We start from the raw sequence: 144,179 nt of genomic DNA on the forward strand, positions 1-144,179 counted from the left end.
AATTGCGCTCCTTAGCTGCATTGGTAAATTGATGCAGAAGATGGTACTACTGCAGCGCTTGGACTGGGATCTCACTGAGAGAGGTATATATCCGTCGCAGATGTCAGGCTTCCGCAAGGGTCGGAGCAGCATCGATAACGTGATTGCCCTTGCAACACATGTTAAGGAGGCAAAGGCTCGACGGCAGTTAACCATCGCAGTCTTCATTGATATAAAATCGGCTTATGACTGCGTCCTCCATGGAGCTATCTGCCCAGCTATGAGGTCCGCAGGCATTTCGGGACGCATGTACGATTGGATCTGTGATTACCTCTCCGGCAGAAGCATCTACATGCGCGTAGCTGATGGTGACACATCATCGCACAATGTTACCCGCGGTGTCCCCCAGGGCGGCGTCCTGAGCCCGACTCTTTTTAACCTCTCCTTGGTCGGTCTTGAGAGATGTCTGCCGCAATCGGTGAAAATCTCAATGTACGCAGACGATATATGCATTTGATTCTCAGGTCACAACCGCCATGTGATTCGAGCGAGACTACAGCGCGCTATTAACTCGGTTGCGAAGTTTCTCGCGATACACGGCCTTGAGATATCACCCGCCAAGTGCACCGGAATGGCCTTCACTAAACGGGATGTATCCAAGTACCATTTAATGGCCGCTGGCGTACCAATATACCATATGTCGATCACCACAAATTCCTTGGTGTCACTTTTGACCGTCATCTGACATGGACACCACACGTTCGCAGCTTAAAAGAGAAGCTGACATCATTTGCGCACATTATTGGTAGGCTCTCAAACAGCGCTGGTGGATGCAAGCTCTCTTTTAAGGCTACATGACGCTCTCTGTGAAGGCCTCCTCCGCTACAGCCTCCCAGCACTGACCCCACTCTCCAAAGGAAACTGTAGAGGGCTAGAAGGCCTACAGGCCAAAATATTACGAACCTGTCTTGGGGTTCCGAAGACCACATCCACTGTGAGAACAATGACAGAAAGTAGACGACTTCCGTTTCCTACTTTGCAGGCACTGGAGCTATGTCGTACGCAACTGCGCATTGTAACTAGACAGCGTGGGCATCCACTAGCAGCGGTCTATGTGTCCAGGGCGCAGGAGATCCTACCTTCACATTTCCAGGCCCCAGCCCCTTTTCTTCACCCACCGTGGATGTTCCCTCCCATGAAAATCACAACAACTGTTCCTGGCTTCAAGCGAAAAGCACACATGCCGGCCGCAGCTTTGAAATTTTTTGCCTTGGAGCTCATTAATACTTACTATAGAGCCCATACTCATGCGTACACGGACGGATCAGTGACGGGTACCTCTTCGGCGATTGGGATTTGGATTCCCTCGTCGCGAACCCCCATTTGCGTCCCACTTAGCCACAAGACATCAACGATGGCTACCGAGCTCGCTGGGCTGCGGGCTGCTTTTCACTACATCTTAAAGCAGCCACCCACTCAATTGGCTTTTTTCACTGATTTCCGGTCTGCTCTAGTATACTTAAAATCACTACCAAAAGATCAGATGGCATGGGAGATACATCATCTGCACCTCCAAGCAACACAACAGCGGCATAGCATCGAACTGCAATGGCTTCCTGCTCACTGCGGAGTCGCCGGAAATGTTGCAGCTGATACTGCAGCCTCATCGGCCCACAACCTGTCTGTTCCACCGCTGCCCGTTCCTTTTACAGGACAGGATGCGGCAACCCTCGCACATTCGATTGCCTGGAGAACACAGCAGTGCATTTGGGCCGACAAGAAACGTCAGTACACGCCTCTGCACATCATTGACCCTAAATGCAGCTTCAAGATGCCTCCTGGGCTCAGCAAGCGGGAGGAAGCGGTATTGCATCGCCTATAATCTCAACGTGGCGTACACATGAAATTTCCTCTGCAAAATTCAGCAGGACTCTTCACCACTCTGTCCAACTTGCCATGTAACAGAAGACATCAAACATGTCATCTGTACCTGTCCAAATTTCACAGTGCCAAGGCAGACTCTCCTAACATCTTTGTGTATGCCACACCACGCAGGCCTTGAACTAAGGGCAATTTTGGGCCCTTGGTTGGACCCACGCCAGGCCGTACGGGCTAGCAAAGCTCTGTTGGTGTTCTTGCGTAATACTGGCTTGGAACAAGTGCTGTGACCAACTTAACTTCGAAACTCTGTGTATGTGCTTTCCAAACTCTGTAAATGCGGTTGAACACTCGTGCGCAACACCTCGTTTTTTATTTATTTATTTATTTATTTATTTATTTATTTATTTATTTATTTATTTTAGTTCACAGGCCCTCATGTTTTCGTTCGTTCATATGGCGTAGCATGCTAAGCGCTATGGCTCGGCTAACCTCGCTTTTACCATTAAATGCATTCTCTCTCTCTCTCTCTCTCTCTCTACCACCTTTGTCGGCTGGCGTTATTACTATGTCGGTTCTGGCTGATAGGCTATTTAGGGTAACTTCTTCCGACGGAGTTAGGTTCTTGCGCTTGTTTGATCGCTTACTTGTTGTAAATATTTCTCTTGATACTGATTTTAAGTATAGATCTAATTCTGGAGATTGGTCTATATCTGGAGTCCAAGTTCTAGGAGGGTGGAGGGTGCGTTCGTTAATGTCAGGTTGGTCCTGCTTTTCCGAAAAAAAACTCACTTAGTCTCATTCACCGAGAAAATTCAGTGAGATCTTTATTTAACTCGTATTCATTCACACGGTTATTTGTGGGACAGGAAGTTAGACCTCGTTCTCGGATACCTTTTTCGCCGGCCGTTAGTGTTTTGGAAATGCCAGTAACGTTGCTGGGGCAGGTACCGAGGGAGCTCGTTTATTCTATAAGATTATTGGCTGGGGGAGGAGGTTCTACTAAAGCAACCTGTATCGAGGGGGAACGTTACATGACCTAATACTCCATTGTCCGGGTTATTGAGAGGTTGATGTTCTACAGTGCAAGCTGTATTTCGCGAGGGAAGCTGGTCACGTTGAAACTTAACCGCTTGCTTATGGCTAAGATCATTTTCCATGCGATTTATAAAAATACTGAGATCTAGTTTCTCCTGCTCCGTTAGCGGAAGAGCTTCAATCTGGTCGTTGAAGAGGCTGAGTTGGCTAGTACAGTGGTCTCTAAGAATTTCTAGGAGGGAAAGCGAAGCATTATTCAGAATACCTTGCCACCTGGCAGCTAGTTCAGGAGGGAGCGCACCAAGGAAACAACTAACTTTTAGGCGGAGGCCTTTGGGGATCTTTTTGCTTTGGGGATACGAGGAGTACGTTTTGAGATGAAATCTGTAGTTGGTTTGTTTGCCGGCTAGTTTTCGAGCTTTAAAGGAGCCATGAAGAGAAAACACAAGTTTGGTTCATTCAAAAGATTGTCTCGTTAGAATCATACTGACACCACTTTTAACGTAAACTTCGCTCAAATAAGCTACATAATTAGGAAAAACGGGAATGGTCATGCGACCCACCAGCTCATTTCCCGCAACAGAACCTATGTCGTCACATGAGCTAAGCTCTGCGATTGGCGGAGGCTGGCAGAAGCAGACGCAAATTAGGTAGAACTTACAAACTAGACGAACGAACGATTTACGCTTAAATTTAGGGCACATTCTTTACAAAGCAATAAGAATGATGGGACAAACAGTGGAAGTTACGAAAGCACATGTAAACATAGAAGTACTGATGCGTTCTGCTGTTCGTACTGCGCACAGCATGCTTGGTTTCGCTGCACAGCACTACGGGGCTTGGGGTTGTCTCAGACGACACTGGCCGATTGACGCAAGCAACGGTGTCTTACGTGACCCCATTTGTCGAGCGAGCACTGTTTCAGGGAACGAATATTTTCTCCCAGAACAAAAACAAGCCAGGTTTAAATGCGGGCAAAAACAAACCAAACGCTTGTCACGGTATGGTGGCACCATCTAGGTTACGGAACGTAAAGAAACGCGGGAACAAACCAACACCGCTGTACAGGGTGGAGACAACCTTTGAACGGTCCCGTGCCGCCGCAATTGGGCCAACGGGCTCAACGCGTTATTCTTTTCGTTTCCTACGAGACCTAGCAACGCGAAACAGACAATATGATTCAAACTTCTTCAGTAAACCGCGTTGCGGCGATAATTTTAGCGCGGTTTTGACACAATGACTTGCTTCGGCGGCGAGCGATCAACCGAAAATGGCGGCGCCAGCGTATACGTGTGTCTACCCTGTACGGCGGATGCGTGAATGAAGGTACTCTAGGCTGCAGAGCGGTCGGTTCCTGTGATGTCATTTGGGACCACGAAAACGCACGATTGAGCGGGAAAATCAAAATTTTAACCTAAATTGTTTAATTTCTCAGTGAATAAAGCACCGTTTGTACCCGGACAAGCGCTGGGGGCACTATAAAACACGAAATCTTTCGAATAAAACCAACTTGCATTTTCTCTTCATGGCTCCTTTAAGCGCGAACCGACCGCGGCGAGAGAGCGCGATGCGAGCGCCCCCACTTGTTCTTGCGCGCGAACCGACTGTTGCTCAGCGCGAACCCAACGCGGCGAGAGAGGGTGTTGCGCACGTCCCCACCTGTTGTGCGCCCGAACCAGGATGTCGAACCGGAATTTTTTCGGGTTTGGTTCGGGTTCGGTTTCAAGCCTTTCGGGTTCGGTTCAAGTTCAGTTCCAGAGCACCATTCCGTTCCTGTTCGAACCGGTTCGAACCGGTTCAGACGGGTTCAAACGGGTTCGAAGAAAAAAAAAGCAGACGTGTTTTTTTCTGTTAATTTTTTGTGCTCATTTTTCGTTTCTTTATCAAGTCGGCATAACAACAAAGTCATAATGAAGGTTTCTTTGTCCAAATATTTTGTCTTCGCCAAACTAAAGCGACCCTGCAACACTTTTTTCCACTTTTTTCTAAATCTTGAGAGCTTGCAGAAAGTAGTCAACCAACACATTAGATTATGGGGTCGCAATGTGCCTCAGCCAAAAATTACTGTTCTCTCCTCGTCAAATAACATAGAAACTTGCTCAAAATATTTTTCTCTCCTTACCGGTCTTCGCGTTCTTCGACCGCTGAATGACGTCATTACAGCGGTGTAGCGGCTGTTTGCCGGCTTTCCTTAAGTTGCAGAATAGAACGCATTTGATAGCCACCAAAAAAAGCCACAAAAGCGAAGCAGAAACGGAAGGTGTATCCGCAGCGACGAGCAAATCACGCACTGTTGCTCTGTGCTGGCAATAGCTATAGCTTTCGCAGTGCTTCCAGATGCGAAGAAGAGTGAAAGCGTTTATCGAAAGTGTTGATTTATTTATTAACTGCTTTCTTATGTATTTATTTATTTATTTATTTATTGTTGGGTTTAAGCCGCGCCATACTGGAGGGCTCCTGATTAATTTTGACCACCTGGGGATCTTTACGTGCGAAGAAATTTCGGACACACGGACGTTTTTACTTTTCGCTTCCATCAGAAAAGCGGCCGCCGCGGCCAGGAATCTAAACCGCGTCTGTGTGCTCAGCAGCGCAACGCCTTAGCCACTGAGCCACCGCGGCAAGTTTATCTAAAGTGTTGAAGAGCTCCTTTAACTGTACCTGCAAAATGTTTTCTATGGTAGTGTGACGAGTATGTGGCGCCGACTGCCAAGCGTGGCAGGTGGCATTTAGAGAAATTTCCTTCTGATCACCTTTTATCTGCTAACAGAGCTGTTAGAAAGAAAGAATGGCTATAAAGACTCATTGGACGGCGGGTATAGGACGGTATTGGATAGGGAACCACCGGAGATAGGAACTTGCTAATGACCCTTCAGCGACTGATGACAGCGATTGGGCTCTAGGACAGATGATAGCCAAGTGAAGTCACAAGCAGCAGTAATGATCACTTGTAGAGAGAGAGAGAGAGAGAGAGAGAGAGAGAGAGAGAGAGAGAGAGAGAGAGAGAGAGAGAGAGAGAGAGAGAGAGAGAGAGAGAGAAAATGAAGTTTAATTCAATCGAGGCAAAGTTTCAGAGAGGCGTCCTCACTCGAGGGGGCCGAATCGACAGCCGTTTCCATCAAGAGCAACTGATCTTCCAGGCCGGAGCTGGCCATGGCTGTCTCCCAATTCTCTATGGAAACGTCGAGGTTGGATGGATCTACGGCACACGTGCCGCAGCCGCCTACTATGTGTATGACGTTCCCAGGCTCTCCACAGAAGCAACGAAATGGAGAGAGTTGTGTCCCGTCAAAGAGGTGAAGTCTGGTGTTGTGTGGGAAGGTGTATGCCCACAGGGTGCGGAATAATGTTTCCTGGTTAATCGGTAGCGATTTGTGCGGGGAGGAATACGTTCTATGGAAGAGGCCATAGTGCTGAGTAACTTCCTGGTCTGTGACTGCAGGATGCATGTACTCGGGCCGGGCTTCATCAGCGCTGGCTAAGCGAGTCAAATCTCGACCCACGAGGTTGGTGATCTTGTTTGCCGGGGATCCCATACAATCGTTTGCGCATACAATCGTGACTGGTCTCATTGGTGGTCTCTGATTGATCATCGGAAGTGTTGTAACATGGAATCGACCGTTGGCAAAGTTGGGCCACGCCTGCTAAGAGTCTGTTATGAGAGTTTTGGCGCCGCTTTGGCTAAGCGCACGTGCTATCGCCGCTTCCTCAGCTTAGAGGGGGCTGTGTTCGGGGGTTGAGATGCTACACTTGTGGGAGGCTGCAGAACGGTAACACAAAGAGAAGGTATTGAAGAATGCTATCGGGCGGCTCTTGCATCAAACCAGTTGATCGTCCCTCCCTTTTTTTCTTGCAGTTTAGTTTCTTTCCAACTGTCTCCCCTCATATATACACACGTTTTGAAAACCATTTGATGAATATACAATATGCACTAGGCAATCAGTTATTAACTTTAGTCCGAGATGTCAATTTTAATATAGCAACAACATAATAGCGCAATACGGGCATAAAGAAATACCTTTTATAGCATTCAGGCGGTCGTCACCTAACTTTGCGGCTACTTTGTGCGTGACAAAATTTCCTGATTGGTCGAGAAAAAGAACGCTGCAAAATTTCCAAATGCCAAGGACCCCAAAGATATCATGTTTGGTCCGACCGTCGAATCTGCCTTAACTGACCCGCTAATTCCTTTAATCCAAATTAATCAACACACCAGTCCCACTAATTCACATTAGCTCATTCACTCACCTAACTAATTCACCCCAGTCTACCCGCTAACCCGTACTAATCGACTTCAATCCATCCGCCTCTTAAGTTTAAGGTTGAGCAGATTCAAGATAACATGAAAATGCTATCAAATATACTTTAAAGGTGGAAATTAGGATTCCCCATTTTTTTAAATCTCATGTTCTCTTAGAGCAGTAACCGAAGGACACAACGGCACTGTATACAAGAAAAAGTTACGTTAATTTTGAGAAGTGCGAGTGTTTGTGTCTCAGTGATGTTTGTATATAACTGCCCATTCAAACTATAATAAGTGGAAGATATGGATCTATTGTTGATGGTGTCCCTGAAGGCCTTCACAAGCGGACAGGGATGCATGCGAGTGAACAACACATGGAAAACTTTACACGATTTTAAACACTATGTAGAGAAACCATAAAGAATATTCAATGATATGTTGCCTCGTAATATGCGTTATAACTTAAGTTATTCTAAACGTAAATACGGACAACTTTACATTAAATTGAGGGCAATAATTAGAAGAGAACATGATGGGCCTTGAGAACTGCAGACTACGCAAAATATTTCATGGTTCTGTCTGGGGAGTGGCAAAATATCTTCAGACGCAAGGTAGGGTACCGAAATGAAAAACTAGAAATCACATTTTTGAGGCCCCGGAACCGGTTCGAAACGGTTCCTTCGATTCGTTCCGGTTCGGGTTCAGTTCCAAAATGGCGGAAAAAATACGGTTCCGGTTCAGTTCCGGTTCCGGGCAAAAATCAGGGTTCGGTTCCGGTTTTCGGTTCGGTTCCGGTTCCGGTTCGACACCCTGGCCCGAACCGAACGCGGCGAGAGAGGGTGTTGCGAGCGGAGAGAAGGCGAGGAGGACGCGGGGGAGAAGGCGCACCTGTGGCCGATGGTTGAATGAGTCAAGGATATAAGGCGCGTAAGCTTCCATCCTGTGTCGGCTTTGTGGCGCAGTGGGTAGAGCACCGTGTACCTTGCGTTCCGCCCGCAGAGTCGTGGGTTCGAAACATGGCGCCGGTAAGTATTGTTTTTTTATATAGTGTAGGGGGAGCGATGCGGACTACGGACGTCAACGCGGGTGACATCGTGAGTTACTGAAATCCTCTGCATTTAAAATCAAGCGCCAGCATCAAGCAACTGTGAATAATCGAACAGTGATCTGGATACGAACGGTGCAAGGGAGAGGCCCGTACAGATCAATTCCGATGCGGTCGAATGGTCTCATTGGACATGGTAATGGTTGCGTGGGGCCGGACGTACGCTGAGGCGGGGATTTACAGCGCTGACTGTGTACAAGAGCGAACGTACTGGCGCACAAAGCTTTGTACATGCCCCGCCAGTAGTAGCGGAGCCGAAGACGTCGGTAGGTCTTCAGGACACCGGCGTGGCCGCAATGAGGCTTTAAAGAACCACATATTTTGAGCGTAACCTGCGGGGGATGACGAGAAGCCACTTGCGCCCGTCGGAGTGATCGATACAACACGTTGTCATAAATGGCAAAGTGAGATACTTGGCGCCGAAGTGCGCGAGACGCTACACTTTAGAGGGTACTAGACAGACGGTCGTAAAGGGCAGCGATCCCCGGGTCTCTGCGTTGCTCGGCTGGCATGGAGTCAGCTCAGCGTCCAGGGGGGCTAAATTGCGCTGGAGATGCTGACAGCATCAGACGTCAAAGGAGAATGTGAAAGAGCATCAGCGTCGTTGTGCTTGCGTCCTGAAATAAGACACGAATATCCCAGTCCTGCAGACGAAGAGCCCACCGCGCTAGACGACCTCCTGGATCTCTTAGCGAGGGCAACCAGCACAGCGCATGGTGATCCGTTACAACGTCGAATGGGCGGCCATATAGGTAAGGTCTGAACTTCGTAAGAACCCAAACGATGGCTAGACATTCTTTCTTTCGTGAGTGTGTGACTGCGTAGGCGACTACGTATTCATCGAATCCGCGCTTTCTCAGGTCTAGGACTACTCCCAACCCGATGCCGCCGGCGTCAATGTGGATTTCCGTCGGGCCCAAATGCCTCAAGATCGGCGGAGATGTCAACAGACGGCGTAATGTAGCAAACACGTCGTCGCAAGCCGGTGACCACGATGAGAGGCCATTGTCGTCACCGAGGAGCTGAGTTAACGGAGCGCTGATAGATGCGAAATCCCGGATGAAGCGGAGGAAATAAGAACACATGCCGATGAAGCTGCGGAGAGCCTCCTGTTGGTATAGCTTTCGGAAATTCCGTCACCGCACGGAGCTTAGCTGTATCGGGAAGGATTCCATCCTTGCTATAACAACGTGGCCGAGGATCATCAGCTGCCGAGCACCAAAGTGACATTTTTTTTAAGAATTTAGTTGGAGTCCCGCTGCCGACATGCACGTCAGTATTTGGTATAGGCGAACGAGATGCGTCGAGAAATCCCGAGAAAATACCGCGGCGTCATCAAGGTAGCACAAGCATGTCTTTCACTTCAAGCCACGAAGAATGTTTTCCATCATTCTTTCGAATGTTGCGGGTGCGTTACATAGACCGAACAGCATGACGTTAAATTCGCACAAGCCGTCGAGGGTAACGACCGCCGTTTTGGGTCGATCTGCTTTTGCCATGAGGACTTTCCAATATCCTGAGCTAAGTCGAGGGAGGAGAAAACTTCAGCTCCCTGCAAGCAGTCGAGGGCATCATCTATTCGTGGCAAAGGGTAGACATCCTTGCGAGTAATCCTGTTTAAACATCGGTAGTCAACACAGAAGCGGACATAGCCGTCTTTCCTCATGACAAGGACAACCGGGGAAGCCCATGGACGGTTCGATGGGCGGATAACACCGCGCTGCAGCATGTCGTCGACCTGATCGTCAATGACGTGACGTTCAGTGGCGGACACGCGGTATACAGGGTCGCTGCCGTAGAGGTTTGTGGGAACCGGTGTCGATGTGGTGGCGGGTTACAGTTGATATGCGACCGAGGAATGTCTTTGCAGAGTCGAAGGAACATTGAAAGCGATGTAGTAACTGCTGAAGTTGGTCTCGTTGTTGTGGGGTAAGGTTTGCGTCGATAGCATGACTGAAAACTTCCAAGGAAGGCGGCGACGTCGGACATGGAGGAGAAGAAAGTGCGTCGATATTAACATGCGGCAAATCGTCGGGCACATCAACGGTGACGGCAGAGCCTATCGGCTCGACAGTGCCGAGGCATTCACCGCGGAGCAAGGAACGAAGGCAAGACTCAAGAGTCGGGATTAGCGACAATTGTGGTGCAGAACGCTTCCCTCAGAAACAGCGCTGCAGGATAAATTCACGAGGACGGCAGCGGATGGCGGAATGGTGGTATCCTCGGCGACGACAAGTTTTTGAAACGGCGAACATGCTAGCAGAAAGGTTCGGGAACTCGAATAATTCAACTTCAGCACGGCCGCAATTGATAACAGCTGTTTCGTGACCGGAAATCCCAACCCAAGATGACTTGATGTGAGCATGATGAGAGAATAATGAACTCGATTACGTACAGAATGTCCTAGCTAAATGACGACTCGTGCGGTGCATGCGCCTAAGGGATAAATGTGTTCTGCAGTAGCGGTACGTAATGACAGTCCCGAATGTGGTGTCGTCACTTTCTTTAAACGGCGGCATAAGTTGGTGTCTATAACAGAATAGGCGGCTCCGGTGTCGATGAGTGCGACAGTAGCGACGCCTTCGACAGTGACATCAATGAAATTAGATAATGAAAAGTTAGGCCTTCGGTAGATTGATGAAAATGCAGTTCTTACCTCTGGAACTACGGCATCTAGTTTTCCGCGCCGCTGGAGGCAGGACGGCGGCACATAAGGGGACATGGAACGACGATTGTTGAATGTCGCGGTGGCCAGAAGGGACAGACTTCAGCAGCGGACAAGTGGGCAGCTGATTGAAAGGCGGCGAGGAACGGTAACTATTCGGGAGAATTCCTCGCGCACCACGTTACGACTGCAGTAACGAACCACGTGTCCAGGAATGCAACACGAAAAGCAGATAGAACGGTTGTCGGCCGTGCGCCAGGGATTGCCAGCTTGATATCATGAACGCGTCGACGGTCTCACAGTGGTGACGAGAGGAGCGGCCATGGGAAAGTTGATCGTCGGCCTCACTGCGACCTCAGCATAAGGTGTCGGCGCAGCGTCGTGAAAAGGCCTGGGCGCAGCGACGCCGGCAAACGATCTGGCGTCTTTTCCCTTTCCCTTTATGATTCGCGAGCACCTCTTTTTCATTTCCCTTTCTGATTCTCTAAATGCACAGTGAGGGTCTCGGTTATGGGAGTCTTGGTGCCATAGGTAGCTTAAAGGGTTCTAATCGACCGCTCTCGACATGTCGTAGACGCTCGACTCACGGCCCGGGGTTCAACGATAGAAAGTCCCCTTCGCCCCGAGTAGGAGTGGCACTGGCTAACGCCCCCAAGAGAAGGAAACAATTATCTTAACATAAATACCCGAGAAAGTGGAGGGGAGCACAGCCCCGCCGGTACCGTAGTGGTCATTGCACCAGACGTGTATTCTCGAGGTAGTGGGTTCGGATCTCACCCGGCGGGCATGTTTTTCTCCCCTTTCTTTCAAAAATCTGTACCGTTTCGACGATAATAAATGACCTACCACATCCTCCCCTTGTCTTTACTTGGCTCTCTTGGCTGCCTACAATTATTGATGTAATAATTTAACGAGCCTCTCATTTCCATTTCTGTAGCGAATCAAAATAGGAAATGAGGGGCTCGTTGAAAATAACACAGAAATAAGGGTTGGCAGTCAAGAAAACCTCGGAAAGCAAATGGGAGGATGTGGTAGGTCATTGAAACTGATAAAGAATTTTGGAAAGAAAGAAAGTGGAGAAAAAATGCCCGCCAGGTGGGATCCGAACCCAACCGGTCTGGTGCGATAACCGCTACGCTACTGGCGGGGCGATTTTCCCCTCCACTTTCTGGGGTATTTATGTTTAGGTATTTTTTGTTTCCTGTGCTTGGGGGTGGTAGCCAGCGCCACTCGCCACTCGCTGGCTGTCACCCCCACGCACAGGAAACAAAAAAAAAACCTAAACATAAATACCCCAGAGAGTGGAGGGGAGGATCGCCCCGCCGGTAGCGTAGTGGTTATCGCACCAGACCGGTATTCTGGAGGTCGTGGGTTCGGATCCCACCTGGCGGGCATTTTTTCTCCACTTTCTTTCTTTCCAAAATTCTTTATCTGTTTCAATGACCTACCACATCCTCCCCTTTGCTTTCCGAGGTTTTCTTGACTGGTTAACCCTTATTTCTATATATATATATATATATATATATATATATATATATATATATATATATATATATATATATATATATATATATATATATTTATATAAATCTAGAGAAAGATAAAACTCACAAAGCGCGCAGAAATAGTACAGTCGAACACGGATATATCGAACTCCAAGGGGATCGCGAAAGAATTCGATATATCGATAATTCGATATATAAAATACGCCTATCTGAAGATTATCTGACTACTCCGCACATCACTGAGAGTTTTCTGAAGTCGGGGAAAACGGTAGTTTACCGTTTTGACCCTCAAAGCACGGAAAATCCGAACCGCAGCATGATGACCACCGCACTTTATTTATCATTGAAATGTCTTTGAGCTTCGCTTGTTTTGTTTTTTTTCTGCGTCGTAAAGTTCGCCAAATTGTCTTCAAGATTACAAACACGCACAAATGCGAAAATCAATGCTGTGTACTATGCCATAACAGAGGCGAATAACGCTGACGTAACCTCGGCTGCAGTAGGCGGTTGGGGACGTTGTCAGGCACTGAGTGCCGTTATCTTCAGTATCCGAACCGAACACCTCCCCCATCTGGAGGCGTGCAACGAAGTCGCTTTGCACCCGACACGCTCCGGAATAGCCGGGGCGGGTTGTGCTGCATTCGCCTTTACGTCAATGTTGATGCGTGCATCGCCATCAAAACTACTGCGAGGAATTCCGAACGCCTTATCAACCAACATCTTTTCAGCAGCCTGCACCCGACGAATTCCCGCCTTCGTTGCTCCGAAATGGATGCCTTGACAAAGCAAACATACAAAGCCGCATCGGTCCCCCTACACGAGCCACCAAACAGCTCAAACACAGAAAAAGAGTGCCTCCGGTCAATTTCTTTTGCTCCTTTATGTCCTTTCGCCCCAACCACTATCGGCGTTTTAGCTATCATGGAGCTGCCCCTCGTGCTAGCGTGAATACAGCTGTTGAAGGCCATCGAAGCGACATAATGCCGCGGACGCCGCCTCTGTCTCACCAAGCCAGGCAGCTCCTGCGATGAGTCAACATTATCATCAACTCCACCCCATCAGAGGAAGCAAACTTTCAGGGGCACCTTCGGCGCGGAATTCGATATATCGAATTTGCCCATGATCAGGAGTTCGATATACGCGTACAACAGTCCTATACTTTTGCATGGGATTTTCAAGGGGATGTTTGCACTGTTCGATATAGACAATAATTCGATATATCCGTGTTCGATATATGCGTGTTCAACTGTATAAGTAAAGAGTCGGATACACAGCAAGAACAATGACAAACAAGGTTTACTTACGTAGCGGCAACGGGACTTGCCTTCATCAGAGTAAAGTTACATGATTTTGCTGTCGCAAACATTTGGAACACATTTCTTATATAGATTTGCAGAAAACTGTGAGAAGGAGCGGAAAATGTTTCGGAAAAGGAGAGTACACATACAGTCGGGCTACGCCTATGTTACAACAACAACAAACAAACAAAAAAAAAAAAGGGGGGGGGGGAGCGAGAGAGAGAAAGGGGTCGTGTTAACAAAGCAGCGTTCAAGGTTGCACCATGACGGGTCAACGTATGCCGCGTGCCACGTATGCCCCCTTTTTTTGTTTGTTTGTTTGTTTGTTGTAACATAGGCGTAGGCCGACTGTACGCGTACTCTCCTTTTCCGAAACATTTTCCGCTCCTTCTCCCAGTTTTCTGCAAACCTATATAAGAAATGTGTTCCAAATGTTTGCGACAGCAAAATCATGTAACTTTACTCTGATGAAGGCAAGTCCCGTTGCCGCTCCGTAAGTAAACCTTGTTTGTTATTGTTCTTGCTGTGTATCCGACTCTTTGCTTATACTATATATATATATATATATATATATATATATATATATATATATATATATATATATATATATATATATATATATATATATATATATATATATATACGTAGACAGGCGTTGATTTTCACAAACTGACAAAAACTTCACGCATATACACGATGTTGCAACAATAAATCAGTGACTAAAAATATTTTTCCGAAGCAGCTCGCACATTTAGTGGTCTAGTTTTTTTAAGCAATTGTGTTGCCGTAGTCCTTTTCAATATAAAAAGCTTTTTTTGTCTGCGGGGGCCCTTTCGGGTCTCTTTTTTAACCCATTAAAAAAATTAAACGCCCAGCTCTCCCATAGGCGCGAACATGGTTTTTAATCGATTGCTCAATATACCACATTCAAGTGTTCGATGAGACAATTCGTCTGGTCAGCGGTCATATTTTGAAGTGTAAAATCGCAGTCACTGAAAGGGTCAAAAATAAAATGTTCAGCTTTTCGGGAGGTTCCTCGTTCACAAATTAAGTCCGTACGGGTTCCGGCCGAAACGTTAAACATTTTATTTTTGTCTTCGTCAGTGACTGCGATTTCACACTTCAAAATATGACCGCTGACCAGACGAATTGTCTCATCGAACACTTGAATGTGGTATATTCAGCAATCGATTAAAAACCATGTTCGCGCCTATGGGAGAGCTGGGCGTTTAATTTTTTTAATGGGTTAAAAAAGAGACCCGAAAGGGCCCCCGCAGACAAAAAAAGCTTTTTATGTTGAAAAGGACTACGGCAACACAATTGCTTAAAAAAACTAGACCACTAAATGTGCGAGCTGTTTCGGAAAAATATTTTTAGTCACTGATTTATTGTTGCAACATCGTGTATATGCGTGAAGTTTTTGTCAGTTTGTGAAAATCAATGCCTGTCTACGTTTCGTATGTGTTGTACCACCCGCTTTGTTTCTGTATGCTTCTTTCGTCGCAGGCATATTCTAAGCATTCCTCCACGATTATAGGGACCGTAGGCGGAGTGGTCACGGAATGTTTCATCGCGCCTCATGGACATTTTGAACTTCGCGCTCAAGACGTCGCCGTCTACACAGGTGTCCCATATGGCACTTGTTATAACAGAACATTTACAGTTCTAAAAATCAATATCCCACCAAAAACGTGCATCGAGGATTAATTATGTTGTTCTTGGAGGATTCACCGAATGTTTCGTTTCCTGTCGCTTCGCCCTTTGAGGTGACGTTTACGCTCATGGTGATTGTGAACAGCAGCCTTCAGTTGCCGTTTCCTTCGGTTTTTTCTTGCCAAAAGCATATGGCTTGAGTGGGATTTTAACAAATTACCTCTGCAAGCGGTATGTAGGGCTGGTCAGATTTATTTAACTCGCGCTAGCCTTTAGCGATCCCTCTGACGTGGCACGGCGGCGCAGCCTTGCGTCACAGGTTTTCATGTGACAGTGTCTAACGCCGATCGAGTGTCATAACCTTTAATTCAGCTAAATGAAGCATCTATTGTTTTATTTAACGTTAGAAAATAAATGACATACACAACTACGCTACTTGTATGTGGCTCTATAGTCGCCATTGTGCTGAAACAGCTGGAAACGTACTGGAGACGGGCTGTGTCGACTGCTTTTCTGCTCTTGTGATCGTGCGCTGCTGCGTGTGTTTAGAGTTGCGCAGCACGCAGGAAAAAAATTGTGTGGAACGTTGGTGGGAACACGACGCGACCAGTAGATTTATGTGTGTGCGGGGTTCATTTCAGACGAGCGAGCAGAATGTATGTCCCGGAAAACCACATCTACATCATCGCCGGGGAGGTAGCAGTCATAACAGCCGCCTTGAGACGAACCAGTTCTGGACAGAGCAATCAGGTATTACCCGAATGGTGCTCAAACTGTTAAGCCACATTACTTGATACGGTAAAGTGACAATCATGTCCATTGCCTTGTGCAATGCCCTGTCTTACGCGGATGTGTGTTCTTCCTTTTTTTTTTTGCAGTCTGAGGAGCATGCAGCTCTAAGCCGCAGTTTTTCAAACCTGAAGGACGCACTAAGCCGGGCAACTGATATCTCAGACATCGAACCGAGCGTTTATTTCGGACCATTTTTGGAAGCTGTTCGTTCAGATGACACTAGCGGCATTGTGACGGGCCAGGCTCTCGTATCTGTGAACAAATTCCTGTCATACGGCCTTTTGGGTAAGTCACTGGATGAAATAGATCGTTTAGCATGAAACCTATCTTATTCGTCTTAGCATAGGTGTAGTCACTTTCAGTTGGGGTTTGATTTAGTCTTTCTGAGCGCCCCAGCAGTTTTAGCTGGTTGAACGCTTGACCATTCGAAAGCTCGAATTATTTCCATTCGAGTTATTTGCGAACGTCCTACAGCCTTCATTTATGTGCTTGTGTCCGGTACAGGCTGGGTACTTACGTGAGTAGCCTGTACTATCAGTACTGTTGATTAAAAACTTGTCTGGTGACTATTGTTAGCCCAATTCGCATCCTCTGTTGCGTAACAGCGGGTACGATGAACTTTACATGGGAGGTAGTTTGTAAACTAGAGATGGTTCATTTATCTGTACAGTGTTCCGAGGCAGCCTGAATTTCATAGCATCTAAATTGCCCAATATTATTTGGCAGTGTGATTTATATTGTAGATCATTTTGCGCACCCTGGTATCGTATGTTGGCTAAGGCATTCTCTTACCCAAAAGGCAAGGTCTGCTTTATCAATAGCCACTGCATTCTGCGTAGGCAGAGAGGCAAGGACGTTGACGTGCTGATGAAATTGATTTGGTGCTCATTGAATTGATTTCGATAACAATGCAGTCTCGCTAGCTCTGACTTGTGTTGGTCGGAAATTCATTCTGAGTGTGCTTTCAGGATTACAAGCGTGCTTGATTATGATGGGGCACACTGCGGTCTAGCCTTTCAACTTTGCAAAGGTTTCATGACTGTTTGCAAACTACAACTTTGTTTTATTTTAAGGAACTAAACTTTGATAACTCGCTCAACCCAGCCGTAAAGATGTTTTTTTTTAACCAAACAAAGACACAAAGTATCAAAACCGTTTGCGTTTCGTGCTGCTTGGTGTCAGTAGTGACGTAATACGGGGAGTACTAAAAACAGAGTTTTCACTGTGTTAACTGCACGTTAGCATTTAAGGGATATGACGAAATGGGACTAAAAGCACCGCTACAATCTCACAGTTGCGTTCCTTGGCGGCGGCTTTGGTTGGAGGCGCCCCACGAACTAGTACATGTGATGTCATTGAGACTCTGAAAGAGAGTGGCTCAAAAGGTACCACTGCTTCATCTGTTTTCCTTAACGTCTAGCCTGCTTGTTGGAAGTTCACTTTAAAATTGACGTCAGTGTTATTGGTTCAGTGTACTCTTGTGAATAAAGCAAGCTTTTATTTTGTCTTCATAGCCCCTGAAACAGCTTAAACTCTGCATTTATTGAAGTGCTCACTTTTAGCCCGGCTTCGTTGTGATGTGTGTGCGCGAGGAAAAATCATTCCTGTTGCATGTTTGTACAAAAACATGCAAAATGAATGATCACTCTGGCTTTGCCGGCAGGACTGTGCGAGGTTGTAATTATCTTGTGTCTCAAATCAGCCAAAGGCTGTGGTACCCTGAATCTTGGGTTGGGCTAGCTCTTTGCATGCTGGCATGCTGGGAGCACTGCATGGCTCCTAAGGGTAACATGGTGACTTGCCTTTTGTGGGGAGGGGCATATACGTTCAGCGGAATAGCAAGTGCCTGAATGGCTTCAAAGAGCACTGGTGTTCCTTCCCAGGAGACCATGCAAGCCACCTTGCACTGCATGGCGAGACTTATGGGCTATTTCTGAGTACTGAAAGTATACGAGTACTGAAAAGCGCTAGCTTGACTTGCACGTACATAAAATTTATGAAGCATTTATCATCGTAACAAGGAGTGCATCAACAAGCCGTTGGTTGCATTTTTCAGGGAGCAACTTGGTTATCTTGGTGGGAGCGAGAACTTTAGTTTTTAATGGCTAGGAAGTTTTACTTCTTAGTTTCATGGAATTGACAGGCGAGGGTTTTGTTTTCTGCTTTCCCTTTTGTGTTTCTGCTGTGTAACAGTTTACTTTGGTTGTGGTATCACATGTAATTTTTCCTATATACTGCAGGCAATAAATATTCCGCAGTTGCTGGTCAGGGCTGAAAAGAGCATTAGTTGACTTGGTGGGTTGAAAGTCCAGCCTCGTCGGCGTCGTAACCGAGAGATGGCAGACACGAGGGCTAACTGCACAAATAGAATAAAAGTAAAGTAATTGAGGTGAAAAGAAAACGGGGCAAATTTGGGTCTGGATGTGAATCGAACCCACGGCCTCTGGAATGCGCAATGAGCACACATCCCCTACGCCGCTACAGCTCCACGATACTGACTGACTCTAGGTGGATGTGGCAAATGCAGTGTGGCCTTCGACTTAAAATCGGGTGTTAGGGACTACAGGAGTAATTAGAGCTTGCTAAGTACAGAAGTAGCTATTAGGGGAGCAGCGAAGTACTCTCTCACTAAATGTCCTCTTTGCTTGGCCCAGGCCTGCACAGGGCTCTTAACACCATCAACCGGAACCAGCAGTTTTTTGTACAATGAATTTGGTGTTGCTTGGCACGTTGTAAGGCTTAACGTTATGGCTACCTAACATTAAGTATATGTATAGGAGTAGCAAGGGTCATTGGCCAAGGCTCTCAGTCATATAGTAATGGAAAGAAGAAAAAGATGCAAAGGGGAAATGATAATGATGTTTATAAGAGGGTACGGGATTTCCGGGATACTTGGCCGAAGCTCTCGTTCATAGCAACAAAGGTAAAAAGGTGCAAAGGGAAAACGATGATGTGTGTGGGGACTTCGGCGAGCTGATGAAAATAAGTGCAGGAAGTGGTGAAAATAAGTGCAGGAACTAGAAGGGACACAAAGTAGACGCTAGTGATGCCTTGTCCCATTTACTTGGTATGTCCATCGTTCCTCCTGCGGTTATTTTCGCCATTGTGGTGACGAATATGAGAGGACACGGGACTTCAGGACGCGCTGCGCCGAGCTTTGCTCTCATGTGCTGCCTCACTCAGCAGTGCATCAGTCGCCAGAGATACAGAGCGCAATGCTGGCGTCCACAACACTGGCATATTCATTCAGCGGTTGGACACATGATTGATTGATTGATTGATTGATTGTAGGGTTTGACACGCCGACGCAATGCAAGCGATGAAGCGCACTGTAGTGGAGGGCTCCGGATTAATTTTGACTACCTGGAGATCTTTCACGTGCGCCGAAATCTCGTACACACGGGCGTTTTTGTTTTTTGCCTCCATTAGAAGAGCGGCCGCCGCAGCTGGGAATCGAACCCGCGACCTCGTACTCCGCAGTGCAACGCCTTAGCCACTGAGCCACCATGGCGGGTGCGATTGGAAACTTATGCTTTCATGTTCTTTACATCATAGTGTCCCCGATTTTTTTTTTTTTTTTGGCCAGCATCCTTGCAGCGTTCAACATACTGAGGTCAATATTAAACTTGAAACAGACAAACGGTCTAAACAAAAAAGGGAGAAGAAAGGCGAAAAGAAGAAACAAAAAGTCTATGTTAAACTTGAAACAAGTGGAAATACAAATTCAGGAGACCGCAATAAGGTCAAACCGTATTGCAAACCAGTGTGACGTAATCGCAATAATTCAAGAGGTGAATAGCACATGGTGTTTTTTTGTTTTTGTTCTTCCAAGCTTTAGAAATAAACTAGGCTTTAGACTTCTGCTGAATATGTAAAATAAAGAATTTCTTGGGCTGGATTACTGGATGAAGGTGCAAATAGTTTGGCAACTTCAATTCATTAAGGTGGGGGACAGTAAGAAGAATATAACAAGTACTAATTGGGGTCTGGGATGAAACGCTCAAACAGCAAAGCTGTGGTGATGCTGCCTTGAGTTGAACCAGGTAGCAGTTATAATAATGACAGATGCTTTGATTCAGTGGTTGATCCGTCACCCTTGTTTGTGGGAGGGTTGAGGAAGAGTGCATTTTCAAATCACAAAACGAAGTGACTGTTATACCACTCCTCGCTGATGTCATTTCTTCCCTCCTCTTGGAAGAGAACAGGGGTCGGGAAAAGGAGGGATGGGTTGAGTGAAAGTGCACTTTATTTTTGTTTGTGTGTGCTCTTTGTCTATGTCAGTGGTGGCAGACACAAAATATTCTGGCCTAGGGGCCATCAGGAGCTTCACTGCAAAAGATTGCTTTTTGCTGCTACACTTTTTCCTGTGCAAGTGGCGCTGTCTTATTCTACACTCTGTTCCAGACCACAGGTTGGAGTCATCAGCATCTGCAGCGGAAAGCATAGCAGATGCCGTTACACATGCTCGTTTCATGGGCATCGACCCAGCATCGGACGAAGTGGTGCTCATGAAAATCTTGCGTGTGCTGCGATCTCTCCTTCTGTCCCATATGGGTGCACTGCTGTCGAATGAGTCAGTCTGTGAGATGATGCAGTCGTGCTTTCGGATCTGCTTCGAAACAAGGCTGAGCGGTACGTGGCTTCTTGTGCACGTTGTACCCTTTTGTGGTTTTAGTTGGATGCTGTGCCCTTGAATTTTAAGTCAGTCTGATGTGTACTCTGAGGGAAGATGACGGCTATCTTCTTGTAAGGGGTGGCCATTGAGGCTTGCCCCCAGAATACCTAGTCATGACAGTCAAAGGGTTTGGCTGCAGTCTGAACAAAATTGAAGCAGTTGTAATTGGCCGGTTATGTTATTCAAGAACCACACAGTGCAACACTGGTAAACAGATGTCATTGGGTAGGCTTTATTTAATGCAGGATTGGATAGGTTTCTAATTTTTGTTGTCTACTTGCCGAGAACTTTATGGGCTAGGAACAACTTCAGTAGACATTAATGTGACAAACTAAAATGCTCATGTGTGTCTTCACTCTCTGTAGGCTTGAATAGCTCTTTTAAAAAGTCTCCATATTTGATGCAGATTACGAAAGCACTAGTTGACTGGCCGGGCCTTGACATTTTGGAAGGGGGGAGCGGGCTGTCATGTTATGCACATCTTGCTACATACTATGCTTTCTTATTCTTCTGGGACAAGAGAGTGTAAGAACACTGGGAATGGGCAATAGACTGGGCTTTAACCTTCTGATTGATGAGTCGTGTGGCCATGATCAAATTACTGCCTTGGTAGTTTGTGTTATGCAGTTGTTGAATTGCTTATTTCGCGGATTCAGATTCCTATTGCATATGCTGCTGGTAGCATCATGAGAGTTGCTGTCCTGCACCATGGGTTGCTAGATGTGGACTTCTGTGTTTCACTGCATACATTGTGGGAGCCATTATACTTGGTGCTCTTGTCAAAAGTTGGTAGCCTAAGGCAGCTGACAGCAGTAGGAGCAAAGTCCTATAAATATTTGTAGGCTTTCACGCTTCTTGCCGAAAATCATATCAGGGATGGAGGATGAACTTTACCTAGCTCCTTCCATTCCAAATATGTCTATTTAGTGTCGCCAATGTTGCCGTGCGCAAGATTGCGTCAGTTCTAATGAAAAGCATTGAGGGCTGCATACTCTTGTCGAAAGAATGTGTGCGTGCTTGCCCAAGTTACCAAGTAGAAATTTGCTCATGTCAGAGGCCTGTGACTTCTTTCTAACCAATCTGTTCCAGCTGCTGCAAGTTTTCTATGGCATTGGGATAAGGTGAAAATAACACAATGCATCCATGCTGTTGCATGAAAAGTAGTTGTAGCTTTGCTGTATTAGCCTCTGCCAATTTTGGCTGAAGAAAAGGCTTGGGGACTGGCTTTTTCGGTGCCTTTGTTATTCAGGCAAAAAACTTGTGCTGGGAGCACTCCAAAGGGAGTGCATGGAACCAATTTGTTACTGTGACTTTTATGCCTTCTAGAGTTGCTTCGTAAATCAGCTGAGCAAGCTCTCATGGACATGGTGCAGCTCCTGTTTTCCCGCCTCCCACAGTTTTCTGAAGTTGCCAAAGGAGGTTGCTCTAAAAAGGTGAGATGCTATGCTATGGCTGTAAGTTATGGCTGGAAACTGCCGCATGCACACTGACGTTATTTTCCTACCCCCAAAAAACATTACGCAGTATCACGTCACCCTAGTTGCAGAAAACAACATGAAATTAGTTAACTATGTCGTAAGGTTTTTTTTTTTTGTTTAGCAATTTTAAAGTTCAGGTACTATAGTCAATGGCTTATGGCTCAAAGTGAAAGGAGTACGGGAACTGTTGGTAGACACGTTCATTATTGTATGTTTTGTCGAGTGTGTGAATCATTCACTCAATAAAATTTTTATGCGCCAAGCAAGCACTGATAACAAAGATAAATTTATGTAGCTTGCTTCATTGCAATTGGCAAGGCCTCTCATACATAAATGATGGTTTCAGTCACATACAGTAAAAACTCACCTGCCGCGGTGGCTCAGGGGCTAAGGAGTTGTGCTGCTCAGCACGAGGACGCGTGTTCGATTCCCGGCCGCGGCGGCCGCTTTTCTGATGGAGGCGAAAAGCAAAAACACCCGTGTGTGCGAGATTTCGGCGCACGTTCAAGATCCCCAGGCAGTCAAAATTAATCCGGAGCCCTACACTACGGCGTGTCTCATTGCCTGCGTCGCGTCGGCGCGATGAACCCTACTATCAATCAATGCAGTAAAACCTTGTTACAAGGGTCATTGTTACAAGGGACACTCAATTGGTTTTCCTTTGCTCGCTATGTTAGCAACATTGCATACAGGAGACACTCTGTTACTAAGCGCAATGTTTTGAGGTCCCTAGAGTAAATTCTTCACTATTTAGAAGAGATATGATGCAAGAGGGGCGTTATATGGAAGACCTTGTGGAAAGCTTCCTTGAAGATGAAGCTTGGATCTGCATCCAAGACACTGCAGAGGTTTTACAATCTTTTGACTTTACCTAAACTTAAAAAAATGCTAAACAAACAAACAAAAAACACCTTACGACATAGTTAACTAATTTCACGTTGTTTTCTGCAACTAGGGTGACTTGATGCTAATATATAATGAAGGGATGTTTTCTGACTCCACAGTATTTTTAGAATTTTAGGTGCAGAGCACTTTAGGGGCCCAGCTTCATGCAGCATCACGGACCCAAGCAGAGCCCCACGGCGTCATGCACCCAAACTGAGGCTTTGAAAACATACCCGCTTGTCCCTCGATTCAGCCTTCCGGCCAAGAGTTCAGACGATACTTGATCGAGAGGTTTATGTAAGCATAACCGTTCAAAACTCCTGGAACCGCTGGCACTTGTCATGTCGCCATGATTTAGCGCAAAAAAAAGTGCAAGTACATTTGAGACAAAATATATGTAATTAGCCAGCAGTCCCTGCATTCATTTAGTTAGGAATGCTCATTGGGTTGGTTTCTAAAACAGTAAGCGAAAAAAGTTGCTGGCCTGACAAAAAAAAAAAAAAAGTGGCGTGATGCGTTCAAAATGGTGCAGAAAGGCTCCATCACGTGCGGGATGAAAGCAAGCACAACAAGAACAAAACTCCCGTTCGTGCTGTGCAGGCAGAACAAGAAACAAAAGATAAAGAAAAGGATGCAAGCTGTCCCAGGAGGATGCGTGCGAACACTGCGAAGGCAGGAAAATGGAATTTCATGGAACAAACCTCTGTTCAGTTCATCAAGAGCGGAGTTAGACAAAGAGGGGAAGAGCGTGAGGGGTGGGAGCGGAGAACGGCGCCACAATCCCTATGGCGAATCACTGCTCTGCACTTCCGAGAGCTTTTACATTGAGGGAAACTGCTTTAATTTTTTTGTTTGCAAGAGACCTTTGCAATTACACGAGACATGTTTCCTGGGTGCCTTGAGTGTCTCTTGTAATGAGGTTTTACTGTATTTCAATGTTAACTGTAAACAGTTCGAAACACAGTGTCATGAAAAGAGCTCCGCTGCACTTTGTACAACCTTATCAGCGCCTTATTTTTCTTGACTCCCTACATTTAGACCGTTGGTGTGGAAAAAAACATTCATGACTTATTTGTTGAAAAAACGCAATGCAGCTCCAGTGCTGCTACCATCTTTGTTGCCGGTCAAGATTTCGAAACAAATGATTAGAAGCAGAGAGAGGCTTGAACAAACATCAATATTCTTGCCGCCTGTACTTAATACATCCAGTGGGGTTTCAAACATGTAATAGTGGTAATATGCTATTTGAACATGCAACTTCATAAAAATTCAAGCTGGTTGCAAATCGGCAATGTGCTGGCTTCAGAAATTCCAATTCTGTTGGCATGTTCTGTAGTTGCATGACTCTGTTAGCGCTGTTGCTTTTCTCTTGAAATTTGCATTTAAGCCAAGGGCCTCACGCATGCAAAGAGCAAGAGAGAAACGTTTGACGAATTTGAGAAGCTGAAAACCTGGATGACAAATTGTTCTCGATAAGACCGCTTCCATTGTCGGGGGTGGAGCACAAAGCCAAACGCGTTTATGTTCCCTCTTCCTTCATTGTGGCAAGCAGTTTGATATTGTCGTATTTTGGTCTCTTTTGTTTCAGTTAAAAATGAGGGCAAGTGGCATGATGGACAACTCAAGGAACGCCAGGAAACGTCGATCTCCAGTGCCGAAGCATAGAAAAATTCCCCGTGATCCAGATTCCCAACAGCAGCAATCGACACAAGCTTCGTCGGAACCACCTTCGAATGCGGCATCACAGCCACAGACAGCCACAACAGAGGAACCATTTGGGGAGGCTGTGGGAACAGGTGGGGCAAGGGCTCCCTGCGGGACGACGGCAGAATCTGAGGTACCACCCACTCCTGACAACAGCCTCGAGTGTGGACCTCTGACGGGGGTTATTCACCTATCGGATTCTGTGCCATCCATCGTGGACCTGGATATCAGCCAATCCGACTCAGCAACTGGTGTCCAGGTAAAGCACATGCCACCATTCAGAACCTGGTTGCACTGCGCTTTGCACACCTTTAGGGTCCTTTAGGGATATGAGTGATAAGCATTTTAGCGAGGACACCTAGTGATATACTATGGAAGTAGTAATGTTGTCCTGCACATACGACGAGAAATCCTAATCTTTTTAAATGTTGTAAAGTGGACTTTGGTTGTGACGTAGTCACCAAGACCAAAAGAAACGTATTTGTATCAGTTGCAAAGCTATTAGGATTTTGTAAATTAATTCCACTAGAGAGCTTAATTGCTTAAAGAAAAAGAGCCATATATACTCCTTGCCACTCTAGTGGGCTAAACCAGGCATGTTTTTTGGAAACAAATTTGGAAAAACTTGGTGTGGACTCCTGTTACATATGATTAATGCTAGCAGAGAGTTAGTAACTCATCACAGCACTAGGTATCCAATTCGCAATTGGTAGTGGAGCAGTTACTGGAATGGACTTGCATGATTAGGAGAATTTTTTCAAAATAGAACTGCTATTTTAGCTTTTCTATGGGAAATAGTCGTGAAAAAGTTGGACATTTAAGTGTAGCAGAAAGTGACATGCATGTTGCGCTCATTCCTCATGATTTCGAACCGCAATGGTGTGCTTCTGTCCTAAGGTGTGGTGATTGTTCATTTGCTGGCTTTTGAGAGAGACAGAGATACTACATGTGTGCACTGCTGGAGCTGTCCAGAAGTGGGTGGTAGAGATTCTTGCATTGCATCTCTCGGTCCTACCTAACCCCTAACCCTTGTGCATCCCTGTCCATGATTTTAGTTTGGAAGCAGTCGTTAGCATGCCCCAGAAAGTGTCCAATCTTTTGCAGGCACATATACAGTAGAACCTCACTGATACGTTCTTCGGGGGACTGCAGAATAAAAATGTATGTTTTGGGAAAATATACATCCAAACTTGTACATCCAACCTTGTATTAAACTAAAAAAATTACAATGGAACTAAGCTTTGATTTCATAACTGCTGGCTTCTCCTGTAACTAAGATGACTCTGAATAGTTTTGTAGAGCTCCAGTGATTTCATTTAACACGTTGAAAGTGTAGCAAGTTGGTGGTGGTCCGTGCAGTGCATTCCAGCTGTAAGCATGCAACAGCTTAGAGGCATCTTTGATTTCAAGGTCCTCAGTACAAGACTCCGTTGGTGCGGCTGGCTCTCTTAACCCGTCCCGCCAGGAATAACTGCGTGTTGGGTGGCTGAGTGTGCAGCCGGTTCTTGCCAATTTTTTTTTTGTTCTCTCTTCTACAGGGGCTAATATTTCAGATTGTAAGGGAGGCCCAACTGTTTTTTAGGTATTCATGGTCAAGAAAAGTAGTCACAGCGTTACAGGTTGTCTAACACGCCCATGTCAGTTCATGCTTTGTAAATTTCAAAGGGAGCTGGAAGTTGACCTTCAGTAATGCGGTTCAGACTCAGTCTTCTGAAGGTCATGTCCAGATTGAATAAGAGGGACTTCGTTGCGACAGGTGTCCGCTGCAGCGTGTAGTACAGTTGAACCTCGTTATAAGAGACATGGATGTAAGAGACAAATGGGTATAAGAGACACTATTCACCCACATGGTTGGCCGCCCTATCTTTCCCATTAAATTGACCTCTTTTATAACAGACATCGAATGTAGAAGACAGTTGGTTATAAGGGACAAGTCATCCTTGAACTTCAATCAATTATCTCGCTTGTAGCAGACATTTTAACTTCAGATGCAGTGCCACCAGTCTCTAATTGCAGTTTCTTCCATTGTGGAAACACAGGTGGACGACAGACGCCTGCAGTCGCTATTTATTATAACTTCAGCAATCACAGTGGTTCAGTCAGCTATGAAATGATGATGAGAAGTCCTGCCAATAGAAATGCAACTTACAGAAGTGGTTGAAGCTTACTGCCATCCATTGGAGCGTGACCGCACTTGCGGGCTCTCCCACTCGCGTAGCTCCCAATCAAGAAGCATTGCAGATGTCAAGTCCTGCAGCCTGAGCACACAGCGAAAGAAGCTGTGCGCTCTGGCTATTCATCAGGCTTGTGAACTCAACAACTGCGATTCATCTTCCACAAACAGTGAAAGGAAAAAAAGCTTGTAGAATCGGTTGTAAAAAACAGTGTAAATACAGTCATGAAGCAAACAAAAATTCAGAACTGGTTCATAAATTCTGGGGGCCAAACATAAATTAGAATGAATCTTTTGCAACATGCTGTAGCGTTCTTTTGAGCTTATTTTAGTCACACGGTGCCCACATTGAACTAGGGTCTGATTAGTAAGTGAAAACATGGTTCCCTGCTTATAAGAGACATCTCGTATAAGAGACAAAAAATGCTCCCCGGTACGTGTCTCTTATAAAGGGGTTCAACTGTACTAGCAGCTTTGCACAGCTCCACTTTTATTCCTTGTGCAGGACAGTGGTTTGTGCACAAGCCAGGAGCTGACTGGGAGCGAGTACAACTTGGTCTCACAGGAGCCTTCGAGCCTTGAGACCAGCATTGAGAAGGAGAGCACCGGCACTGTGGTTACCATGGGCGGTACTGGAGACAATGACTATGTGAACCCACATGGCGTGCGCTTCACAGCACTGCAGGGTGGGCGAGAAGGTGACTATCAGGTTTAGAGCACCCATGTTGTAAAGTTTCATTCTATAACTGATAGGCAACTCGGCTAAATAAAGCATTTCAACTGAACTTCATCACGCTGCCAGAGACAAGTGAACGCTGCAGTGAGTGAACATGAAGGCCTCTCGTGTCACACTCGCTGTGAGCTGATTTCACAAGAGATCGAACATGCATGTACATGTGCTTTTTGTTTTTCCTCGTCTTTTTATGGGTTATTTATTAGTCCAAAAGTGAACTCTGTTTTCCCCCAATGTATGTACCTTGCAAGAAAAAAAATAGTGTGTCACGAATGGTGTGCTGTTCCCAACAGCTGCAGTTTTTTTTCCCAACTTAGTGACTTTGCACATGCCAAAATGTAAGTTTTCTGTCTGAAATTATTTGAAATAAAAGCTTTATCAGAATGGTAACAAGCATAAAGCAAGCTTTGCGTTCTGCAATGAAAAAAAAATTCGTTTAACATTTGTGAAATCGGACCAGATGCTAGATTGCTGCTCATTCTGACACCCCCTTTCTCCGTATCCGCAGTAGTGGCCAGCTTCTAAATGATAAGTAATGCAAACTTTGTAACACTTAACACATTTGTAAAAGATGGATTTTCTAGGGAGAATTGAAACATACTAAAAAAACCTAAAAAACACATAACTGTGGTGCTTTTTCGAAAATGCGTAAATTTAAATATCCAGATATAAAAAATACTGCTCTTCTGGGAAACAAGATTTCTCAAGCAGAGCAATAATAATGAGGAGAAACATGTTGCATTATATTGTTCATGCTGAAGTTATAAGCAGCTGACCTCTTGTGTGACGCAGCCTGTCTCCATGCCATGTGCGATGTTTCTGTTGCTGCTTTTCTGACTTTGTGTGTTTTTAGAAGAGTGTTTTTTTGCATTCTGCGGCAACATTAGGGAACGTTCCGCATTTGCGGCCTTCTCAAAATGAAAGTGGTATTTATAAGTAGGTGTCTTTTAATTGCGATGTTTGACTGAAGATGCGCTAACCCAGCTACACTTGTGGCCAAGACCCAGCAAAAAGTGCACCTTTGCGGCTGTCACTTTCTTTTAGCTAAAGGAAAGAGCACAGTAGCAAAAAATGTTTTCCGGCCGTTTCAATAGCCGCATCTGATTGCGTGCCGGGCAGGTACAACAAAGGGGATGTATTGACTCATGGGTGCTAATCAGTTAAAAATTCACTGCCATTACTGTCTACTCTAATGACTTGTTGCTTCTGGTTACTTCTGGTTACCTCTTACTTCTGATTACTTCTTCGTATGTTATCGGCTTGTCTGAACGATGAGACGCTAATGAGATCTGGTCGCAGACTAGGTTTTGTCATTTCATTACTTCCTCCATATTGTTGACCAGTGTCAGGACTTTTTCAATATATATTGCCAAGTATCAGTCATGGCAGGGATCAAGTAGACGCCAAGTCATGCTCGTTTGCAGTTCCCTTTCACTGTTGACGAACAATCATTACACAGCTGTTAATTAAGTGCTTGCCATGTGATGCCTGCCTTCTGATGCAGTTGATCTGCTCCTTGGTTGGTCGAAGCTCATTTTTGATCAGCCATTGGTAATTGCTCCAATCATAGTACCTTGCTGGCCCTTGTCCAGAACTTCTGCTGTTGTAACATTGCTTCCCCAGTTTCAGCACCATGTTGCGGCAGTAATTAAAAGTGGGACCACACTTACGTGATCTAGCGGTCTAATGGCGACAAGATGTATTAAGTGAGACGCTATGCAGCAAAAAGCTACACCGTTTTCCTATTTCCTGTTTTAAACAAACCTACGGGGACATGTTGACTATTGCTGCTCTGCTTTAGCGTGACCTGACTGCACATGCAAGTGGTGTGCTTTTATTGAATCAGTTGCATTGAGCAACTATCTAGTGTTTATAAAAACAAAGACATTTCGACTGCCGTACGGGAGACTTGTCATGTGTTGTAATGCAACTATCTAGCATTTATGAAAACAAAGACATTATGGCTGCCGTACGGGAGGCTTGTCATGTGTTGTCATGGCTTTTCCCGACTAGGTGGGATTTCATCATACTCTTGATTTTATTAACTCTCTAGTGACATGACAGATTAAATTAGTGTAGCTAGTTAAAGCATGGTAGTGGTATAAAACATTCCTGTTGATTGCTGTGTCAGTTTCCAATAAGATGTCAACAAAATTTCCGTGCGTTTATTGTGCTAAGCAAGTGTAGCATCTTGCTGAAGTTAGCCACATGAGTTGTCACTGAGGACGTGTTCACAAAGGCGCTAAGACACATCGTTACTAGTTGTCTGTTATCAGCTGTAAGCACAGCGCAGTACCAGCAGGTCTGTAGGCGGTTCTATTTAATACCTGTGTTGGCGCCTTCAAAGACCCCCAGTTTCTTGCACAGCCAGGCTTGCTCCAGCTGTGCCGTGTTGCAGAAGTATTTTGAAATAGAAAAACTGCCACACTGTTTTTGTAAAGATGAAGGTCATCTTGAAGCAGAATGGTGGTTATCTTAGAACGAAACACCGCGGGGTGGAGCTAACCCAGGAAAATGCTTGCACGGGGTGCATTTCAGCACCCCACCCCTCTCAAGAGGAGGTGAGAGTTAGGGGGTGTCTCTCTGGTAGCCCATGGCAGCCTCACCACTGGCGCAGGTGCGGGCCCTGTGGTGCCGTATGGCATTCCATGCGTGTGGGAGCTGCTGCGCTTTCTGGCTAGCCTGCTGTTTGTGCCAGAGGCCGTGGGGCACAGCCAGCAGCAGGGCCTCGAGATGATGATCCACTCGGGTCTCAACCTTCTGGCAGTGGCTCTGGAGAGTGGCGCCGACCACATCAGCGCCTTCCCCTCCCTGCTCAGTCTGGTCAAGGACGATGTGTGCCGCAATCTGCTCATGGTCAGTTCACCCCGTTTGTCGCTCGCACTGCCAGCTGCTCACGCCGCCCTAAATGGGACAGCGCGCCCGTTCTGGGCATGTGCAAACAGGGATTTTTTGCTTTAGAAGTGAATAATAATTTGCTTTGATTAATTTAAATAGTTGCAAAAAAAAGGCTAACAGCTGCAGCTGTAAACACTGCTGTGAGAACTCAACTGGCCACTTATTTTCAGTGCAACACAGTTGATGAACTTTGCTTACAAATGCAAGCTGATACCCAAGATACCAACTTGGGTTTTAAGAATTGCTTCGTGTTTGATGCTCAGAGCAGGAATTCAAGGCGGGTTTTTTTAGCAGTACTTCTAAATTGGGTTCGCATGTATAATATCATCATCATCCTAGTTATCAAGAGCTGCTGCCTCTGATATACCAGCAATGAGGTGACCATATGCAGGGGCACGAAACACATGTGGGGAACACAAACATCAGTGCTGAGCCTTTTCAGTTGCGCTAAGTGAACTACATGCTTTACGGTGTGTAGTTCATTCATGTTAGAGAAGACTGGGTGAATTTTTGACAATTTGGCATGTCTGCATCTTTTGCAGCTTTTGGGTTCATCTCGTCTTTCCATCTTCGTGTCTTCTCTGCGTGTGAGCTTTTTGCTGTTTGAGTCTCTCCGCACTCACCTGAAGTTCCAGTTAGAGGTAAGCACTTTGCATGTATTGGGCTGGGCTTGTTGTCTGATGTCAAAACTCGATGAATAAAAATGGGCTTATGCACATCTATGCCTGAAAGAGTCACATGCTGTGGTAATGATGAATTTGAATACAAATGAAAAGGAAGCATGATGAGTTGCAGGTTAATACAGTGGGAAAAAAGAGCCTCTTTTGCATCACTTCGGGGGTTTAGGGGATGCAATCCTCAGCCACAAGGACTTTTGATGCATGCAAAACGGGAACATGCTGGGTGTACAAGATTTTTGTGAGTGTGAAAGTTAAATCCCCAGACTTCCCCAAGTTAAAGTTAAATCCCCAGACTTCCAGTATGCCACACCTAATAGCCCAGGTGTAGCTTTAGCACTTTATACTTTGTTTTTTTACCTTGTGCTGGACGTTAATGCATCATATTTGCTATAATTATGCCTTAATGGGGAGGAGCAGTGAAATTGTTTTCACTTATCTGTGGATTACAATAGAAGAAGGCTGAGAAGAAGCTAGAAGGATTCAAAGCTATTCTTACTGAGCTGTGTCGTCTAGGATTACTATGCTCGGAACCTACAGCTTCGAGCATACTTGCGTGTTGAAAAAAAAAAAAAAAAAAAAGAAAAAAAAAAAAAAACAGGATGGATATTTGTCGGCCAATTTTTTTTTTTTTTTGGCACGTACGGTGTGAGTTCTCGTGGCTGTCATTTTTTTCACCTTCTAGGTGTGGCTGGCGATGTTGCGTGGTGTATATGGCCCACAGTTGCTGAAAGTTGTTGCCCAAATTGTCAATGCATGCATAGGGAAGAACTCGGAATTTTCGGTGGAGTATACCTGTGTGTTGCTCTCAGCAGGGCCAAGTTGCTCTCAGTGGAACTGTTTTGTAGCTTGTGCTTTTCAGCAGCTGCAGTGCATAAGAGATTCTTTAATTATGATTGCTCTAAGCCATTATGTCATTATACGTACTGTTCTTATCCAGACTGTCAGCCAAGGTGGAAAGCTGGGCTAGTTGGTAAAGAGCACAGCAAGGCATGATTATCAGTGAAATATAAACAAGGACAAGAAAAAGAAACGCTGGACCACGCTAGGTCTAGCGTCGTCCAGTGTGTCTTTCTATCATCTTTGTTAATACTTCGCTAGTAATTGTGTGTTATTAAAACCGTCAGTCACAACAGAACTACCTTGCTGTAGAGTTTTTGTGATCCCTACGAGCTCATGATGTGGCAAGCCTCAACTGGCACTAAAGTGCCAATTCTTCCTTGCAGAGACACAAAGTTTTATGTGTTGCTTGCATTTGAGAATATGTAATGAAGTTGGGGATTTCTACTTTGGTTTTTTTAATGAGATGCAAATGCAGATGTGCTCAGCTTGGCCATAGTATTCAGCAGCAGCCGTTTCTGCCCGTAGATTTTCAGGCCTAGGCCACTACCCAGAGGCAACAAATTTTGGAGAGAAGAGCTTAATGAGCAAAAAATGTTCTGTGCTCTTATGCTGTGCCAGCAACAGTGCATGAGTTGGGTAATGTTGTCTGCTTGTGTTGGTGCATGTTTGATTGTAGAGCCCAAATATACGTGCTATGTGTCGGCTGGTGACAGCCCAGCCAAAGGGGATGGGAACAATCTTTCTTTCTCCGTTGTTTTCAGATGTATCTCACTAAGCTCACGGATTTGATTGTGAGCGAGTCACCCACCGTGACAAGGGACCAGAAAGAGCTGTCGGTCGAAGCAGTGCTGCAATTTTGGCGAATACCAGGCCTTATTACCGAACTGTATCTCAACTATGACTGTGACCTGTTTTGCTCCAATTTGTTTGAAGATATCACGAAGGTGTTGTCCAAGGTCAGCTGCATTTGATGCTGTGAAACATATTTTGTTTGTCCCTCCCCCCTTTGGGGGGAAGATGTGTGGCTTCACCTGGCTGTCTCCCCCCACTCCCTCCACCCAGAATGCCTTTCCAGTGACAGGCCTGCAGCCCATCCACCTGCTCTCACTGGATGCCTTGCTGGCTGTGATCGATAGCATCGAGACACGGTGCCACTTCCGCATGCTGAGCGAAACACAGGCTGCCCGGGGTGGAGGGGTGTCGGGTGAGCGTGCTCCTCCCTGCATCCGCCCTGGTTTCTTTTTTCCTCCTGCGTTTACTCCCGTTCATTTCAAGGCCCATCAGGCTTGCCTAGAGCACAGGGGGAGTGATGCACTTCAGTATGTTTCAACGTGCGCCAGCAACTGTGGCTTGTCAAAACGCCTCACTTCCCCCATTTTTTTTCTATGCCTTCTGTAAGTAAGCTTCTAGCGGTAAATAACTACGTATCTGCCCAAGTTTATATTTTGTGGCATCTATATACAGTCGATCCCGAATATATTGAATTCCAAGGGGATCGCAAAATACTTCAATATATCGTTAATTTAAAACAGTTAACCCCCTTATAACGAACACTGACATAGCAAATTATCAGCTATAGCAAATTAAATAGAAACTTTGGTTGGTCACGCTTTATTTCAGTGACTCTTGTTCTTTTTAAAACGAAACCGAAACTGCCAGGGCCGCACACGATATCGGCTATAACGAAGAAATATTTGGTCACGTGAGGCTCGGAACTCAAAAGATAGCTTTAAAGGCCAAAAAATTAGTTAGAAGATAACAGTTCATAGAACTATAAAAGTAGAAAAGGCCTTTTGGTTTGTGAACACTGTGGAACACTTCGTCTGGCAGGGCTGTGAAAAGAGTCCAGATGAAGATCACATCCTTCTTTAAATAAATAAAATGCAGGTCTGTTTTCTCAAACAAACTTTGTTCTGTTGTTAGTTCCGGTTGCCACGTCCCGGTTCATTTTGTCTGAAATGCCACAAGGAGACAGGTAAGGATTACCTCGTTTATAGCAGGTTCGAAGCTTAGAATAATGTGTTTTAGTATTTAGAGTTTTTGCGCGAGCCAGATTGCAGGTTTTTACCTCTACTGCTAGAACGAAAATTGGATATAACAAACTAATTTACTGGTTCGATGAGGTTCGACTGTATATAAGATATGCCCATCTGAAGCTTATCTACAAGCTCCTCCTATCACTGAGAACTTTCCGAGATCGCGACAAGCGGTAGCTTCCCAACTTCTTCCTCAAAGCATGAAAAATGCGAAACATGGTGCGATGACCACCGTGCTTTATTTAGAGTCAGTGAGCTTCGCTTGCTTTATCATCTGCATCATGGAGTTCACCAAACCTGTCTGCAAGCTTACTAACGCCATTCAAATGAGAACGTTCAGTGCCGTCCAAAGCGCCACCACGTCTGCGAATTACGCCGAATGCTGACGCAAGCTCGGCTGCTGTAGGCGGTTAGGAATGTCATCAGGGCTGCTAATGAGGTCCGCTTCTTCGGTAACGGCAACCCCCACGCAATCGCTGCATCGTTGTGATCCGCCACAGCCTGCACGCTGTCATCAGCACTTACGAATATATGTGCTGTTGTGGCATCCGGAATGGTGCATTGGAATTCTGACAGCTCTCTATAATTCACTCTCAAGATGGCACTCGACGCGGTCGTCTTCTGTGTCTGAACACCAATCGTCTGGAGCCGCAACGAAACTGCTTTGCTGAACCAGCTGCAGGAACATGCGCTTGACACGCTCCAGAACGTCCGGGCTGCGCTACGTTCGCCTTATGTCAGCTTGCTGCGCAGTGTCATGCTCAAACAGGCTACTGGGAATTTAGAATTTCAAATGCCTCTGCAACCGACGACTACTTTTCACTGGTCTCCGCCCGTCTAATGATGTCTGCCTTCTTTCGTTCTTTTCTTGACCATGGCTCCGAAGGCACGTCACTGCAAACAAAGCAAACACGCATTTTGCTGCACCAGTCTCCATGCCAACAGAGCCGCTGCTGGGTCACAACGCCTCCCCTTCCCCTTTCGCATCCAATCACACCCGGCGTTCTCGTTGTAATGAGGCTATCCCCATGCTATTGATTTGATTTGATTGATTGATTGTAGGGTTTAACGCGCCGACGCAACGCAGGCGATGAGGCGCGCCGTAGTGGAGGGCTCCGGATTAATTTTGACCACCTGGGGATCTTTAACGTGCGCCAAAATCTCGTACACACGGGCGTTTTTGCTTTTCGCGTCCATCAGAAAAGCGGCCGCCGCGGTTGGGAATCGAACCCGCCACCTTGTGCTCAACAGCGCAACGCCTTAGCCACTGAGCCACCGCGGCGGGTGCCCCATGCTATTGCATCAAGGAGGTTGAGCAGGTGTCGAAGTGCTGTAACTCTGAAGGCATAGAGTTTCTGAGTAAGTACTGAAGGGCACCGAAGCGATGCGACGCGCGAGAAGTCATCATCATCACCTGCAAATCCATCAGGAGAAGCGCACTTGCAGGGGCGTTTGCAGAGCAGTGTTCGACATATGGAATGGGACGATGAATGAGAGTTTGATACACGCGTACAAAAGTGCTGTACTTTTGCATAAGATTTCCAAGGGGATGTTTGGACTGTTGGATGTATGCAACAATTGGATATATCCAAGTTCAATATATTTGGGATTGACTGTAATGTGCTACCCTGCTTTTTGTTGACGTGAGAATTAAGTTTTTTTGGGTTAGGTTTTTATTTCCACTGCAACCAAACTTATCAAAATTTTTCATTTATTTGATAACTTTTGTGTTGTGAAATTAAATAATTGGATGCCGCAGTCAAAAATGTTTTTACGTTGTCAAAATCAGTAGACACCACCGTTAACTACGGAATTCAGTCACCACTTTGGATGTTGCCCATGTTGGCAGGATTGATGAAAAAAAATGGCAGCTGAGGGAATGGGGTGGGGACAGCATGCCAGTTTTGTGTATTGAAAATTGACATTTAAATGTTGTTAGCGGCATTCGCTGTATTTGAAACTGTATATTTTAGTAGAGAAAACAGACTTTGACCTTCTAGTAATACTTTAGTGTGAGCTATATAGTTGGAACTTGATTTTACAAACTCATAGGGAAGGGCAAAATACTTCATAAAAATTCGGAATTTTATGAAACCAAAAGAATGTATTAAACAATGTTTGACAAGGGCATATGGGGCAGATAATAGAAGGTTGTCTGCAGGATTGAGAAATCTTCAAAATTGGTTTGAACCATGATAAGTTTATAGAGAAAGGTCTATTGATGTGGAGTCGTATTTAGTATTTAGACTTTCAGTTGTCTAGGGGTAGAAAGATTTTAGAACCAAAATCACCTCTTCAAGCTCTGCTGAGGTTTTAGCATGGCCTGATGGTGGGAGTGGTAATTTATTTTCCTTTAGGTAATGAAGGAGACACTAATTAAAAGTTGTTACACGGCTTGACTAACACACACTGTCGCATCCGAAATTTGTGGGACTTGTCCTGGAAATTTTATCCTTGGTTTTCCGTAGGGCGCATGAATGATGCCCTGCCTTTCTGTCTCTTCCTCCTCCTACATGACAGCTGGCGACCTCACAGCTGGTGTGGAAGGGGAAGGCAGAGGGAAGGACCCCCTCATTGTGCATAATCATTTTGACGCATAGCTGCAGATGTTGCCGCTTGCACAACTTCTTTTTGGTTGCCCATGAAGGATAACTAGCTCTTTGTTGGCCTCCAGAACACGTGGGGTTAGCCCTAGAAAAACATCTGCTATGGTGGCTGTGTGGCTAAGGTATCTCATGTCAGGCTGCAGGTTTTGATCTCAAATGCAGTGGTTGTATCGCTGAAGGGGCAGAACTCAGAGGCACTCGTGTACGATATTTGGTGCATGCTAGAGGGCGCCAAGTGGCCCGAATTAATTTGTACTCCTCAATTGTGGGACATGTCACGTAACCCTGGTGTTGTTTTTGGAATGTTAGGCCCCTTCCAGTTCCCAGGGTAAGCTGATGCAGCCTGCCACTGTGCCCCACTGCTGCCTTCTCCCAGGATCCCTCCTGGATGGCGACGGCGAGGGCTACCACGGGGAGGTGGCTGTGCCTGCCGAGCCGTGCCACGTGGCCCCCTTCGGGTACCAGCTGGGACAGCAGCTGGTGCACGCCGCCCAGGGTGGGCCGCCCCCGAGTCCCACCTCAGCCGCCAAGCCCCAGTTCAGGAGCTCCGTCTTCATGCGGCCGAATCGCAAGTCGGTCTCGGAAAACATCCCCTCGCACGAGGAGCTCATGGCCATCAAGTTCAAGAAGAAGGTGCGCCCTCTCGACGGCAGGCGCTCTTTCACACGTCCTTATCGTCTCTTGTCTGTGGCAGTGCAAAAAAGAAGAAAGAAGTCTGGCTTGTTGTTCTTGTTAATCTGTAGCTTCATGTTCATTTTTAATTCAGCGTTATGTTTTAGTTTAATATTTTAGGAGCCTTTCAAACTGTGGTCATGCTATGGTCACTTGATTTCTGAGAGATGCATTTACTGGTGTTTGGTTTTTCTGGATCAGTGTAACCATTACCAAGTGTGTTTACAAAATTGCCTTCCCTCGTGACAAAAATAACTCATGGAAAATACTAATTTGAGTATATTGATTTTTTTCTTTCTTGGCAAGGTGTTGTTATTGTTACTACAGTCTAGTCCACTTATAACAATATCCAAGTGCCAAGGAAAAACCCATCGTTATATCTGCTAATTGTTATGAACGGGAAAAAGAAAGACAAAACAGAGATCAAAACATTTTATTCGCATGCAAGCAAGGTCGTACTACTACTGATTTGCAGAAAAGCAGCCATAGTCGCTCAGCTTTCTTTGCTTTACGTGAAGCTGGGGCACATCTTTTTCAAGAGCATCTGTAGGTGCTTCACCTGGCTGAGCAAAAGGTCCTTGGCGGAAACAAAATCCCTGAGGGACTGTATCACGCGTTGGACCTCCCTCCTGTGAAGGCCCTACCTGAGTAGGCTGCTCAACCGCGCCATCCGAGTATCACTGTCCCGCTGTCCACAGCACGTATTCGCGCGATGATTGCCTCTTCAGGGAGGCACTTGGACGTTTCCAAAACACCGGCTCCGATGCCCCCTTTGCAGAAAAACGGAGGCAGTTGAAGAGACACCCAGTCAAATTTAAAGTGGTGCACACGGGACACACCAGGCGAACATAGGCGAATGTGTGAGTGAGCAGTGCCGGCACCGGCGGCAGAGTTCGTAAGCAGCCGCAAGGACAATGCCAAAGCGCCGGCGCCAGGAGGGGGGTCCAGTAGGGAAACTTCTCTCCTCCTCCTTGCGCTTCCTTGTCAGTGGCACAGTCGACTCGTTTTCTGAGGGCTGGAAGGGATGCGAGGCGCATGCCGTCGGCGTGGAGAGCCAGCGGCAGCTCGCGTTTTCGGTGCACGCTGTTAACGGATTCAATCGTTATATCCGATATGGGGGCACTGGAGCATTGTAATGATTTATTTTACCATAGAAATCGTACAAAAGTGGACGGGGCCATAGTTGTTCATGGTTATGTCCGATGTATTGTTATACACGGTATGGTTATAAGCGGACCCCGGTATGGTTATAAGCGGACCCGACTGTATACTACTATTGAAACTGCTGGCGGCCATTCTGAGAATGCTTTGCATTAATTGCTCTTCTTGCCTGCCTTTTTCTTGGCCGTGATGGTGGACAGCTCCTGGCATCAGGCACTGAGCACTTCAACAGCCGCCCTAGCAAGGGCATTGAGTTCCTCCAGGAGCATGGTCTGCTGAGTGACCCCCTAGATCCCACTGAGGTGGCCCTATTTCTCAGGGACAACTCGCAGCTGGATAAGAAGAAGATTGGAGAATACATTGCCAACCGCAAAAACCTCAAGGTCCTTGACGCCTTTGTCAAGTGAGCAGCTTGTTCAGTTTTGATCATTTGCATGCGGCCTGTGTCCAAGGACAAGCGTACGTTTTTAATGGGGGGGGGGGGGGGGGAATGTTGTTGGCAGAGTGTGTTAGAGGTTGATTGATTGTGAGGTTTAATGTGCTGACGTTACACAGGCAATGAGGTGCGCCGTAGTGGAGGGCTCCGGATTCATTTTTTCCACCTGGGGATCTTTAACGTGCTGCAAAATCTCAAACACATGGGCGTTTTCGCTTTTCACCTCCATCAGAAAAGCGGCCGCCGTGGCCGGGATTCAAACCCGCGACCTTGGGCTCAGCGGCACAATGCCTTAGCCACTGAGCCACCGCGGCGGGTAAAGTGTGTTAGAGGTACACATTTGATATCTAGATTTGTTTGACTCCATGTATGTAAACAATTTCATTTTATGCCTAAAAATGGTTCATTTCACTTTATTTGCTGACTAAGATTCCTGAAAAATTGCGAGTTGCGCAGAGGTAAACTGTTTAACCTTTACTGTTGAGGTGTAAAGCTGCTTTTTTTTTTTTTTTTTACCTCAGCTTAGCCATTAACAAATGCTTCATTTATTGCCCTAAAGCATAAACAAATTCTGTGGCTCAGGGAAAAGGTTTCAATTGAAAAAATTGGCCGCGTATCTGCTCCTTCCGTTGCAAATGTCGTCAAAAGGCGATAGTCTTTGTAGATATTTGCCAAGGAAATGCCCCCCTTTGTTTTTCCGCTCACCTTTTGTGCTGTTCCTGTACCGTTGCGCTCATCAAAAGGCTAACACACTAAAGGTTTGCGCAAGGCGATTTGGATTTACAGCGTTCCACTGCTACAGGCCGGGTTCCTCGATGCCAGCGTTGCAGTACGGCGGAGACGCGCGTGAATGGAGGCGGCCGACTAGAAGGTTTATAGAGCCGCGTGGCCATGCTCCACGTGCGTTCCAAGCAGAACGCGGAACCTAGCTAGTGGAACCTTTCGTTGCTGTTGCCGCGTGATTTTTCATATGCCGCCAGGAGGCGGCGGTTTTTTTTCATTAGATGTAGAATATCATTTTTTATCGAAAAACCAAGGATCCATGAATTTTTTAATAAAGGAACACTGTAAATATCCCTTGTGTACTAAATTCCTGTCTTATATTTGCGTAATATGTTGTTCTTGTTCAACAAAGTTGACAAGTAGAACATATAAACCAGGCTTAGACGTTTACATTTGGCTGTGAGTATATAAGACTATTGTGCAGTAAGCATTTTACTTTGGCCGGGTGGCTGAATCGAGTTACAGACAGACAGACGGACAGACAGACATACAGACAGACCAAAATTTCTGGGTTTAAATAGCCCAAGAAAGACTATCGTCTTTAAAAGTCTACGGGATACTGTCATGGAGTTTGCATGATATACTATAGACCAAAAAATTATGTTAGCACTATGGGCCTTTTCAGACACATGGCCTGGAAAGTCTATGTTATCCAGAAGTGCCATGTTCTTTCCTGAAGTCCTTTGTGATTGTGACACCTTCTCATTGTATAAGAGCCTTTAATATTTTGATAAGGTTCACTAGCACAGTGTCTATTTAATTAAGCAACTCGTGCATCTTGACAAAGGATGCTGGAGCAGGATTTTGAATTCAACTTGTCACAATGTCATTAGTTTCAACATGCTGTTTTGCATGTGGCAAGTGAAAAAAAGTTTCTTTTCTGTGGCAAGGGGGGAAGTGCTACCTCGGGCTGGGTGCAACTGGGATTGAAAGGAAAAAACATTAGGGCTTTATTTAAATGGGGCAGTGGGCATGCTCCAGTGTGTATGTATCGAGCAGAACACTTTATTATTCATGTGTATTTAAGCTTGCTAGTAAGGTTCCCAAAGAACAAGCGAAATCTTCACAATTCTATTGTTATTGTATACGGAATTTGCTCTGCTGGTCGTGATTATAAAAATAACCTTTTGCAGTGAACAGCATGTGTATGGAAGTAATGTTCATTAGGGCTAGCAAGTGCTTGTGTTTTACCTCCAGGGGTGTTTAAATACTTTTCTGAAACTTATTGCGGCCTTATGCTTTTACATGGATAGTGCTAAAATTTTCCATGTTTCTACCTGTAATATTTTATTGCAGGAGCAGAAGTTTTACATGTGTTGCTTTGCTGTGCTCGCAGATCTTTCAACTTTGCGAACACGAGAATCGATGAAGCACTCCGAATGTACCTTGAAACATTCAGGCTTCCCGGTGAAGCACCGCTCATCTCATTGCTGATGGAGCACTTTGCAGAGCACTGGCATGTGAGTGAGCCTTGAAATCATGGGCGTCTTATTTCTATTTCTGTTGAGCAAGCACTCCTTCAAGGTGCAGAGCAGACCTGGCTGTCTTCATACTTGATTGCCTAGGTTGTTGCGTTGCTTTGCTAGAACAACCCTTAAATCCTTTGTCGCGAGAAATGTGCACTACCGTATTTACTCGCATAATGATCGCACCCCTGAAGTTTATCGTCAAAATACTTTTTTTTATTTCCCGCGCAATGATCGCACCCTGAACTTGTCGCACCCATATGCCGTATGTGTGCCAAGTCCGGCTCACGATGGTCGTGCTTACCTACGTTTCCTCCTCTTTCAAAGCAGACATGGCTACGTTATTGCCTCAGACTTGCCGATATTTGCGATATCGGCAAGCATGAGTTCATTATTGGTGCGGAAGAAAGTCTCACTAAATGCACATAGTGTACTCCCAAGACAAAGAAAAAAACGCACTCAGCTTGCTGTGTCGGCAGCCGTGTCCTACACTGTGACAGCAGTAGCCCCTTATTGGTCGTCCTGCTCTCACCTCGCAGCAAACTCGTTCCAACGCGTTCCGTAATTCATGAAAATACTACATTTTGCGCCACTTTGCAACGCGGCTGGCGGTGGTCGGTGGAGTTTTATTAAGTTTTTATTTAATATGTTTATTATGTTCATGAGACCTATCGTAAAAATTCTGACCTCCAACTTGCTTGCGTTTTCTGCGCTGAAACTTTCTTTGTGAAAAATTTACCTCGCGTAATGAACGCACCCCTAAATTTGCATCATATTTTTTGAAAAAAAAAGTGCAATCATTACGCGAGTAAATACGGTAGTTTGAGATTCCCCTTCGGAAATGCGTTGTTGGAAGAAATCTGGGCTCTAGAAAGCGTCTGGAAAATATATCCAGAACTTCCCTTTGCAACAGGATGTGTGCAGGCTTCTTCATGGGCTATTCTAAAGTGACATTCTCAAGGGCCATTGTTGTAGCAGTGGCTTCTGCTATGTCGCCTGCAGTTCATGCTTGCTTTATCCTCAGCTACCTCTTTCCTGCTCTCATGCCACCACACTCTTTCCATTTGTAAATGATTGTCAACTAAAATTCAGTCGTTTCTCTCTAATGAACGAGAGCGGCATGGCGTGTAGAGGTAGGGTACTGTCTTCTGCATATGTAGTGCGTGGCCCTCTTGGACACATTAACAGGCAAGCTTGAATGAAGGCTTTCAAAGTGTCTCAAAAACTTGCCTTGTATAAAGTCGGGGTTGGTGCCTGACTGTAATGGGAGCCTCGATATGTCGGGCGCGGCCTGACTCATGATCCCAGATGCTGCTGCTTTTAACATCATATGCACGAAAGTCATTTTGCTTAGAGCTTTTTTACTAGCACTCCTCTTGCAATATGCATGGACTTCTGCTTGCAGAAGCATGTTTTAACGATTTAGATGTACGCTGCCAGGTACCAACATAAGCAATGCACAAAGGATGCAAAAAGGGGCTTGCATGCATCAGTAGTTCTAACCGATACAGGTTCCATAGGGACCTAGAAAATGTGATGAGGGACAGCATGGTTATAAGTGGAGTGTACATATGGCACGTCAAAGCTTTCTGCTTTTGTTTTTAAAAGCTGTTCATATGTTAGTTTCGTGTACGTTTTGGGCAATGTATTTTTACGCACCTCTGGCACAGCATGTAAAATCCAACTGAGAATTTCCTACAGTGTGTGTGCTTTTCTGAATGGCCAGAATTTTTTAATTGCTGCCATAGCTCGACAGAAGAAGAGTGAGGGAATTTCGTTCTGCAGTGAGCATTTCAAAGATCTGTTCAAATGCCTTTGTGGGCCCCCAAGAGTCCATCTGTTACTCATCACAAGGAAAGTTTAAACAAATAGGAGCGTTGATTTTTGAAGGTCCTAAGCTCTTGCTGTTACATGTCAGGGGAAAATGAGTATGATGAACATGCAGGAGCATCAAAATGACATATTTCACCTTTCTTCAACTATCATTGGGCAAAAGAAAACAAATTTCTCTAATCTTCTGGGGCAGCTTCTCCTGATACTCTCTTGTAATAGTTCCATGAGGAGTGCTGGCTGCTCACTTGGGTCATTCTAAGTAATGTACAGTGTAGTGTGCATTGCATTGTGAGGCACAAACACAAGTACAACAAATGGGCAGGGCCAAAGAATATTGATGGCAATAAAAGGGTGAGTTTGATGCTGGGCATTTTGGCACACTTAAAGGACCCCTACTTAGGCCAAGTTGTGACCCCGGATCCCAACCATGAGGCAGCGATAATTAGAAGGATAAGAATGGGGTGGAGTGCATACGGCAGGCATTGTCAGATAATGAATGGCAGCCTACCCTTGTCCCTGAAGAAGAAAGTGTATGACAGCTGCATCTTACCGGTACTCACCTACGGGGCAGAAACTTGGAGGCTCACTAAAAGGGTTCAACTTAAATTGAGGACGAGTAAGAAGAGAACGGAGTGGGTCAGTGAACAAACGCGTGTTAAAGACATATTAGTAGAAATTAAGAAGAAATGGATGGGGGCAGGGCATGTAATGCGAAGGCAAGATAACCGTTGGTCATTAAGGGTAACAGAGTGGGCCCCTAGAGAAAGCAAGTGTGGCAGGGGGTGACAGAAAGTTAGATGGGCAGATGAGATCAAGAAGTTTGCGGGGATAAATTGGTGGCAGTTAGCACAGGACCGGGATAATTGGAGATTAATGGGAGAGGCCTTTGCCCTGCAGTGGGCGCGGATAGGATTATGATGATGATGATGGTGGTGTGATGATGATGATGATGATGCAAGGACCCCTGCAACACTTCTTTTTTTTTTTTTCAGTTGCCTTTCGTGCTTTACGTCCATTATTCATGTCATGCAGATATAGATGCCAAAAGAATTATCATGATCCATGCAGAATTGAAAGAGTTATTAAATTTTAAATCTAAAAATACAGGCAAATTGAACGTCGCTCTCTCTCTTGAAACCAGTGGACTGCTGCTCGCTTCCCATTTCCTTTGTTGACGTTGTATCACGGGACCTACGAGGGCAGCAAAAACTGCCACGTTCTGGAAGTTTTAAGCCCCGGCTTTCTGACTTGGGAAGCTCCTTTCCACGCTTCTTGACGGCGTCATTCGGTGGCACTGCGCCGACAAGGAGGAGAAGGCAGAGGCGCGTGCCAAAGTGACCTGCCCGCTGCTGTGTTGATGTGTCTTGCTAGGCTTATTTTTCTGAACTCTACCATACTCTTCAAGCTACTTTTGGTTAACCGGGCGGCTGTTCCTAACAAAATCTAGCTTGAAGTTATGCCCAGAGTTGGGCGCTACATTGCTACTGGGGCGTGACGTGAATTGCACTTGTGCGTTCACAGGAAGGCACGAAACAGTCGCATATCCTGGTTTAAAAAAAGGAGCTAGTAAGATGCTCACAAAAAGAAGAAGAAGAAGAAGAAGAAGAAGCATCTGTGAGGTCGAACCACCGACCCTCAAAATCGAGGGGGAGGTGCCTTAACCACTCAGCCATTCCAGCAACTTGGCGAGGTGCAATAATTTGGCATGCAACGCCTGTGCATTAACGAATATGTGTGTGTAGTTTTTGACGTTTTTCGGATGTTCTGGCAGTGATAACGTTTGTTTATCCCGAACCAATCTTGCAAATAAGCCCCGTCATGCTAATACTGCAAGAAATTCAGCCAGAGCTCCCTTGTTTAACTCATTAAAAGCTATCGCTTCGTCGCAATCTCCCCGACGCAGGCCAAGTTAGTCATGAAAGGAATGCACCACTGGAATTACAGTTGCCTCTGGTAATAGTTTTCCAAAAAAAAATAGCTTGGTTGAATTTGTCTTACTGCAGCTGATTGCTGCTAGAGAAAAAAGGTGTGAGTATTTTTCAGTGAATGGAGTGGCGCTTCCCTGTATGAAAGCACATCCCCAAATGTCGAGACACTCGGGGTGGACTGAAAACCACGAAGCTGTAGTTCACTTTGCGTTACTCGCTGACTACGCCACTTCCGTTGTCAACGTTGATATCTGCCGAGGATAGATATCATCATATGGAACGCAGACAGACGATTTGGCATGCATTTTAGCAAAGCGCGCAGACGCCGGATGATGCTCAGAGCGGTTCATGCATGGCTTGAAAGGGTACGCAAGCGCTCGAAGTGGGCAGCAGTATCTGCCCTCTGTTACTATCTGCGGTCAAGTTTTTATGCTTCCTTTAAGGAAAAAATATTACCTAAAGCATTCTTTAGGCTCATTTGGTAGATACTGTGACATATATACGAAATATTGCAAGCTCAGCCAATTTTAGGGTGCGTGGGGTCTCCATGTTGTGTTGTCATATCTTGAGGCTATGGTTATGACGTCTACAAATACAAGCATTTGCTTGTATTTGTAGAATTAAATAACTTTCTTATTTCCGCACTGATCCTGATTACTCTTTTTGCGTCTGTATCTGAACAACACAAATAACAGAAGTAGGGCCCGAAAAGTACCTGTAAGAAAAGCGTTGCAGAGGTGGTTTCACAAATTGTGGTGCTTCATCCCCGCAAGTGTTGCCTGTTCACCTGTTGCTGGTAGCTTACGTTTTTCATTCTGCGATGTGCTCACTGAAGCCTTGTTTGCACTTCCATAGGAGCTTACGTGTGCATTTTGGTTTATTCCTGGGTCTTCCAGAAAAGCGTGAATGAGCCATTCGTGAACAGTGATGCGGCCTTCACTTTGGCCTATGCCGTCATTATGTTGAACATGGACCAACACAACCACAACGTCAAGAAGCAAAACACTCCGATGACAGTGGAGGTAAGGACTTCTCATTGACGCAACAGCGCAGTGGAACCTTACAATGATAAAATCTCTACGCTACCACGTGGAGGGTCCTAAACCTTCCGCCCCTGGTGAGTTCCCTGCATCTGCTAGCGACTGGGGGACTGCAATGATTGGGCTGAGAATTGCACAACAGGAATACTGGTGATTCACGCGTGGAAGGAATAGATTTAAAGGGAAGGAACATTGCACACGTAGAACAGGAGAGAATGGCGGCACTTTATAAAGCATGGTGAAAACGTGGTTGGATGAGGGGAGATAAAAAGTTCACGAGCATTCCCCCAAAATTTCTGGCCTTTGTACATGACTGTTCTCGTGGGGTCCATGAGGGCTCGCGCAAACGTCCTGAAAAAGGAACGAACTCATGTTCTTCTGCGGTGGTAGACGCCGCCCTCGTATCGAGGATTGTGCAGGCGGCGCGGCCTTCAGTGCATTGTACACCTGTGCCTTCAATGCATTGCACACCTGTGCCTCTGCCCCACCGTGCCCTGTTCTGGCCATCTTACTTCTTGATCTCTGTTCTCCCTTGGTGCTGCACCTCTTCTTTCTCGTTTTCCTCCAGTTGCAACCGCTTGGTTTCTCTGGTATTTCAACTTGCAATCTTCTTTCTTCTTCTTTTCTTCCTGTTAGTTTACTTGCGCGGCCATCCTTTTGCACGGCTATTCTGTCACAGAGCATAGCGCAAAGTGTATGCAGACAGAATTGTGCCGGTGGGGCACTAATATGGGTGTCCAATGTAGTGATGCAGCGGGCACTTGGTTAAACCGAGCGGCAGCGCTTCTGGTGGCAGGGCAAGGAAGACTGAAGACGCTTCTATGGGTGCAGTCCGCTAAGCAAAGGCACAGGCGCTGTGGGTGGAGCAAATGGTCAGCCAAGGCCATTCCTTGCTTTTTTGAAATCAAACTCCTACAGTGAATATCCAGTCTATCAAAGCGAGACTTGTGAAAGGGCCACAGGGAACTTTGCTCCAAACTTTTGGGTGGCTTTAGAAATTTGGGGGGGGGGGGCTTGTAGATTGTCTTGAAAGTGTGTGTGTGTGAGCCCACACGGTTAAGCTGCTTAAAATGCTAGAACTTCTCCTTGCCGTATTTGCGACATTTTAGTGTTTATGCTCAGAAATGATGCGCGGAAACAAACTTTTTTTTTAGTCAAGTAATTTTTTGAGTGTCGTTCAAAGTATAAACAACATCTTTAATGGGTTCCTGGCCATTTTTTTGTGTTGTAATGGCATTGAGCACTTACATGAAATCAGTGGTTAAAAATTTATTTCTGAAATGAACTTCGGAGGTTAGGGGATGCAGATCTGTAACAAAAATCAAGATCAAAATCCGCAAGGTCTTTTACTGTGAGGCACTTTCACTGAATTGTTGAAATAAGTCTTCTGTGCCCATTTGACTGTGCCGTGTCTACTCAGTTAGAGTACTCTGTCTGATGATACTTAGCTTCTAATAGATTCTGTATGCTGTTGTGCACTTTATTACTTGATTTGCATCAATTTCTATCCTTTTGACTTGTTGGAAAGTCAGCTAAATGCTAACATTTTTTATTGCCTGACAGGCTTTGAACTAATGCAGTTTTGCTGTAATTGTTTTCGACACTCACTGTTGCTTTCACCCAACTAAAAAAAGTTCTAAATTACCAATGCTGGCTCGTTGGGCTCGCATTACTAGGACTTCAAGAAAAACTTGAAAGACGTCAACGGTGGCAAAGACTTCGACAAGGACATGCTGGAGGAGATATACAATGCCATCAAGTAAGTCGCAGCGGCTCCAGGTCCATCTAAAACAGTTACATAACTGTTGGAACCTCTTGCAGGAATGAGGAGATTGTGATGCCTGCCGAACACACTGGGCTGGTTAGAGAGAACTACCTCTGGAAGGTGAGTGGCTGTGTGGCACACTGGAGCTTTGCTACCTCGGAGAGTATGGTGGAATTTAGATTCATGCAATGTGGCCTTAGGTTTTCAAGATGGGTTGCGAAACGGTTGCAGCAGTGAGCCTGCTTTTAGTTTTTGGCAGTGCAGGCTCAGAGGGAGTAAAGGAGCGTTTCAGGGGCCACTGTACCAAATGCAAAGTTACACCTTTTAGTTCTTTTTTGGGCACTTCAAAAGAAGAGTTATCTGGCGGCTGCAGCGTGCCGGGTGTGTGTGTGCACGCAGGTTCTTCTGCGGCGGGGTGCGAGCAAGGCGGGCCGCTTTGTGCACGCCCCCAACGGGCTGCTGGACCACGACCTGTTCACGCTGGTGTGGGGCCCCACGGTGGCGGCACTTGCCTCGGTGCTGGACCGGGCCCCCTGCGAGTCGCTCGTGCTGCAGCGGGCCCTGGGCGGATACCGCAAATGTGCTATGGTGGCCGCACATTATGCCATGAGCGACGTTTTCGACAACCTCGTCATCTCCCTCTGCAAGTTCACCGCCCTCAGCACCGCCGAGGCAAGTGCCGCTTGCTTCTCCGGCGTAGTTCTTGGCTGGGAGGAGGTACTCGTGGGTGACATTTGGGTGAAGCAGGTAGATGTATGGGTTCTGTTTGGGGAGTTAGTTACATGAAGGGCAGATTTTTGAGAGCGCAGAGAGACCTCAGGTTTTGCTCTCGTGATCTTAAGCCTATCTAAGTCCACTGCAGGCCTTCATCCTGCAGTGGATGTAGATAGGTTGTTGATGGTGATGATGTGGATGAACTTCTCTTTCATATGTATCATTTTTCACCTGTCGTAATTATTTGATTCTAATGTGCACCTTGTTTCTGGGGAACAAGGTGCCCAAGAGTCGTAAGTGTGTTAGAGCCAAGCTAAAGCCGTACTAATGATTTAGTACCATTATTGACAGAGCAGGGCAACTATAGTTGCATGTTGGCATGAGCAAAGCGTAAAAAAATCGCACAGCCCATGGCAGCATCAACACCACAATAAAAAAAAATGCACAAAAAGCTCATCTTTTCACACAGACCAAAGGCACCTTCTGCATCGTATTCCGCGCCACAGCAGCTTGAAAAAAAAAAAAAAAAAAAAACAGAAAAAAAAAACGTGTGCAGGAGATCATTGCCTTTTGGTGGGTTATCGACAAGGTGCAAAGGTCACATGCAACCTGAGTGACCTCACGAAGGAGAAAGAGCAGTTAACATAGTACGGTGCAATGTGCCCCTCGGTGCAGGTAAGAGGATTACCGCTCTGTGGCAGTCTCTCAGTGGATAACGCAATATAGTATTTTTAATTTTCATGACCCGAGTTGGGAGGTGTGGACCCTGCGCAAGGGAATACAGTACAGCGTGATTCATTGGGGGTGAAGAGCTGTCCTAACACTATGATGCGTATAAATGGCTTGCCCTTTAGAGAAAATTATGCACTTTTGTTCGTTCTGATTGTGAAAATCAAGTGCGCATTAGATTGGAGTAAGTATGGGAGTACAATTTCCTGTATTATTCTGGCAGGAGTCTGAGCTATATGGTATTGAGTATAGTTCTAATTTTCTCCGAGTTGATTTGTTTTGGTGCTCGGCATATGTAGTGAGGCACTGTCAAATTTCCTTGTAATCAGTGGGAGATCCAGTGTTTCAAGACTAGCACTGCTAAACCTACAAAGCATGCCCCTCCACTCCTTGCCCAAAGTTGTCCTTGCCTTTGTCCAAAATGCTGGCTGCTTCAGATAGGGCTTCAAGTTGTGCCTGACTGTAGCTTCCTTTGTTTAATTTTTCTCACTGCAACTTGCTTGCTGCACAAAGTTACATGTAGGCTTGATACTTGCCATCAGTTAAGTTGCCTTGAGCAGCGCATGGGTCCAGAGCAGATTCTTGCTTGCAGACCTGAGGTTAGTTGTACAAAACCCTTGATAGTAAGGTGGGCAGTGCTGTGAACTTTGCTCGCACCAATTGGCAGTGGCACTGAGTTGAAGGCCGCAACACACAAAGTGCTGCTGGCAAGCGTAGTAGTAGCCTTGTATTGACATTACCACCCAGTGCACAGCAGTGAAGAGATATCTTACTGGGCAGACACATGCAGCAGCTCATGAAACTAGTGCAACTCGCACATTGGCTTGTAGCGTGCTTTGTTTGAGAAGTTAATGCTACAGCCTGCAGTAGGTGCAGATTCCCAGCTTTTGCACTAAGGAATTCTTGTAATGCAGTTGAACCCTAATGTAGCAAACTTCAGTATAACAGAAACCTTGATATAATAAAGTAACCAGTATAACAGAAACCTTGATGTAATGAAGTAACAAGGCTTGCATAGCATCTGCTCATTGAACTTTATATATGTTTGGAGTCATTAGCCGAACAAATGTTTATTGTCTATTCAATGTAACAAAGCCTGTGACAGTAAAAATTGATGTACGTACTTGAAAAGGCAATTTCTCGTTCACAATGCGGAAGTTGGGGCAAAATTATTGCTAGCATGAACGACTTAGGCCTTCGGATGCAGTGATGCAAGACTTGCCGCAAAGCATGCAAGCATCAGAGGCCACCGACAATGCAGGCAGTCGCTGAAGGTATCAGATTGCTTAAATGGGCATAGCAGCTTTCTCTCTTTGTTGCTTCCTTCTTTTTCTTTCTGTCTGCAAGTTGCTGTGTATTGGCGTTTTCCTTCACTCATCACGTTGCTAGTTCGCTTTATCTCGTTGCCACCCCCGGAGGTTCATAGTTTGTGCCTCAGCCTTTTGATGGCTTTTCATCAATAGTGTTAGGGCTGCATCGCCCACCCCATAGCACAATATGAGGGGGGGGGGCAGCACTGCCGCAGAGTGGCAATCCTGTCAACAGTAGAAAGGGAGCACGCACACGGCGTGCTGCCAGCTGAACTGCTGTTCTGGTGGACTGGGAGCATAACCGGGGTATTTCTTATTTGCAAGAGCTTAAGGGGGGACACTCCTCTTAAAACTATTTCTTTTAATTTTTAAGTAAACTCTGTGAAACTTGTCAGTCTTGCTGCTTTCCCCTCACTGATTTCAAAGATGACATTATTTTTTTAATTGGTCAATTAGGTCCTGAGATAATTAGAGGTAATTAACCAATTTTGGAGGAACAATAGACAAAACTGTGTTGGTCAAAACACTGTAATCTTTACATTTTCCAACACTATGAACCCTGGTGAGTGCAATAAGACAACCAGTTTTTTTATTCATCGCTTGGAACTGATTTTACTGCTCATTAAACTTCAGTGTTTGAAGTTGGCACTCAAAATGGCTCCTTGCCAGTGTTGCCACCAAGGTTTAACGAGCTGTAAAATTAGTTCCAAGCGACACATCAAAAAACTAATTGTCCTATTGCACTCACCAGTGTTCATAGTATTAGAAAATGTAAAGATTACTGTTTTCTTACCAACACAGTTTTGTCTATTGTTCCTCCAAAAATGGTTAATTACCTCTAATTATCTAGGGACCTAATTGACAAAAAAAAAATAATGCCATATTTGAAATCAGTGGAGGAAAAGCAGCAAGACTGACAAGTTTCACAGAGTTTACTTAAAAATTAAAAAAAGTTTTTTTAAGAGCAGTGTCCCCCCTTAATGACCTGAGATTGGCACAAAGGTCACATGCGTGGCCTATACAATATGCATGGTATTGTGCCTTTGCACCAATTTGCTTTTGATGGTAATAATGGGAAACAAAGGAAATTAAGGCAGGGCTAAATTTGTGCCATGCAACAGCTGCCTTCCTTTGGCGTGAGAGATTATGCCTTTCACACTTTTTTTTTCCTGTGTTGACAGGTGCCTGTAAAAGTAATGTGAGCAAAAGTGTGTGCCCCATTCTGTAGCTGGCATGTATGTTTGTCAGTGGCTTAGATGTATAGGGTGACATGTGCGCTCAATGAGCGATCAAATTCTATGCAAGGGTCAAGGTTCTTATGAATGCAGCGTGGCACAGATTTTAGCCGTGAATCAGTTTCAAGAAGTACAGCGGATTACTTTCGAACCTGTTTTGAGTGAGGGCTTACAACTGGCAAGTAAATTGGTTTTGCTAGTGCATGCTAGGCATGAATTTTTGACGTAACAAAGTAAAGTGGCAATTGTAATGACTTTGTTATATTGAGCTTAATTGGTATAGAGTTGCCCTGTTGTTCCTTGGCCCCCATGTTGCATCTGGGTGAACACTCATTACCCTACCTACACGCCTAAACGCAGAACCCCGAAGCAGTACCCATGGCACTGGGCTCTAGCCAGAAAGCGCAGCTGGTAGCCAAGATGGTGTTTGGGCTGGCACAAAGGCATGGCCACATTTTGCGCGACGGCTGGAAGAACCTGGTCGACTGCCTGCTACAGCTCTACAAGGCCAAGCTGCTACCGCCTGCACTAGTCACTGTGAGTGTCCACTACGCACAGCAGCTGACCTCTTTGTGGTCGGTGCCTACCTTCTGCTGGCCAGGTGGCACTGTCACGCTTTCCCCATCCTAATGACATCTTTGCAGGGCTAGTGTATTTTAGTGAGTGCATGTCCTGCAACCAGTGCAAATGTTTTCAGCTGTCAACTGCATCACCTGAGGTTGCTGCCATCTCATGTAACCACACTTCTTGCCCTATCTGCCTGTAGTGTTGCAGAGCTGTGTAACTATGTTGTCAGAGCCTAGATTGGAAGCTGTAATTGCATGTAGTACTTTACATGTATTTTTGTTCGTACACTAAATGTTTCTCAAATTCAACCATGTCGCAAGTTTTTTAAAATCTTGTATTTAATTTCACAAAATAGCACAAAAAACAAAGGATGACCAAAAAGCTTCTTTTATTTTTCTTGTGATGTCTGCATGCTGCATATTTCGTTGTGTACTTTTTTAAAAGCAGGAGTGGGCATATGAGATAACTGATTTATGATTGATGGCAGGGTTTAACGCGCTGACGCAACTCATGCGATGAGGCGCGCCGTAGTGGAGGGCTCCGGATTAATTTTGGCCACCTGGGGATCTTTAACGTGCGCCGAAATCTCGTACACACGGGTGTTTTTGCTTTTCGCCTCCATCAGAAAAGCGGCCGCCGCGGCCGGGAATCGAACCCGCGTCCTCGTGCTCAGCAGCGCAACGCCTTGGCCACTGAGCCACTACGGCGGGTTATGAAATAACTTATAATCTATATTTCTATGCCTGCATATGCACAAAAAGGGATTAACAGCCATTCTCAGTGAACACAAGCGACTGTGCTATGCTTGTACCATGCCATTGTGCACATTATGAAATATTAAGATGCTATAGAAAGCAGTGTAGTTTTGGAGCAATGCTACCTGATTGTGACAATTGAAGTTCCCTTACAAGTGTGATTTTCTACGTCTGGCATATTTTTGGCACTTCCAACATACCATGGTTCCAAATGACCCCCATGATCACATTAACTCTTTTGTTACCGCGGGAAATTGACCAATTTGGGGAGTCTAACAAAACATTTTTTCTGTGCTATACATATTGGTTAGGCACACATTGCAGTGACATAAAATACAGATGATTCTATGCACTTTCCAATGACACCAGTTTTAATAATGTTTTCATAAATAATGATTGCGAAAAAAATGATCAAATTCGAAATTTTTGTCCAGGTTTCGGAGAAAATTAAAAAAATAGGAAGTTGTTTATAATAAACCACCAGTAGTAGAAAAAATTTAGAATATACATTTTGTAGGTGAACATTTCAAAAACCCGTCCTAGAAAAAAATTGAGTTGCGCGGTAGTACCATTTTTCAGATATAAAGAAAAATGTTAGCACGCGTGGTGCCCGTGTCGTGCGGTGAAGCCCAACCTCTATTTCAAATTTTGCTATTTTTTATGGTTCTCTGGATGAAATCTGGTGGATTGACATCAGTAAAGGCCCCAATTAGCCTTCACGTGATGCAAAAACACCTTGTCAATGATTATGACCAGCACAATTTGAAGGCAAGCAAGCGATGCGAAAAAATCCGTTTGGAGTTGAAAACCAAACTCTGTGGTGGATGCTTGTTGACGTTCTGATCATTACTTATCAGTCAGAACTTTAATTTGCGGTTTACTATCATGTTCTGACTCATTATGGCAGCCCTGCTTGCAGGAATAAGGTACGATATGCTAGAATCGTGCCCAGCAAGCTTTCACCAAGCTGCCATCGTGCTATGAAGCGAGTTCAGCACTACGAGCCTACATTGCAGCGCCACCTAACAATTTCGAAAAGAAACAATTACAAGGCTGTTGGAGACTTTGTCAGAGTAGACAACTCTACTAAGAAACGACACTAGACTTCCGGAAATACCCTCGGACAAAAACGAAACTGGCCGGTGAGCAGCTGGCGGTGTTCAAGACCGATTGGAAGCGTTGTCGTCGTCTGAACTGATATCCGCCGACTCATGTTATCTTTCGACTTTCAGCGGAAGCTGCAATCGCAGAAGTAAGACGTGGGTAAAGTGGAAGCACGAGCGGCATGCTTGTTCTGAGGAACAGTAGCGGGCAAGGGAGGCGCCATGGCAAATGAGCTTGTAGTTAGGTAACTGCGTAGTAGCGCCAAATAAGAATTTCGCAACGCAAAAACGAAACCGAAACTTTTGGGAACTGGCTGACAATGCCAGGCACACTTGCTAGGCATGCGGGGGACCATCAAAAAAGAACTTTGGCAGAATAAAGTGACCCTTTCTCCGAACCAAAGATCACTAGTGAATAGCTGGTGTCATTTTCAAGTAATTATCCCTCTCAACGCTGTCGGATTACAAAGCTGACAACATTATTTGGTGCTTGACTTGCCAGGAGCCTTTTGATAAAAAAAAATTTGGTAATGCATCCTAACCACGAGCGGCATGCTTTTTTGTCAAGTGCAGCAGCCACGCCCCCTTCCTCAAAAATACACGCACCTCAGCTCACAAAAAACGCCGCCAAAAATCTCATTGTCACCAAAGTGGAAAAATTTAAACTTATTCTAAAAGTGCAGTGCCCAGACTAACCACTGGCTGCACTAGGTGTACGAGAAACGACTACAACATGTCGAAATAGGCAATATAAATCGTCGATCACCGGTGATCGATTTGAATAGGCGTGGTAACGAAAGCGTTATGAGCTTTAAAAGCTAGCAAGTCTTCCCGCACTTACACATTGTGAGAGGACAAGAGCCATATTCCTGTTTCTGAAGTGGGGATATTTTTCTCAAATTTGTCATGTCTGAATTGAAACAATTGATTGGCCGAAAAATTGAAATGAATTAATTCATGAACATTTGGTTCTTGCAAAAATTAATTTTTTAGAGTATTCGTTTATTCTCTGTTCTTGCTTCACAGTGTACAGTAGAACCCCACTTATACGTTCCTCACTGTTACGTTTTCGTGGCTATTATGTCGTGGTTGTGCAGTCCCACTGAAATGACCATAGACGACCATGTATTACAATCCCACTTGATAGGGCGTCATCCCACGGCATTCCTGCTTTATACGTTGCGATTGTTGTAAAACAGACATGAGGAAAAATATAACGAGCACTGTTGGCGCACCACCGAAATCCGGGAAACAAGAAGGCACGGCACAATGCCTGTAAGCATCATCATCATTGTCACCATCGCAGTTGTCGCTACCCTATTTGCACGGGAACGCATTCTCGTGACTGCTCCCATACACATTGTTGCGCGTGTTTTCTTGTTTTCTTGGTGGCGTCAGGAAAATAAACAGCCCTCAAGCTAATGACAAACTTGACGTTCTGCAGGTAGTCAACAAGTAACCGATACGGGAGAAATACCTATCGCGAAAGAGTTTCAACTGCTACTGTCGACTTTGGACTCAGTTGTAGAACCTGATTGAACTGGATGTTGTACGAAGGGATGGGAACCACTTCGGCGATGAGGACAGCCACAAGGCAATCTAATTATTGGAGAAGGGCAACGTCATTCCTCAGAAATGCCAAACTTGTATCAGAGAATGTTTTTAAACCTTGAAAATTCCAAGTAAATGTATTTTTTGTTTGAACTGTGTCTTATGTCTTTTTTATGATGTTTAACAGCATGTTTTTCCGGTACTAACAACATGTTCATGTTATTACATTTCCCAGCCAAGCCATTACGTTTTTTTGTTCCGCGGTCCCGTAAAAAACATATAAGCAGGGTTCTGCTGTATATAAATTGGCTGGTGATGCTGTTTCAGCAAATGAGTGCAGCAAGGGCTCTATATGTGGGCTGGTAATAATGACATGAATCTTGGGTTTGCTTGCTTTTGATTAGGCTGAGGACTTTGTGGACCCTTCTGGAGAAGTTTCGTTGCTCCGCACAGAAGACTGTGCAAGCACTGGGCCTGGCCAACAGCAGCAGGGCATGTTCGTCGCATTGTACTCTTACCTTACCGACAGGTATGGTTGTGGTACCTTTTTAATCGCATTACTTGGGGAATGGAGTCTGACAAACATTCCTTGCCATTTCTTGCTTCCTTTTAATGCTGCTGCGAGCGTTGTGTCAGCACAAGAGACGTACTGTAGTATGATGGCAATGAGGTCTTGCGCATTGTGACAAATTCAGACCAGGAGTACTTTAGATCTTAGTAATAACAGCGTGTAGATGCAGGAAAGTGAGCAAGATAAATATGTTTTTTGGTTCGTGCGAAATAAGGCATGAGCACAACCTTGGTTCAATATTGAGAAGAAAAAAACAATTTTCAAACTGTTTTGGTTCCATGGATAGGTCTGACCTATCCAAATGTGCTACCCTGTCTGCCTGTGTCTTGTAAAAGTTGTGAGCATTATATTTGCGCAGTTTCAAAATTGCCTTGAAATGTCATGCTTACTCTAAAATTAAAGGCAATCATTCTAAGTTAACCTAATGGGAGCAAGCTTGCAGAGCCAAATTATTCTGGAGGAAGAAAAAATTGCCATTTACCTTTTACTTTAATAGTGCATTTTTCTGGTTTTTTTTCTTCAGGAGCACGAGGTTAGTTATAAAAGTAATGCCTTTAATTGTTTTTCTGGATAGTAGTTTGTCTTTAAGTTTGTAACATTTGTTTTAAGATGGGACGTGGCAAGCAAAACTACATGAACAAAATTTATTCAAATAAGGAGCATTTAGTATCTTAATAACAAAACTTACATCGGTTTAAGGGGGAAGACTGGTCTTAGAGCTATTGTTTGATTTACTAACAAAATGAAACTGCAAAGCATTGTGGAGTTTTTTTGCACTGATTTCAAATCTGCAGTTAGATTTTTTGCAAGTTGATAATTTTTTAGATAATTTATGATTAATTTCGTATATTTTGGGTCACAATTACAAAATAACCACTTTGTACAGAATGGTGATTACCACGTGGCTAAAAATGACTGAAGAATACAATGTCGGAAGGGCTTCTTTGATTTAACTATTTTTGATCGTTTTACAAAACACTGAACTTCACTCCTCCCGAGCTCTGCCAGAAATGTCTCACAGGTGGTGTCAGTTGAACACAAAGCCTCCACTTGAAAATTTGTTTGCAACATTGTATTGTATGCACATTTAGGTATCAGAAGCAAAAAAATTACTGTCGTAGCTGCTCTGGGTTCCGAGATATCTGTCGGCAAAACTCTATCTTCGTGCTGCAGAAAAGTGCAGTTTTACCATTGAATTCTGCGCTAACTGAGCTGTAGAGTGCACTTTAAAATGCTATTTATAATAAAATATGCTGCCTTTTGATGAGAAAATTCACAGACTGATAGAAAAGTGGCTGTAGATGCTGAAAATGCCATTTTTCAGAAAACGAGTTTTTTTACTGTTTTTAGGCACCCATCTGCCCCCTTAAGATTATGTCTTGTGTCCTTTGAGTTACAAAACTAATTGTCTCCACAATGTTGCCCCAAAAGTAACTCATTAGACAAAAACTCTACAAGATTTTTGTCAGTGTGATTTGGAATGTCTGTGTTGTGCAAGGAAACTATTAAATTATTGTTTTATTTCTCTTATGTGTCAGAAAGGAAAGAGAAAGGTTTCACCTTTGTTTTGACATATAATTATTTCTGATTTCAAAAGGAAAATGAAGTCCCTTCCCTTTTTTTGATACCTGAAGGAAATGAAGCAGTAATCAGCAGCTTTGTTTCACAGAATAGTGCGTCCTGACTACACTGGCATAAAAATCTTGTAGGGTTTTTTGGCTAGTTACTTAATGAATTATAAGGCAAATTTGATGTAATTAGTCTTGTAACTAAAAAAGTGTAGAAGATATCTCTTTGTGGGTGTGTGCCAGCATGGTGGCAAGGTAGTAGTTTGTTGCAGGTCTCGTTGCAGATATCGTTTTTCGGCCGCAGGCACAGTGTGGCAGCAGGGGTTAGCACACTCTACTAACTGTGCAAACGATTCTTGGTAGGATGAGAAACGAGTAGTCCATTTTTCTCTTCCTGGCAACAGCCCACGGGGTCCGAATCCAGAGGACGAGCGAGCTCGAGAGGCTGCCTTGGCCTGTGTGGCCAACTGCCAACCAGAGCTCCTAGTCTCCGAATCGAAGTTTCTTCGGGAAGATGCCCTGCAGGAACTGGTCAAGGCAAGTGTTGGCGTTTGTATCTTTATTTTCAGGGACAACAAGAGGGAAACATGTTTCGCAAACTCTTTCTGCCACGAATTCAAACAAAGCAAAGGTAAATGAAGGCTAACCAAATGTCCGTTGCCCCTATTTTGTAATTGCAGCTTCCACAGAACATGTACCAATGCCAAAACTGCTTTCTGATTTAGCCCCCTGAACCTTTTCACTTTTAGAGGGCCATTCAGAAACCTCTGTGTAGCCCAGGCAAGATTTTTTTCCCCCTGTTTCACTGCTTAGTGTGACCCTCACAGCAGTATCTTTCTTATCCTTAAAGCTGAAACTTATCAAAAAAAGTCTTGTTCATAAAAAAAAAAAAAACTGAATGGCTTCTCCGGACTCGTCAGCAATGCTGCATTGTTAGAGGTGTGCACCCCAGCATTGAAAATACAAGTGTTAATGCCTCGCCATAGTGTTCCCTTGTGCCAAAAGGTAGCTGAGGAGCACCAGGGAAGGAGATGAAAATGGGGAAGCTCGGGCCTAAAATTGCACCCAAGTTAACTTGCACAAGGCATTGAGAAAAGGTGATGCAAACAACGGAGCAGATTGTTCTTCTAAAAGCGTTAGTGAAAACAATGGAGCAGATTGATCTTTGGGACTTTTAGTGAGAAACAAAGTGTGGGGCCCTGTAGCATGCCTGCTCGGCTGTCCACTCAGTTAATGGTGCCTCACCAACTGGCTTGCTAGTCCCGTGAGGCCAGCTTCTGTAACCTTGGAGCGCACCCTGTAGTTGCAGTGTGGCCATTGCTGCTGAGGTCCAGTCTAATGTCTACTAATTGTGGCACTCCATTAAGTCATAAGACGGCTTTTCTGTTTCCTTGTTGCAGAGTTTGAGCATACGTGGGAGCAGGAGAAACCTAAAAAAGTTGGGAAATTTTAAAAAGACACTTTACCAGATGCTTTTTGTTTTATTATGGGAGTTAGTCACACAGTCACAGATGACTATGTGGTACTCACACGTAAGGAAAAAGTGGAGTCCTGTGAAGTATGTTTCTGCAAGGTCATAGCACAAGGTCTGTCTGGTTTGCTTCTGAGGGCTGGTATTGAGACTAACTCTTAGAAATTTCTCGCACACATTTCCACCAGAATATCGGGTCTTTTTGTGTGCTCAGTGAACGTCCAGTTTGTGTCAGGTGTGGGGACCCAAAGTGGCAAGCTTGGCTGCAGTGATTAAACTTAAAGGGACTCTGAAGGCAACGAGCAAGTTGGTTTCATACGAGAGTCTGACCTTCCCATAGCCATTTTAGTGTTCATTCGGTGCCGAAAGATACCGTAATTGCTGAGAAATCAGTAATCAAATGCTAACCAAACGTGACGCAAACAGCGACTGCAGTCCCTGTTTGCATCACGATAAACCGAACGCAAGCGAGGCAGCGGGGATGTATAGCGGTATAGAAGCAACAGAATACAATGCTACCACGTACCAAGCAGTTTGGTCACTTTTGGTCAAATCAGGTGTGCTTTCCCGAACTCGCACGTCTTTTGCAGTGACTAAGAAAAAAAAAAAAAAGAGGTTTCTTTATGGTACTTGTGATCAGTATTGATGCTTTGTTGAGGAAAAACATTGTCCTTTTGAGGCCTTGCGAATATTGGCGTTGAACTAGCCGCTCGCGCGTAGCTCGCATGCTTCCTCAACAAGCGGTACTGCCGCCCCAAGTGTGAATGAGTAGTGCCATTCCCTGGCAGCCAGGAAAGACGTCACGCATGCCAGATAATTTAAGCACTTCCGGGGCAAGTTTCTTGGTACAGCCAATGGCTGCGGCACCTGTCTTCATATTTTTGCTTTTTTCTACCTTATTTTTTTTTAAAAAGCTACGCGTTAGAATGGTATATTCGTGTTCTCGGTGAGCTAATCTATCGATTTAGAGCAACTGGTATTTTGACTTCATTGTCCCTTTAAATGCTGCAGCAAAACAGCCTGTTAAACTCCTCTGCATTATTTTGGATTGAACCAGCTGTGTACATCTTCAGCTTTTTCTAAATACCTCTCTTTCTATGTGCCTTTTTTCTTTTCATTTTAGGCGCTAATTTATACCTGCCATGGCCCAGAGAGTCACTCATCAATGTCCGGCGGCTATGATGAGCATTCAACAGTGTTTCTTTTGGAACTGCTGATCAAGGTTGTGTTGCAAAACAAGTACGTACTCTTGAGAAACATGGCTTGATGTGGTGGTGTTTGCTAAGTACCGCAGACGTTTTCTTAACAGTGGAGGACATTTTTATTTTCAGTTTTGCAGGGTAGATAATATGGCTGTCTGTAGTGACAGGGTTCGCACAGGTCCTTGAAAACCTTGAAAACCCTTAAATTTAGAAGTGTAAATTTCAAGGCCTGGAAAGTCCTGGAATTTTTAAATGGCCCTTGAAAACCCTTGATTTTTCTGGAGAGAACCAATGGCCCTGTCTTTTTACAAGAACATAAAGTGTTTGTTGTGGATTTTAGGTGTCAACAAATGTAAAGAAACATTGTAACAATCAAGTTTTAGTGTATTGCGTGAAATTACAACAAGTTCGGATTTTCATTATTACGAGGCAAAATTGAGAGCAGGCACTTCTGAATACAATCGATGTCACAATACAACATAGTGAAAGACCGCTTCTGTTCTCTATCTTGCATCTTCCATCTAGAATGTGGACGTTCGCTCATTGCATGTGCTGTGCCTCATACGCTCCATTTGTGTTTGCTCTTACGTGCAAATGGTGGACGTGTACATAGTTAGTCCTGCCTTGCAGCAACACTTGCTGATTTAGTTTCAGCTGACACTCTTGCTGACAAAGGCGATGCAGGCAACATTAATGAAGTTTTGAAATCAAACAGCCTGAGCAAAACACCAAGAAAAAGAAAAACCTCTAAATACCAACCATGAAATAAAAAATAAAGCTGCGGGAGCATTCGCGAACCCATTAGGGCCTATCTAAATGTGCACTAATGTGCTTAGGTATTGTGCAGTAAAAAACTTTTGAAAACGTTATAAATAATCCAAGATAAAACATTAGATGGAAACCTTGAAAATGTGTTTTCTGGTCCTTGAAAGTCCTTGAAAACCCTTGAATTTTTGCTTTTGGAGCCTGTACGAACCCTGTACTGCATGTTTTTAAATAAACACATTATTTCATGTATGAGAAATTTTTATAAAAAGTGTCAGCACTTCTTGTTAACAATAGTAGCAGTGCTGTAAAAGAAACTTTTTGGGTTGTTAAAAAACCAATGGCTAAGGCGTACATTGCAGTTACACAAAAGAAGATTTGTTTATTGTTGCTTATGAGTTCACTTATAACAGTAATATAGCAAAGAAATCTACTTCTTTAGCATTGCTATGTTAGTTTGTCATTGATCTTAGTTCTTGCACTTATCTGTACCTAGTTCCAAGACCTTAAGTCCTCAGACTTTGCTTAAAAAGTTATTTTAACATTTTATGGGCAAACATTAAATTAATTTTGGGAATGAGGTTCTGTTGAGGGAATTAATGAGGGAATGAGGTTGGGAATGGGGTTGGGAATGAGGTCCCTAAGACTCGAGGTTTGCAACAATTTGAGTCGGGGTAACACTACAGATTTTCCTGCTGAATTTAATCCAAGTGCCATCTAATTTCAGTTATTTCACCCTTGTGCTACCCAATTTAATGGAAGTGCTTTGATTAATGCAAACTCAGTCTGATATTTGTGTCTCCAGGGCCCAAAGGGGTGTGTTAATTAGCAGAGGACTTGACGTCATTAGTGACTCAGACACTAAATAGGCACTCTGTCGTTATGATTGCTTCATTACTCATTGACTATGTTGATAGAAATGTCATCTTTCGGAAAAATAAATTTCATTTTCTGAGATGAAGTTTCTGCCCCCGAAGCAGCCTTTTGTTTCATGTTGAGGTGCAGCATTATCTTCTTCCTGCTTTAGGTGACAGAGTTCTGGGATGCCTAGTATTTGCATATGGCGGTAATTGTTTCGGAGCACTGCCAAGACAGCATGACCGGCATGTAATATCAGCCACAGGGTTATTTTTCTTGTAGGGTAATTTCATTGGCACTGCAGATACTATTCATTATTCATGGGCTAGTGTAACTTTTTTTTTTTTCTGTTAGAGCATTTTAGTCTCTGAAACAGGCATTTCCAGAGTTGTGCAAATATCAAATTTTGAACTGCAAGACGAGTGCAAAGAGTAAACACTGACTGCTAATCAAATCGAATATATTTGGTACGAATATCCTTGCTTTAATGTATACCGTATTTACTCGCATAATCCTCGCACTTTTTTTTCGGAAAAGTCAATGCAAAGTTAGGGGTGCGAGAATTATGCGGAAAAAAAAAATCCGGTGCACAGTGTTGCCAATTTGCCATATGCCAATCCCGCTAAATGTAGCGGTCGTTTTTTGTATAGGTAAGCTCAGTGTTGCCAACAGCAGCTATTTCTTTTTATTTTATTATTTACAACGTAAACAGTCTCCCGTGGATCAGCGATCATGAAATTGCCGCCTTTGCTTTCTGGCGCGCGCCTTATCTCGTCGTCGTATGTGCGTGCCCTACTCCAGTAATGCACGTTGAAGTCGGTGACGCCGAAGCGCCTGCCTGCGGCACGGTTGCCGTGTTCGATCGCGTACTCTTTCGCTTTCAATTTGAAAGCGGCAGTGTAGCTGGCGTTCCTCCCCATGGCGAAGCGGCACCAAGCACAAAACAATTAGATCAAAAAGTTCTCAAAACGGCAGCGAGCTATCCACCACTGACGCGAGTGACTCACTGACTGCTGCGCGCCGCTCAACGGCGGGACCACGACGGCGACACGACGACACGACAGCGGGCTGTGCGAACACCGTCTAGTTGCGCGCACGCGAAACATGCGCAAAACCGGCTCAAGGACAGTGTGCCTGTTAGGGAGTAGCCATACAGGTTGTTAGGGCGCCTGGATGGCCTTGGATACACAGCCCTCTCTGCCGAACGGAGAGGCGGCGGGGCAGGGCGCGCGCGTTGGAGAGCGCGTGCACCATGCGGGTTTCGCGAGCAGGCAACTTTCACCGCTGCAAAGTTGGGGGTGCGAGGATTATGCGAGCAACCAAAAAATTCAAGTTTTGGTGGCTCACATTAGGGGTGCGAGGATTACGCGAGTGCGAGGATTACGCGAGTAAATACGGTAAGTGCTTGTTAAAGGAGCCATGAAGAGAAAATGCAAGTTGGTTTTATTCGAAAGATTTCGTGTTTTATAGTGCCCCCAGCGCTTGTCCGGATACAAACGGTGCTTTATTCACTGAGAAATTAAACAATTTAGGTTAAAATTTTGATTTTCCCGCTCAATCGTGCGTTTTCGTGGTCCCAAGTGACATCACAGGAACCGACCGCTCTGCAGCCTAGAGTACCTTCATTCACGCATCCGCCGTACAGGGTAGAGACACGTAACGCTGGCGCCGCCATGTTCGGTTGCTCGCTCGCCGCCGAAGCAAGTCATTGTGTCAAAACCGCGCTAAAATTATCGCCGCAACGCGGTTTACTGAAGAAGTTTGAATCATATTGTCTGTTTCGCGTTGCTAGGTCTCGTGGGAAACGAAAAGAATAACGCGTTGAGCCCGTTGGCCCAATTGCGGCGGCACGGGACCGTTCGAAAATTGTCTCCACCCTGTACAGCGGTGTTGGTTTGTTCCCGCGTTTCTTTACGTTCCGTAACCTAGATGGCGCCACCGTACCGTGGCAAGCGTTTGGTTTGTTTTTGCCTGCATTTAAACCTGGCTTGTTTTTGTTCTGGGAGAAAATATTCGTTCCCTGAAACAGTGCTCGCTCGACAAATGGGGTCACGTAAGACACCGTTGCTTGCGTAAATCGGCCAGTATCGTCTGCGACAACCCCAAGCCCCGTAATGCTGTGCAGCTAAACCAAAGCATGCTGTGCGCAGTACGAACAGCAGAACGCATCAGTACTTCTATGTTTACATGTGCTTTCGTAACTTCCACTGTTTGTCCCATCATTCTTATTGCTTTGTAAAGAATGTGCCCTAAATTTAAGCGCAAATCACTCGTTCGTCTAGTTTGTAAGCTCTACCTAATTTGCGTCTGCTTCTGCCAGCCTCCGCCAATCGCAGAGCTTAGCCCATGTGACATCACAGGTTCTGTTGCGGGAAATGAGCTGGTGGGTCGCATGACCATTCCCGTTTTTCCTAATTATGTAGCTTATTTGAGCGAAGTTTACGTTAAAAGTGGTGTCAGTATGATTCTAACGAGACAATCTTTTGAATGAACCAAACTTGTGTTTTCTCTTCATGGCTCCTTTAAACATTGCTACAACAAAAAAAAGAGGACAACTTAAGTAGTCAGGACTTGACGCATCTGAATGTTTATATACTAGTGATTGATAAGAAAACTGTACAAAAAAGTAAAACTAACAGAGGAAGACAGGATGGCGAACAACCAGTGGAACAAAAATTTGGAATTCATTGCCATGAAGAAATGCGGGTTCCTCAACATGCTGCGCATGCAGCAAGTATGTTTTACTGACCCCTCCAGTCATTGAGAAGAGGTGAGACATGTTAGCGGCTGGAATTATCTTACTGCAAGCATTACCAACAGGTAATACCTCTTTATTCCTCACTGATGCCGCTATACTGGGGGGAAAGTTCTTTGCGGCTTTCAAGTTTTACTCAAGTCATGTTCTACTTCAGCTGACACACACCAGAGTTAGCATACACTGGGTTTCTTGTGGGGCTTGCACGGGTTAGGCTTTTCTGCACAACTTTGACATCGTGCAAAAGTGACAACTCTAAGGAGCCAGCCGCGGAGTGAACTTTGAAAGTTCGCATGTCATGCGGCAGAGCCAACTTTTGTTGCCCTATTAGTAATTCGTAAATTTGGAAGGTTTGAAAACTGTTAATATTTTGAATGGTAAAACTGTGCTGCAAATCGAGACGAATGCCAAATACTATTTACAAAGCAAGCAAAGTTTTGAATATTCGCAGACCTCTCATTTTTTTTGTTTAATCTCAGTGAGGATCATTCTTGATTGTGCATTTCTGCTGCTACTTGCTTGTGGGGCAAGCTACATTTCAAATGGCTGGTAAAGCTATTGTACAAGTAGCTGGGAATGGTTGTGACGGGGATGGGAAAGGCAAGGAGGGAGGAAGGAAGTCCAGTGCCGCATTGTTCCCTCCTGCAGGGACCGAGTGGGACCCATCTGGCCGGCTGTGCGGGACCACTTATATACCCTGGTAATGGGTGCAAGTGCCAGCGACTATCGATTTCTGTTGGAGCGCGCAGTCGTCGGCATCTTGCGCCTGGCCATCAGGCTTATCCGACGGGAGGAGATGACCTCTCAGGCAAGCACCAGTGCTGCCCGCGCGTTCGTCGACTTACGGTCAACTGATTTCTGGAGTAACACTCAAGATGGAACTGTGGCACAAATTAACCCTTGCACTGACAAGTTGCTTTTCCCTAGATTCCTTTAAATCTTCTTGGTCTTTTGTTTATTCAGCTATCTAGAATGACTGTTTACGAGTAAGAATGAGCGTGCCCCCTTATTTTTAGACATTACGTAGATTTTTCATAGCAAGTGTCCAGATAAAATGATCAAAACTTTTCGAAAATGCAAGAACGCAGAGCACTATCTTTGGATGAGTCATATTTGCCTTTTGGAGTAGAAAAGTTGGTGTGTTTAAAATTTTACTGTTGTAAAGGGAAGCCTTAGTTATTCATGCAGATGAGATGGACAACTATTTGATACAACAAAAATTTCAACAGTGAACCAGGTTGTGTACTGTAGCCTTCATTGTATAAGCAGAAGCACGACTACAAATATCAAGGCAGTTGTAAATTACCCTGTTCACTTTAAGGACACTATCATCTGCAGACATATTTTTCAGCGTACCGCGTATGTTATGTAACATGCTACTAATACAGTGTATTAAGTTTACAGGGCTCTCATTAGGGGTCCTGACTGTATGTAAGAAACCCATTTTGGGAAACTAGTTTGCAGTTCATGGCGTAAAGCTTGTGTGTGTGTCACTTTCATCACCTCATAGGCAATGGACAATGGTATGCCAAGATTGGTTAGATTTGGCCATGATTTATGCGTATTGGGTATGCAACACGAACATTGTGGGACCCGTGAGCAGCACTTCCAAAGGCTGTGTGTTGGGTGTAGGTGGATTGGCAGCAGTAGCATTCCTATGGCGGGCAGAGCAGTTGGGCTTAAAGGGAAACGAACATCTGGGTATTCATTCCTTTGGAGCATTTCTACCTGGCCCACTTAATAGACGGGCCAGAGGGCACCAGGCTTCACATTTTTTCGCAGTAGCATGCAGGTATGTTACTTGTATGGCACTGGGTGTGCAACAAAAGATGTGACACTTTGCTGTGTTGTAGATGTCAGAAGGTGGAAGCAGTGGTGGGGCTTTTTGTAAAGCAAACTAAGACCCGAAGTTTGACTGCATATCTGCATGTGGCACATTGGACACTGTGTGGTAGCATGTCAGGCTTGCTTAAAGTTTGTAAACTTACTGGCACAAGCGGAACAAAAGGCATAAGTAAAATTTGGTATCTGTAAGTGCAGGTGCTTCATTTCAGCCTAAAGCATGGTGTAGCGGAAGGTTAGCAGAGTGCAGTTGTGGGATGGTTCTCGAATGTGGGAAAACTAACTTTTGGCAGACTGCACCTGGAGGGGAGCAGGGCTTGTTTTGCAGCAGCAACCCTCGTAGGTGAAGTCTAAGAAACAGGCCTGGCCACCCTGCAAAAGATTGGGCGAGCGTGGTGTGTGGCTCAGTGGTGGTGGCCGTGGTGTACGCGCAGGTGCTGGGCTCGCTGCAGCTGCTGCTGCTGCTGCGGCCGAACACCCTGCAGCAGGTGTGTGGCCAGGTTGCATGTGCCCTGCACGAGCTGCTGCGCACGAGCGCCACCTGCCTGCAGGCACCCTCAGACTGGGCCACCCTGTTCTTGCTCATGGCGTGCGCGGGTGCAGGCCTCCGGCCCCAGCAGGCCCCCACACTCCAGCGGCCACCCTCCTTTCACCGCTCTATGACCTCGGTGGCCGAGAGCACCACCACCTCTGGTGAGCCCCAGAACGGTGCATGCTAAAGGGAGTGAGTATATTGGGCACTTATGGGGCCAACCCTTGTGGTGTCTTTCCAGCATGCGAGGTTTGTCGGTAACTTGACACAGTCGAACCTGGATATATCGAACTGTTCGGGGTCCGCAAAATGGTTTGATGTATCAATAATTCTAAATATAGAATATGCCTATCTGGAGCTTGTCTGATAATTCCACACATCACCGAAAGCTTTTTAAGATAGTGACAAGCGGTAGCTTACCGATTTGTTTCTCAAAACATGGAAAATATGAGACACAGTGCCATGACCAGTGAACTTCATTGGCATGAAAAGGGTCTGTGACCTTATCTTGCTTCTTCTGTGCAATGAAGTTCATAAAACTATCTTCGAGCTCATCGACACCGTCCAAACGAGAAAGTCTGGCGCCATCCGTTGTGCCACAACAATGGCAATCAAGCTGTGCGCTGATGCATGCTCAGCTGCAGTAGGGGGTTGGGAACGTAGTCAGGGTTGCTAATAGGGTCTGCTTCTTAGTCATCGACGATGTCCACCACGATTTCCATATTAAGATTTGCCCCAGCTTGCACATAGTCCATAGTCGTCAGCACTTACAAACTCGTGTGTTGTTTTGCCATCAGGTATGGCACATGGGAGGCAGAGTCGGAGAAAGTAAGAAGTGGTTTTGTTTTGGCAGTAAATGAATTACAGAATTTGTGTACTCAGAAGGAAGGAGGTCCCATAGTCAGAGACTGAATCAGGACCTGAATTGGAGCCTCCGGGAATGCTGACAGCTCCCTAAATTCAGTCTTGAGGCACTCAGCGCTGCCATCTTTGCTGTCCGAGCACCTCTCATCTAGAGCCACCGCAAAGCCGCTTTGCAGAACCAGTTGCAGGAGCATGCACACGACACGCTCTAGAATGGCCGGGCTGCACTGCCTTCGCCTTTATGTCAGCTTTGTTGAGCAGTGTCATGCTGAAAAGTGCTGTGGAGAATTCTGATTGCTTCTGCAACACTCACTTCTTTTCACCAGCCTCCACTCATCCAATAATGCCTGACTTCATCACTAAATTTAAATACTTTTGTTGTTTTGCAACCGTGACTCCGAAACACATGACGTGGCACTGTGAACAAGACGAACACGCTCCATGCCACCTGATCTCAGCCGGTTGGAAGTCTTTGTTGTTGATTGATAAAACAAAGTTTTTTTGGCTGTAAACACACAAAAACGTTCCCAAGGCTGCACCTGATGTGTGTCAGTATCGCACACTAGTGATTTCAGTTTGTAGTTAAAAGAGAGGGTGAAATATTGACTACAAACAACACCCAAGGGAAACGGACATTTTTGTGTTGTTTTGCAAAGTATGTAGCAGCTTTCGTACTCTAAAGTTTCATGCACCATAGGTGCTGAAAAAGGCTCATACTTTGTGTGGTTGAACTGCTTTGCAGCATGTTCAACCGGGAATAGCATCCTGGGATCAGCGTTTCAAGGACCCGAAAAATTTATTGAATGTAACGTGAGGGACATGTTAAGCTGGGGGGGGGGGGGGGGGGGGGCATAGCTTCGGATAATAGTAGGTCATGAAGCTAAGAGTCTGTGTGTCAGTAGCAGGGGCGCGTTTTTGGCGGGGTGAGTCGGGAGGGAGAGGGGTGGCTTCTGCGCAGGTGGCGTGGAGTGCACTAAAGCCCTGTTGCCTCCCCTGCATAAATGTTTTCCTCGTGCATGACAAAACACGCTACTGGGTATAACAGACCATACACATTCATAGTGACCAATCTTCTTCACACATCATGCTCCATTGCATGGATTGCGTATACTTTTGCCGATACTCTTTTCTCCCATTTGTTCGAAACCATCGATGCAAACATTCATGATGGTTTACTGGTGTTCTGCTTTCCACACAGATGAAATATCGTGCTTTGAGCTGCACAGAGCCTTTAAGCCTGTGTGCGGCCTATTGAAATGAATATAACATCTTTCTTAATTTGCAGTAGTGCATCAAACTCGTGTGTTTTAGGAATTTTGTTTATCAAAGGTTTGGGGTGTGCACCGTCCATCTGTGTTTCTGTACTGGCAATTGAGTGCAGGTTTCATGCTCATAGAGACAGACGGCTCGCAAGTTTGGGGATGAAAATCCCAAGCAAAGGATTGAAACAGATGACCATAAGCACTGCGAGGAACTCCCCTGTACTTGCCTCTGCTCTCATCCATACAAAGACTATAGTAAGAGATTAAGTTAACTTGACATCGTAACGGGAGCACATAAAGTGCAGTGCCAGCTACCAGGCTATCATTATATGGCACTTTAACTGGCAATGGTTTAGTGACTATTGTCTGCCTTAAAGGGCTTAAGCGTCTTTTAAAAGATGTTTATTAGTCAGTATCAGTGTGTTCAGAATTCATTATGCACCTATCCTAACCCGTTATGCACCTATCCTATCACTGGTTGTCACATCATGACATTTCAATCCTAGTACAGTTTATCATAAATGTGGTGAAAACGGTTGTTGTAAATGAATGGATATGAGGAAGTGATTCCAAATCCCTTTCTGCACTATTGGCATTACACTTTATCAGCGCTTCTATTTAAAGAATTCTGGCTCTCCTTATGGCTTGTTTATGGCAAAGTTTTACTGTATTTCACTAATGATTTTTTGCATTGGTTTTTTATTCTGATTAAGATGTTTACTTTTGGCCATCAGCGCTGATTCATCTGCTAAGGCATCACCACTTCCCATTCTAAGCCAAGAAAAAAAGATAAGAAACAAAAGGCACATGAGTGCCCTGTGCTGCTGAGCTTCGGTGGGGGGTGGGGGGTGGGGGGGGGAGATTTAAAGAAGCTGCATTTTCTCTGATTAAAGTGACAAGAGGTAGGTATGTTAGTTGGGGGAAGATGCAAAATGACTGAGGTAAGATGTTTAAATGCAGTGTAGCTGTCTGCTCGAACCATCACTTGGGGCCACATGTGCTTTTTGTGCCTGTGGGTCCAGTGGGTGCCCAGTCCGATAGCGAGCTGTCACGGGGCACTCATGGACGCCAGGAAGGCCCCGTGGACCGTGGCTACACGTCGGACAGTGAGCTGTACCAGCACCAGTCGCCCAGTGGAGGGGCTGTTGCCCGTGCTCCGAGCATCTCCCAAGATGACGTACCCAGAAGTACGGTAGACTCCTCGGCCGGCGGTTGGATACTGGTGAGCATTGTGGCTGTGGTACTTTGCCCACTTTTCCAATCCTTTTGGGGTAATACAGAGAAGGGGTGAGGAAAGAATTGGGTTTGGTTTATTTGCTTTGTCATGTTTGGTCCCTCTTCAGTTTCTTAAATGAAATGAAATGTGGCAGTTCGCACAATGCGGTGGTTACTCAGTGGACTCTTATGAGTAGAAGCAAGGATAAGGCAGTCTTTTGCTCACGTAATGGGAAAAGTTTACTAGGCTGCAAATATTAGCCTCACAACCTGTTAGTCTTGCTTCTTTTGTTTTTTCCCTCTCAGAGTGCAACATCATCTCTTTTGTGTTATCCAGTGAACTAAGACTGTGTAGTAATTGGACTACATATATACATACTATTTTGGATGAAATTGTGCTCTTGTGCGGCAAACACTTGATGTTTGCACATTGCTGGCTCACAAAATGCGACCTGCTACGAGAGTGATCAGTTCCACCAATTAGTTTCACCTGTAATGATAAAGCCTAGCACCTCTCTAGACTGTGGGGGTAGTCATACCAGAGGTTTGGGCACTGCTGTTCTTATAAATCATTTTTCTTTTTCTTCTTGAAGAACTGCCAGTAGGCTTGGTGTCCAAGTCTGAGAGTACTGGAAATTAATTTAGCATCGGCACTGATTGACAACCCCAAGCATATGAGGTAGTCTGTAGAGCACTGCTCTCTGTTCTCGAGACGAGACTCGAAGGAACAGAAATTTAGACGGGCTTCCGCATGCTAGTTTTTTCATCAACCTTTCGGAGCCCACCGCTGCTCAGCAGTGGCGGCAGCAGCACTTGGTTGTGGCGGGTCCTGATCCTCCCTCTTTTCCCGCGGCTGCAGGTCAGCGGCGGGGGTGCTGGTGCCGAGGAAGAGCAGCAGCGCGGCCGCAGTGCTGCTCCCCCCGTGAACCAGTTCTCCATCAGCCTGGCCTGTGAGCTGCTGCCCCACGACCCATTTGCACTGGCCAAGTGCTGCGAGTGCCTGGCCTTCCTGGTGCGCGACCTGGCCCACATCACCCCGAGCAACCTGCATGGCTGCATCCAGTGCATCCGCGTCTTTGTCGAGGCCAGCCTGCACGGAGGTGGGGATTGCAGGGACGGGCTTTATCTCTCAAGGATTGGGCGCATTTCTGAATCGCAACATTGTACAAGGGGAATGGGAGATTCTGTTTTAAGTTTACCCGAGTTTAGGAATTTACTACAAACCCTCTTCCTTCTCAGTGAAACGTGTATTAGTTGCAAAAGAAGCTGAAAAGCTGATGCACAGCAAAAAAAATAACACAAAATAAAAATTTTGATAGGGTGTGTGGCAGGGGCATAGCCAGGGAAGGGGGGGGGGCACACCGGGCCTGTGCCTCCCCGAAATGTTTCGTGCCAGGCTGGGGTGCGGTTCAAGTAACCTGAAGAACCACCTGGAGTCACCTGCAGGCGTGAAAACTGCAGTTTTAAGGACATTCTTGCTCATATAAAGCTGAAAACAATGGCTACGTCAACGTCTGATCCCTGTGCCTGCTCCATATGCTGTATATGTCAACATATGTTGACATATACAGCCCAGCTGCATTTCGCGCGGTGTACGCCGAGCTGCGCCGGGAACCTGCCGCGAGCCGATCGAGGCAGTCTCGCTGTTTCGCTGGCGGAACAGCACGGCCGGGAAATGGCGGAACAGCAGGAAAAGCCTCATATAGGCATCCATGTGGTCTGGACTTTAGCGTGTCATTCCTTGTCTTTACACTGGTACAAAGTGTAATAACATGACAGAGCATGTCACTGTATTTTGTGCAGTCAACTATCAATCTTTGATATGTTTATTTTTCTACCGACATCGCATTTCGTTGACTATTGCAGTTCCATGATTTCTGCTGTATGAAAAGCATTGCTTTCCCCATCTTGTATTTCCTCCACGTCAACAAAACTACAATTCTCTTTATTGTGGAGCTTTGTCTTTTTGGCACTATTCCATTGTTTCCTTGACCTCCTTCTTGGTTAGAATCAGAATTCTGTATTTGCTTAACCGGAATTTTACTGAAGCCATGTCTGTTCGATTTAACGGCTAGAAATAGAATGAAATTTAAGAAACGTGCAACAAGCTCAACATTCAACAGCAGTGCAATAAGGTGTTCCGCTAAGCGCAAGTTTACTATTCATGTTACTAGGACCAAAAATAACAAAATAAAGATGATTACTTAAGAACGAAGACGCACGTTTGCTAGCTTCACTGCCATAATATACAATTGTGCCGCACATACAGTCCAGTGCGATTTGAAGGTTATTGGTGGAAAGCTACTCTTTCAAATGAAGCAGACAGAACACCAGCTTTAGGAAATCTTCTATGCCAGTTTCGTTACCATCGGCAACCAAGTCTGTACTCGATAACAACAAATGTAAAGCTTGAAAAACAAAGGGTGGCAAGTCAGTCGTGCGAGCCATTGTTGTAGCATGGCACAGCCAATAAGGGAGAGAAAAACGCGAAATCTTGATTTTCATGGTTCCGAAACGAAACCGTAGGTCGGTGGCATGCTTGGCTGCTGGATGCTGGCGCGATAACCTTCAAATTGTGCTCGACTGCACTTCATAGCTGATAAGAAAACTTATTAGTCCCTTTCCTAACGGAAAATCTAAAACACGTGAATCTTGATAGTAAACAGCCGTGTTGGCCTCCACTTCCGCCTAATGAACTTCGGAGACCGCGCGCCACTCATGAGCGCACTCATGGTCACGCTCACAGCGCGTGCCCGCATAACCGCCTGCTCTATGGACAAACGAATCACCCGTGGCCTACCTGTAGAACGGCGAACAGGAATTTAGGTCGTCGTCGTCAGCGTCGTCATCATCATCATCATCATCATCATCAAAGCTCCTTAACATGAGCTTTACTGTTAGCGTTGAGCATACACAAATCACACGTCAAAGTCAGTTATTTCAAGCTTCGTTTGAAAAAACAACGCGCAAGAAGCCTTGCCTACATATTTCCCCCTCCCATCTTTTGGTCGACCGCGCCCTCCCCGAAAAAAATTCTTGGCTACGGCCCTGGCGTGTGGTGTCTTCTGGCCCCTTTGTGCCCCAATACATCCTCCGTCCCAGTCTGTGGGAAGTTTCAGACCTGCTGTCTGACCCGCCGCGGTGGCTCAGTGGCTAAGGTGTTGCGCTGCTGGGCACGAGGTCGCGGGTTCGATTCCCGGCCGCGGCGGCCGCTTTTCTGATGGAGGCGAAAAGCAAAAACGCCCGTGCGTACGAGATTTCGGCGCACGATAAAGATCTCCAGGTGGTCAAAATTAATCCGGAGCCCTCCACTACGGCGCGCCTCATCGCCTGCGTTGCGTCGGCGCGTTAAACCCTACAATCAAAAGACCTGCTGTCTGCAGCAGGACTGACGCTTTAAGTGAGCGGTGGGCAGTTGGGTTATAGGTGGTAGTGAAAGTTGGCCTGGGGTACTTGTGAAGCAAAAAGGTGGCGTCTTGCTTGGGTGGGCAAAAAGTGACAAACAGTAGGCTGTAGCTGTAGCCTAAACCGATATCATGACCGGAGGTGTAATTCATCATCACGGAGCAAGAACAATACGGGAGGGGAAAGGAGACTTCCTAGCGCAGCCAGATAATTTCACAAGCTCTCGTCATAGGTTAAGCTAGCGTCATCTTCTGTGCGTGAAGAAATTGCACGGCCGCCACGATAGGCATTTTACTGTGCAGCCACGGAATGAATTGCGGCTGCTATCATTTTGTCCATCAGGTGCCACTACCCTCTCCTTTGCCATCGCAGCTACGGAGCTTTGCAGTCCGCCTTGGTTTTCATTGTGATATTATCTGGCCGCTCGCCCGCACTTGCCGCAATTGGCCGTTTCCCCTTGTGTATATTCTTGCTCTGTCTTCATCATCAGCAACATATTGATTAGTCTTAATCTGTGCTTCATAGGTCTAGCAGGGACTGATCAAAGAAAAAAAACAAGAAACACAACTTTGTTTTTATTACTCCTTGAACCGTTGGCAAATTCTCTTTTGCTTTGCACTGTAGAATACTATGATGTAATTGCCTGCCTGCCAATGTTTTTTTCCCCAGGACACAACTGGGCCAAAAGAAGCGCGAAGCCGCGAGAGACCAAGCGAATGACCAAGGTGCAGGCCAGGCGCAGGGAAGAAGCCCTTCAGCGCAGGAGCCAGCAGCACAACCTTGGCTACGAGGCCGATGATGAAGACCGCTTGGAGGGAGCGCCTTCCGAGTACCAGCACGTGTCAGTTCAGGTTGGTTGGTGCTCCTAAGGCTTTCACAGGGGGGAGGGGCACGCCTGTGTTAGGGAGAATCCCCATCTTTTACTTGATTTATGATGAAATCGCGAGGTTGTGGCTGGTGTTATGGCACGGATTTTAGCATACTTAGCCAGAATGTCAGCTTTTGGTATTAAAAGATTTTTGAAGACCAGCACAGACATTCAAAATACACTTTCCTATGTAATGGCCACACGTGGGGCCTTATTTAGCTTCACTGGCCAAGTTAGAAAGCTTTGTGTTGAGATGTGCTTATTTTGGTATGATTGACGCCATAATAGCCGACACGTGTTTTTCCGGTATATCTGTACAGATTAAAAGAGTGCTGACACGAAACTTTCTTGTTACATTTTTGTCGCTGCTATGGGTGCCTATTAGCCCACTAATCATAGAATGGCACATTAGACGGTCGACCACAGTGTAAACAATCATTTACGGCGTCGTTTATTCGTGTCAGTTTCGGTTTCGACAAAACAAACGCCGAGCGGCCACCATGACAGGAGGGTGCACGTGACGTCACCATTCTTGCCGCACCGCTGACGGTCTGGACGCGCGTGCCCAGACCGGTCGAGGTTTTCACCATCCCCACACGCCCGGGCAGCATGACATCTGTCCCAAAACCATGACATGAGACACACAGTGTAGCAGCGTGCGCCAACTGCAGCCGGCGCGTCAGCCATGTCACGGGAGCCCCCACGTCGGCAGTTTGGGGCAAGAAGCAGATGATGTCATGTCGGCCTGCTCTGGGCTTTCTCGAGCGGGCAAGGATTAAAATGGATTAAAAATGTGTTGTACTGATTGGTTACTGTTGAAACTTGCTGGGAGATATTTCCTGGTAAAAAGGAAGCGTTTTACATAGTTATCTAAGCTTTGAAATTTCGTGTCACTTCTTTAAACATCGCTATTATTTATGCTGTATTTTCTTATGTATAGTATGATAAGTTTCCATCACAGAAGATTCCATCAGGCTGGGTGTTGTAAATGCATTGCTAAAAACAACAGTCCAACCTTGTTATATTAAACAGTACTAATACAGTGGAATCTCGGTCATACGAATCTCAAGGGGCGGCAAAAATATTCGTATCACCCGAAAATTCGTATCATCAGAAAACGAGAAAAAATGGAAATGTGCTGCGCATGCGACAGACGGCGGCAATATGGCGTCGGCTCTTGCCGCGAAGAGGTGCAGGTAGCTTCAGCAACCGCTTCTAACCTTTTGTTAATGTGGAGCCCAAGGTGTAAATTAAATTGCTCATGCGGGAAAGGAGCTGACAGTATGGGAGAAGCACTATAAAATGTCATCTACGCCAAATATCCACCGCGGAGGTGGCCCAGCCAGCTGCTGCTAGCGCTCCGAAATTGCCGCAATCACAATGAGGCGCGCGTCTCCCCATTGGCGCAAGTCGTGAGGCTGCTCCCAATGCCGTTAGCGGTAACCGAGGCAGAGGCTGGCGCCTGGGTGCCGGGCTGAATCGTCAGCGCGGGCGTCAAAAGAACGCGCGCTCATCGCCGACGCGACGCGCGCACACGAACTCAAGCGTGAACCGCATGCGATTCGGGCGCGTCGGCGTTTGCGCGCGCTTTCTTTTGACGCCCGCGTCGACGATTTCGCCCCCACGTCAGATGCTACCTCGCTCGTAAAATGACGCGCGACGCGCGCGTTAGCGGGAGGAGCCTGCCGACTTGCGCCAACAGGGAGGCACGCTCTCCATGGCGGCAGTTTGAAAGCGCTCCGGACAGCCCGCTGGCTCCGCCGGAGATGTTTAGGCTTACCACGGTGGCGGATATTTGATAGGCGCTTTCCCTAGCCGCGCGGACGATGCTTTACAGTGTCGTTTTCGGACACGTTATCAGCTCCCTTACTTCATAAGCAACTTCTTTTGTTCCGTAAAGAGCGGTCAGAAGCGGTCGGTCGAGCTACCCGCCCTACTTCGCGGCCGTTGACGCCGCCATGTTGCCGCGGCTTACCGCGCCGCGCGCCGCATGCGGGTGGACGGTGGTATTCGCGGTGGCGTCAGCGCGCCTGTGGCGTGCGCGGCGCGTTTTCGTTAGCAGAAAACGCTCCATGGCATCATGCGGTTCACGCTTAACGATTTTGTGCCTGCGTGCGACCAAGGCCACACGGCCGCACAAACACTCCCGCCTCCCGTCCACGCCGCAGTCATCTGCTCGCGGCTCGCGTGTTCGTATCACCCGCACTGGGTGATAAATGCGAACGGATCATCCGAATTTTTTTACATTGCGTACAATGCATTTTGGCCGGGGAATTTTGAAAATTCGTATCACAACGAAATTCGTATCAACCGAATTCGTATCACCGAGATTCCACTGTAGTTCCAATAGCTGAAATTTGATGCGTAAAATTGAATTGAAATATGCCAAAAAGGCAGTGCAAATGATCACTGAAATGCCCATTAACAATAAATGCTTGCATGAGGTGCAAAAAGTAGTGCAAATTATTATTAAGAGCTTGTGGACAAATAAATATGCACTTGAAGCATTAACACAATTTATTAACTTGGGTACAAAAAACCTCCATAGCAAAGCATGCTTCATAGCAAGTAGCAATCCGCTACTCACCATGAAATTAAAGTAATAAAGTCTTTGACTTTGTCAGATCATGAGCCCTATCACGGCCACATTATCACTTGTGCAGCACTTTTTTTATGTCTTCAAATACTGGTGTCTGAAAACGCTGTGCTCCCAAATAATGCCTAAACCGTGGTGTCACTTTCTGTTTTTAACTGTACTCAAGGTGCTTCTGGGTGTGCTCTACGCGTCAGCAAGGCTGGGTTTCTCTATTTTTTTCTACGCGGTGTTAATCTGAAGTTTTGTTGTAAGTGTTAGTAACGTACATTTTGTTGCATTTGTTGCCATTGCATGCCACATACAATAGAACCCCGATTATATGCCCCCTGGTTTTATGACGACCCGCTTCTTGCGATGGATCACTGTAGTCTCAGCAAACTCCCCATAGAAACAAGGCATTACAAGCACCAATTATACAATGCTAGGGTGCATGCGGTCCACTTCATACGGTGGCGGACGCTGGCTGAAATAAACCGGCGTTTTTCCCACCTTTTACGCTGCTTCGCCGCCTCATCCCGACCTTTATTTCTTAACCCCCGTTTGACGCTGCTTGATGTTCAGAAGTAAACATTAGTCCGCGGCGGGCCCGACCACTTGCTGAACAGACCCAAGCAAGCAGGCGGGTACTAGTGGGCTGTAGCTTAACCTTCGATGGCCCCATGCGCCAAAGCGCCAAAGCACCAACGCGCCAAAGCGCCAACGCGCCAAAGGGGGGAAGGGGGGAAGGGGGGGGGGGGCAAAATAGGTCTCTCTTTTTTATTTTTGAGAAACTTAGGATTTCACTTAGGGGCTTGCAAATTATGCGAGAATGCGCTAAATATAGTAATTTAAAGTAGGTCTTAGCCCACTTGTCACGTGATATGGCACTTTCACGTCGTTCTTTGCAAGTCGTATTATTGAGGTTTCACTGTACAACAAATGAGTTGACGAGATTGAGACGTTACTGGGATTGCAAGAGGTTAACGTGGCAGCACAAGCGTATATGAAGCAAGCTAAGAACACCACTGATTTATGCTTCTGCATCGAAATTGGGCTCGTGGCGCCTTAGACATGTGCTTGTGAGCGTTTCGAATGCCTTTTATGCCATCACTGTCTCCAGTGCATTGTAGGAAAGCTCGCCGCCTGTCTCAGGAGCAGTCCCTGTCCACGATTGCAACGTTTGAAATATTCATCGCATGCGTGATAAAGTCTGATATATAAAGTTCAAAGTACATGCAAATAATGCAACAAGTCGGCAACTTTTTGATGTAGGCCAGAGTTCGATATAACTAGGTTTGACTTTGCAATGCTGTATGTTTGCGGTAGCACACGGCACCCTCAGTAGGTAGCTATAAGCTGAGAAGTTCGGTGCGAAGTGTTTGAACCTAAGAACGTCTTACAAGCCAACTGAATAAGAATGCTGGAACCATGACCTTCACTTAGTAGACAAGGTATTGTCAAAGCGGGTGCTATTTTCATGGCTTACGGCAACACGTTGAGGCGTTCCGCTGTGTTGGCCTTTGCAGCTACTGGACCTTATGCACACGCTGCACACAAGGGCTGCATCAATTCTGCAACCCAGCGACCTGGTTCCCGAGGTCCTCTTGTCATCCGCTGGCCTTCCACTCTCGGGAGACCTGAGCAGGTTGGCAACAGGCACCCAGCGCCCGACCCTCTGGAACTCGTGTTGGTGCCCACTCCTGCAAGGTGAGGCCCTCTTTGCCTTGTCTCCCGGCATTGTGGGGTGGGGCGGGTAGTGGGAACCGAACAGAAGAATGACGGCTTAGAAGTACTCTTATGTCTACTTGGAATATTGGTCCATTGAGCAAGTCTGCAACCTCCTGTGGTTATAGAGGCATGAATCAGAGTTGTTGGTTGTGGCACAGCTATCCCAAATGCTTCTCCCACTGCCACGTGAAGAAGCCACCACATGCGTGGAATGACCTGAGCGTGAAAAAAATGCACACGCAACGCCGGCATGCACGAATCGTGTGCGAAAAGGGGCCATGCAGTTCACGCTTAATAGGAACAACTTGCCGTGCACGGACAGGGAGGGGGGTCACTATCTTCCGAGTGCGTCAAGGAAGGACAGTTGTGGTTATCACAAACGTGCGAACTAAAGGGTGCCTATTTTTTTCTTGTGTGTCAAAGTTAGAGGAGGGCAAGGGGTGTGCGCTGCATCAGACGGCCGGTTTTGTCCTTTCTTTTTTCTTTTACTACCCTAGACCGATGCCCCAGCTGCACCGGTTGATCAGCAGACCCGCCAGAAAACCGCACTATAAACGGTATTGTGCTCCGGCCAACCGCATTTTAAGCGGTATGCATATGCATCGAGTTCTAGGGGAGGCAAACCAGCGGTCACAAAAACCCGCGTTATATCTGGTGGAGCCCGTAGTGGAGCCCTCCACTACGGTGCGCCTCATAGCCCAGGTGTCACTTCGACGTGTTGAACTCCACAATCAATCAATCGATTACTCTTGGTGGTGACAGTAATGACGTTGTGCATTGAAATCCTACGTGGAACTTCTAAATAAACCCAGCTGTGCACCACAGCTCGATACATGAAATGCAGTTTAGTTCTGTAGACATAAGCTGGGCTCTTTACAGTTGCTTGCATTTGTCAAAGTTTGGCAGTTGTATAAAAATGGCCAGTCAAGCCAGCATGTTCGTGGCTGCTTTTCTGCGTCTGTTCACATCATTTGTTATTCACTTCAAAGGCAAGTTACTCTTTGCACATGCGTATAGGTTTTGCAGCTGAAGCAGTTCTGCCTAGTGCAGCGAAGTTTAACGTGCATGGCTAAGCTCGTGGCTTTGTTCACTTCAGGCATTGCTCGCCTGTGCTGTGACACGCGAAGAACCATCCGCACGTCCGCCTTGACCTACCTGCAGCGTGCCCTGCTGGTTCATGACCTGCAGGCGCTCTCAGCGGCCGAGTGGGAGGCCTGCTTCAACAAGGTTTGGCCTTCGTTCAAAAAACTTAAAACCATCTATACTTGTAATTATCTTGTTTATAGCTACGCACTGCGCACAGCATTTGCAGTACCAGGAAAAGTGAATAGGGCTCCCCGCGCCGACACTTAATGAGAACATGTCTCACCTTTCGTATAAGACACAGTAAAGATGTTTAGAGGAAAGCACCATGGGTTTCTTTCTGTAGGAGAGATGGGAGTTCTGCGCACTGCCAGCCCATGCTGCCAGCACACAGCCAAAAGGCAAATCATCGCTCCTGCCTACAGCTTTGCAAGCATTGCGATTGCGTCACAAAAAAAAAGTTTAAATTAAGGAAAATGTTTAAACTACAAAATCTTAAAATTTTATATAGCTTGTAAAATATTTATGTCAAAATCACCAGCAACACAAATTAAATAACGTTTTCTGAATGCACGGACAAAGGAATTTTTTTGCTTAGGAATCTGCGAATAAAATTTAAGAAGAATACGCACAGAAAAAGTTTGTGCAGACGTTAAAAGGAAAACAAGTGCCGATTTAGGCATCCTACAAGTGTGTGCCATTCTTCCCATTGTGCCACTTTTGATGCATGCCATTTTTGACGCATGTCCTCGTGTTACTGTTTCGTTGCCACCCCAAAATTTCACTACCTGTTGACTCAGTTATAATAAGGGTTTACACCATGTATGTATTGTAACGTCGGATTGGGTCACGTTAGGTGCAATACTTGAAATGTAGGAGCCATACTCAGTGCTACTTTTTTATTTTCCTTAAACTTGTCTAGCTACCAAGAATTCAGGGCATTTTATCAAGAGGTGGGAAAACGTAAAACTTGGAGCTGCAAATTAAATACGAATAATAAAATCTGACTGAGGATAAATAGAGTATTTTTGAATATTAGTATATTTTCTTTACTGTGTATGGAGCTAAAAAAAAAAGATAACCTAGGCAACCAGGACTTGAAATACACGTGAGTGTTTATGTACTTGTGCTTTTTTAAAAGATTGTGCAAAAGATTAAAGAGAAGATGGCAAAGCAGTGTAACAAAAAATTTTGCATACATTGCCATGAATAAATGCAGGTTCCTCTCTACATGATGAGAATGCAGTAAGTATATTTACCTGGCTGCAGTTTTGCATTGGTAGGCATGCTAGTGGCTGGTATGAATGGTACCTTACTGCAAGCATTGCCTACAAGTTATAATTCTTGATTCCTCATTTGTGCCACTGTATTGACAGAAATTTTCTAATCAATTTTGCACAATTAGCTAACATACACTGCAGTTAGCGTGTAATTGTTTTGGTAAAAGCTTGCACGTGTTAGGCTTTTTTTGCATAGCTTCAGCGTCATGTGAAAAAGCCAACTTAAAAGGCCATGCCTTGCAGTGAAGCTTGAAAGTTTGCTTGTTGTGCAGAGCCAACTTTATTGCTCTGTTGATCATAAATTTTGAATATTCAAAAACTTGCTGGAACTTAGCTGCGAATGAAATTAAATGACAGCATCATTCGCAAAGTATTGGAATATTTGCATACTGCTACATCTATTGAGCCTGTTGTAATCCCCAGTTTCCGTTTGTTTGTTTGTTTGTTTGTTTTGTATTACAGACGTTGTGTAGCACTTATATTTTTGTTTGTAATTTACTTGCTTCACCACATCTGGTGACATTTCTCAGGAAAGGTGTCTGGCAAAGAAACTTCTGCGGAATTGTTGGTTCCCTTTTGGTGCATCTTGCTGCCGCGGTGTCTTTTTTTTTTTTTCTTTGTGAAAAAGTGAATGTTCCTGAGGAAATTTCGAATATTTCCAATACATGTATTTATGTTTTTTTGATAGGTTCTCTTTCCACTGCTCTCTAAATTGTTGGAGAACGTGAGCCCCCATGAGCCCGTTGCAATGGAGGAGACGAGGATGCGAGGTGCCACGCTCCTATGCAAGGCAAGTGTCATGTTCACATGTGCTGCACTACTACTGCCGGTGCACAGGAAATTGTCTGCTGGGTCAAGGTCTGGGGATCTTCTGTGTAGATGCCTTAGCTGCTTCTTGGTCGTTAATCGACAAGTTCCATTAGTCCCTTTGTTGCGTTTGGGATTTCAGAGTGCAACAAGTGGCAAGTTCCTTTCTTTCTTTCCCGCAAAAATTGATTTCTCTCTTCTCTTTGTTTATTTTTGCGGGAAGGGGGCAGAATTTGAGAGCCAGGTATGCATGTCTGTTTTCTTTTTGTCTCCTTAAGTGCGAGCCATCAAGTCTGTACCGATGGCTTGGACGGGCTTTTGACTCGCTCAACTTGCGTGATGACCCCGCCAAGTTTCAGAATGACATGTTTTGCCTGTGCAAAGGGCACTAGAAGTGGGCACTGACGATGCACCTGGGTACAGACAGGCTAAACAATGTAGAACATCTTTAGTTAGTTTTTTGTTTTCCTAATGGAAGCACTGTAATGTTAAGGGGTTTATCAAGTGGCATTGAACAGATCATTTTTTTTTTGTGGACTGATAAGGAGGAGAGGCAGCCAGTGAGCTTAAAGATGTAATCTTTTTTTAAAAAATCATGGCACGTCCTTGTTATCAAGACGTCAATCACCAGTGAAGCGAATCATTGGCGGATAAGTTAGTTAAGGGAACATTGATTATATTTACACATGATTTATTTACGGAAATTGTAAAGTATTTTATTATCTCTGTAGTTGGTAGAAACTGCTTCAGTATTGCCTTGTTTCTGATATTTCTAATGAGGGTAAGGCCAATGTAAATGCTATGCGTAATTGACAGCTTGGAATTCGTTTGCAAGCATGAGCCAAGTTCTCAAGTAAGGGGTGTCTGCACAGGGGCAAATCCGGAGGGACCTCGTTGGTGGGGGACCAGAAGGAAGGCCGTGTCTAAGAGGGTGCAATGGCGAGGGGGCAGAGATCTCTTCATTTAAGGAGGGGACATGGCTCTCAGAACGATTTCTTTTAATTTTTAAGTGAACTCTGTGAAACTTGTCAGTCCTGCTGCTTATTGTCAGTCCTGCATTATTTCTGGAGTCAGTCAATTAGTTAGCAAGGTAATTAGAGATAATTAGCCATTTTTTGGAGGAACAATAGACAAAACGGTGTTAGTTATAAAACTGTAATCTTTATATTTTACAATAGTATGAACACTGGTGTGAGCGTAATAAGAGAATCTGTTTCTTGATGCACCACTTGTAACTAATTTTACAGCTCATGCGCAAGTAGCTAGGATTCAAAACTGTCTATATCCCGCAAAGTAGAACCACGCTCAGTACAGTAAAACTGATGGCTCTAGATCCACTCATAATTCTAAATTTTTTCATTAGTTTTACAGCGCCGGGATGCCAGTGTCTCATCATCTCTTGTAGGCTGCAGCCCCTTAGTCAAAATTTCTAAAGCCCTTGAACGTGCGATATAGCTTTTTCATTGAACTTAGCGAAATTCTCTCCTTCTTCCAGATTGTTTAAAGTGTTTTTGTGTGAGATTGGTTGGTGTAGGCATAGGGCTAAATGTTGCCTCTCAGTTGACATTCCTTGTCATTGTGTTGTTTGTTGTACCAGGTTTTCTTGCAACATTTGAATCCCCTGCTGTCGTTGCCAACCTTTACTGCTTTGTGGCTGACAATCTTGGACTTCATGGACAAGTACATGCATGCGGAGGACAGTGACCTTCTGGTGAGTGGTTTGCATTTGCAATCGCTTTGTGAGCGTAGGCTGCCATTGCTACACTGAACAGTTTGCCCTGTTTCTCGTGTCCTTAGCTTTTAAGTATGACTGCGGCAAAAAATTTAAATATTTATGTTTTGCTCGGTGAAGCTATGCCATGGCTATGAGGCATACCATAGCAGAGCCCTGTAATTTAATTTAGACTGCATGTGGTATAATTTCGACCAAAGGTTGAGATGTACATACACTCTGTGCAAGATATTGTGTGTGCTGGGAGCAAATAAGCGAACGTAAATAAAGAACTCGGAGTTGTGCCATTGACATTTGCACATTCTTAAGGTGACAGCACGACAGAGGCACTCTTCATGGAAGTGGAAAACATAAAGCTGTTCATCAAGAAGCATTTCAGCAGCACTGAAATGCCCTCCGCCAACACACACATGCACGCATGCATGCATGCACAGAGACACAGACAGACAGACACACAGAGAAAGATGATGATGATCACAAGAAGAAGAGGAGACGGGCATTGCTGAGGGTGCTCATGAGGGGCAGAAGATGAAGTGCAGAACAGTGCCCATAATGCAGGAGCATTGGTGGGTAGTTGATGGCCAGGTCATGGTGGCGTGACATAAGGGCTCGCATTACAGTCGAACCTTGTTATATCGAACTCGCAAAAAAATTTCTATCACTTGGATATGGGGGATAATTCGATATAATCATGCTAAGGAACTGGACGTCATAAAAGCACACACCATTTGAAAAAAGACTTTATTTATGCAACTGCCTTACTTTTGCACGAAATGGTCCCGTATCTTCTTCTGCTTGAACAACCTCGCTGCCTGAGACAGTGTGCACACTGTCTAAAGAATCAGAGCAGCTGAGGCCGCAACTTTTCACATTCGTGAAGAAGCGCCAGACTAGTGCGAGTGCACCAATCACCTCAGAGGTTGTGAGCAAAGAATTGTTGTTGCTTTCTTCCTTGCACCCGCTTTTGCTTGCACTCAGTACGATGTCTGCAATGCAGTCTTACACTCTCCCATGGTCACGACACCGTCATCCACACACACAATCTCGTCCGGAAATTCCAACAGCTTGCTCCACACTTCGGCAACACCGGCGGTGGCTTCATTGCACTCCTCAGGATTTTCAAAGTCATCACTGCTGGCACGCACAAGCGGTGGATTTGAAGCAATTTTGGGCAGTTTCTTTAATAGCGTCTGCCCAGAACCTATTTCAAGAAGGTTAATCCAAGCTCCCTGCTGATCGTGCTGAGGGTGCTCTTGGGAATCTCGTGCGCCGTGGGGGGACGTCGGACTTCTCACCGCATTCGACTCAATTTATGACTGCGAGTTTCACGGCGAAAGGCAAATTCGGCCGCTTCGCACTAGCCGGAGCTGTCAAATAAGCCTTTATTTAGTGACAGTAGCGCTAGCCACCACTGCTATACTTCAGAAGAAAGCCCACAAAGCACGAACAACGCAAGCACAATAAACAAGGGGGGGAGGGAGAGAGAAAAAAAAAAACTCATGCCGGATGGGCCAGGACCATTTTTTGCATGGGGATGTCGACGGCTCGCCCTACACGGCGCAGTGACGCAGTCACGATAGAAAGAGCGAGAGGAAAGGGGAAAGAGCTGCCTGTGAACAGCCGGGCTAAACCACTTTTATGGGTGTGCCGGCGGAATTTCTCCTCTGCCGCGAGGGAAAGCCAACTTGGGGGGGCATTTGGCGTTCAATATATCGGGAGTCACTGGTATTTTTGTTCGACATAGGCATAATTTTTGCTGTATATTCTCACTGCAAATATACCATGACCACAAATAGTTCGATATACAGGATAATTCGATGTAAACGGGTTTGATATAGTCTGGCTAGACTGTACATATAAACAAGTTTGTCCGAGGTAAGCGAATTCTGCAGTGTCCTTGATTTGAAGGTAGGTAGTTTATTTTATTGATACCATAACGGTGATGAAGATCACAACTATGGAGGGCCATTTTGGTTTGTACCTGGTTCTGAAATGCATGCGATTTTGAGATGTACTTTTTCTGAAAAAAGATGGATGTTAGAATGAGTGACTACACTATCTGTTGACGACGTTACCAAATTCCTTGCAAGAAAGTGTCTTTGCAGAAAATTATCAGCAGACTAGAAGTAAATGTCCACTATGGCTGTAACAATGAAAAAATACTCGAATGCCTGTTGATGAGGTCACCAGATCACTTAAGTAGCAAGAAAGTGGCTTTGTATGAAACTCTAAATAAACTATGTGTAACAAGTTTACTTCTTTGTTTAAGGCTGTGTTTGTTTTATACTATGGGAACATTTTCGCTGACAATTTTAGCCACATCTTTTCCTTTTTTTTATTATTCAGTTTTTTTTTTTCAGGTGGAGCAGATTCAAGATATTGTCAATTTTAGTTTTTGTGTTGGTGATTGCAAACTACCTAGTCACTTCAATTTGAAAATTATCGCTAGAGTTCAAATTTTTGCGTGAGTTCAAAATTATTTCAATAAAAGTATTGTATGCATGTGTCCTTTGTATTCACTTATAAAAGTAAAAATCACACTCTCACGTGCATATGAAGTATCCCATTCTTGCATGGCACGAACTTCTGGCGAAACAAGTAAAGATGGCAAGTTCACCCTAAAACAGTGGTGTGAGCGGCTGAAATTAAACACCTAGCAGAAATTTTTGTAGTTACTCTCGCAGTAGAGTTTCTGGCATTCTGGTGGCCTCTTTATCCCACCTTGGCCCCTTGGTGATGTTTTGTCAGAGTGAAGCCATCCCAGAATCACTGAAGAACATGCTGCTGGTCATGGACACTGCGGGCGTCTTCCAAGCGGCCGGAGAGGAGCTGGAGAGCTCACCCACCGGCTACACCCAGCTCTGGACGGTGACGTGGGACCGCATTGACAGCTTCTTGCCCCGCCTGAAGGACGAGGTGTTCAAGCCACCTCCGCGTCCCTCCACACCACCACCTGCGCCACCAGTGCCTCCCGCCGAAGAGGTGGTGCCTGAAGGTGGCTGCCCTGCCGACCAGGCTGCCCGGCCACCCAGAGAAGAGGACTCTTACGAGCTTGTCTCGGTCATGGGTAAGTCTGGATGCTGGCTTTTTATTTATCGCATCAGTGTACTAACTGCCTGGGGGGGGGGTCTAAGCTTTAATACTAGTTAACACTTTCGTGAACGTGGAAAAATCGGTTGTTTTTGGGTAGTTCAGGAAATACTTTTTTCCTACCACAGGAAATCATTGATGCTGAAGTGCAAGGTGTAAAATGATGGAGGAAGGATAGGCCCTTCCAACAGTATTAACTTCAAACAACAGATTCATTACGAATATTATCAAAAAATGATCAAAAGAAAGAAAAGTAACAAAAGAAAAAAAAAAGATGAAAGCATCAATGCTACTTTGCACAGGGTAAACATTAAAAAAAAATTAAAAAAATACACTTTGAATACAAAGCCCTTAAACAATAATGACGTAATTATAAGCTCTGTAAGTACAAAAGTTGTTTACATACATACGAAAATGTAAGCACTAGTGCCTATCATGCCACCGCGCGAAACAGTTTCTCGACGCAGTGAAACAAAGGTTCGCTCCACTCTTTGTGCAACCGGCGCCAAGTGGTCCCAGCCGAACGAAGTCGACACCCTTCAGATAAGAGCTGTGACCTTTAGAACAGGCTGGATATGTTTACATCAACACGCAGCAGCGATAAGACGGCCTGAGGAGAAAGAGAAAGTTACCAGCAGATACCTGTTCATGTTCCAGGCGGTTTGACGCATTTTCGCCGTCCGTACTGAAGTCTGACGAATCGATGTTGTCTTCCATGGCTGTGCTGCTACCGTCATCCAGAGATTACAGTTCAGTTTCATCGGAATCCGTCGAAATTTGCCGTTCCCGTGGAGCATCGGCGAGCAGCATCGACGCCGTAACCGTAACCACGTGCGCCTGACTGTGAAGGAGCTTTAAAATCCCCCCTGCCTCCCCCTTTCCTTCGTGGCGGAGAAAAGAAAGTCAGAAGTGAAACTGATGAAGTGCTTCCACTTTTACCCTTTTGATGACGTTAGCTGTCCAGAAGTGCTCGGAGAGCGCCAAAATTTGAATTTGTATTCATCGATAACATACTATCGGGGGGAATAGGCGCGGTCATGAAAGTGTTAAGTGCTGAAGTTCTTGAAAAAGTGATTATGTCGTTTAGTTATTTTTATGTGGCAATATAATATTCGGTGTAGCTCAAACAGATTTTGGGATGGATATTTAACTAAAACTGTTTTTTTTTATAGTATTTCACATGTATTTTGCGAGCTTCAATCTCCAGGTTCATTTTCCAGAGAATGTTCTTTTAGTAAAAAGGGAACTCAGGTTTTGAGTGGCTAAAAAAGTGCTCTTCTAAGTTTCAGCTGTAGTCAGTAGGCATGCATTAATGATTTTTGCCATTAAAGCAAATACTAAATGAATAGCTATTTTCTTTTAATTATTACAAAGTGAATAAATCAAATTGTTGGCAAAAAAGCAACTAGCAGCTGCCACAAACACTGCAGTGAGAATTCAACTGGCCTTTTATTTTCATGCAACACCCGCAACAGTCTATGATGAACTTGACAAATGCGCAGTGATTCTCGAGGCTCCAATCGGAGTTCAGAGAGTTGCTTCGCATTTGATGCGCTAAGTGAAAATTTTCAGTGGGATTTTTTTTTTTTTTTTAGTAGGAGCTCCAAATTGGCGTATTCATGGGAGGTTGTAGCCATTACTACACCAGGGTGGCCAATCCTGCTCTGGTGAGGGAGTGCATTACCAGCAATGGTCGCTGAGATCAAGCCGCATCCCAAGCCTTCTGCAATTCCATCAACACGCAGATTTTTTTTAATCGGGTCGGAATTGTGCGGTACCGGGATTCGAACCACGGTGCTTTTGCACGCGAGGCAGATGTTCTACCTCTACGCCACCACTACAACACAGTGGATCCCTAGAGAAGGCAAGCAGAAAGAAGGCAGAAAGTTAGATGGGCAGATGAGATCAAGAACTTTGCGGGGATAAATTAATTAGTGGCAGTTAGCACAGGACCGGGATAATTGGACATCTATGGGAAAGGCCTTTGCCCTGCAGTGGGCGTAGATATGCTGATGAGGATGAGCTCAAAATTTGAATCCAATGCACAACACGCTCACGGTCATCATCAAGAGGGGCCACCGTGACCACACACAGGCAAACCAAGCATGAGTGCCGAGGAGAACCTGCCAGTTTCAAGTTCTTTAAGCTTTTCAATGAGCGAACCACATTGCTGTTTATTTTTATGTTAGGCTCATGCAAGTGTTGCAAAAAAATGGCTCCACATTTTGCATACCAGAACCGAAACCTATGGCAGTCAGACTTTTTCCATCAGCCTTGTCCTGTTATCATCTTTTTTATGTGTCTATGCAGTCCACTTGGCACATACCAAAGAAGAAATACGAACCCCAGTGTAAGATCTTTTGGCTTTGCTGACGTGTGCTCATGTAATAAATGCACTCACGTAATACCTATACTCCTCATATCAAAACTTCGCTTTTTTTTTTTTTTACTCGACGCAACAAGTGCTTCACGCTTTTTGCCGCAAAAAATTCAGCTAAAATTCACATCTTACACAATACCCCCGCCGCGCAAATTGTTCACAGGCAGCTATTAAGTCGTAAAAAATTCCCCGCATTTCCCCGAGGGGAAGAATGTGAAAGTGCGAATGCACGAGTTGAATTTGTGCGGTTCGGTAATGTTCGCGAAAGAGAGATCACACACACACACACAACTACAAAGAAAGAAAGATGCATTTATTCACAGACACCTATTTGTGTTGTCGTTGTACTTGATTGCTAGAGCGGATCTCAGCTTTGAAATTTCGTGTCAGTACTTCTTTAAGCGGGTGCATTAGCCCTTCTCACGCCCGATTCTTGGCCAATCCCCCACGTGGGTATGTGCCATGTCAGCGGCCAGGCAGCGCGCGCCCATCTCCCCCCATTGCCAAGGAAGACGAGGAGATTCCTGGCCAATCCCCCACGTGGGTATGTGCCATGTCAGCGGCCAGGCTGCGCGCGCCCATCTCCACGTGCGCGGACATCGCCGGTGGACGCAGGTTCAGGGTCGCTTAAGAAGTGCATTGCACTTAAAAGCACTTGCGCATCTACCAGTTGTTGCAGCTGCCCCACCTGTTATCGCCTTCGGTGCTGCAAAGTCTGACCTTTGAACCAGGGAGCTCATGAAGGATATAAGGTGGGAACAGGCTGCACTCTAGCCATAAAAAAAAGATCAAGGGTAGTGCGCTGAATGGTGGGTTTTTGTTTCTGCCTTAATGACATCTGGTTACGGCATACATGTGGGACTGCATTTGGGTTGCATTTGCACCAAGCCCCAGCATTTGAAAGAGGCGTAAGGCATATACGGTGAAAAAAAAAAAAGAAATGCAAGCTTGGACTTTTTCTGTGCAGAAAATACCCCCCGCACGTGCCGCATTCTTCAAAAAAAAAAAAAAAAAAGGCAGTTTTATTTTTACGATTGATTTGCACCAAATACAGTCGAAACAGTGGAAGCAAACACAGTCGAAACAAAAAAGACAAAACAAAGCTTACGTGATTTTATTTGCACGCAAGCAAGGTCGTACTTACTACTTATTTGCAGAAAAGAAGCCATAGCTTTGTTTTCTGCACACAAAGCTGGCGCACATCTTTTTCAAGAGCATCTATGGGTGCTTCAGCTAGCTGAGCAAAACGTCCTTGGTGGACACGAAGTCCCTGAGGGACTGTATCATGTGTTGGGCCTCCTGCAAAGACACTACCTGAGTAGGCTGCACAACCGCGTCGTCAGAGTTGTCACTTCGCCGCTGTCCGCAGCACGTATCCGTGCAATGATCGTCCCTTCAGTGAGGCACTCAGACGTGTCCAAAACATCTGCCCTGATGTCCAATCCGCGGAAAGACAGAGGCAGTTGAAGAGGCACCCAGTCAAATTAAATAAAAGCGGCACATTTGCATACCAGAACCGAAACCTATGGCAGTCAGACTTTTTCCATCAGCCTTGTCCTGTTATTATCTTTTTTATGTGTCTTTTTTTTATTGTATGGACGTGATACAACAACCGAACGCGCGAGCGAGTGGCACTAGCCCGCGAGTAGGTGCGGGTATGATGCCACAGTGGCGGCGCTGGGAGGGGCATTCGGATAGAAAACTGCTCTCCTCCTCCCTCACTTCCTCGTAAGCGGCGCAGTCGAATCATTTTCCAAGGGGTGGAAAGGATGAGACACATCGCGGCTCGCTGTCGTCGAGCTGCTGTCGTCCAACGGCAGCTCACATTGTCAGTGCACGCTGTGACCGGATTCAATCATTATATCCAATATCGCGGCACTGGAGCATTGTAATAAGCCGTTTATTTTACCATAGAATGCATACAAAAGTGGAGGGTGCCATAGTTGTTCATCGTTATATCCGATATATTGTTATAAATGGTATCGTTGTAAAGTGGACTCGACTGTACTTTGAAATTTTTAGGGAGTTAAATTTTATTTGAAGTGAACATCAAATATTGTATTATTTGATAAAAAATTCACAAAAGGGGGATGCTCACTCATGCCAAATACAGTAGTTAGCTTTGCAGGTCCATCATTTTTTGTTATTTGCAGTCGCTTTTACTGGAATAAGCCAGTCACTCAGGTTGGCATGTGTGACATCACTGAGCGATTGTGGGGAAGTCCATGGGGTGTCACTACCCCGTCTTCAGTTTTCCCAATTATTAGGTTGGAGTAAATGCGGTTTGCTGTGAAATTGCCGTGTTTGTTACTGCAACGCGGCAACCTTTCAAATGAAGCAAAGCTAAGTTCTGTTATTTTCATGGTACTCTTAATCTAGAGGTATCTTTTAAGTTGTGAATCGGGGATTTTCCTGCTATTATAGCTCAAAAAAAGAAGTCACTACTGCTTATGGTTGCGTTGGGGTCAATTTGTGTGCCCACTGCAAGCCTCCTGTCTTGTTTCCCAGTGGAGGAGCCCGGCCAGCTGGAGCGGCGGGCTTCCAGTGTCAGCGTTGGCAGTGAGGGTGCTGCCCAGCCGGGCAGCAGTGGCACCAGCTTGCCAGAGGCTGCAGCCGTTCCCCCAGCTGTGACCCCAGCCATGGCCCCAGCCATGGCCCCAGCCGCCCACTCTGTAATCCTGCATCCGCCGTCCCTCTCGCCACCACCGGTGCTCCCTGCAGTGCAGACCTTCTCGGCAACCCCCGTGCCACTGGTCATCGACCCCATCGTCTTCTGCGAACAGCACCACTCGGTCTTTGCACCAAGCCAGGTGGGCACTCGTCTTTCTTGCAGGGGGCTCGGGTGGACATTCTGCGCTCAGTGGGGGCTAACGAGTAGCTCTTGTGGGTAACCAGCAGGAAACATGGGGGAACCGGGGAGCTGCTAGGTTAGTGCCGCGCAACAGCTACCTTCTTTCAGCATGAGAGGTTATTGCCTTTTGCTTTCCCCCCCCTGATCTTTGAGTAAAGAGACACTGAAGGAAGCTAACAAGTTTTGGTCAGACGAGAGTTCGACTGCCCCGTAACCCTCGCAGTGTTTATGCAGCAGCGAAGGACCCTTTATTGTTAAGAAATTCTGAGTTAAACAAGGCGTTTCTTTTCATCATTACCCTCACACAATTTTATGATGTTTTGCATGATGCAAACGGTAACCGGAAGCAAGTGAGCTAGCAGTGTGGTCTAGCAGGAGCACCATAATCTACCATGTGAAGCGTTGCGGTGACAGTCGCTACCAGTCGCACTCATGGTGCATACGACAAAACAACATGCCTGCCCTACTCGTTTGTAGGTGCTGCTTTGTGCACACCAGTCTTGGTGCGGCATGGAACGCTTGCAAAGCTTTCGTCAATGTTGGTCAAATTCGAATACCCTGCGTGCTTTGTTACTTTGGTTACCTCCAAAACAGCAGACCGTTCTCGCTCTCACAGCGTGAAGGTACCGTAAAACAAGTACTAACCTCGCTGGTTCTTTGCCAGAGCACGGACACAGTCGGAGCCAGCTGCCGTGAACAAACGGCACTCTGAGAAAGCCTCAAGCATTGGTAGCAAAGTTCACTGGCTAGGGGAAGGGTCACGCTCATAGTCACTGGGCCGAAAATGCTGTGAAAAAACCGGTGCAGATGCCAGAATTCAGCCTTCGGCTTCCCAAAGTGCACGCACCACAACAATCAGCCACTGACTCCGCCATTGCTCGCCCGCCGGCAGGTGGTGAAAAAAAACTTCTGCGTCACCGCTTCTAGCGCCCAATGATCTTCCCTTTCTACTGTTGAGGCGGCCGACTACAAAACATGGTCCCGACACCTTCCTTTAGTAGGCATGGGGTCCTGGGTGTGCGAAATGCATAGACAAACGAAACACGAAGGAAAGATTCACTTTAGGAGATAACACGCTACGGCAAACAAGCAGTAACTATCACAGCCATCTGCAGCACCATGGCTTGGCAGCTTACGAAACTCGGCACTGCTTGAATCATACTTCTCCATTTCTTGTTGTGTATGACATACCAAAATTTATACAGAAAGAAAACCTTTAGGCGGTTCTCAGTAAATTTGTGTGCTTTTCTCGTTCTGTTGCCCGTCGTGTAACCCTTGGCAACATCCGGTGAGCTAGTGTATGCGTCACCTCTGCAAGTATCGGAAATGGTGTGTGGCGGCGACAGATAGCGTCATGTTTGGATTGTTTTAGAGTATATTTTAAAGGTATTACCCCAGATACTGTTAGTATATTCGTTTTCTGGGGACGCCCATCCGTTGATTTAGACCAACTTGTGCTTTGTCTTCAGTGTCCCTTTAAGTATTTGAACAACAGTCGAAAGTAGGAGCGTGCGAATACTCGAATATTTAAGTACGAATAAAATAGTACCTACACGAATAGTTTGATTTGCGAATTGGGTATCTACTGTTCGAATAGTTACATGGATTTTTTTGTGCTTGGCTCTGTAAAAGCGAGAAATGTGGCGCACGCAAACGCACTGCTTCTGCACTGTCTGCTCATTTTCCGTCTGCTCGGCAAGCTTCATCCAAATTGCGCTTTCGACGAGTGCGCCTTGTAGAGGTCATAAATTTTATTGTGCAGCACAGAGTGATTTGTGATTGCTTCGATGAGATGACTGGCGCCAATGCTGTCGACCCATGCCAATGAATATGGCCGCCATTTTCAATTCTGCGACCGGGCGATTACATGTTAGGGCAGCTTCCGGTAAAGCAATCGTACCAAATTTGCCGCCGCTTTTGGGTTTTTGACAGCGCCTCCAGTTTCTGGCTTTTTACGTTTTAGACCACATGGGACAAATGGCACGATTGTTTACCATCTCTCCCTGATGTTCGCCACAGGCTTCAGAAGGACTGTGTAATTGTGTTTCAAGATCGTGGTACCGTAGCAAGCTGCCCTTACATGGCGTAGTGCTGCCCTTACAGCAGTACTGCGGGCCTATGATTGCAGTACAGTAACTGTAGCACAAGTTGTTCTTGAACGCATATTGGGCTCACTCTATATTCCTGAAGTACTGCCTCATTGTGGTTCGGCAACTGGACTGTGCGAATGAAAGAGTTGAAAAGTGCGTTCTTTGGGTAGTTAAAAAAAATGTCATGACTCTCAAACATGTGAAACAGCTTCATTTTTTGAACAAAAGCCTGTAAAAAATTGGGGATTGTAAAAAAAAATTAATATTTTGGGTTTTTTTTCTGCTTTTATTCAATAGTCAATTTGAAAGCTACTACAGTCTATGCCCATTACAGCGGGTGTAGACTCTTAATCCAGAAAAAAATGTCCGCACTATCTGAAGTATGCAGTATCCGAAGGGGGGATGGGGTGGGGGTATATGAACGTAAAATGGGAACTTTGACCAGTATTGCATATTTTTCGAACCTTAGAACCGGCACTTGGAAAGGGCCTAGCACATGCGGTCAAGTGTGTAGAGGCGCACACTAAGCTGTACAAATAAAGTCAATGTAACTAGGGCAATTAGTAACCAGCTATAAAAATTAGAAATCAGTCATGGCCAGCAGAACTCTCTTTAAACCCTTCAGGACGAGGCAGGTTTACCCGAAACCATGCGTGAAACAATTCGTATCGCTGCCTGATGTTTCCTTAAAGGGTCACTGAAGGCAGCTTAATCCGCATTTTTAATTATCTTAGTCTGGTCAATAAAACAGCTGATGATACAAAATAATCTGACAAAGGATAGCTGTGAAATCGAAAGTTAGACCAGTTAGACTCCGCGCGGCCAGCGGCAGATTGCACACAATGGATGGGAGCCATCCCTCTGCTTGAGGCATTTCTTACACTTGTCATTGAACGGAATGGGCATGATGCCTGCATGGGAACAAGAAATGCTGAACTTCACTGAACCTGAATTTTTTATTACATAAAAAACTGTGACGAGGCAGACTTGACCTCCATGTGCGCCACCCAGCGCAAAAAAGTGCTCACCCAGTGGCGTATTCGAGAGCGCTGTTCTTCAATCTCACCGGAGTCGCGTTTTCCGGCAGTGTCCTGGTTCTTGACGATCAAGTAGACCGCCTGCTTAGACAAGCTCATACTTCTGGCTATGTCGGCCTGTTTTTCACCATGTTCGCCAGCGTTAATTAGGCTTCATTTATCCGACCGTGAAATTAACTGCCCTGCCGCTGGTCACAAAAAAAAGCCACCAGCACTGGCTTGGCTTGCTGCACCAATGACCTGTTCTACGCCGACAATGTTGCCAGACATAGTAGTTTCCTCACAAAAATAAACAAAGAAAAAGCATATCGGGTGCCAGCGCCGCGAAAGTGTGCTATTAAAAGTCAGTCAAAACAATTTTCGCCCAAAATTTAGTCTGTGGTAGCTGATAGTCTGCTATAGCTTGGTCCATCATGAGTGGAGTGGATTCCTCTTAAAATATATGGGTACCAAACAAACCAACAGAAATGGTCTGTTGTAACCGGAAGTCCATTGGTCCATTGTTGCCGGGTCCACTGTAACGAGCGTAGACTGTATTCGGTATTTGCACACTCCTTGTTGAAAGGTGTTAGTGAAAGCAATGCAAACAGAAGTGTGTGTGCCAGCCGGTAGCTGCACCGCATGTACGTCGGTGCAGGGTGAATAGAATGCGTGACACTGATTTTATCTGGGAATCAAGTGCAAAAGATGTAGTGGGTTAGGTACTTTCAAACCTATTCTGAATGAGTGCTTACAACTGGCAAGTAAACTGTTATTGTCTGTGTATGCTAGGCATGAATTTTTGATTGATCGAAATTTCTATATAACGACATAAAGGAGGTTAACTTTTAACAGCTTCATTATATCGAGATTTAACTGTAGTAGGGATGTGTAGATATCAAGTTTGAATCAAATAAATCACTTAATGACTGATTAACACATTTACTTCAAATTTTAAATCGAATGGTTACTGATGCTATGAGTAAAATGTCCAGCTCATAGTCAGCTCCTATCAAAGCCAACCATTAGGCAGTGTAAATTGTCTCAATAAAAAGGGTATAGTATTTCAACAACAAAAAAATCCTGGAAAAGAAGACAGAAAATAAAAATTATTAAGGACACACTACGACCAATCACATGATGTGACACTACCCTTTAGCCCAGATTCGCATGTTGTTACATGAAACCTTACTTTACATCATGCCTAAAATTTCAATGCAGGTGGTATCCCCGCAGATGCAGTACTTTTTGTATCATGCTATAGTTTTCAACTTTCGACAGGAATAATACTGGGGAAAAAGAGGGGAAAGTGTAACAGCAGGTTTTATGGGCTTATTACATATTTGACACATGCTTCATTGTGCACACCAGCCTTTCATTTACTATGTAGAAGTAGGACTGCAGCTAAATGTGCAAGGCTCTAGTTCAGTGGTTCTCAGCCGTTACTGCCCCGGGGACCCCTTTGGGGCTTGCAAAAGTGACGGGGGACCCCACGATGGAGCATATGTTGATCGGTGTCGTAATGTCAAACAATTTGTACTTGCAGCTTACGTCGCCCACACACTTACCCGATTCCCACCTTTTCTGCATGACGTTAATGACAATGCACGTCATAATGCTGAATAATTTGCTCTTGAATCTAAAAGTCTGCCTTTTATGTGTTTGTTTCTTTTCTTCTCATAGCTGGCGTGCTGTGCAAAAAGCAGATGTTAAAATACATGCTACGCGGAGAAACTAAGCGTACGCATAATGTGGCAAAGCCACCTTTTTGCATTGCAAGAAAGTGCTAGTTAGCCAAATCGAGAAAAGAATGGCGGGAGGGGGGGGGGAGGGGGGGGAGTTTTGAGCGAGGCTTCGCGGACCCCTCAAATGCTCTCGCGGACCCCCTGGAGTCCGTGGACCCCCATTTGAGAACCACTGCTCTAGTTAATAAATCTTGATGTCAGTGACGGGGTATCTGCATTGAATGACTTTTTTTTTTAATAAATTATAATCTCTTTTTGAAAGCAGTTTTTTTTTTTATTTCTCATTTTGTCCTAGTGGCCATGTAGGTAGGTAAGGGCTTGACAGTGGTGGAGTGTGGTATTGTGTGACCTGTACTTTTTTTTTTTTTTTTTACTTATCTCATTCTAGAATGCTCTCTGATCGCCTTGGTGCCATAAATATTGAACTTCTGGCTTGAAATGTAATAATATTCGCGATAATTGCAATTTTGCGTTTTGTTTTATTTCAGAATCCTGTGAAGTCGGCTGATCGGTGAAGACAATTTCCAGCTCTCTGTCATTTTTACAGTTGCATTGCTGCTTTCTTGAAAATGAAATTTGCTTCAAAATGAAATAATCAAGGACAATGAAACAAAAAACTGTACATAGTTATATACTAATAAAAACAACTAGGCTGAAATGTGAGTCCTAGTGAGGCCATTGGCACGTGTCATGCCATCTGGCCACATGCCTCTACTAGCAGTATGCAAGTTCAAGAGGTATAAGAACGATAAAGGGGATTGCCTTTTGCATAACGAACTGAGGTATTTCATTCTTGTCCTTGGTTGTGGAAGGACTCTAATGAAGAGCAGGACCCTCATCAGTGTGTGTGAGGGTGGCATTTTGTCTTGTGTTTGATTCCCGGCCGCGGCGGCCGCTTTTCTGATGGAGGCGAAAAGCAAAAACGCCCGTGTGTTCGAGATTTCGGCGCATGTTAAAGATCCCCAGGTGGTCAAAATTAATCCGGAGCCCTCCACTACGGCGCGCCTCATCGCCTGCGTTGCGTCGGCGCGTTAAACCCTACAATCAATCAATCATTTTGTCTTGCTCCTCAGTAATCAAAGAAAGGGATTAAGAGTTGTGATCCGTGTCCCACGGGGTACTCTGGCATTTCAGCCATATCCTTACTGAAGTCGGGGAGCATTGTAAGATTCCACATGGGTTGTGCTTCTCAAAGGGCAACTGATCGCAAGCAGGAGTGGAATTGCGCTCAGGGATGGGGAGAGGGACCCAGTGAGGGCTTGACGAGCCCCCTGGTCCTGAAGAGGCTCAGTGGAGGAACAGGCATTGAACTCACTGTCAACCCCTTTTACAACCCAAACACTGCACACATGACAAGGGGCATGATAAAATCTGATAATTGGTCCCAGGACTGCCGCTCGACCCCCACCAATTTTTTTGAAAAAATTCGTTGTTCATTTCCGCATTCCCAAAAAACCGCGGTTGTAATTGTGCGCGTGAAAAGAATTTTTACTCCGCGCTAAAACACCTGTCTGTCTATATTTCGGCGCGTGTTAAGGATCCCCAGGTGGCCAAAACTACTCCGGGGCTCTCCACTGCGGCACACGTCATAGCCTAGGTGTATCTTCGGATAAATTTTGGCCACCCGGGGTCCTTAGAGGCGCCAAAATATCGACACACCGGTGTTTTCGCTTTTCACCTCCATCAGAAGAGCAGCCACTGCGGCTGGGAATCGAACCCGCGTCCTCGGGCTCAGCAGCACATCGCCTTAGCCACTGAGCCACCCTGGCGGGTACTTGGGAAAGGGCGGGGCTCCTCTTAGAACCTGACAGCTCGCTGCAGGCCCATAATGAACAGCGGTGCCAGTGTAGTTGCCAGTGAAGCAGCCATAGGAGGCAACATACAACAAAAGTGTGAGAGCCAAACTTCAAAAAAATTTCTGTCGCTTTAAACAAAATTTACAATTTTGACTTTTTGTCACATTCAAGTCCAACATACAGTCTGCTCAGCAAACTTTCCCACATATTTGTACTGGGATTCCCACATTGCGATATTTGGGTCTGAACCTGCGGCAAAAGGGCGTTTTTGCATATTTGGAGTTTATTTTCCAAAAACGTCTTCACTTGATGCTCTCAAAATATGTTTATACGAAAGTACATCAATTAGGCCCACTTGAAAAATTTTTTTGTGCTTCGCTCCACTTTATGGAAAATATTTTTTAAAAATTGTTGAAATTACACCATTTTAGCTGCATTCTTTTAGCAAGAGGGATAAAATACTTTTTAATGACTTTTAATTTTAACTGCCCAAAGCAACCATAAAACACATGTCCCATGACCAGTTTTGCCTTTCTATCTTCGGAATGTTTTAAATAAATTTACAAAATTGACGCAGTTTTCACAAGCACCGTATCTTCAAGGGTTGTCCATGAAGTAAAAAATTTTTTTGCGTGCAAAATTGCAACCAGGGCTTTCCAGGAACGCAATAATGAACGAATTTTTTTCAGAAAAATTGGAGAGGGTCGAGTGCCAGGCCTGGGACATTTGGCGTGGAATGACCCAATTGTGAAATCCCTCTGCAGGTGCTGAAATTCTCAACTCACTCATGTGGCTGTCTATCAGTATTCCTGGGAGGAGGATTTGCTTTTGTGCGTCCCAGTCATAAGCTGAAGAAGGTTCCAGCAGGAACAGACTTCCTGCCCCCAACATGTTTTAATAGAGGAGGTTGAAGTCTGGGACATTTCAGCAGAGTGGGAGTTTGGACCTCCTAGGCAGTAACCCCCCTGTGCCTCCTGAGCTAGAAGTTAGAACATTGTTAACATTGTTAAAGGTACACTGAAGTATAAACATACTAGTTTGCTTACGTCGGCATGTTGCAGAGCCAAGAACACAAGTAGTTGGGGTAGCATTCCTTGTTTAATAATATTAGGCAGAAAATTCTAAAAATGTTATTAATCGACCAGATCTAGTGGAAATCCCCAAGGTGGAGCTGTAATGCAGTTGTACGGCTACAAAGGAAGGCTACAGCTTTCTCAGAAACTTCGCAGTTGAAGAAAAATTCTGGACCAGGACGAATTTTTCTTCAACTTGAAGTCTCCGAGAAAGCTGTACAGCATGGAGGTGGACGTGAAACTTTCCTTTGTAAAAATGTTATTGCCATCCTGTTCATCGCCATGTTATCGCCATCCCTTTCATTTTTCGACGCTGCAATTTGCTGCTTTGTGAATTGGGAATAGCAAAACGAGATTGACAAAGCTTGTTTAGGTGTTTTTCTTATGAAAACAGTAAGGCAGGACAATTGGCTGAACATAAGCTAAATGTGTTTGGCAGCTTTGGTTTAACACGTAAGGAAGCGCAAACTAAAGCTTAATAAGCATTGCCAAACAAGCAGCCCTACTACACCGCACAGCAGGCTTTGTTTCAGTCTATGTCACTCAGATTGTTTGCCTTGGTGAGCAAGTGTAGTCAAAAGATTTAAGTATGTGGTCACAAAGGTGGACCTGATCTGCTCTTACACCCAGCCCGCATGCATACGACAAGCAGCAGCAAAAGGTTGGATATCATTGAAGGAAGTGGTGAAGTGGCAGGACTGGCTGTTGGTCTACTGTTCATACTTTCTACACATTACCCTAGGTGGCAGCAGCTCATGGCTTGAATAAGAGTAAAAGTGGTGCTTGGTTTTCTCCATTTCTGAACCATTGTCTTATGTCACGAAAAAAATGAAAGAAAGTCCGGCGAGAGAAATGGCAGTGTTAATTATTTTAGACAAATAAAGCACCATTCGTCACCAAGTAGAAACTGAAACAGCTTAAAACACTGACCTTTCACTTAAAACAGTCGATGTTCGTGTACCGAAAAATGCGTTCCCCTCCTCCTTACTTCAGCACGCCCTCTCCCTTCGGCCACCTGTTTGCCTTCGGCACTCTATATTTTGATATGAAATGGCGTACATTGCCCCTGGAAAAATGTCTTCCCAGCAGTGCATCTGTGTTTAGAAGTGAAGCTGACTTTAAGGGGATCGGTGTGAGCTCGGTCTTTGTAAGCTGGCTTTCTCACATTGTATGTTGCGCATCGAAGCCACCTCATAAAGAAAACAATAGGCAGCAATTGGTGCAAATGCAGTGGAAGGAGACCATCAAAGGCAATTGGGCTGTGGTCACCAAATGTAAACTGAATGCCTGTCGCAATCCCGAATACTGTGAGGCGGGAAGCGCAAGACGTTGGCATGGCTACAATCCTGCTGAATGCTTCCCCGGCATGACGGCGTGGTTTCAGGGGGACTTTGTGGCCAACGCCAACCAATAACCCGCAAACAGCTCTGCTGGTTATCCATCTTCGCCGTGTGGAATGGCACTGAGTGTTTTTCTTTTTTTCTTTTTTTTCCAAGGTGAGAGAAGGCTTAATCACTTGATTTGAGCATTTAGTATTATTTCGCAATTTTCGCCAGAGTGTGCTTTATGTTTATTGCCGCACGTTTGTGATTTTTTCGTTCACGGTATGGGCCATATGGTGGTGTCAACGTGTATTTATATAGCTACAGCTGATCATAAGGAACAGGTATACAAATGCTGACCGCTTCAGCTGTAAACAAGCTGACAACGCTGAGCACTGCAGCCTTTTTATTGCACGTAAAAGCATGAAAAGGCTGTAAAGGAGAAACAAGCAACTCCTACACCCATGCAGGGTTATTTTGTTTTACAACCTTTCATATTCATAAATTCGTGTGTCCACATTCAACCATTTTAGCATATGCTGGGAAGGCAGGCACTCAGAACAAACTTTACAACATTATCAATACATGCAGAATTGTGTGCAGAAAAACTAAAGCTGCCAGACAGCTTTATGTTGGATGAAACGCGTAAACAGAAAACTAGGCGATGGACACCAAAGAAACAGTGCCCAAACTACCGTTAGGTGAGATTTATCGTAACTACGTATTCTCTGAAGGAGGGTTTGTAGCTGGGCTAGTTGGTCCATTGCATGAATTGAACAGCACTAAGACAAGACAAAGTGGAGAGTAACAAACACGGATGCTAATTAACAACTTACAACTGTATTCTTGGAAAGAGAGAACAAAACGAGCATGATTATCTGCATGCTTATTGTGGCATGTATGGAAACAGATCAAACGGAGCTATAAAGGCACGTATCTACCATGGACGTGGTCTACAGGCCGAATGTGAACTTCTGTCACGCCAAATAAGCTATTTCTTCACTCAGCAGGGCCACATACGGCGTGCTTACGCATGACAATCCTCTGGTATGAATGACGAATGCCTCGCAGATCTCGCGTGTGCGCTGGCCTCTGTATCTTAAGATACTGCAGGCCTCGAAATAGGGCTCACACTTGCAACTCTTCACATGCTGGACGAGCATGCTGCCGGTTCCGGTTTTTGAGCAAATTGGCATGTTCTCACAGCTGGTCGTTGATGCACCATCCTGTCTAGCCGACTCGCTAAAAACCGAAACTGGCAACATGTTTGCCTAGCATGTGAAGAGTTGCAAGTGCGACCGCCACCACTGACGCTTGGTGGGGAATTCACGTGCGGGAAAAGGGAAAGCAAACAACTAAAAGAAAATGTTGCAACGGCGTAGAGTGAATCTGCGTCTCTGTGCCATGGAACGAGGGAAGTGAAAAAGACCCGCAAACAAAGCCGCCACCCCTCGCCCATGGAGCCGGCGGTAAAGCAAAAAAGGAGGAGTACCGCAGCTGGTCACGTGCGTATCTGCCTCGCAAAAAAAGGAGGGGAGAGGAGAGAAGTAAAAAAATGGCTGCGGCTTAGCTCAGCTAACCCTGGATGTGCAAAGCAACGCTTAGTTTAGCCTGGTTAATTCTCGGTTTCACTGAATTAGCCTTTGATTTAGCTGTAATTATTATACTTAGGTATGCACTCGTCGTTAAGCCTGGTATGACCGCTGTGCCTACCGTAAAATACCGAGCAAGCGCGCCCCCTCGACGTAGGGATAGTTAAAGGAGTACCGACACAAAATTTTCGTGTTACGTTTTTTTCGCTGCTATGCGTGCCTACCAGCCCACTAATCATAGAGTGACACATTAGACGGTCCAGCGCAGCGTAAACATTTATTTACGGCGTCGTTTATTTGTGTCAGTTTCGGTTTCTACAAAAAGAACGCCGAGCGGCCGCCATGACAGGAGGTATCACGTGACGTCATCATTCTTGCCGTACCGCTGCCGCTCTGGACGCGCGCGCGAGCGAGCGGTTCTTCACTGTCCCCACGCGCCCGGGCAGCTTGACGTCAGTACCAAAACCATGACGTGATACACACGCCGGAGCAGCGCGCGCCAACCACAGCCATCGCGTCGGCTTCGTCACGGGAGCCCCGACGTCGGTAGTTTGGGGCAAGTAGCAGATGATGTCATGTCGGCCCGCTCTGGGCTTTCTCGCGCGGGCGAAGATTAAAATTGATTTAAAATATGTTACGCCGAACGGATGCTGTTGAAACTTGTTGGGAGAGCTCTCCTGATAAAAAGGAAGCATTTTACATAGTTATCTCAGCTTTGAAATTTCGTGTCAGTACTCCTTTGAGGGAATTTTGGGGAGGGGTCCCTTGTTTGGAACTTCCCCATAATTCATACCGGCGGCATGGAAATGTTAACCTCCTTTACCCGCCCCCCCCCCCCCCCCACCCCCGAAAAAAAAAGTAATAATGCAGTGCGTTGGAGAGAGCCACATTTTTAATGAAGATGAAGAAGACCGCGAAGCCCCTCTTGTGCCGAGTCTCCTTTCGCTTGGGGTGTCTGAGACAGGGTTCTGCCGCCGGGATGTGTGCTCAGCCCTTGTGAGCTTCATAGAAAACTAAATTCCCGCCCTGATTGGATTCCTTTACGCTGAAACTTACATAATTGCTTCGAGGTCTTCCCAGTTTTTTTTTTTTTTAATCTTGGATTTTACTTTCAAAAAGTATTGCCAACCGTTCGAAATTTACTATTTACGGGAGCCTGTAAATAAATAACATCTTTTTTCATACCCCTGTTTGGCCGATCCCCTTTTTGGGTATGTGCCATTCACCGAGGAACATCATCATCCCTCTTGGTGCAGCCAGTGTTAGCAATTCTCACGGTGTGCTCGCCAACCACGTTGTTGGTCCTGTTAGCCAGCGAATCCATTCAACCACCGTCAGGTCCATTTTTGAGATGTTGAACAAGGTGTACTTCAGGCGTGTTCAGAGGGCATTCATGGCGGAGCGAAACGCCTTTGGTGCCTCTGAGAAGTCTTCTGGTGTCTTCTGGCTTTTTTTTAGTGGCACGACGCATTCTAACCGCTGTTTCTATCGCTTGACGTACTGGCTCAACGCACAAAATTTGTAAGCTGCAAGCTGTGCGCTTCTTCAGACAGGCTTCTGTTACTCATAGCACGCCCTGCGCTTCTATCTCGTTCATGAAATTTAAAAAGAGTGCCATCCACTTCTTCACCGAACACCGGCGCTTTCGCCGGTGTTTCGTCAACTTTCGTCAACGCCAAACTTTCGCCAAAGCTTGGCCTTGCCAAAGTTCAGATGCAGCAAACTCTTGTACTTTTTGTCCCACCTGCATATCCTCTTTTGATCTGGACAAAAGTGGCGAGATGTCGCGTGCATGTTTTTTTCCGGCATGGTGATGCCATTCCACGACTTCAATTTTCTTATCTGTATGCGAATAAATGTCACGAATAACCATGTCACGAAATCACAAGCACATTCACATTCGGCACTGTCACATGACAATAACAAAATGGCGAGCATGTGCAGAATTCACGGAGTAGGCCGTGGGTTCTTAGATTGGATTTTGTAGTGGACTAGAGCGCAGTAGATTTTGTAGTAGACAAGAGAAGTGTTCCTGGGCAGTTTCGGTTTCGCTGATTTGGGCCATAGAGAGTAATTGAGGGAGGGGGGATGCTTGTTCGGTAGTACGCGAAAACTCGAAATATACTCGGATTATGGGAGGGGGGAAGGGGGGGGGGGGCGCTTGCGTGGGTGGGGGCACTTGATCGGTATTTTGCGGTAGGTTGGTGGCTAGACATTACTGATTGGGCCGTTCGTTCACTTCCTCATCCACGGCCGTAGGGGCTGCGGCAGATTCGTCCAAAGCCTGCCTTTACGGTTGTAGTCCCGCTTCTGGCGTTTTGCGAGCCGAACAGTTCGCTGCAGTATTTTACGGTAGCTTCGCGCGCTTGGCATGACTCCGGGCCCTTTCCAGTGAAGCAGCTCGCCGGGCGATATCTGTGGGGTGGTCAGATGCCGCTTGCCGACGATTGCTCAAAGTCTCCCACTCCCGCGCAATGCTCAGAGGAGACGGCCTGGCCTCGCTCTCATCTATGGCCAAGCTCACACCGACTAGGCGAGCGCAGCGCTCTTAGAAAGGCGCGCGGCAAGTCACGTGGTCACGTGACGACCAAGCTGCGGAGAGCGCATGCGCCAAGCCGGCGGCGGAGGCTAGTGCACGCAGCGTCGGCGGAGCTCGGCGCAGCGAGTCACGTGATGCGTTGCCAACGCTACGGCGAATCTGCAGTCAAATGAAGGTCAAATTGCTGGCGATGGCGAAACTCGGCTCGACTAGATTAGTAAAACTTTGCTTTAAAAGAACGCGGCGACGGGTACTTTCCGGTTGCAGGTCCAGTTACAATTTCTGGCTTCCACTGGATTCCCCAGGAAACCAACAAGACACACTTCAAGAAGCCATCGACACTACCCTATAGACTCCTCGCATGCGCACCAGAGGAAGCCTTACTTATTTTACATCACGCCAAGAGTATACGGGCAACGCCCCACTTTTACGCCCAACTCTGCCCCAACAAGCAATCAAGCCAAAGTAACCTCCATACGTGTCCTCGGCCTGCTACTGCGACAGGACGGGGGCTGAGCACATATATACAAACTCAACTCTACGGTATCGCAGAATCAAGAACCAACTACGAGGCCTCAACGAAAAGGGCGCCCTACAAATGTTGCGACCACTCCCTATCACCATTACTATCATTAGAGTTTTGCTGTTCCTGCAAGGATCTAGCCAGAGCCGAGGCGACCGCCTTTCGCCGGCTTCAGACGAACTCGTATCCCCACGGCACCCTCCTCCATGCCCAGTAGCGGTCCCAGAGATCGGTTTTGGGGGGGGGGGGCGATTCTTTTTTTCTTTTTTTTGGGGGGGGGGGGGGGGGGGGCGAGGCGAATAAAGAATCGCTCCCCTCCTTGCGCCAATTCTGCTGAAGTGCATGGTGATAACCATGGAGTCGTGTGCGCGTATGCTGTGCAACCCGCTGGGATTTAACTTCGCGCAAGTGGAATGCTTAAAAAAACTAAAAATAAGAAACTGAGGACCTCTTTGGGGGGGGGGGCGACCGCCCCCTTCGCCCCCCCCCTTGGGACCGCCACTGTCCATGCCATGTACCCTACCCTCCGCTATACGCTACTTGTAATTTCTGTACCCACCTGGCACCTATACCACATGGTATGGGAGTGTCCGCAAACCCCTATCGTTTACCCCCAATCCTCACTCAACCTACGAGCAGTGAGTGGACCAGCTAACCAGCACCGACCTCTCAGTCCGGCGTAGCCTGGTGGCGAAGGCCTGGGTAGCCAGCGTGGACCAGGGCTTCCTGGACTAGAGGAGGCCCCCCGCGGGGCGGGCGCCCAATCATCAGCACCTGAAGCTTGGGGAAATAAAGTGTAAGAGGAGTAAGTAATTTCCCAAAAATTTGTTCACGGTGCTGATTGTATCACGCATGAAGGCGCTTTCAAGGGCAGTCCGAGTGCCACGCAGAAGGTACAATCGATACAATTGCTCTTCCCTAACCAAACAAATAACAATTTTGATTATAACATTAGGTAGGATGTCTGAAGGGGGTAAAAAGCTGTTACTCAAAATAAATGGTGTTGGATTCAAGGTTCTGTTGGAAAAACCAGAGCCGATCACACACAAAAAAAAAAAAAAAAAATCCCGAGGAGGGGCGAAGCATGCAGCGTATAAGTGTATTCGTTGCGCCTTGGCGTTTTTGCCCACGGAGGTGAAACCGTTGGAGGGGAGGGGGGGGCAGCTTTGCTGTAAAAGTCGTGTCTGTGTGAAGCAAGAAGGGTTCTAGCACGAGGCGTTGGAAAACGAGTGTCCCGGTGTGTACTTTTAGTGCGCGTTTTTGCCCACGGAGATGAAACGTTCTATCGCGAGGCGTTGGAAAGCGAGTATCTCGGTGTGTTCTGTTAATGCTAACCCGTTACCTTCCAGCGCAAGGCGTTGGAAAACGAGTGTCCCGGGGTATTATAGTATCGTGGCTACATGAGACGACGACGACAGCAGACGCGACAGCCCGAGCCCCTAAGGGGCTTCGCCCCTAATAAACTATCCGTTTCAGACGCCGAAAAAAAACGCACTCTTGTTTGTAGAAGTACAAAATTGTGAATTGAACAGCGCTAAGACGGGACAAAGTGAAGAGTAACATACACGGGCGCTGTGTTACTCCACTTCGTCCCGTCCTATCGCTCTTCAGTTCATGCAATGAACTAGTCCAGTTACGAAGTCCTCCTGCAAAATCGTCATCCTCCTCCTCATCATCATCATCATCGATTCTTTTGAGCCCCCCCCCCCCCCCCTCCTTTAAAACACTTCCGAAGCCTCTGCTTACAACGAATTCCACTGAAATATAATTGGCCACCTCTCCGATACCTTGAAACATGCATCCAGTATACTCCAAAGGCCGGCGCACAGCAAGAGTAAATTCCCTCCGCTCAAATTCCACACAAGACCCGACCTACGCTATACCGACACTGCAGTTGTCACCCCCACCACGAAGTATGCCCTTTTCACCTCCCTCACTCTACCGACCTGGGATGACACGAGTCACACGACCATCACGGAGGCCAAAGAGACTGCTAGTGCTAGCACCATCTACAGGCACAGAGCACCTCGCAGTAATAAGGCGGCTCACTCCACTTTCGGTGCACTCAACCCCATGCATTGGCAGAAGGCGTCACTGTCACGGACCAGGCGCTAGAACCTATCCCACGGATGCATCTCAAAGTGCCGAGGAATTTTTTCGGAACCCCTATATTAGAGTTTTTCATTACGAATTCCGGACTTTACACCCATCTGAATGGCCTGAATACCAGCCATTGCTCTCACTTTATGTAACGTTCCAGGTCATGTAATCGAAATCATTACAATGCCGATTCCAAAGTGGGTCATTTCAGCCCAAACTACCGCTTCAGAGTCTCCAGTGTAACGCACACATTTTGTTTCGTTCCGGGATATGCGAGTGGGGTACGTTTGACTTGGGTTGCAGAGCATGCGGGCCTCATGGGAAATGAGATGGCCGATGTGGGATTGCGGAGATGGCAGGAAATGAGACGACCAGCGCCGTGCCTGAGTTTCTTGGCTCCGTCTCTATTAGATGCAGAGCATCTGATTCACTCGCCTTGTCCTTCCGGCGTCGTCGTCGTTGTCGTCGGCGTTGTCCACCCCTCCTCCATTCCCCTCGCCGCGCCAGCTGCGCTCTCCGCCGCTCACCCCCTCTCCTCTCCGATAGCGAACACTCTCGCGAGGGGCATTGGATTGGTTTCGATTGGATTGGATTGAATTGGATTGGATTGGAATTGGATTGGATTAAAGTGGATTGTGTTGGATTGTGTTGCGTCATAGCCGCGGCACGTTGCGTCATAGCCGCGGCAGACGCGCTGGTGCCGGCGCATGTGCAGTACTCTCTCTTCCGCGGTTTCCTCTCCTTCGGGCGCGCTGCGCATATAACCGGTGCGCCGTTCTACGGCGAAGCAACATCCACGCCTGGCTCAAACACCTAGAGTCCACGCCGCTTTACAAGTACGCCAACGTCGTCATCGACTGGGTCCGGCGTACGCAGTCCCCTCAACGTTATGCGCGCTATAAAACGCGGTCCCTTCGCCGCTCCGCCTATGCGTCGCATCTACACAGGGGTTCCCGCGAGGGGAGGTGGGAGTTTTTTTTCCCGTCACGCTGGTTCCACCCTGTAATAGCGGATAGTCTAGCTGATCTCGCTATCAGAGTTTGTCTTCAATTCGGCATCACATGGTCAGCTAGCAGTGCACTATCACTGCTCCGGGGGAAGAGATATTGGCAATCCTGGCCGCCCAGGGCGCACTCCCACTGTCTATATACTCGTACGCTTGGAACACCGTTTCTATTGTCTTGAGCAATTGTTAAAAAGGCTTTTCTATTCAGCCCAGGTGTGCTATGGGCAGAGTCGTGATTTTTCACGCTAGCGGCCTGGTTTCGAGCCTCGGCGGTTGTCATTTTTTTCCCGTAAGACCGACATTTCTTTTTCTTTTTTTTGCCGCAACTTGTTCCTTTACGTTAATTCCACGCATTCTTGTCAAAAATAAGGATGCTTTGGTATCTTGAAGTTCGGTTTAGCCTACAGACACGTTTATTATTTGTTCGATTCTTCTGTACGACGCGAAATAGAGGCGAATGTAGGGTGCGTCTAGGCGGCCAGGTTTGTCAAATGCGCCTTCGGGAAGAGGGAATGGAGGGCGTTGGGTGGTATGGGGATTCCCACACGGGGTGGTATATAAGCAGGAAGGTTCACATCAAGGCCCGTTGTAGGGATTTGTAATTTTATTCATCTTATGCTTTTGCTTCAGGTCGCTCTAATTTCCTAAGTCGTCATAATTATGCGGTAATTCAGGTTTTTACCACATTGCGTTTTTTTTTTTCATTTCACGTTGATAACTTTTTTTTTTGAAAAGAAATAAAATTAAATCTCGTGGGGAACCGGGTTTCTATTGCGCGATGTGTCTACTTTGCGCAAGAATACATTCAATTTCATTCTATTCTGTAGGCCTACTGTTCTATGTCTAAGGTCCAGCCGGAGCACAATGGAGGTTTTAACCCCTGCGATCGTGGGTGCGTGCCCAAACTCGCCGAGGGCATCGTCATCATCAGCAGCAGCGTGACGTCATGACGTCGAGCGACACGCGGCGCTGTGGAATGACTCGCTAAAAGCTGCCCGGGTGGGCGGTAGGCACAGCTCGAGAGGACGGGAAGCGGCGTTCGGCGGCCTCAGCCATGTGGACGTGCTTTCCCTCCTGCCCACTCTCGCGCCGCTCCAAGGAGAAGGAGAATGCTCGAGCGGTCGTCCCCAGCACCCCTCGGCCGTTCAACAGCGAGGAGTGTGGCGGCTTCTTTGTGCTGACTCAGTTCTCAAGGGACGTGGAGCGTCGGTGGGTCGAGTTCGTGCCTCCCGTGCCGCCGCTGTCGCGCTGCTCGCTGTGTGGCATGGTGCCTCCCCGTCTGTACACGAGCGAATCGTGCCACCACGAACTATGCTCGTGCTGCCTGGACAGCGCGCAGCCTGTCTGCCCGTTCGACGGCACGGCCTGGAGGCCTGCGGCAACCAACACCGAGCCATTGGACCTCGTCTCCAGAGCATCGGTGTTCTGCTGGAATCGACGCAGAGGGTGCAGCTACGTAGGATGTTTGCTGGACATGCCATCGCACTACCACAAGTGCCCGTACTACGTCACTCGTTGCGGGATGTGCGGCCAGCAGGTCCGAGTAAAAGAATTGACCGCGCACGCCAAGCGTCTCTGCAACACCACAGGAGGGCCCGAAGCGGGAAAACAGCGTGTGGTGCAGAAAATCCAGGGTGCCGTCTTCCCTCCGGATCCACCTCGATCTCAAAACTTGGCATCGCCGACCCGGTCGCGAAAGGCCGACTTCATCTGGACGATCGGGCCTTACTCAAAAATTCGACGCGGTGTTCACTTCTTCAGGAGCGAGCCGTTCCTTACAAAGGCAGGTCACATGCTTCAGCTGCTGGGCTCCATCGACGGCGTGAACACTGTACAGCTCAGAACGGCAGTTAGCGACATGACTCGCACCCCAGGTAAAGCACCAGAGTGGCGACATCCTCGCACAGCTGGCACATTTATTCTCTTGAAGAATGACGAACTTGGACGGATCAGTGAAACGACGCTTTCTGCCAAAACTGCGCACGTTAGTTTGAAGACTAATGTTCCAGTGAATGCGTGGAAGTCCGTGGCCAGACTAGACAAAGCCAGATTTGAGAAAGATTTTGTGTCCAATGACGCCTTCGTGCTCCAGTTTGCCGAGTAGCGCAGCGAGCAGAACACGCATCTCGGGCTATAGCATCCAAGCGCCGTTGAGGCCTCACGCCTACCCAAGATTAAGCCAGTTCAAATTCGCTTTCGATGTTCCCACTAATGCTGAATATAAACATTAAAATTACATTTTGGGTCAAAAGTGACCATCTGTAGTGCCAATTGGTTTGGGATTGATTTGCTGGAATACCGCGTGCTTAGGTAGCATTAACAATTGTAGTCCCTCGAGCTGGCTGCTGATTGGTCTTTTGGTGACAGCACACCTTTGAATACACCGCCCTGCATAAACCAACATCCACCGTGCTTGTTCCTTTGCGGTCGTTTTGCTGCGGCAGGCCGGGGCTTTAAGTTGGTTGCCACTGAAACCCGGTACATCATCGCACGGCGCTTACGTGTCGGCGTCTGACTTCGCGCAAATATACGAGCGTCGGCAAAACCGTGACAATGTCTTGTTATACTTTCAATACTTTTGCAAAACAGTCAGTGGTGCATTTGGCGATCTCATGGCGGCCAGCCACTCTTTTGCCCCGGGGCAGTGTGATTGGCCAAGGGATTTCCTTTAGACCACCGAGACAAAAAAAAAAAAAATGATGCAGCCCTCTAGAGGCTAGCGAGGACGATCGTTGAACGCGAGGCTCTCTCGTAAGGGATTCCTCGGTTTTCGCCAGAGTTTGGACTTTGACTCGCAGACGGTTTGGGCGTCGACTCGTTGAGCTTTAGCTTTGGTCCGCGCTTCAGTTTCGACCTTTGAACCACAGCGGCTTCGACTTAAACCCTCTGCCATTTGATTTCGCACGAAGATTTAGTTTAACCATCGAGGCGGGGAAAAGTGTATGGTTTTCCGGGTTTGGGAATAGTGTTGTTCGGAGGGGTGTTTGGAGGGGTGCATGATTGTTCTGTAATTCTGCACGTCCAGGCACCCCTCTCCAAATCCAAACTGCTTTGACCGTGTCGTAACGGTGCAATTGGAGATACGACGGCTTCATAACGCGAATGACCCAGGTTCAATGCTGGCCACGGGAAGCGTTTTATTTTCTCGTGTCATCATCATCATCCTCAGAGAAAGTTGGCTTTCCTGCAGTGCGTCGTGCTGTAGTAGACCTGCGTTGCCCCCTTCCTCCATTGAACATGGACCTTTGCGCAAGCGAGTTGTTCTCTGGTAGATACAGGGAGGCAGGTACAGTCACGCCGATTTTACACATGGGCCATTTACGCTTGTGGAAAGTGGCATTATCGCACTGGGGCTAGTTTAAAAAATAACAATAGCGGATGTCCCTAAGTTGTGCGCACACTATATTTATTTTAATAATTACGTCAAGTTGGAAATGCACGTATAGTCCATGAAACCCCAAAATGAAGTGCACTGTATAAACATGAGGCCAAAATTGTTATCTTCAAAAGGAAGAGAGCAAAAATTCGGAACTACAACAAAAGTATCGATGTGAAGGGGGATGTGGAGGAGGAGGGGGGGGGTAAAAGCTGCTGTCACCTTGCGGGCTTGGAATTCATGATAGAGACGGACCACTGGCCTCTGCCATGATAGCATATATACGATGTCCTCAAAACACTGGCGGCTCCTGCGCTGAAGTCTGGCTCTGCAGTACTTTACATTTGAGGCGTGCTACAAGAGAACACCGCGTCATAGCACTTAACGTACTTGGAAATACAGAGGAGGGTATCCCGGATGGATATGTTGTGGCAGACACAAGTTTGGGTAAAAAGAAGGGCAGATGTGTAAAAAAAGTGACGTTTAAGGCGCATCAATGTCATGCATTCGTGCGGTTTACCATCGCAAAACTCATGAGAGGTGGGGAAAAGTGTATGGTTTGCTGGGTTTGGGAATAATTACTTTGGGTTGTTTCAAATACGCCAGCAGTTCACCGCTCTGCCAGATGTGGTTAAAGACGCAAAACGCATGAGAGGTGGGGAAAAGTGTATGGTTTGCTGGGTTTGGGAATAATTACTTTGTGTTGTTTCAAATACGCCAGCAGTTCACCGCTCTGCCAGATGTGGTTAAAGGACCCATGAAGACAAAATACAAGTTGGGTTTATTAGAAAGACTGCTTAGTCCCGATAACAATGATACCAATATCATCGCAATCTTCGAACAAATAACGGAGATATTAAAGAAAACGTGTGAAGCAGTCGCGACCCCCTAGCCAATTTCCCGCAACTTTTCTATGACGTCACGGAAACTTGTTTGTGCGATTGGCAGCCGCCTAACTGACCTGTCGCGACGACACATGACTGGACGTCTGTAATGGGGCCTCTAGTTCAATTTAACCGCATCACTTGAATGCTAACGTGCAGTTAACGCACTGAAAATTATGTTTTATTGTTGGCCCGTATGACGTCATTATTGCTCATAACACGTCACTGTGGCGCAAAATTTGAAAGTTTTTAAATACTTCTTGCTTTTTCTTCGTTAAAAAACATCTTTTGTGGATGTAATGGAGCTGAGTGAGATACTGAATCCTAGTTTTTTCAAATTAAACGAAGTTGTATTTTCTCTTCACGGCTCCTTTAAAGAGAGCAAGTTTGAAGGTGAGAAAGTGCGCTTTCGGGAAGGTTTGTCGAGGATATATAGTCTAAGTTATTTATCTTCACCTGGTGTTGTCACCAAGCGTGTTGCACTTAGTGCTGTTCCGTAATTTGGAAAAGCTGATCGAAGGGGGGTGAAGGGAAGGAAGCCTTGGTGTGGAAGTCAGAAATCCCTCTGTGTCATACAGGCGTTGCTGCTGGCCCCACTTTCCTCAACCTCGTAATGCTTATTTCCAAACACCACATCTACACCTCTGTAGACCTCACTTCTTACAAGGCCTCATTTTCTTGCCCACGGCGTCCTCGTGAAACCTAAACCAAATATTTGTGAATAAAAAATAGCGTCTCTTCCTTGGCACGGGAAACGTGTGGTCGCACCTCCACGAAAACTTTGGCAGCGACCATTCTATTATCGCCATCCGCCTACCGTTCCTGCGCATTCAACCTTGTCGTAGCCCTGGCGTGGCGAATGACATCGTCTCTGTGAGTCCAGCTCCCAGCCCTCGAGCTGACTAATCCGGGTGTTTGGCTTGGTGCCCTTCGCAACATTTCTGGTCGGCAAACCAATATGTCGCCCCGATAGCCGACCGTCATCTACAAAATACAAGGAAAAAAAAAAACGGCTACCCCCGAAAATTTATTTTCAGGCTTCTTCACTATAAGTAGCGTCAGAACCTTTCTTTCCTCGAACCCACCGCGGTGGCTCTGTGGCTTCGGCGTTGCGCTGCTGAGACCAAGCACGCTGGTTCGATTGCTGTAACGGTATTTGCTTTTCTGGTGTGGCGAAAAGCGAAAACGCCCGTGTGTCGAGATTTCGGCGCACGTTAAAGATCCCCAGGTGGTCAAAATTTTAATCAGGAGCCGTGGTCAAAATTTTTATCAGGAGCGCTCCACTACGGCGCGCTTAATACCTCAGGTATAGCTTGGGCACGTTAAACACCACAATCAATCAGTCTTTCTTTCATCCATGGTGCGCAAGATATCGCTCGTTCTTAAAGGGGCCATGAAGACGCAATACAACTTTGTTCAGTTTGAAAGAACATACTTTGGTAACTCACTTAGCTCCATTCCAGCCGCGGAAGACGACTTTTAACAACAACAACAAAAAACTGTAGTAATGTGCAAAAAATCAAATATCGCCCTGGAGTTGCGTAATGTGGGCCAGCGCTACAAACGTGGTTATCGATGTGCCAACTCCACGTAAGCATTCAAGCGATACGACCAAAGGAAAAGTAGGCCCCACTACGATCGCCTGGTCATGATTCTTGGCGGTGGCGGCGGCTGCCATTCGCACAAACAAGGTTCTGTGACTTGGTAGAGAAATCGCCGGAAACTGGCTTGTATGCCTCCACTGATTCATCTTATTTGCTTGAAGTTCGCAATCAAATTGGTATCATTGTTATCGGGCAAAGCAGTTTTTTTATTAAGTACGCAACCTGTATTTTGTATTCATGGGTCTTCGGTATCAGTGTCGCATTCGCGGTGCGTGAACAAATGGGCAAGATTTTTTCCGGCTGTACAGAAACGTTCTGAGAAGACGTCTCAAGGTAAGTGAGGAGGTGAGGTATCACTCGTGAAAACTTTGTTTGTGCACCAGAAACGCAGCCTTCCGAACACTTATGTCGTGTGCTGCCTCGTCAATATGAACCCTTACGTAGGGACCAGCCCAGAATGAACACCCGAAGGCACCTGTATGACTTCAGTAAAGTGTATTCTCCTCCTTCTTGTCCTGGTTCATCGGTCAAACGGGCCGGTATGTCGGCATGAAGTTAATAGCGTAGTATATTGTAAATGGGCATGCCCGCTTGCCAGCGCTTGCACGAAGGAAGTGCCAGTGATAGCCTGTCTTCCCTTTATAGGCGCAAAGACCGCCTAATCCGCGAAATGCTCAAAGCGTACCACATCAGTAATTGGAGAAGGGGATGTATCAGCCCGGCGTCAGTGAACCTGTTAGAAAGAGAGATTAGGTTTTGGGACGGCATAGTCTTGACCTTTGCTAATCGACCTAAACCAAAGCTCATTAACAGCGTCACAACCAGAACAAACTCCACGGCAGCAGAAGTAACAGCGATCGACCTGGCTATACCGCATGAAGAAGCGGGAAGAAAGCGCCACATTATTACGGACCCAAAACTTGCATGCCAAGGATACCCGACCGGAAGAATACCAAAACGGAGGTTAACATCCTCACAAGAACCTGTAATAACTCCGACCGAAGACATGCACTAGCATGGGCTCCGGGTCATCATAAGACCACTACGGAAGTTCCGTCAATTCACAAATACGCTACCTATTTCTCGCATTCATTTCCGAATGGTTTGTTCCCGGGTTGCGCTTTCTATCAGTGCTGCCACTGTGTGTGTCTACGCCAGCGCATCAAATACACTGCTCCATACTGCTTTAGTTCGCCCGAACATGGCTCCCGACCAATTACGTGCACCTTCACCACGACGGAACAGTGGCCGTCCACCCAAGCAGACCTCCTCGCCGTGCGGTGCGCTCTGCTGCGCACCCCTGAACTTCTCACCCCAGCTTCAACAGTGTACAGTCTACACTGATTTCTCCGCTGCTGTCCGAGGACTAGGGAATGAAGCTGCGGAGCAGATCGCTCGTGAATTAACGAACCGAGCGGAGCTAGATCAACACATTCTGCATTGTCCCCGTCCTCGTCAATGCGGCAAAAGACTCGAAGAGCTTAGAGCTAGAAGACGCCGATACGCGCCACCCCACCCAGAAGCTAGCACGGAAAGGGGATGAATTCGAACGAACGCTTATACAAATCTACATCCACAACAATATCAAGAGGCTTGTCCGAATTGCACTGGTAAACCGACATTATACCATGTTACATGGGAATGTATGGACACATGGCCAGGGAGTACAACAAACACCACAGGAGAAACAAGAGCAGTGTCAGTCTGCTCTTGCCAGCTCAGACCTGGAGCGTCATGGAGGCGGCAAGATCCAGTGAGTCTTGAAATGAGGATCCCAACCACCGCTCCGAAGTGAGCACCGATTTGTTTTATTTTTCTCAATAAAGTTAATAATGATGATAATGTCTGTTGTTCACAGTGCATGGTGCATCACGTGCTTTTTTTCAGTATTATGTGTTTTCTTGAATAAGAAACAGTCAGTAGTCAGACTTTGTGTATCTTTTAGTTTTCTCTGCCCGTGGTTCGCGTTGTATTACACGGTAGTGAAAAAAGAGAAGTTTGGCACAACTCTGTGCCTACCTGAAAGTATCATCATCGTCGTGGTCGTCGTCAGCATTATCATCATCATCTTACTCCTCCTTCGACCTTCGGAGTTCTTCGACGGCCTCTGAGGACAAAGGAACGCGAGCGGTGGCGTCGCCGGCCGGTCCTTGGGTTAAGCAACTACTCACAAACTACTGAGCCTGCCTCCGGTATGGAGTCATCTACAACCACGTCCTCTTCCTCTACATCTGAAGTGCCGGCAGGGGAGGCAAGAGGCACAGACGTGGTCAGCGGGCACGCGCATCCGATGGGTGACAGCCTGGCCTCAGTCAACAGCGTTCACGCTGACAATGGCGACGGTGTGCAGCGCGAGCCGGGGCCGTCGGTCGGAGATCCGTCGTCAGAACCTGAAGACGATGACGACGACTCGGTGGATGAGGAAGAAGTGGACAGTCAGCTGCAAGAATGGTACGTTTTGATTTGGCGCTGCTTTTGTTACACACTAAAGACGTTCGTCTTTATCGGTATGTCGCGCAACGCTTGAACCATAGCGAAGGTGTAGGATTTTTATGTAAGCACCGAAGGACACACCACCACGCATTGCAGTAGGTTTGAAATTGTTTATTTACATGTTCCGTCGCCGCTCAGTGTAGTTGTAGTCATCGTCATATCAATCTATATCGTCGTTTTCCCTCATGCATGACTGTCGGGCCCGGCGTTTTGTCCGCGGGCTTTCAGGTTTCTCCCAAAGTGGCGCTAGAACCGGCTGCAACAGGCGAAGACGCACGTGTAATGTTTTCTTGGTATTTTGTAGCGCAAGCTACACTGGCCAAGGTTGAGCAGTTTCGCGTGTGCCGTGAAGGCCCGTTCTGCGCAAGCGCGAGGGACATTGAATTGGCTTGGCTTGGCTTGGCTTGGCTTGGATTGGATTGGCTTGACTTGACTTGGCTTGGCTTCGATTGGATTGGATTTGGATTGAATTGTATTAAAGTGGATTGTGTTGGATTGTGTTGCGTCATAGCCGCGGCAGACGCACTGGCGCCGGCGCGTGCCCAGGTGTGCGTTTCCATTGCGCAGTAGCCAAGTCTGACACTGCACCGGAGCCGCTTGATAGCCGTTTCGCGTGGCTCGTGAAGAGCCGTGCTGAGCATGCGCGAGGAGCAGTGACTGGACTGGACTGGACTGGACTGGACTGGACTGGACTGGACTGGACTGGATTAGACTGAATTGAACTGGAGTGGACTGGACTGGACTGGGCTGGATTGGCCTGAATTGCTGAACCTTAGCGCACGCTACGTATATCCTGGCATAGCAGAGCTAAGCTACTACTAATTTTTTAACAGCGGAGCGGTTTTACAAGCCATAAGTTCGCCGTTGCTGGAAAAAATACAAAGAAAATGTCTAGCGCTCGCGAGCGCGTGCTCTGCGGTGACCGCCGGGCGTTCCCAGCACGCGCGTGGCTTCAACAACAACAACAAAAACAGAATAATAAAAAACCTGGCAAAAACACCGAGTTGTTGTTGTAAACTTTATTAGAAGGGAAGGCCAAAGGCCAGGGGGGGGGGAAGGGAATGGGGAGGACGGAGCACTGTTCTTATGATGCCGGCTTCAAGGGTTCTCTTCAGAAGTCGTGCAGACCACTGCTAAATTGCCCGTACTATAGCCGCTTTTTGTGGCATAAATGGCGATTTCGAAGAGTGTGTCGTGTGAGAGGGATGTTGGGTCGATGTAGGTTGAGGTGTCATGGTGAGGGGGAGTGAATGTACGAAATCGAGAAAACTTGGGGCAGTGCCAGATGAGGTGGTGGAGATCGGCTGCGATGGAGTGGTGGCAGTAGGGACATCGGGGGGGGCGTGCTGGGGATAATACCATTGCCGAATGGTCTATGGTGCCGTACAGGTGTTGGTCAGGAACTTGTTCAAGAAGATCTCTTGTGCTCGGGTCAGGGTGGGGAAGGAGGTGAGGTGGCCTGAATGGGTGAGTGCCTTTAGGCGTTGTTGTTTCAGCTGCTTGAATCTACGGAGCCTGATTGCGGGAGCGAGAGTGGGGTCATCGTCAGGGCAGTTGGGCCAGGGGTGGTCCGAGAAGGGCGGCGCCGGTGGTCCATCGGAGGCTATTGTGAGAAGGGCCTCCTGTGCAGCCACGTGAGCTGCTTGGTTCCCAGGAGCGGCTGGTTCATGACCGGGGGTCTAGTCGATTCGGACTTGGCAGCCTGATGTTTGGAGCGCAGTGATTTGATGAATAATGTGGTGGACAGAAGGGTGGGTGAACATGGGATGACAAAGTTCTTGTATAGCTTCATATGAGTCTGTTAGGATGCGAAGGTTGGGGGGAATGGGGAGACGGTAATCGTACATGATGTAGTCGAGAGAATCGTGGATAGCGATGAGCGCGTCCGTTGAAGTAATATTGGGAATACGGTGATATTGGGCTCCCATGATGGATAAATTGTCCGGGCTGATCCATGCTGTGCCGACGTGTGGGTTTATGTGGCTAACGTCGGTGTAGACGTCAATTTCACACGGTCATTTAGTTGAGGCAAGGCGTCGGCAGCGTTGCTGTCGAAGCTTGGGCTTCCTGCGTACGACGGGTTGAGAGGTGACGGATTGAGTGAAGTGGGGCCGCTGCCAGGGGGTATTGGGGCTGGAAAATTAGGTAGGGGAATATTGCTTCGTTGATCCCACGCGGTGAGGACCACGCCTTGGTGGGTGAGTTGTCGTTTAAAATTGTATTGATCCGTTTGTTCCTGAATGATGCGGTCGATTGGTGGGAGGGTCGCTGCTTGTTGGAGGTTTGCAATTTTTGTATGACGTGGGAGGCCAGTGATGGTGCGTAGGGTGGAATCGTGAAGAACTTGTAGCGTGCGTCGTTGGGTGCAGTTGAGGTCATAATGTGTCCCTCCGTACAAAATAATGCCCACCGCTACTGCTCTGTCGAGGGTGGTGATAGCCTTTTGTTTGGCTCCCCCATGTTTGTTTGAGGGCCGTCGGAGGGTGTGCTGCACGAAGTTCCATTTCTGCTTAAGGCGATTAAGCCATATTGTGGGGCTGTTTCTGGTTCCAATGTAGACTCCGAGGAGTTTAATTGGTTCCAGTCGGGCTGACACAGAAATGGAGGCGACACTGACTTGAGGTGGCACGGGGTTGACGGCCGAAGATGGCGAGGAATTCTGTTTTGTGAGGTGCGAGGGACAGGCCAAGGTCGGGGAGGACCTGTTCGAGTCCCGTCACTGCGCACTGGAGGTCTGTAACCATGGCGTCTTGATTTGGGTATTGGGCTGATTCGGTCCATATAGTAATATCGTTGGCGTAGATGGTAAAGCGGGCTGTGGACTCAGTGGAGATCCGTCTTGCTATTCTGGTCATGGCTAAGTTAAAAAGAGTTGGGCCAAGTATGGAGCTTTGTGGTACACCCCTGTCAAGGTAAAAGACTCGGGGAGACCAGCCGGGGTAGGTTCCGTGTAATTGAATGGGGCGAGCTCTTTAAGGAAGTTTCGGATCCAGGTTTGAGCTTTCTGGCTGGGAAATGCCTCAGCAAGTTCTTCAAGGATTGCTTGTTGGCTAACGCAGTCGAAGGCTTTCTGTAAGTCTAGTGCGATAAGGTAGTCGGGGGGTTGTCGGGAGTATTTCCGGTTAATCACCCGTCTGAGGAGCCAGAGGCTGTCAGCGGTGCTGATATTAGGGCGAAAACCTGTTTGTGAGGGGTGAAAAGAGGGCCTTACGAATTCAAGATAGTGGGCGATTCGGTTATGGATGAGTCGTTCTATTAGTTTGCAGATAACGGGAGTAAAGGATATCGGTCGGAGATGCGAGAAGTCGTCGGGGGTTTGTTGCTTCTTGTTTGCTTTCGGTATTGGAAATATGAGCGACATTTTCTGGTGGTTGGGGACGAGTCCGGTTTCCCACGAGTGATTGAGCTGTTCGAGGAGGTGTAGCTGGGCTGGTTCAGGTAGATTGCGTAGGTGAATCCATTGAATTCCATCGTGGCCAGGGGCGGATTTGGCCCTTCCTTGACGGAGCGCTGTAGTGAGTTCAGCAAACGAGAATGGGCTTTCAAGTTCAGCCACTGGGTCGTGTATAGTAATATTTGGTAATGGTTGCGGAGGAGTAAGTGAAGCGTGAGGAAAGAAGCTGCGAAGGAGAGTTTCTTCAGTTAGGGAGTAGTTCTTGCCGGTGAGCATTAGAGTTGCCACTATTGGTGTGCGGCTGCGTTTTTTGTCACCAAGGCTGCGATGAAGTTTCCAGAAAGAACTGAGTCCAGGGAGTCTGCCGAGGTCGTTGCATAATGCAGCCCAGTTGTCGGCGGCCAGTTGTTTTTGGTAAGCCATGATCGTTCTGTATTGGTCACGTATGCGACATAGAAGGGAATGTCTTCTGCCGGAAGTACGATAGAGTTGCGTGAGGTACTCCATGCGCTTCCATAAGTTGGCCAAGTGGTTGTCGAAAGGAGGGGAAGTTTCGTCGCAAGTTATGGTCTCTGCTGAGGCAAAGTACGAGTTCCTAATTATGCCAGTCATTTCCTCCAGTGAGGACGGGGGATCGTATTGTAGAAGCTTCTCTCGGAAAGTGGCCCAGTTCAAATGAAAGCGAGTAGTCTGACGGTCTCGTATGCGTTTTCCTCGAAGAGTTATAAGTATAGGAAGGTGATCACTACCCCAAGTAGTGGAGTAGGGGGCCAGAGAATGGCCCGGGGAAGCCGGTGTCGGTATGATTGGGATGGAGGGCGATCCGAGTAAAATAGGTGGTATCATTGATAAGATGAACGTTTGCCACTTCGGTAGAGTCGAGGAGGTATTTTGCCCTACCGGAGTTGGTGGGATAGCCCCAGGTAGTGTGGGGGGGCATTAAAATCACCTCCGGTGAGAATGGGGGTGGAAGGGTATTCATTTCTGATATGTTGGAGCCATGAGAAAGCATCTGAGCATGTTTGATATCTGGGTCGGTAGTAGGCGGAGACCAGGATGAGCTTCTTGGCCCTGGGAGGATGGGCGATGATTGCGACAACATCGTAGAGGGGGGAGGAAGAAAGCGGCAAAGGCAACAGAGCAGCTGGGACGGAGGAGTCAAGCAGGATAGCTGCATGGCCAGTAACTTGGGAGTTGCGTGGAATAGAAGGATTGATGAAGACGTTGTATCCTGGCAGCTGAGGGGTGGTGAGGGTTTCTTGAAGTAGGAGGGCGATTGGTTTGAGGTATTTTACTTTGGCTGCGATTATTGTCTTGGTGGTCGAAAAGCTTCTGCAGTTCCATTGAAGAATAGTGGGAGGGTTAGAGGTCATGGTGTGGGTCGTGGTGGGACTTTGCAAAGGGGTTCAGGTATGGGTTCCGAAGGTCGGACGTTGGTGATGACTTGATGGAGGAGGTCTCGGATTTGCCGGAGCTGTCCATCGATATACTCATGCATACGACGACCATCCTCTAAGCGGGCGAGGCGTTACTGATGCATTTCGGTTCGAATAGTTTGAAGCGTTTGAGTTAGTTGGAGATCGTTTTTTGATTGAGAATTAGTGGTTTTCTTGTAACTGGGGCTGCGGTTGCGGCGGGGGCTGGAGTACCAGATCGGTTTGCTTGAGAGGTAAACGACGTGTTCGTTTTAGTTGACTCGGCTCGCTTGAGGTCTGCAATTTCTGCTTTGAGTTTCAGATTTTCAGCGCGGGGAGCATTTAACTAATTTAGGATTTCGCTGAATTGGGAACTTTTGTCCGGTGTTTTGGAAGAAGTGTTGGGATCGTTTTCAGGAATATTTTTTTTGAAATGGTCAGCCCATGAGATGCCTTGAGCTTTGTCCTTGTTGGGAGAGTTCGAGCTTGTTGTGGGGACGCGGCCAGACATGTGGGATTCACCGAGATGTGGCCAAATTCATCACAAACGACACAGTATAGGGATGGTCCGCAGTCGTCTTCATCGGGATGAGTTTTTCCGCCGCAGGAGGGGCAGACGGTTTGGGAAGGGCAATATTTGGACAGGTGGCCTATATTGTGGCAGTTGTAACATACCATACGGCGCGGTTGGTAGGGGGACACTTTTACTATGGCCTTGTAGTATTTGATCACTTTTGGAGGAGTAGGTGAGTCGAAAGTAATAACGGCCTTATTAAAGCGGCCTAGTCGGTGGCAGTTGAGGATCTGTGCTGGTTCAGAACGAAGCCACTTTTTGATTTCATCGTTGGAATCGCCAGGTTTGACATCGATGACTCCACGTGAAGAGTTGGGGCGGTAGAGAGAAGGTCTGATCTCGACGGGCAGCGTGAAGGTTGCTCCGGTATGGGGAAACTGTATTTGTGTGACCGTGAGCAGTCGCTGCATGTGTATTTCATCGTACGTGGTGATGTGGAGGCAGTTTCCGAGGGTAACATATCTGTGGGAGGCGAGCTCAGCTAGATATGACTGGGGGGGAGTGTTGCCGATCAGGTGAGCGAGGGCGTGTTTGGGGATGTTGTTGACACTAAATTTGGAGAGCGGCCTTAGTACGAGCAAGAAGCGTGGTCTACTCACTCGGTCTGTTTGGTTTATCGGGCGTTGTGCGGCAGAGCTGCGCTGCCACGTTATGGACGTGCGGCGGGAATCTTGGTCTTGAGGTTCCCTAATGGCTGGGGTTCTATGGTTGACTTCGGCGGTATCTGCTGCGGTGTCTTGCATATTTATGTCCTGGGGGCTGGAGGGTCGGCTCCGGATGCTCACGGTGACTGACGTGGAGGGGTGGCTAGGCGGTGCAGGAGGTATGGGTTCGGACACTGGAGGAGCGGTCGACGCTTCTTGAGATGCTGGCAGCACCCGTTGGTTCGAGTAAGGCAGCAGCGGCGGGCGAAGCAACGGCGGCGGGGCCGACGACGACATGCCGCCGGAACGGAGGCGTTAGGCCTAACGGCCAAAGCCTCGGGTAGCAGGGCTTGCCGGGCGTTGAACAGGGCGCTATGATAATCCAGGTGAGTAGGTAGATAGTTACACACTCATAAAGATCGGTGAGGATGGCGAGGAATCAGTTTTGTGGAAAAAACTCCCACCTCCTCTCGCGGGAACCCCTGTGTAGATGCGACGCATAGGCAGAGCGGCGAAGGGACCGCGTTTTGTAGCGCGCATAACGTTGAGGGGACTGCGTAAGCCGGTCCCAGTCGATGACGACGTTGGCGTACTTGTAAAGCGGCGTGGACTCTAGGTGTTTGAGCCAAGCGTGGATGTTGCTTCGCCGGAGAACGGCACACCGGTTATATGCGCAGCGCGCCCGAAGGAGAGGAAACCGCGGAAGAGAGAGTACTGCACATGCCGCGGCCCCAGCGCGTCTGCCGCGGCTATGACGCAACGTGCCGCGGCTATGACGCAACACAATCCAACACAATCCACTTTAATCCAATCCAATCCAAGCCAATCCAATCGAATCCAATCCAATGCACTTCGCGAGAGAGTGTTTGCTATAGGAGAGGAGAGGGGGTGAGCGGCGGAGAGCGCAGCTGGCGCGGCGAGGAGAATGGGAGAGGGGCGGACAACGCCGACGGCGACGCCAGAGGGACAAGGCGAGTGAATGAGATGCTCTGCATCCAAAAAGAGGCATTTGCACAGACACTGGACGAGCGTTGTTTCCATTGTCTTCGTCGGAGCGAGAAAATGCCCAGTGCTCGTGAGCGCGTGTCGCGATCGCCGAGTTCCCCGGCTCGCGCAGTGGCTCTAGCATGGATGGATGGCAAAACGTTTATTGAGCTTAAAGGGAAGGGGTATAAGGGCGTGCAAAAGAAAAAAAATTGGCCGCGTATCTGCTCCTTTCGTTGCAAATGTCGTCAAAAGACGATAGTCTTTGTAGACATTTGCCAAGGAAATGCCCCCCTTTGCTTTCCCGCTCACCTCTCATGCTGTTCCTGTTCCGTCGCGCTCATTCCAAGGTAAACACTCTAAAGGTTTGCTCAAGGTGATTTGAATTTACCGCGTTCCACTGCTACAGGCCGGGTTCCGCGATGCCAGCGCTGCAGTACGGCGGAGACGCGCGTGAATCGAGGCGGCCGACTTCAAGGTGTATAGAACTGCGTTGCCGTGCTCCACGTGCGTTCCAAGCATAATGTGGAACCTAGCTAGTGGAACCTTTCGTTGTTGTTGCCGCGTGATTTCTCATATGCCGCCCGGAGGTGGCGCGGGCAACAGCAGACGGCGGTTTTCTGCAGTAGACGTAGAATATCATTCGCTATCGAAAAAGCAAGCATCCATAATTTTTTAAATAAAGGAACACTGTAAATATCCCTTGTGTACTAATTTGTTCTCTTATATTTGCGTAATGTCTTGTTCTTGTTCAGCAAAGTTGACAAGTATGAACATATAAACCGGGCTTAGACGTTTACATTTGGCTGTGAGTATATAAGACTATTGCGCAGTATCTATTTTACTTTGACCGGGTGGCTGAATCGAGTCACAGACAGACAGACGGACAGACATACAGACAGACCAAAATTTCTGGGTTTAAGCAGCCCAAGAAAGACTACCGTCTTTTAAAAAACTCAAGTGCTATAGTCAAGCGCTACCGTGTATGTAAAAACAACTACAGAGCTAATGAAAAGACACCCTGCTTGGGAGAGGCCAGCGCAGCCGCCGCATTCTCTAGAAGCCCCTACGAGTGTGCCACTACTCCAGGCAACTTGCAGATCCCGCCACCACTGCCTCGAGTCGATGACGGAGACCTGGTTTAAGTCTACAATGCTGAGGGTGACTTCGCATCCACCACTCGCTGCGGAGAAGACGACTACCTCTTCGATGCATATGACGACGATTAGTAGCACCACAGCTAAGCAATTAAACAACGATACTGAAACCTACTATATGTGTGTGGCAAAGCTAACCTACAACAGCTTCGCCATTCAAGTCTTGCGCGTGAGTGCACGCTTCCCTTTCTTTTTTTCTTTTTGCGACCGCCACACGCAAGCCTGGAGGATGCCGAGCGGGAGTGACTATGAACGGCGGGAGTAATTATGAATCGGGGTTTTTTGATGATGCCGCACACACAACGGCCAACAACAGCAGCTCCGCTGTTAACACATAAACAGGGCTCGCGCCAAGCCGAGAGCTTGTGGCTCAAACACCCAGCCACAGAAACAAACGGCCCAAGATGGCGCGCCAGCAATGCGAACGCGAGAAAATTGAATTGAATTCAGCAAACCCCTGTAGCGTTTACCGTGGAAGGACCGATACGGTTGGGGAACAGCGTGAGAGGTGGGAGGGGGAGAGAGAGGAGTCAGTTACGTGGCAGGGGCTACAGAAGACTATTTTCTATCGATGTTTGCAGCGAAGCGAACAGATGCGCGGCCAATTTTTTTTTACATCCTTATTGAAAAGTAAGGTAGCAAAAAAAAAAAAAAAAAAGCGTCCATGCACTCCGCACAGATTGTTATTGAGCGAAGCTGTAACGTGCGGCTTGTGTTTACCATTGCCCCGTTAACGCTGCTCCGCCCGCACCGCCTCCGGCCCTGACCGCCGTTGTGGCTTGAGAGGCGGTTCACGCAGTAGCTATCTGCACGCGCGCTTTGCTGCGACAGTTTTTTTTTAGATGCGACGCATCTCTTGCTCTGAGGCATGTCCCTCCTGCGTCGTCGCGCCGTCCGTCCGCAGCGCTCCTCCGTTCTTTTCTCCCACAGCTGTGTGCAACACTCTCACTCCGGCTCATTAGCGTACCACAGCTGGCGCGCTTGTTTGGGCGCGCTTCACTGCGTTAACAACTGCTCCGGCGCGCGCGGTGTGCCCGAGTGCGCGCATGCGTGACTCTCATCCGCTGTATCCTCTCCTTCAGGCGCTGTGAATATAAAGCGGGTAGCGCGCTGCGGCGGTTCAGTCAGCGCTCGCTCTCGTTCGACTCCGGGTGACTTTGCTTGACGACTCCGTGCTTGACTTGATTCTTCCGATGAAGACGTGATGGAAGCGACGGTCCCTTCAGCGAGTGGGCTGACACAATCCAATACCAGCGTCAGCGCAAACGCTCAAGGCAACGTTACGACCAATTGAACCCCCCGATGCGTCGCATCACATCAGGGTTCCGCGGGAAGATGGGCGTAATTTTTTTTTTTCGCTCCCTCCGATGCAACATTCGCACTACCAGTGTCGGTAGATGCGAGAGTGTAGCTACTTTCAAACTCCTATACAACATGTTCTTTTTCTGCCGCGCGCATGGGGTTGCGCCGGTTGAGTTTTCTGCGTACACGAGACCGCCGGAATTTTCTTTCTCCTAGCCATATAAAGCTTCGTTTTAATATTATTACTTAGCGGCAGAACAAATGACACGAACCATGGTTGATGATGAAGCGATGTATCTAGAAGTTGAGATGATCTATTTACAAGTGACCATAACGGAGCCCGCACTTGCTACCCCGCACACAGCAACATCGTCGTCGTCATCGTTGTTGATGGTACTCGCCGCGGTGGCTCAGTGGCTAAGGCGATGCGCTGCTGAGCACGAGGTCGCGGGTTCGATTCCCGGCCGCGGCGGCCGCTTTTCTGATGGAGGCGAAAAGCAAAAACGCCCGCGTGTACAAGATTTCGGCACACGTTAAAGATCCACAGGTGGTCAAAATTAATCCGGATCCCTCCACTACGGCGCGCCTCATCGCCTGCGTTGCGTCGGCGCGTTAACCCCTACAATACACCAAATCAATCGTTGTTGATGGTGGGCCATGGCGCCAAGGGAATTATCCGCCACGTACCATGACATCCCCCCCCCCCCCCCCAATCACCTCCGGGTCGAGGCCGAGGCAAGCTAGGATTAGATGCGGATGAGCAATACGATGAAAATATACAGTGACGATTCGCTTGCCGCCACATATGATGATGATGACGTTGATGATGCCTGGCCCCGCAATAACAATGTCTTCAGTCGCGAGGAAGCGTCGAAGGTGTTGCGCCATGTCGGACGAAAGGGTGCGGGAACACGACATCTTCGGCTTGTCTCGGCACGGCTCGTCTCGGCTGGTCTTCGTTGGCATCTTTCGGGCTAAGGTCGCGGGGCGGAGGCTGAGGTGGGGCTTCGCGGAGCGTCTTCCATGATCCTTCACGGCTGAGCCCACGCCGATGCGATGCGAGGCTGAGACCCGGATGCATGGGAATGAACCTGCACCTTCATGAAATGTTTCGTGTCGGCAGAGCAGATGACACGAACCATGGTTGATGATGAAGCGATGTATTTGCGAGATGAGCCGGTTTATTTACAAGTGGCCGTAACGGAGCCCGCGCTTGCTGATGATGGTGATGATGCCTTCAAAGTTTATGGGACCCAGGGCTAGTTCATTGGTAGTGCTTGGATATGACTTTAACCTACTAATTTATTTCCAGAAGAAAGGAGGCCGTGAAATGGAAGTTCGCTGATTGAAAGCCAAATTACCCAATAATTCTGTCGCCCCACACAGAGCTTCTTCGTCGTCGTCATCGTTGTCGATGGGGGGACATGGCGCCATAGGGATTGTCCGCCTCGTACCGTGGCAAACAGCCTTCCCATGGCAAAGGCAAACACCTTTCTTCAGGCTAGGAACGGGGTGAGAGAGATAGACTTTAATATTTCGGTTAATGCCATTTAGGTCACGCTTGTGGCACCCACTCACCGGCGACTTCCACTCGGGTAAAGCGAGGTATATGCTTACGTTGCTTTGCACATACGTCTGCTTTATTTGCTTTTATTTGAGCAAAAATAGATCGTTTGCTGCAGTCAGTGGCACCTTTGCTAGAACTGAACACATTAGCGCTAATTTCGGAATTAGGCATATTAGCGCTAATTTCGGAATTAGCATGTACAAGTTAGCATTCAGACTTGCGAAACTATTAATTTATGATGCGGAATCGAAAAATTGTTGTAACTGTTTCGTTGTATACGTGAAGGAATTACTGTCACCTACTAAATACCTATTGCATAACCTTTCAACGCCCTCCAAAAGCGGAGGGTGTTCAGGGCGTTACTACCATTTTCTCGACCTAGAGAATCTGAAAAAGGCTGCAGGGAAAACAAAAATATGTGTAATTAAATCACCCGGGAACAGTTTTTCCGTCTTTCGTCGGGAATTACTATATAAAATGTTCAGCAAGTGTACTGATCGTACACATTTTTTATGCCTTTTAAAAATTCTTTGGCGTTCATACGAGTAAATTCATATGTAGTACAAAATACAAATATTGTGGCATCATTATACTCGATTTACGACAGAATCTTTAATTCTCATTGGTAATAAGGATAGAATTTTTAGGGCAGGGGTAATGAATGGTTGGTGCATAATTACCCTGTTGCAACTGGTAATAGCGTGGTAATTATCTTATCCGGGTATGAAGATGACCGTACTGCTTCGACATAAGGAGCTAAGGGGAGGGCTTGAATTTTTTCCACGAGAATGTCGACGAAGGGGGAGAAGGTGTCTTGTACCCCACAGTGTTTAAAATTTTCTGAATTTCCTTCATCATTTTGCAACCGAACGCCCTTTCCACACCCTTCCAACGCGCTACAAAAAACCATAAGTGTTCCCTCAGTCACCACCCTTTTTTGCTTCCCAAAATGCGTGTAAGCTACAAATAACGGCGTTGGAACTTACAGAAAATGGGTGTAAACACTTCATGTCACGCTTATCATACCTATACCACGCCTCCTTTAGCGGATGTAAAAAAAATAATCTGTAGGCTTATTCACTCCGTTTGACGCGGCAGTTCGAGCGTACGTGTGTAGTCGGCTGATGGCGCGGCGCTCATGAGTCTGCGGAAATGTCGGTGCTGAGGTGTGCATCAATATTTCTCTCTTTTCTTTGCAGGCTCACGGAGCATCGCGCGATGCTGGACCTGTTGTGCACGCCGGACTACTTGCAGCCCGGGGCATGGGAAAACTTCTGTCGTGGTCGAAGGAATTAAAGCCTGAACAGTGACACAAAAAAAAACGCACCGATGTCTCATTCATAGAAAAGAAATCAAAGCCCCTTTCTAAGAGAAAGATGGCTAAAACGCGAAGCTTTCCCTCGTGCATACTGAGTCAAAGTCCAAAATCCGAACAGCTTCGACCGTGTAGGAATGGCGCGACAATCAGATAGACGTCGGCTTCATAACGCGATGGACCCCGGTTCGATTCCGTCCACGGGAAGCGTTTTCCTTTCGAGGCGCTTCATTGTGCCTTCGCTTATAATCACTTTTTTTTTGTGAAACCCACTGTACAAAGTTGGCTTTCCTGCAGTGCGTTTTAGTGACGGGATGGTCGCCATCAGTGAGGCATAGAAAGGTTCGCTTTAATAATCTGACGCATTAAGTTTGGGTCCAACTCGCCAACGCCCAGATGAAATACCGCAAACTGTATATTCGAAAAGTGTTTTAATTTTCTCGCTTGGAAGGGCCAGAATCGCGAAACCTACGAAAGTGAAGGAGGAGGAGGAGTAGGAGGAGGAGGAGGAGGAATAACTTTATTTTACACTGGTTAGGAAAGGGTGTCGTTTGCTTGAGGAGGGGAGGTACCCCTATTCCAGGGCCCCTGTAGCTGTGGCTGCGCTCGTGGCCCGTCGTACCAGCTGTCGCTGACCTTCCGGGTCCGAGGGATCGGCGGTCGCAGCTCAGCTACGCTCCAACTCCTCCTCCCCCCCCCCCCTCCCCCCCCCAACCGCCACCGCATCTAGCCGCAGCAATACAGCCACGGCCACCGACGCCGAAACACGCAGGGGACCTCCTGACCAAGTTTCATTCACCGGTGAGCCCCCGTTTCTTCATGAGTGGAGTGCCAATCATCGACCACGCCGGCACGGCCTGCTAGGCCTAACCGTTGCTTCGGCGAACCCGCGTTGCCGTGGCAACGGTAGCAAGCCCCTTTGATGATCGCCCGCCTTGGCCAAGTCATGGAGGTCGTGGTCGAAGGGGAGGACCTCGCTCCTGAGGACTTCCACGAGGACGACTGGCAGGATATACATCGCGGCTACCAGGAAAACATAGAAAACAGCAGGACCATTCAAGCCCCCAGCAAGCAGCAGCCGGCGCACCAGCCGAAGATGCTCCGAACAAAGCAGCGGACTCCGCCGAGAGCCAATTTACCGGAAGGAGACTACAAAATCGGGTTCCGCCCAAGGGGTGGATTAGATCTGAAAGCCACCAGCAGCGTTACCATCACAGAGAGAGAGAGAGAAAACTTTATTGAAAACAGACAACACACAGCACACACTTCACTGGGATACACTTCCGGAGCCACATGTTGGCCCAACACAGGGGTGAGCACTGAGTCCGTTTGTATCTGGCGCAATAACACTCCTTCACTGCGGGTGAGTCTTGGGTGGGGGGCTGGGAGGCGACGCCTGCAGTCTCTGTACCAGTGGGTGATTCTAGCCGTGTCTCCGAAGGGCCCAGCAGTTCCGACCCAGGGCCTATTAGTGGCCTGGGGGACCTCGCCCGAGGGGATGTCTGACTGGTTAGATCGCGGGCGGCCCGGTCCGCATCGACGTTGCGGTTGTGGGCTCTGTCCCTAGTCAGGGCGTGGTCCAAGTGGGCTGGGAACCAGATGAGGTGCACAGAACTGCTGGAGGGGGTGGCGGTGTTGGTAAGAAGTCTTGCTGTCGGCGACGTGATTGTATTGGCTCCAAAGTTGCGAATGGCCGTTTAGAATTACTAAGGATCGCAGTGCAGTGCGGATCCGTGGCTGCTAGGGCGATCGCCATCTCCTCGGCCTGCGCCGGCGTGTCGGCACGAAAGCTAGCCGCTGTGGCAATTGTTCCCGAGGTCGCCGTCACGACCGCGGCCGCGAACCAACCCGGACGGGTTTGGTATATGCGATCTACGCAGCCGCAGGAGTTCCTTACATAAGCGGTGAGCAGGTGCGCACACAGCCCATCTCGAACTCGTACGTATACCCTCTCCAAGGATCGAGCGTTTCTCTTCTCCTCCGCCAAGTTTACCCGCATTAAGGACCAAACCTTCGAACTGTCGAGTCACGTCGCCGCCCCGTCGCGCACAGTGACAGGCATCGTGTTCAACATTCCCGAGGACGAATCTCCAGACGACATCACGACAGAATTCAAAGATCACAACCCTGACTTCCACATTCTGAGTGCCAGGAGGATGGGATCCTCTAAATCCATCCAAATTCGTTTTCAAGGCACCGTAGTACCATACTGGGTCCGATACCGACAAACGACCCAACGCTGCTACCCCTTCCGCAGGAAAACGGAGGCCTGCCCGCGCTGATGGAAAGTAGGCTATCCACCAGACGTGTGTCCAGCGGCTGAGACTCGCTGCCACACCTGCGGCATAGTCAACCGTACCGACGGACACCTGTGCACCCCCAAGTATGTGATCTGCAATAGACAGCACCTGACCGGGGCAGTAGACTGCCCGCGTAGATTCCAGCCCGGACGGAGACTCCCACGATCGTCGCAAGACAGAAAACAACAACAGCGACAAGAACACCAATCGAGGTCAACGTAGAAGTTAAAGTTAATCCTGAAAAACCCACAAGAATGGCCCAGCCTGCCGGAGTGAGAGAGAGGTCGCTCAAAATCTCGATCTCCATCCGGCAATAGGGTCACATCCAAGTCCCTTCCGTGGAGCCAATCGAGATCGCCGTCAATCAACAACCGCAGGCCACAAACTTCCATAGGGAGGGACAAGACGCCGCCGCCAGCGTCAACCGCAACCGCCGACAAACAGGTGAGCTGTGGCAGCGGGGCGTCCCACTGTTCCTCGAACAACACCCCTCCTCAGACTACCCAAATCCCTCAAGAGTTTCGGCTGGAACTAGCTAGTCTTAAAGCAGAAGTTCGATCTCTTGCGCAGAGCATCGCGAACCTGTTAAAAGATAATGAAGCCTTGCGGGACGAAAATAAAGCCCTCCGTGAACAACTGACCACCCCGGTAGACCCCTCTGGTACAGATGTTAATTTGCCCCCCACAAAGAAACGCGCTGTCGGAACATCCCTCCCTCAAGAAGTCGAAGATAAACTTGGCGACATTGCACGCACCCGTCAAAGTATTCTAGAAGTCGAAAATAGTATCCAGAAGTCTGTCATAATACTACCACATAGCCAGCTGCTAACAGCCCCATCACAGCAATCCTCCGCTTAAAATCTGGCAGTGGAATTGCCGCGGATTTAAACGTAAGCGGCCAGAACTACAGCTAGTTGTCCAGTCACTTCAATTTCCTCCCGATGTAATTGCACTGCAAGAAAGCGGAACTAAAATTAAACTACCCGGCTATAAAGCTTTTCAGGACCCCGAAAATACCCGCACGGCCATTCTGGTCAACCGCAACCTACCGGCGACCAGGCAACAATTTGACAGTATAGACATTGATCATGATCTAATAACAATCTTTCCAAAGAAGCGCGAAGCCATTAAAACCTTCATTCCCAATGTTTATAGCCCACCGCATCCTCGCGACCGTAGATTTAACCTTCTTTTCGCTCTCACACGCAGGGAAGTAGGACCGCACGCGCTACTGGTGGTAGGAGATTTTAATGCCCCACATACCGCCTGGGGCTACAGATGCAGTAACAAATAAGGAAGGGACCTCTGGGAGCAAATACAGCTACACCACTTTAGCATTCTTACTGACTCCGGAATAGCCACCAGGATAGGTAACAGCGCCCAAGTTGACACTGCCCCAGATCTTACCTTCACCCTACATACGAGATGCGAAGAGTGGAACGTTACTGGTCACCCCCTCGGCAGGGATCACTTTATTATCGAGACAGTAATTAAGCACACTACGAAAATCAAATACACTCACCGTCAGGCAGCACTAGTCGAGTGGGACGAATTCCGATTTCTTTGAAACAGCAATGCAGATGGCGCTCCAATATCAAACATAGACACATGGGCGGAACAACTCCTAATGGACATAAAAACCACCACGAAAAAGTTTGATCAGGACATCCCATCCCTAACCATTGATGCCAGGCTTGCCCACCTCTTGGAGGCCTTCAAAAACATCCAGAAGCGCAGGCGCAGAGAAAAACACAACCGCAAGCTTAAGTTGTGCATGACCTCAGTGGAAAGGGAAATAGCAGCACACGCCACCGAGCTCGCGTGAGACAATGGGACCAAATAGCGTCACTAAATAAAGGCTTAAATAAAGGCCTAGCGTCACTAAAATCGTAGCTTATTTAGTGACGCTAGGACCAAATTTGCGACCAGCTTCAAGGAAATCTAGGGATGAAGAAAAATTGCAGCTTCTCAGACACCTCATCGATCCTAACGCAGCAAAGCTTAGCAGAGAAACTGTCTAACACAGGTCATGCATAATTGCCCAGGATCCGATACCGAACTCCTTGACAAAATTCGTGACACATATTTGCCCCGGAGTCCTAGCCCCAAGCTCCCAAATTACACAGGCCTCCCAAATTCTGAAATGTACCGAGACATCTCGGAAGCGGAGTTCAGGGCGGCCATCACAAAACTTCGCACCAGCTCAGCTCCTGGCCCCGATGGCGTAACTAATAAAGCACTCCGCAATCTGGATGACAAATCGATTGCATCCCTAACGCACTACATAAACGAGTGCTAGAGATCAGGCACCCTACCTCGGTCGTGGAAACATGGCAAGGTAGTTCTGATTCCCAAGCCGAACAAACCTCTCGCACTCGAACATCTACGCCCTATTTCACTTACATCCTGCCTCAGTAAGCACATGGAGCACATCATACACACCCGACTGTCAAATCTAGTCATAGACACAGAGCAATTTCCCCATACGATGATAGGTTTCCGAGCCGGTTTATCTACACAAGATGTGTTGCTCAGACTCCATCATCACGTCATACGACGTTCGCCTGACAGGTTAGATTCATCGGCAGTGCTAGCACTAGACCTTGGACTAGATTAGACGTTGGCTACGAGGCCATTCTCAAAGGCCTGCAATCGATCAATCCTGGAGTACGCACCTATAACTACATCAAAGACTCTCTCAGACAGGGCGGCTGTCATACACGTGGGTGACCTCGTAACCCCCATTTTCTCGGTTGGAGTAAGGGGTACTCCTCAAGGAGGCGTTCTTTCCCCACTCTTGTTAAATCGGGCCATCCTAAAAATCCCGAAGAGACTAGAAACAATTCCGGGTCTCCATCATAACCTCTACGCGGATGACATCACTCTGTGGGCCAACAGAGGTAGCGAGGCCCAAATTTAGGAAATCCTGCAAATGGGCATTGACATCGTCATAGAGGAAGCTGGCCGAGCGGGACTCTCTTGCTCTCCATCTAAATCCGAGCTGCTTTTATTTCCGTCGCCGGCTTAAAGACCACCTCAGAAACCGAACATCGTGCTCCACATAAACGGCAAACCGATCCCAGAGGTCCCGATAATCCGAATCTTAGGACTAAGAATACAAAGCAACCACAAAAGTGACACCTTCATAAGCCTAATGAACCGAGCCGCGGACCAGACGGCCCGACTTGACCGCAGGCCTAGGGTCACCAACCGCCATAAGGGTCTTACCGAAAGCGAAAAAGTTCGCATTCTCCAAGCCTTTGTTATAAGCCGGCTAGTTTACTCCCTCCCTTATCTCCTCCTAACTAAAGCCGACCTCGATAAAATAGACGTGCTAATTAGGCGAACCTATAAATTAGCGCTTCGACTCATTCCAGGCACTTCCACTGCCCGATTGGACGGAATGGGTCTCCACAATACAGCTCAAGAGCTGATAGAAGGAGCTCACTTAACGAGTCAATATGAGCGACTGGCCCGAAGCAGCACAGGGAGGCACATCCTTCAAGAACTGGGTATCGGTCACCATACAAACTTCGCGCAACTACATTCCATCCCCGCGCCAATACACTCCCAACTAATAATCAAACCGTTGCCCCGCAATATGCACCCTGAGCACCACGTCACTAGGAGACTAAAGCGAGCGGAAGCACTCCACAAGATGTACGGCAACAATCCCCGAGTTGTGTATGTTGACGCGGCAGAATACAGATTCCGCGACGCATACACGATTGTAGCCATGAACAACGACAAGGAACTTCTCAATTCGGCCCCCGTTCGGTCCATCTGCCCAGAGACGGCGGAAGAGGCGGCCATAGCCCTTAGCTCTAACACTCGACCCCACTCCCAGCACGATCATTTCTGATTCTAAAACTGCAATCCAAATTTTTCCACCGGACGCATCACAGAGCCTGCACTAAAAATTTTGACAGGAAACTCTGCCCGACCCCTAAAACGACCAGTCCTTCTGACCTGGACGCCCGCGCATTCGGGCCTCGAAGGGAACGAAGCGGCCGACGTACACGCCCGAGGACTCACGATCCGGGCTGGGCCCAGCCTCTATCCCTATCACGGGGCGCGATCTGCGCGGGATCGCCTGGTCTCTTTTCATGACATCACTATGCACTACCGCCTCTCCCGCTTGACCTATCCTGCGGCGGACAAAACTTTAGACAATTCTAAGGCTCACACGTGGCGACTTCTTCAGACAGGCACCTTTCCTAATCCCGCCGTCCTGACGCACATCCACCCAACTCTGTACCCCTCTTCGGCCTGCTGCTTATGTGGCGGTCATGCCACACAATCCCACATCACCTGGGCTTGCCCGAAAAACCCCTTTCTCGAAATACCCTCCGAGGAACGGTGGGAGGCCGCGCTGCGCCGCTCGGACCCGGACCTACAGGCTCGTTTGGTCGCCAGGGCTGCCGAGGTCGCTGATCAGTTCACGCTGACAGCCATCAAAGCGATCTAACCACCAGCATCGCTTTCATTATGCATAATCACTGGTATTCCTCGAAATAAAGTTTATTCTCTCTCTCTCTCCGGGTCCGAGCTGAGCAACGCAGCTTTCCACTGCTCAAGAGTTGGGTTGGGTATTAGGGGAATGTTTGGAATGCCGGTGCAGGCCCACGTAATGTGGTAGAGGGAGGCATACTGAGTTGTGCAAGAAGGGCATTTGTTTGAAGAGTGAATTGTAGGGTACATGGCGTGGAGCCTTCCTAGGTGCGGGGAGGTGTTTGTAGTTGACGCCAGAACGTCGCTTCTTCTCTCGTTAGGGGTTTGTGCGGAGGAGGAAAAGCTTGTCGGATGAGTCGCTGGTGCTGCAGAATTGCGTTGTACTGCAGCATTATGGGCTCCGGGTAATAGTCCCCCAGTGGCGCCCGGGAGGCGTGGGCTCGGGCGACAGCGTTAGCTCGCTGATTGTCATAAAGAGAGTCGTGTCCGGTAGTCCATACTATTATAACGTTTGGGAGGTGTTCTGGCGCCTTGCTGGCGAGAATGCGGTGCGCTATAGAAGAGACCCTGCCCCTTGCATAGCTCCTGCAGGCGGTCTCGGAGTCGGTGATGACGCGTATACGTGTTTCAAGTTGGCCTGACGCGCTGGATACGATGGTAATGGCTAGCTACCTCTTCTGCCTCTGTTGGGCTGCTTGTGTTGACGGAGGCCGACGCTATCTCCTGCAGGTCTGGGGAAATTGCCATCGCTGGCCGATGCGGGTACTTGGCTGCGTCCGTGAACTTCGAATCTGGGTGACTGCCGAATCTGGACTGAATATATTTGGCCCTCGCCGATCTTCTCCCTGTATGGTGCTCGGGGTGCATGTTCCGAGGTATTGGTGCCACGTTGAGTTTCTCTCTGAGCTCGAGGCGTAAAGTCTCTGTCTTCGCGGTGTGCCCTCCAGCGTTGGTGGAATATCCCAGATGATGGAGTACATGTCTGCCGGTCGGAGTGAGCGTGAGACGTTCCCGCATGGCTTATAAGGTGTGCTTCGATATGCTCCTCCCCCGTGTTGTAGACGCCTAAGGAGAGGAGCTTGCCAGTAGCTCTTGTGGCTGGTAGACCGAGAGCTTGTTTGTAAGTCCTGCGGAGAACGGTTTCAAGCTTTTCCCTTTCGTTATTCTTGAGCTGGAGATACGGAGCTGCGTAGACGATCCGGCTCATAATTAGGGCTTGAATAAGCCTCGTCACGTCTGATTCCTTGAGTCCGTGATGTCTGTTAGTAATTCGGCCAATCATTCTCATTATTTGGGCTGATGATTGTGTGATTCGTTGAACTGTATATCCGCTCTCCCCATTTTGCTGTATATGCAAGCCAAGGATGCATGCGTGCTTGCTCGACAATGGGAATCTCTTGCCCGTCCAAACTCAGCCTGATCTGGGGTTGCTCATATGCGAACCCTCGTCGCCGGCGTTTAACTAGAAGTAGTTCTGATTTCTCCGGCGCGCATTGGAGCCCACTCGCTTGTGCGTATTGCTGCACTGTGTTCACGGCGCTTTGCAATTTTTTCTGTATCTCGCCATCCGATCCCGTGTTGGTCCAAATCGTTAAATCGTCGGCATAAATAGCCTAATGGATGCCTTCAATCTCGTGCAGTTTCGATTGGAGCTTCATCATGGCCATGTTAAAGGGGCCCTAAACAGGGCCCCAAAGGTTGCAATTTTACGTGCACAATCGTTGGAGTACTATCCAAAGAACGTCCTGCCGCAAAAATGGCTTAAAAGCGTTCAGTATTAGCCGAGTTATCGTTCATTAAAAAGGGCCCGCAACAAGGCCTGGCGCATTTCCTCTTTCACCGCGCCTCCAAAGCACTGTGGAAGCGGAAACGTCACCGACCAGGCGCAAGACCACCTAGAGAAACAGGGTTGGTTCGAGAAGCGCGCTGCCATTGGCTCCGCTCGGCGGTACGTCAGGCTTCTTTTTTAGCAGATGACGGCCAAGCTCCGCCTACTACATCCGCTACCTCAGCGGGGTCGGTCGGTGGCCTACTACTACTACTAAGTGGTTCAAGAGAAAAGGAAAGGAGATGCACTGGGGATATTATTGAGCCCAGCTGGGGGCTCACCTGCATACAACCCAGTGCGGGGGGGGGGGGGGGGGGGGGAGGAGGGGGAGGGGTATATAAAGATTAGAGAGGAGAAAGGGGGTGATAGAGGGATAGGTAGGTGAGCAACAAGAGCGAAGCTCTCCCTGTTCTGTGGGTGGCCGACCCGCATCGAACAGCTCCTCGCTCCGGCCGTGCCCGCGTCGGCGGAAACGAGCGGAAACGAGCGTTTGAAGGCAAGATAGGGGGCTTCCAAACGCAACATGCTCGCTAACGACAATAATTGAAGGTTGTCAACGACGACTATAGCGGCTCTCTAGCGTTTCGGCATGCGGCGCTGTCGCAGTGAACTAGTCCCACCGAGGTCTGGGAAAAAGCTTAGCATCGCCGCAGTTATACAGACACGGCTTTGCGAGGCCGCAACGACGACGATCCCCGCGCAATCTTTCACTGCACTATCACCCCCTTTCACGTATTTGCAAACTGATTTTCAGCAATAGTCCCGCTCTGGCGGGCGGTGACAAGTTTTAGCTGCTGCGGTGTATGCCGTATCGTGCATACACCGCACAGTGGGCTGCTTGTCGACCGTGCAGGCAGATGCTTGCCGCGGTCGCGCGTGTAGCGGGCGTTTGTGCCCGCAGAGATGCTTCGTGTTTTTCAGCGTTATTCATACCTTGTAAACGACGCGCCATATCTACAAACTCAGCTAAGCTCGTGTAACGGATGGCGGCGATCTACATTCTTCCGTGCCACCGGTGCAGGACGAGTAAGCCGTGCCGCCGGTGCAGGAGCGCTGCGCGCAACCGCCTTACCCCCAAAGCCGGGAACGCTAATTGGCTACAGCATTTAACGGGGCCCACCAATAGCGCAGCCGTACTGTTGAGAGCTTCGTGCGTCACACTGGTGCGTCACAAGCGGTCTGTCGCACGTCAGAGCGCGGCAGTGCGGCGGCAAGGAAGCGGTAGGCGAGCAAGGAAGAAAGAAAGCATCTTTGTTGCGTGTTTGTGCGGCCCCTGCTTTACGCAGAGGTGTAATATTTGATATACATTGTCGTGAAGGGGTACTCTAGCGATTGCGCGATTGAAATGGCGACCTTCAGAAGCCTATTTAGGGCCCCTTTAACCCTTTGAGGGTCGAATGTGGTTTACTCATGAGTAACACAAGAAAATTTCTAAATAAAAACGAGAGAGTAACAAGCCGGCACCTTTTGAGTGAATCAAAATTAGATAGACATCAGTTTCGCGGGCGCTAAAAGCGGGAAGCGCCCAGAGGACGATACCGAAACCAGCCGCGGCGCGCGCTCGGGCGCGCGCGGCCGGATGCGGGAGCTATAGACGGCGCACCGCCCATAAAATACAAAAAAAAAGGGAGAAAAGAGCCTCATAAGTTTCGCAGGCGACCTTCGTCTGTGGCAGGCGCAAGAAGCGAGAGGCGCCCGGGCGCCTGGTGGGCGATACTCAGCGCGTCCCCACATTAGCGGATGCGCAAGCGATAGCCGCGCGCCGCTGAACTAAATCATAAAAAAATAAAAAGAAGAGCCATCTGCGGAAGAAAAAATTTTGACGTATTTCCGAAGTGTGGCAGCACATGCCAAGCAAAAGAAGTTGGCAAAAAAGGCGCGCTTTTTAAAGATACAAGCAATGCCGTATACATGTACGTCATTGACCGTTTTGAAAGTGTTTGCCGATGCCGCACATGTACGGCCGTGACCCTCAAAGGGTTAAAGGGTGTAGCCCGAAACAACTAATTCCTGGATGAACCCGTACGGTTTGAACCCACTCCCAAAACGTCCTTCCCGCTTGACCCGTCCCGTGTGTGCCTGTTCCTGAAACGCCCTTCCCGTTTAGGCGCTTCCTGTTTCAACCCGTTCTCAAAACGCCCTTGCCGGTTCAACCCACTCCCAAAAAGCTCTTACCATTTGAACTCGTATCGTTTCAACCCATTCGATTTTCTGAAAATATGCATTACCGTTTTTTAAAGTGTTCCCGAAAATATGCATCGAAGGAACGGGCGCAATGCAATACTGTAAAAACTTCTATGCAGCAATTTTCTGTAATTACACATTACAGACGCCGCTGCTGCGGGCCCCAGGCAGCACCAAGAAGCCGCCTTTTCTCGCTCCCGGCCAAACTCCGAGCGAAAACGCAGCGGTGGAGATTTTGAAGCTTTTCGCGAGCACCATCATCGTTACTACGATAAAGTCCGCCGCATGCTCCATTCAGGGAACGTTCCGTCAACGGTCCTATTGCGATATAGATCGGCACGCTGGCTGCTGTCGCACGTGCTCGACGTCTGATGTGCGGTCGGCTGGCCGTCCACCCTGGGACGACAGCACAAAGATAGCCCGGATAGCCGCACCGCGCTGCACCGATAGCCGCACCACGACGAAGAAAGCGGACATGATGGCGAAAAAGAGAGAGGAGAAACACTCGGAGACCCATGGTGGTGCATGGCCTAAACAATTCCCAGGATAAGATGATCTTCAATCTGTGCCAGATTTTTGCGCAGGGCCGGTGCCCGTCAGACCCCTCCACTCTCGCGGTCTGCGGTCGCTGCTGCAGAGTCCGGCCAGCCGAATCAACAGCAACTGGAAAGGGAGAAGGCCTCAGTCAACACCAGCTGGAAAACCATAGAGGGTGTTGGCTAAGCCTGGCTCACGCCTGGGTGTCTTGCGCTCCGTCTTGACGCTTATGTCGCCCAAGTGTCACCCTTGGCTGTCTTCAGCGGGCAAAGAAGCAGATGGAGGCGGCGAGAGGAAATATATCCTCGAAGCTTTTTGCGATGAATAAAAAAAAAAAATCGGAAAGAAAGAGCTAGAGTAAAAGAGCCAGCCTACCAAAACAGCTTTTATGTCAGAGTGGTCGATGTGGAGGGTGTCGTTTAGCTCACCGAACTGATTTGTACGGGCAACAGAAGCGCAAATGTAGAGAAAGAAAAAAGGTATTAGGAAATAAACAGAAAAAAAAAGTCTTGCGCGGTTGGCCTGTGCGGTGCTCTCTATTTTGTAAATACACTTTGTCAATACATCCTCGCTTTACGTCTTAGGCTATTTTATTTATTTTGCAAGGTGTTTTATTGGCAGGGTAATTGATTCAGTCTGTGAGGCATTGAGGCAAGGTGACCCAGTTGGGACTTTGACTCGTGCCGTGCCATTGCGGTCCGACAAGGATAGCTGTGGGCCAGAGTCGCATATTCGTGCAGGGGACGGATGACCGATTAAAGGTAATGGACGGCAACTGCATTTACTCACTCTTCACGCACGCATGTTGGGATTTTACAATACCCCTGTCCTACATCACATATCTTCTTCAGCATAACCGTGCAACTGCCCTGCCTGCGATGTACCGGGATCCATGTACCAACACCTCGTATGGGAATCCCCCCCTTCCCCACCCATACCCATCCCCTCCCCCAGAGCAGTGGGAGAGCGGGCTGACAAGCTCGCGGCTTGGGGACCCGGGATTTCTGGTCAATCGGGCCCGAGCAGTCGCGGTAGCCCGCGGCTTTCTGGAATGAGGAGATGCCACCCACTACTCTTTTCTTTGTTGTCGCCTCAAATAAACGTTTTTGCATCCTCCTCCTTCTCCCTAAAGGTACGTGTGAGCATTACCAGGGGGGAGGGGGGGGAATGTGTGAGTTTACAATCGGGAGTAAAGTATATTTTCTGGTCAAGATAACAACGAAAAAATGATCATTTAAAAAGCTGAAGCGATGTGTGCGTGCGTGTGTGTGTGTGTGTGTGTGTGTGTGTGTGTGTGTGTGTGTGTGTGTGTGTGTGTGTGTCTTTCTGTTGCTGTATGTCACCCCGTGTTGTCGGTTTGTTACACTGCAGTGATTATGCCTCTCCTGTTTGGACCCTTGGACCCCTTGTGGTGTCTGCAGTATGTCATAAATATAAAAAAATAAATAAAAAACAATAAAGGCATAGACGTCATACATGAGTGAACAATCGAAAAACCGGAAGTATACGCCACACTGTGGCGTATACTTCCGGTTGCTGAGCAACACAATACAAGAATAGGAAAAAGGAACACAAGCGAAAAGGCATAAAAAAGACAATCAGCACACTGCACTGCAAATCATGTTTCCGCTTAAGCACAAATCAATATGACCTTGAAATTATGCGCTACCCGGACTGAGAAAAGGTGGTGGAAAGCATAAACTAGGGGAAACAGCGTGTTACTGTGGTACAACTTACGAAAAAAAAAAAGATAGTCAGCCAGCTTGTGTCACGGGGAAAGTGAGTGCAGTTCAACTGCATCTTTTAAAGAAGGTACGTTTAAAGAAGTACGAAGGTAAAGAAGGTGCGCCGCATGCGGCTCGGCTGCTGCAACGTGGCGGAGTGCCTATACCGACACGGGCGCAACGATTCCCCTACTCGCGCAGACTGTTAGCAACCAGAGACGACGTGAGTGCCTACTCAGCTTCTGCCCCGCGGCGGTGAGAGCAGAGCACCACCGAGTGCTCCGGCGTCATGGCCATCCCTGCGCCGGCATGGATGACCCTCTATTCCCGAAGGGGCCTCCGGCAACCAAACGGGAAGTTTTCGCCCATCTTATCCATTACCTGGATACGACCAGCCTCACACAGCGGCTGCAGTCCAGACTGCCTTGTTAGTGACTGATGTGCCAGGACTGACTTATTTTATTCTTTCTTCTCTCTTTCTCTGCCTCTTTAACACTCTACTTTATCTTTTCACTCCCCTTATATATACTTCCCTTCCCCCCGCACTGGGTTGTATGCAGGTGAGCTCCCGGCCGAGCTCAAAGATATCCGCAGTGCACTTTTTCCCCCTCAAATCACAAACACGCCATATGATACAAGCGTATCCTAGTGAGGGAGTATATAAGGGAAACTGGGTTTTTTTGGTGTCTTAATGTAGGCGTCTCTTGAAAATATACGGCCAAGTTTTTAAGGGCTTTAGTAACTATGGGTTTGATGCGGTTTATCCACTTTAAATTGGCCGTAAAAAGCCACATAGATATTTAAGCGATTCTACTTAATCTACTGGAAAACCTATTACTGAATGGTTAGTAGGAATGGCCTCGGGAATGGAACCAAATGATAAGTGTTTCGTATCTAAAAATAAATTTCCATGTGCCACCGGCTCCACCACCGTTCTAGCTTAACGAGGTCATACTGCGACGTAATGGTGTCGGCAGGGTTAGATATTCCTCTATACGCAAAAGAGTAATCCGCAAACAGGCGAAAT

The 144,179-nt window shown here is 47.1% G+C and overlaps 2 protein-coding genes across 2 annotated transcripts; both read left to right on the forward strand.

Moving 5' to 3' along the window:
• Positions 1–15,446: 15,446 nt before the first annotated feature.
• On the forward strand, positions 15,447–98,143 carry Garz (Sec7 domain-containing protein garz). The gene is made up of 34 exons (XM_077682265.1): positions 15,447–15,595; positions 16,006–16,114; positions 16,243–16,441; positions 20,561–20,788; positions 22,158–22,264; positions 24,783–25,157; positions 27,577–27,769; positions 30,422–30,660; positions 31,245–31,343; positions 32,984–33,178; positions 33,285–33,426; positions 37,241–37,497; positions 38,898–39,100; positions 41,253–41,376; positions 46,040–46,165; positions 47,860–47,942; positions 48,005–48,068; positions 48,348–48,620; positions 52,297–52,473; positions 56,317–56,441; positions 58,456–58,588; positions 60,646–60,761; positions 65,751–65,910; positions 67,379–67,637; positions 70,625–70,824; positions 71,677–71,917; positions 74,892–75,073; positions 79,192–79,372; positions 80,490–80,620; positions 82,445–82,546; positions 84,161–84,274; positions 87,044–87,362; positions 92,274–92,575; positions 97,956–98,143. The coding sequence occupies exons 2-34, from the start codon at positions 16,019–16,021 to the stop codon at positions 97,980–97,982; spliced, it is 5,772 nt and encodes a 1,923-aa protein (XP_077538391.1). The 5' UTR covers positions 15,447–15,595; positions 16,006–16,018; the 3' UTR covers positions 97,983–98,143.
• A 19,131-nt stretch (positions 98,144–117,274) lies between these two features.
• On the forward strand, positions 117,275–130,124 carry LOC144170310 (uncharacterized). Its single transcript, XM_077700032.1, has 2 exons — positions 117,275–117,733; positions 130,012–130,124. The coding sequence occupies exons 1-2, from the start codon at positions 117,477–117,479 to the stop codon at positions 130,106–130,108; spliced, it is 354 nt and encodes a 117-aa protein (XP_077556158.1). The 5' UTR covers positions 117,275–117,476; the 3' UTR covers positions 130,109–130,124.
• The last annotated feature ends 14,055 nt before the right edge of the window (positions 130,125–144,179 follow it).

Source organism: Haemaphysalis longicornis, unplaced genomic scaffold, assembly GCF_048455015.1.
Source record: "Haemaphysalis longicornis isolate Haplotype H1 unplaced genomic scaffold, Haemaphysalis longicornis Haplotype H1 scaffold_1, whole genome shotgun sequence".
Taxonomy (NCBI): Eukaryota; Metazoa; Arthropoda; class Arachnida; order Ixodida; family Ixodidae; genus Haemaphysalis; species Haemaphysalis longicornis.

Excerpts from the sequence above, each read along its gene's own strand:
- Garz (XM_077682265.1), top strand. The coding sequence starts at position 16,019 with ATGTATGTCCCGGAAAACCACATCTACATCATCGCCGGGGAGGTAGCA. Across the intron at positions 52,474-56,316 it reads TACCGCCTGCACTAGTCACT|GCTGAGGACTTTGTGGACCC; the intron begins GTGAGTGTCCAC and ends GCTTTTGATTAG. Across the intron at positions 92,576-97,955 it reads CGGTCTTTGCACCAAGCCAG|AATCCTGTGAAGTCGGCTGA; the intron begins GTGGGCACTCGT and ends GTTTTATTTCAG.
- LOC144170310 (XM_077700032.1), top strand. The coding sequence starts at position 117,477 with ATGGAGTCATCTACAACCACGTCCTCTTCCTCTACATCTGAAGTGCCG. Across the intron at positions 117,734-130,011 it reads GACAGTCAGCTGCAAGAATG|GCTCACGGAGCATCGCGCGA; the intron begins GTACGTTTTGAT and ends TTTTCTTTGCAG.